Source organism: Arachis stenosperma, chromosome 3 (genome assembly GCF_014773155.1).
Source record: "Arachis stenosperma cultivar V10309 chromosome 3, arast.V10309.gnm1.PFL2, whole genome shotgun sequence".
Lineage (NCBI taxonomy): Eukaryota > Viridiplantae > Streptophyta > Magnoliopsida > Fabales > Fabaceae > Arachis > Arachis stenosperma.
Window position 1 is genome coordinate 163,306,507 of NC_080379.1, and position 144,179 is coordinate 163,450,685.

A 144,179-nucleotide genomic window follows, 5' to 3' on the forward strand; every position below is an offset into this window, starting at 1 on the left:
TCTTGAATAATCAACAAAAAAGTTCCTCATGAGTGCAAAATTCAAATCTAAAAACAAGCTCCAGAAAAGAACTACTTTCATATATATGACTATTTGGATGTGTATGATTGAAACATAGTCACAAGTTACATTAACTAACGAATTCCGCTAGAGAGTTAGTGAAGTATTTGTACAGTGGACTATTTATTTGAGTTAAAAAATAAACATTTATGATAAAATACTACTAATTTCTTAAATACAATACACTTATATTATTCAGAATAACCAGTACCAAAAATAATAAACATTTGATATTTTACTGAATCGAACCTTCCTAAACTTTCATTGTATACATTATACAAATATTTTATTGGCTCCATATACTTCCTCTTAATTAAAACATTGCAATACCCTAATAAAATGGTAGAAGAAATTAGAAAACACAATTAAATAGCATGGTTCAGGTACTTACAAACTTGCAGACCCAAGTGAGAGAATAAATAACCCGGTAGAGGTAGCTTGCCAAGTACACTCCACCAACGCAAAGAGACAATAACACAAAAAAAAAACCCAAGTGAGAAGAGTATAAAGTGGCCTCATGGGAACGAAAACAAGGCTAAGAAACAGCAAGAACCGCTCAATCAAGAAGAGGCTTCTCTCAATCCACAGCGGCGGATACGTCGTCGTGGAGTGTAGCCAGCGATACAAGTAGAATGCCGGTGTCATGGCAAAGGCCGTTGTCAGAGAAATCTGCCAGAGGCTGGGGAAGGAAGAAGCATTGCAGGTGGCCGGAATAACGATGAGGGCAAAAAGCAGCGCTATGCGATCCAACAAGAAAGCTCTGAAGCCATTAACAACCTTTCTTCTTTTGTTGCCATTAATTATTGCCACTTAAATTCTTTCACAAAATTATTTGAATGAGGAGAAACTACTGTTAGGGTCTATTTATTCATTATCTGATCTGAACAAGATAGGATAACTAGGGCTTCGGATTTCTTCTATATCCTCGGCAATTCAGGATATAGACTGCATGCGCGCGTTTAAGTTAGATTTTTTAGGTAAATTTAAAGAAGGAGGAGGGGAAAAAAAGGGGTTATAATTCATGTTATATGACTTTATCTCTGTTTAGTTTGTATTTTTATTTTTATTTTTATAAATTTGTAAAAAAAAAAGTAAAAAATTATTATTTTTACTATTTTTATTTTTTAAAATAGTTGTTTGTTGAATATATTTTAGGCTTAATTTAGTAAAATTAAAAAAAAGTACTTATATTTTTGAAAAGTATAAATTGTCTATTTTATATTTGTAAATAAAATATGTGCTTACAATTTTTAAAAAATAAAAAAAATTTTAAAAATTAGTTTGTATTTGTGGAAAGTAAAAAATATAATATATTTTCATATATTAATTAATTTATAAAAATTTTAAACAATAAAAATTTTATCAAGTTAGTGCTGTGTATGACTTCAGACTTAGGAAAATGAAAATATCATAGCGCAGGGATAAAAATTTGGTCAAGTAAAAAATCATCTGGTCCAATTTTACCTGTGTGACTGTGGTGGTATTATAAATAGGGTCCATAAAACACGTTTAAAATGTTTTTTTAAATATTTTTTATAATTAAAATTTAATATATATAATTAATTAAATTGTATTATTTTTGTTAAAATTAAACCAAATAAATTAATTTAATCAAAAAATAGTGAATCGAATTTTAAAATAGTCTAAATTAATATTTTTTTATAAAAAATAATTACAATATTCCTATTATAGAAAATAATTAAAATATTTTTATTATATATATTAATTTTAAAAATCTTAAATTTTAGTTTTTTGCTTTTCTGTCATAGTAAAATTAGGATTTAGAATTTTTAAAATTAATATATATATATATATATATATATATATATAATAGAAATATTTTAGTTATTTTTTATAATAGAAATATTATAATAATTTTTTATAAAAAAATATTAATTTATATCAGTTTAAAATTAAATTTATTAATTTTTTTATTAAATTAATTTGTCCGATCTAATTTTAATAAAAATAATACTTTATTTAATTAATTATATGTGTTAAATTTTAATTTTTAAAAAATAACTAAAAAAAGACGTTTTTATATCTTTATCTAAAACCTTTTGACTTTTGAGATGTTTGTTAGCAAGTTTCGTCACTTCTAAAATATATTTAACGAATATGATTAGAATTTAGTTCCACTAGATATATGATTCGTCTCTATATACAATCCCATATGAATAGTATCATTTTAAAAAGATTCGGTGCGTTCAACTAAATTCAGTTAAGAAACACCTCAATACAAATATTTGATGGGAATTGTAAAACACAAACATTCTACAGGAAATAACAAATATTTCTAAAAAGATTCTCATATTCAATTTTCGAAACCACCGTAGGCTAAAAAAAAGGATGCAAATTAGAACACAACAAATACCATATTGAAGGGAAAAAAAAACTTATAGTGATGCATAAATTCACAAAATAACAACGACAACTTAAAATTAATAAATAAATAAAAACTACTTTATTCGTTTGAATAACTTGAGCTAATTAAGTGGTTTTCCATAAATCAGCCATACCATCATGCAATAGGTTTCGATAGAGTTCAGCCGTTGCTATTGCTGCCGAGAGTTTTCCAACAAGTTGAGCCTTTTCTTCCTCCCACTTTTTTCGCTCTTCTTCTTGCTTTTTCTTTGTTTCAATCATCGTATCTACCATCATATCTCTCCACCATTTATCATTCATCACCATTCTTGCCTCATATTCACAACACTTGATACATTCTTCTTTCTTCATCATGTTGACCTCGTCCTCGTCTTTGTTAGTACCCATTTTTCTGTTGTCGCTCTTGTTATTCTCTTCTCCTTCTTCTTCTTCTTCTTCTTCTCCTCCTCCTCCTCCTCCTCCTCCTCCTCCTCCTCCTTCTTCTTCTTCTTCTTCTTCTTCTTCATGGCCTGTTCTTATGCTGAGAGAGCAAAAGAAGAATTGCCACAAATTCTTCCTAATAACTTCTCCTTCGCTATTATTATATTCTACTGTAAGAATTTTGCGAATTTCACGAATACAGTTTTCAGCGGTTCTTGATGCTATTTTCCCGATATTTTTGCCAAGACCTTTGCAAATTTCAAGAAATTTGATTTCATTGTAATCCTACCAAAAATATAGATAGTCATTTTAATTCAATTGATACATGGAACAAATCGTATTGAGTTTAAATCCTGGAAAGTTAAAACAAAACAAATCATGAAATTAAACAAATAAAATCATATATGATACTTACAAACATACTGATAATCCAAGTGAGATGAGAAAGTTGGTCGAGGTAGAAGACGAGGTAGGCCCCAGCAACGCAGAGAGAAAACAGAGACAAGATGAAACTGTAAAGAAAAAAGGGAGATCCCCTGGGAGCCGAAGCAAGGCTGAATAAGACCAAGAGGCGCTCCAGCAAGAACAAGATTCTCTCGCTCCAGGGCGAGACAATAATCCTGTAGGGGAAGGGTAACAAGCAGAAAGCCGGCGTGGCAGCTAAGGCGGTGATGAGAGAAAGGTACCAGTAGTCGGGGGATGTACATGTGGTGAGATCATGGCAAGTGGCCCTGCCAACCAGTATGGTGAGAAGCAGCGATATGCGATCAATGATGAAAACTTCGAACACAGCTTCTAACTTTTCTGCATCTGTCCAGTATTTGCCTCTTGCTGCCTTTGACATTTTTGCTTTGCTTAGCGTAGGATCAACTTTGCTTTTCTTCACCGATTAATGTGCAATATATATATCTACCTACTAGCTAGGGCTTCGCTTTCCTTTTGGTTTCTGTTTCTTACTTCGTTAAAACTTAAAACTAAAATTAAATATTTTACTAATTTAGATTCATTTTAGAACATAATTAATTATAAAAATTAAAATAAGATTTTGCTAATAATAATTTTTCAGTTATATAAGTATTTGCTTAATGATATGTTAAAATTAATTCAACTATTACTATTCAATTCTTCTTTCTAATATTTACTTGATGAAATCAATTAATAACATGAATATTTCTCTTTTAATAGTTTGGTCTTATTATAAGCCGAAAATATATATAAAAATAAAAGAAAATGTATTAAAATAATAATGAAGAGTTAAATAAGGTATTTGAGAAAATTAAACTTTTTAGAATAAATAATGAAGAGTTAAATAGATAAATCAGAAATAATACAGTAATTCCACGTATTTTTTATTTTAATAAATTAAATAAACATTTTATTTATTAAAATAAATAATTTTAAAATTTATTATGAAAATATGTTATTTATACTTATCTCGTTTACAAGATAAATGAGATAATTTTTAATGTATTTCGTTTACACGATAAACAAAATATATGTATTTTTTAATTTTCATATATCTCGTTTACACTGTAAATATAAAAATACATTTTTTTAAATAATAAAAAATATTAATAATTTAAATTGGACTAAACTCTTAAAAATAAAATATTTACGATTTTATATAATAGAGAAGATGGACAATTTTAAAAATTGAAGATTATTAACATTTAACACGGTTAATACAGTTATCTTTTTCCTTTTTTCTAGTTTCCACGATATCCCTCAACCCCACAATTATTTAAGCAGACAGATTAGTTAGTTAACCACTATTTTTCTAACCATATTAGTGAGCGTTTGGATTACCGTTTGCAAATGAAAGTTTATATAAAATTGATTTTGTAAAATTGATTTTGATCAAAATGAGTTGATATTAACGTGGTTTATGTTTGGTAATTTTTATTCAAAATGAATTATAGCAAATTAAATATTGTTTGGATTATATTATTCAAAATCACTTTTAGATAAAAAAATTTACAAAAAGAATATGAATTTAAATAATTATTTTATGTTATCTTATAATTTTATTTTAAATATTTAAATAAATTTTAATATTTTTTTAGTATTCTCAATATTCTTTAGCACTCTAATAGGATTAATAAAATCATAATACAAAGTAAAAAAAAATATTTCATATAAAAAAGAAATAACAATAACAGTAAAAAACTCATATAAAAAAACTAGAAGTTTTATAAAAAATAATAATATACATAAGAGAGTATCAGAAAAAAATATTATTAAAAAATAAATATATGAATAATTAAGAATATAATTGGTACATAAAACATAAAGTTTAATCCAACGTAAAAAGATCAACGAAAAAATTAGAATTTTTAACTTTTTTTGGTAAACCGTAAGTTGAAGATAGAAATCAACGCAAATCTAAACACACCCTTAGTAGTCAACAATTTAAGCTGCTACTTATGCGCTCTCACTCATTTCAACGGTTGAGAACAATAAACGCATTAATAGTGTTTCATTTTTAAAATTGTCCATCTTATTTATTATATAAAATCGTCTATCTTCTATGTATTTAAAATATTCTATTTTTAATAGTTCGATCAAATTTAATAAAATATATTTTATATTTATAAATCTATATATCTTGTTTATACCGTATATGAGATATATAAAAATAAAAAAATACTGTAAACAAAATACATTAAAAATTATTTCATTTTAAACGAGATAAAGATAAATAACGTATTTTCATAATAAATTTAAAAATTATTTATTTCAGCAAATACAATATTTGTTTGATTTATTAAAATAAAAAATTCGTAATTCAACTCAAATTTAAAAAATTCGAAAAGAGAAAGAAAGAAAAAAAAGCAATAGATTCTCACTTTCCACTTTTATTTGAAGCAGAAAAAGTCTCTGAGAGGAGAACGGCGTCGTATCCAGAAAGTTCTAAAAGGGTGGTGGCAGTAGCACCAAGAGCCGCCGCAATCAGCTTTGTGGAGTACAGCAGAGTCAGAGTGTGACAAGAGAACAAGAAGAATGCCGACGGAGCTGGAAGAACTCGTCTCCTTCCTATCTTCTCCATCGCCGCAAGTAAAATCCCTAGCTTCATTCTTTCCTAAGTCGTTTATGCTCATTTTTATGTCGTATAATCGAATAATCCTCCGTCGTCGTTTCGCTGCGCTTCTTAGTTAACAAAGGCCGCCGTCGACATAGTTCGGGGACTAACCGGTTCTGATGAAGGGATGCACTCACTCGCAAGATACGCAAACACCGTCTTGCCTTCCCTGTCACGACTCCTAAACGCTCCCAAGGTCACTGATACAAGCATGTCGTTTTTGCTTTTTTTTTTTTTTTGTGCAAACGGCAATAGTTGCATTCACTCGAGTTGAGGTTTTGATGCGGTTACCCGGTGTTTGTGTGTGTCGTTTTCAGGAGGTTTCGGAACCCGCGGCTGAAGCTCTGGTGAATCTATCGCAAGATTCGAATCTTGCGGCGGACATGGTGCGGAGTGGAATGGTCAAAACTGCTATGGAGGTTTTGTACAAGCCAGAATCGAGTATCACTCGTTTGCTTGTGATGCTTTTGGTGAATCTTACTCAACTTGATGCTGGTTCTGCTTCCTTGCTTCAGGTATTGTTATTTTTTTAGAGAAAGAATTTGATTGCAAAATTTTATTGAATGCAGGATAAGTTAATCTAAAACGAGCATATCTGTCATTGCGTCTGCACCAAGCATATGTTCCGATCATTCTCATTTGTAACTTCTAAGGGTGACTTGAATCCGGTTAACTTAGAAAAATACTGGTTAATTGAAATTTGAGAGGAGCAAAATTGAGGATAGTGTTATATTACATGTAAGTATGTATTGAGAAATTGAGTATTATATGATTGCAAAAGCAGAGGTGTTCTAGTTTGAGGACATTAACAAATTTACAGAGTGTAGATGTGATGTTATTTGTTATATATGTTGGGGAAAGAGAAACTGCAATTTCTTTTCCTCTTGCTTGTTTTGTGGACTCGTGAATTGATTATTCTCCCCGGGTTTGTCAGATTGAAGATGACAGGGTACATGGCTTGTATGTTATGAAGCTAGTGAGATCATTTTGTAGATCGACACATGAAAATCATGGTGCGTCCTTCTGGTTATTGCATGTGCTACCCATAAAACTTTTGAGGCAATATTAATTAATGCAATGACTTGATTAGGCAATTGTTCTAGAAGTATTTCTTTGTGGATTTTCTTTTGATATAAATAAATAATAATGAATCAATAGAAACATATAATTGGCTGTTCAACAGTTTGACAGTACTAGAAAACTTGGCCTTTTTATTTTCGGAGATTTTTATGCCTTTCATATGATCCTTTTGAACATTCACCAAGTATCATATTCATTGAGTGAAAGTTTCCCTCAACATTTGCCAGACGATCCTTTTGAACATGTTGCTTCAATACTTGTCAACATCTCAAAGCAGCAGGCAGGAAGGCAGCTTCTCCTTGACCCAAAACGGGGACTCTTGAAGCAGATAATCAGACAATTTGATTCAAACAGCTCATTGAGAAAGAAAGGGGTATGGATAATAATGGCACCATGAATGTTTTCTGTTTCCTTGCCTTAGGCGATGTTAGCATTGTGTCTTTTTAATTCTATTGTGGGTAATGACATGTTATATGATATGCAAAAAATTTCAATATAAGTTTTGAACTTGGACCTGCCATAATTAACAACGTTTTGTGTCCTTAAGACAGTATTCTTTAGTCTGAGTATATTATGTGTAAAGGATCCTTGTTTTGTTTGTGTTGAATTTGCTTATTGGACTTGTGAGTTAAGGTTTCCAGGTAAAGAAGCATCTTTTTGGCCTTTACTTTTAAATTTATATTAAAAAAAATATAGAAGCCAAGATGAGCAGCACTTTTCTAGTCAAGTTTAGAGCTGTAGCTTTGCTCAGTCAGTAACACATTTGGTACAACGTTTGATTTCTTGTAGGTCTCTGGAACAATACGCAATTGTTGCTTTGAAGCTGAGAATCAACTACAAAATTTGCTTCTGGTATCGGAGTTTCTTTGGCCAGCATTACTTCTTCCAGTAGCTGGCAACAAGGTTACATGCTTTCTACCTTTTATGTTGTCAAAGTATTATTCCTCTGCTTATTTAGGAGTAGCACCCCTTCCACCTTCTCCAAAATTGTTTTAACTGCAAAATGCTATGAACTAAGCTATTTCCTTTCTCGATATGGCAGTAATTTGAATTCTCATGTATATCTGTAGTTCACTGTACAGCATGAGTAGCAAGTCTGTTGTCTGACCTCGTTGTGATTTGTGAATGGCATACGTGTGCTGAATGTTAAAATGAATTGTTAATATTTTTTATCTTGGGACTTATAGCAATCAGATTATGCACCATCATTTATTAGAACCCATTTTTTTCATGACTCTTGCATTGATAAAGTAATTTTTATGTAGATCTACAACGAGGAAGATCGATCAAAAATGCCACTTGAACTTGGGACTGCTCTCTCGATTGAACGTGAGCCAGTTACTGATCCGGAAATTCGTACTCAAGCTTTGGAAGCTATATACTTGATCTCATTGCAGGTATCTATATATATATATGGAAAATTTTCTTCCATTTTTTCTCCATATGTTCTATGTTTGTTTCCATTTTCCAAGTCTATCCAAGAAAATTATTGTCATCCAAACAGTGAAACTGTGTCTGTGGGGAAGTTGGCAGAAAAGAGTACCTTCATCATTGTTTGCTAATTATCAAGCAGCAATGTGGAAAATAAACAATTTTTTTAATTATATATATATATATAACTACTTTTAGTTACTATAAGAACTTATCATGGGTTGGGATGGGATGGGTGTTTTAGATGTTACCTATTCTTAGAGAAATGAGTACTATTGTTTGGCTTGAGTATTACCTAACACCTATTTTCTGTAATGATTTAGTTACACATTGAGTGTTAGTTCCCAAACACGGTTGTTAGAATAGTATGATTCGCCATTCTAGATATATTGCTTTCCTAGACATGTCGGAATTATGTTGTCATTGTTTTGCAGGATGCAGGCCGAAGAGCCTTTTGGTCTGTTAATGGACCTAGAATAGTACAAGTAGGTTATGAAGACGAGGAAGATCCGAAAGTGATGGAAGCATATGAGCAACTGGGTTCCTTGGTAAAACACCATATTCATCCTTATTGTCTTCTTGAACCTCCACTCGATCTTCTACTATAATTTTTTAACTTCAATTTCAATTGTCAGAATATCTTAATGTTTGTTTCTGTTTAATTGTTCAGTTGATTCACAGCAGTGGAGAAGAAACATCTGGTGAGGCCACAAAGTAGTTACTCCACATACAATTATTCATTCAGTTAACACCAGAACTTCTCCGTGAGAAACATGCACTAGTTATCAAGGTCATGCCAAGTCAGAATTTATCATTTCATTGTTACAATTAACTCTCCCAAAAATGTAAAATCATCTGATTTATATTTACTGATTGAAATAAAAAAAAAATAGAGAAACCCCCGCCAGGGGGAGAGAAAAGGGAGGGGGTTATATTTATTTGTTTGTGCTTCAAAGATGAGAATTTTTTTGGTAGTTCAGAATTTTAGTCTAGTCACTCTAGACTTCATGTTACTATATATTTATACTAGGTGAGTTCGACGGTTCTTTATAAACTTGATTTATAGATTAAGTTGACTTATTTCCAAGAGATAAAAGTTCATTTTAGAAAAGGGGTTTATTTTGATATAAAAATTTATACTATCATCTAGTCATATAAGTATTTTTTTTTTCTCCCTTGTGTGACCTAGTTAAATTTTGTTTGCACTGATAAATTTATTAAAGTTGAATCTTTGAGATAATAATAATAAGCTTGATCGTGAATGAAATTTACATTCATATTGTCTAAGTTAATATAAATATAAATATGACGAGGAATATAAAATGTTTTATAATGGACAATCAATTTAACCCAACTTTTCTATTAACATTTTACAGCATATAATAATATTATGGTGATTGATATAATAGTTTTCTAAAGGAACATTACAATCCAGAACTGCATCAACATAATTGTTTAAGACTATTAGGAACGAGTAGAATGTATCAGGTTGTAGATTTAAATTTCATCATCTTATGTCAAAATATAAAAAACAAAAATAATAAAAATGTTAAAAGGACAGATAATTATCATTTTTTATTTAAATTAATTAAATATTTTATTTACGGGAATATACAGTATTCATTGTTATGTATAACGTATTATATCTCGGATACTGAATTTTTGTGCTAATTAAAGCCAGATATCGAATGGTATATCACAGATAAATAATGTGCATTTTTTTGGAGGAAAATATTTTTTTTAATTACAATTAAAACGTAACACGTAATATATTTTAGTTGTCCAATTATAATATATAATTATGCCACCCATCTAAATCAATAATCCAAAACCCTCCATTAATAGCAAGTATACCCTATGGCAAGTATATGTGGTTAGAATTTTAAACAGGGGAAAAAGGTCCCATTCATCTTCTAATAAGTAATAACAATGGAACAAATATACCTTGATTATTATTTTCTTGGCCCATACTAAAATAAAGATATTATGAATACACAGTATAATATTAATATACGACCCCGCACATTTAATTTCTTGCCGGTATTTCCAAGTTCTTAATAGTTCAGAGGCCAATGTAGCACCACGAAAGGCTTCCAGAGCCAAATCATCAGAGAGAGCTTAAATAATTATTGCCATAATGTCCTTCGGTCAAATATTCAATAATAATACACAAAACATTATACTAATTTTAACACCATCAACAAATCATAGCCTCCCAATGTGTACTCCAATTCTGGTACATATCAAGTCTATTATTGACTATGGCGCAATAAATATTTAATTTTCATTGGCTAAAATGGACCACCTTATGTTAAATAGGTGGTGCAGATAGAATTGAATGTGGAAGGCTTAATTCCTTGGTGCTCATGTTAGGTGTCACTATTGCTAGTTGAATGTCGCTGTAAGACATTCCATTTATTCTATCCCCCTTTGAGCCTTTGAGGCCTCCCAACCTAAGCTAAGGTTCTCTCATGGACAGTTGTCTCATCAACCACCTTATCACTAATAATATATACTCTTCCTATTATCTATCATTGGTACAATGTTAAAAATGTCACGTGTAACGCTTAATATGTGACTTGATGATCTTATCAGAGTTTAAACTTATCTAGGTTGAGATCCGTGCGTTCTGCAGATTAATAAAAGTGATTAATAAATTTTATAAAAATAATTTTAAATATATAAATATGAATATATACCAGTAATAAATTATTTTTGAAAAGTATATTTTTTGAAATTGTAAAAGTTTAATTACATGAAATATAGTCATAAACGAACATTTTAAGATTTTATACAAGGTAGTTATTTGTATAATATTTAAAGTTATTTTTATTAATTTATGTTTCAAAAATTAAAATTTTATATATCCATATTATCAACTATTTTGATAAATATAAATAAAATGCATTGTTTTCATTAGATAGGATTACAATATAAATATTAAAATAAAATAAAATAAAATAAAATAAAATAACATTGAAGAATTATCTTAACTTAAATCAATTTAAAAATAAATGTTGTAATTTTATCTAACATTATTATAGTTATTTGTGTGTTTTATACCATTATTAAAGTGAATGCAAAAAAATATTGAATTATTAGACATAAAATTGATTATTGTGATAGCCTAAAATTAGAAATTAACAATAGTATTTCTTTCCTGTCAAATAAACTATATAATAGTAGCTTGACGTCTTTCAACCATAGTATAAACCACTAATTGGTTTTTATTTTTTGAAACAATCTAGCATACTCATCTCCTATCTATAAATTATTTTAAAAAAATACCATTGTAAAAACAAATGAATAACCAAATTATTTCATTGTATCTCTAAAAAAGATTGAATATGCTTTAGTTTACAATTTTGGATCCAACATGTATGATACTTTAATTTATATAAGAGAACTAACTTTGTTAATTATTGTGAGAACCGTTATAAAAATATGAATCAAATAATGAAGAAGACATTTAATATTTTTAAAAGAAAATTTTAATTACAAGGGTTAATTTATTAATTATTATGAAAATCAGTATAAGAATTAATACTAAAGTTGAAAAAAATATATATAATAGAATTAGATTTATACTAATATATGTTGGCGACGTGACAAAATTTTAAAGAATATATATGTCATTAATTAAATATAAAATAATTTTAGTATTAATTTTTATATAAATAAAATAGATAGATTGTAATTATAGACTTATATATAGTTCAAAATAGAGGTCAGAAATGTTAATAAATATTTAATTGTACGAATACTTGTGGAAATAGCAGGTAAAAATGTATTGCTAAACACAAAATTTACATCCATTTCATTGAGACAAAAGTTTGCTCTCATGGTAAAAGTCAAGTAGAGCATTATATATCCATCTTGTAGGAATAATGGAACTGAAGATTAGTTAACAATTTTATATGATTATATTTTAACATGGCGTTTACTTTATTTCTAATAAATAAAATAAAAAAATTACTAAAAATATATTAAATAACCAAATTCAATTATAAATGTGAATATAATAATTTATAAATTTTGATTAATTATAAAAGTGAATTATTGTCATTTCGTATTTTATGATATATTTCTCTCTACGAGTGATGTGGCTAATGTTTTGTGCCTATCATGCATAATCATAACTTAATTGCAGGATAATGTAATTGCTGACCCCAACTTAAAACCAACAACTGTATATCGTGATGATTGATGGTTTGCATGCATGGTTGCATCCATTGCATAAGAGAAAAAGAAGGGTTGTTGTTCCATGTAAGTAATTGTATTTGAAGGATGCTCCACCTTATTATTATTCACTTTTGTCCTCTAAGTTGGTTGGATATGCAATATGTAATCATAAATTTGGAAGGTTCATTTTTTAACATTCTGGTGGTCCTCAAAAGAAACTACATTAAACATGAAAACGAGATCCAACAAAAAAATTCCCAAAATGCCTAACAACAAACTTTGGTTGTACATATGTTATTGGAGCTATTACAATTTTATTTTTTAAGTTTGCAATCAGTATTTATTATTAAAAAATAATACGTTTTTTCTTCTTCTTAAAACTCGAATTATAATTATAATTATAATTATTCAACCCACTTGATTTTGTAAAAGGATCATTAGCAGGGCACTTTATTTCCATGCCAACTTTCTTCATATCACATTTTTGTTTTGGATGAGACAAAATGCATAACTAAAAAGCATCCATTATTTCCATCAACTTTTAATCAGAAACTGCAAATACTCTTACAGATAATAACAATAACAAGAAGAACACATAGGACTAAATAATATTTATATATTGCAGGAAGAAATAGACAAGACTGAGGATGAATTTCAAAGTGGAGTGTAAGAAGAAAAAGAAGATCTATTTGTATAGTAATTGTGAGGGTGGAGTTGCAGCATATGCATGCCTTGCAACCTTTGATGACTCTTTTTGAAACCTTGCAAGCTGAGAGTGAGAGGAGCTATTACTGATTCTATGGTGCCGACTTTGTGGACTATTAACATTAGAATTTGGCTTCTCATATGTTATGAAAGCATCACCGGCAACTCTAACTGCTTTATGGCTCTTGCAGCCACCCAAAAGCATGCCGTGGCTGCGCCGCCTCTGTGTCTCCCTTCTTGAAGATGATGCTGCCACCGGCACTCTTATTGGACTCCTTACAGTTACCTCAGACATCTGCTCGTCGCAATCTGACATCACGGCGGCGCTTGCAGTGACCACACTCCATTCTATGCTTGCTTCACTTGGTGCATAGCCTGTGGGGCTTCCACACCCTGATGTTGCTTGTCTTGCAAGAAATGAATTATTGCCTTTGATGCTTTCAATCTCGAACAGATCTGAGCTTGCATCGCTTGCAGCATCATTGAAGTTTGAACCTGAATTAGCACCCAAATGATTATGCTTGTGATGATCAATAATATCTTCCATTCTTTTTGGGATTCTTAGTTTTTTGTCAAAGCTTGAGGACTTGCTCTTGTGACTCAGAATTGGAGAACCAAACACTGCAAGTGATTTTCTTGGCTCCTCTTCTTTTTCTTCTTCTTCTCCTTCTTCTTGTGCTTGTGATGATTGGATTTGCATTTTCACAAAATGATTTCCCAAACCAGAAGAAGAACTCACTGGTGAAAATGGGAAATCTTTGTTCAATCCAACACCAATGAACTTCTCAACTGGCTTTGAGATTTTAGGTGAATGAGTATCAGAATCTGCACCAGAATTTAAGATCTTTCTTGGTACTGTTTTTCCAAGATAAACATCATAGATAGCGGTTTTGCTGAAGCTGATTTCGCCTGCATGATCATTGATCTCAACAGAATTCTTGTCGGAACAAGAACATTTGATGCCAATACCAGCAAGAAAACTCTTTGCCAGTGCCTTGTTGTTGTTGTTCATGTTCTTGTTCTTGTTGTTCCTTTGAGAGTTCCTCATCATCATAGCACTGTGTAAGAGTGCACTTTGGCTGTTACATGTTGATTCAGAGCGAATACTCGGAGTTCCATAAGATTCTTGAGCTATTTGATGGTGATCTTTGTGTTGGTGCAAGTACTTTGAAGTAGCTATGCTTGAAGAAGCTACTGATGAGGAATCAACCTCACCATCGTTGAAGTATTTTTCTGCACCGAATACTCCGATTTCGCCGTCTTCCTCCTTCTTCTTTTCACCATGGTGGTGCTGAAACGAATCCCTTCTGATAAAGGGACTAAGTTTTTGGCTTGTTCCTTGGTTCTTGTTTAAGTATGGAGAGAAAATTGCATCATCAGAGTTGAAGTTTTGCAACTTAGTATTATAGAGGTTGGTCTTAGAAGTGGATGATATGGTACTAACCATTGTTATAGAATTATTTGAAGGAAATCAAATCAAAGTTGTTAAGTGACAAAAAGAGAAAAATGATGAAGAACAAAGAATTAGAGGGGAAAGTAAATAAAAATGATGAAGACAAAGACCCTGCAATACTGGGGAAAAGTAGAAGAGCTGATTTTGTGAGTGGTGTGGGAAAAAGAAAGAAAAATTAACAAAAAAAGGGTGCAAAGGAAGATAGTGGAGAAGAAAATGGTTGCACTAGGGAACTTAAAAAGGAAGGGTTCAATCTTCAATGGCTCCATGGGTGTTTAGAGTAGCTCTATATGTAGGCTTTAGCAGATTTTGCAAAATCTAAAGTAGGTAGGGACATTGTGCTTGTAGCTTAATTGACACTTACCGGTAGCTTTTCATCACAAAACTTTCTTGAATTTAGATAAGTAACGTTTCTTTTTTTATGGTGTGAACCACATGTATATTTTACAAGAGGTAATATTATGTTTGATTTAAGAACATTCACTGCAAGTATAAGTAGACTCTGCTACTTTATTTCAAACTAAGTCATTAAAAGTAGTTTAATAAGGACCGGTAGAAACTCACGTGCAGTATCTTCATGCGAAATTAATAGTTAAAAACTACTAAATAATAATTTAATCAAATATATCAAATAATTTAACAGTTCTCAACTATTAACTTCACATGAAAACAACTGTATGTGAATTTTCACCTAAAGAATTTGAATTGCATATGTTAAGATCAGGAGTTCATCAAATGCTGTTGAAAAGTTAAATATGATAAAAACTTGAGCTGCCAAAGTTAGGAGCTCTAAATTTGTTATAGGTGAAGCTCTGCATGATTGGTCCCTTTTCAGGAGAAAGGATGATAGATACTAGAGAGGAATGTGTTCCATATCCACTTTGCATTGAGATGATTTGTGAGTAGTCCCATCGCTATCACTTTAAAACATGGCTCTCTACCCTTTTTTCTTGGTTGGTTGGATTATAATTAACCAAATGAATGCTCCATTCTAGTTTACCACATCTTAAAAAATTGTATATATATATATATATATCCACCTTAAAGTAGACCAAATTAATCAAAGAATGGTAGTTAGATAACTGTGCTGTACAGTGAAGGGAAGGGACACAATGGAACCAGTTGGTATTACTAGAATGAAGCTAATGCAATTGTAATGTTGTGTTATGAGGATGCTGGTTTAACTTTAGAATATGGACAAAGTTTGAGGATGCAAGACCTTACACATTTATTATTTATTATTTTGTTATTTGTAGTGGCAAGACCACAAGATCTCAATCCGTGACATGAATGTCCTACCTCGTTTATTTCATTCAGTGATATGATGTCCACCCAAAATTGACACTTGAGACAGTAAAAACAAAAGCAGGCACCTTCAATGCCGCTGATGCCTTGCCACCAATTGACATTTCAACTAAACCAAACCATACATTATTGAGAAAATTTTAAACCGCCGCTGACAATTACTTTAAAAGAGAATGAGGTTCTTAGTAAAAAAAAGATTTTTTTTCATCTTTGATATTTATTTTGTGAGACTAGTTAGCCTGTTTGTTAATGTTTTTTTTTATATTAACGAAATTAATCTACATGATATATTAATTGTTGATTTATCCATTAAGAACTAATTATAAATTGACAAATTTTTTTTGTTAGAGAATCTCGTTGTCTTTTAGGAGTAATTATCAGGTCGTTTAGTTATTTCTTTTATGTTTTTGTTACTTTTTTTTAAATATATTGGTTAAATTTATTTTGTAAACTTAAAATATATTAATAATTTTTAAATTATTTTTATTTATAAAAATTAAATAAAAAATATATTAATAAATAACATGTCATAAAAGTATATTCTGAGCCTCCCAAAATTAAATATCAAGAGTCAAAATAAGTATTATTTTTATTAAATAGCTCGTAGTTCTTCAAAAAGATTTATGAGAAGTCGGGATGGTATTCACTCTGCATTATTAGAAAAAGGCGATGCTTGCGGATACTAAATGAATTCAATTAACACATCCGATATCTAAACAAATTAGGTCTCCGTAATGGACATGTCATAGTTGCAATTCTAACGAGTTAGATGTAATAATGTACATTTATTTGTTAGTTAACATCATTTTCAATCATAACTAAGATATCCATATGTATTTTAATACATGGATCAACATAAAATATAATTTTCACATGAACCATATTAGTTAGACATGTAAAAGAGACAACCAGATTGTTTGGAATAATGTCATATGAACTGTATCTAAAATATCTAGATATTTTTAATGAAAATTAACAAACAAGAAAGAAAGCAAATCGCGTTGCACGCCGTATAACCACTGAATCTGGACTAGACATTTAAGATTTAAGCAAAGATTAGATTTCAGTGGTCAATTCAATGAATTCATACCTCTGAATATAACATAAAAACAAAATCATAATTCGACTTGAGAGTATTATTATATTATTTTACTGTAAGTTTTGTAACCTTGCACCAATACCAACTTAATGAAGAAAATTTATCACTAATAGTCTAATACACTGCATCAAACTAAAGTTCCAAAACAAATGTAACCTTTTTTTTCCCAAACATATAATAACGACAAAACTATTAAATTAAAAGAAGACAGCATCTTTGTTTTTTTAATGTAACATTGTACAAGATAAGCAACTTCTACCAAAAAATTTCCGAGATTCCAGGGAGCATAAACATTGAACTTCAGCTTCCTTGATAAATTCACTGCATTTAGCTAAGTGACAATTGTGCATGTAACTCTTCTAATAGTCCCTTTTAGCTTCATAACAAAGCCACTGTCAAAGGCTTCAGTTCAAACAGAAAGGTGCTGGAAGCCTAAGGGCACGCTTGTAATTTAACTTGGTCTTCAGTGATTATTGTGTAGAAGTGGAATTTCCATCAACAACCCAATACTGCTTTACAGCAATTAGTATCTTCTCAGGAACAAGAGGACCATCTTCATGGTCAACCATTTTGGTATCCCATCTCATTCCTGCAACTATTTTCTTTACCTTTATTAAGGTATCAACTTCATCGCGGAATATGACGGCGCCTTCCGGCCGCAAGATCCGGTCCATCTCCAGAAGAATGTCTTCTGCATTACATCTGCATTTCATCAAACACATATGCTTGAGGCTTACGAATGGACGCAAAAAGAGGAAAATTCAGAACCAAGTAATTGATCAAAACATTCAGAAAACTCTGTTTTTTGAACCTTATGATCAAGAGTCGTCTTTGAAGGTCATATAAGGAAAACTATAATTGCATAAGAAGATGCAGGAGAGGATTTAGAATTGAATTAGACAATTAGTTGAATAGTGGTTTGACCAAACAAACACTTACTTATCCTTGTACAGACTAAAGAGGCCATTGGCATGAATGAGATCATATGTCCTTGGATATGTTGAAAAGGCTTCACACCTGAATTTGAAAAATACAAACATAAATAAGGAATCCAACTAATAGTATAAGATTCGTACAGCTACATCATATATTTCAACATTAAACGAAAAGATGCCATAAATATAACCCGAGAAAGAAGCTAGAAAGCAATACCAATCATGATAAATGCCAATCAAGCCGCGCTCATATATGACCCCCAGGGTACTTTTCTCAGCTATGGTAGGCACAACGTTCATGACCCATAACTTGGGAGATTGAATAGCTGCAGCAAAACTACCCAACCCAGCATTCATATCCATAATGTTTCGATATCTTCCGGTATCCAACAGTCTATTAATTTTCTTGTAGGCATTTACATGTTTTTTCCAGTTTTGGTTATCATCTTGGTATGTCTCGGAAGAAACTCCAGGTACCAAGCCACTAGCAATTCTAGGGGGAATGGCATATAACCTGCTCGGAAATGGTTTAAGATCTCCAGCTGAAACTTTAGGACTTGGGGTAACGCAGGCCTCCATTTTCTTGTACCTAAAGCAACAAAATAAAGGCATTCCACGTTAGCAAACCAGTTATTCCTAAACAAAGTTAAGCAATGTATTTGTTAACAATATTCTGGATTTACTCCAGAAATATTTGATATATGAGGTAATCGCTAATGACAAATTTGAAAATTAACAAGGTCAGCAGTTCTCAGAATATTTTCAAGCATTTCCGTAGTTATACATGAAGAAGACATAATCAAGCTGAGATTTAATGGATAGTAGAAATACTACAAGAGATACTAATATTGCATTATTAAACTGCAAACTACAAATAAACAGAACATACCAGACATCATCAGTATCTGAAGATTCACAAAAATTTACACCGGCATCTTCTTGTTTGCGTCGACATGACTCAGAATCCATAGTCTTTTGCCAAACAGCAATCTCAGCCCTCTCAGACCTCTTCACCCAGCAAAGTTTCTTAGCAATCTCTTCAATCTTGTTTTGTTCATCCTCAAGGTCCTCCTTTGGTCTCTGCCAGGCTTTGTAATTAACCCTGTAATTGATTGGAGGGCCCGAAAGCACCCAGTAACCGCCAGGCCTTAGGACTCGATCAACTTCCATCATATATATTCCACCTGTAACATAATGCAACTTTAAACTGCTGCTGTCGCAAGTAATACAATATAAATTGTCAAATTAAAAAAAAAAAGCATGATCACAATAGTTTGGAAATTGTGTTTCAAATCTGTATGAACTAATTCATAGACAAGATGATAGTATTAATCGTGAAGTTCTCACCATTTGCTCCCCAAGGAATCAAACAGCGAGAACAGTGAGCCATGTCAAAGGCTCGAGATGGATAAGGCAACTTTATGGTTCCCAAAACACCAATTACAGCAGGTACACCCCTTTCAAGAGCAAATTGAACTTGTGCTTCATGAGAATCCCTTGGTGCAAATGACATGGCAATAACATTTCTGCTCCAAAGATACGCACCCCAACTTGCAACCTGAGCAAAGAAACCCAAAGTAAGAATTCAAAGTTAAAACAAAGATAAAAAATGTATCCAAATTGTGTGTGTAATAATGGTAAAGGAGGTGCCAATGATAAACATACCCCACAACCAGTATCTAGCGCAGTCCTCACTGTCCCATTAGCTATAGGTATCACAGATGCAAGTTGATCAATATATTTATCAGCGCCTTGAGGAAACTGGGTTCCACCACCAGGGAATCTGAACACATTTCCCTCATATTGGATCCAATTCTGAATAGCCTTCTCAACTGTAAGACTCTTGTACGGAGCATTTGCATATGGAACATAATCACGACTCTTTGGCCATGGAAACGGAGTAACATACCCCTTGGGCGCTGGAATCAAACAATGCAGCTTCTCTTCTTCACGTGGGCAATGTCTCTCTCGATAGATCATGTTCTCTCTAGGGAAGGTCATCGCTCGCCGTTGATCTTGGCAGGGGGTATAATCAGTATATTTTGCTTTGCATGGTTGAAACACCTTAGGTTTCGAATCAGCTTCATCAAGTTTGCTAAGTTCTCCACCATGGTGGGAGTCAAAACTTAAATTTGGTACTATCTCACATTCTGTATTACTCTTGGTAATCTGCAATGCTATGCTATCACCCTTTCCAAAACCGCTTCTCTGCCACGCTCCCAATATATAGAAGAAACAGCAGAGACCAACTACTATAAAGATCTGCACAGTGCTTCTAGTCCTGCCATCAGCTGAACTTGGTTTCGCCATGTAGAACCTGAAAATTATCACTTTCCAATTCAGAACTAAGAAATGTGATGTCGAATTCTCAAGACTATGTACCACTACATCTACTCAAGATGTAGAAAACCTGATAAGTCCAAATCCAGACACTTGCTCCAATGAACATAGCTAAAGAATAGCAAGTTCTAAAAATATCAATATTTTAATATCTATCCAACTCCTCATCAATGATCAACACCAATCACCTGCAATAATCTATAGCATACATCGAATATAATAAGATTTTCATAACTGACACAAATCATGACAATTTAGTCTCAACCACCGTCATAAGGAGCAATCATTAGTTAGTTTGCAACACATATTGTCAAAAATAGATAAGGTGAAGCTAGCTTCAGATCTACTCAACAGTGTAGAGCTTAAGTAAGTTCTATGTCAAGAAAAGTTAGAATACTTCTTCTATACCACCCAAAACAACACAATCTTTAATCTTCTTTAAGATTTAGAAAATGAAGTATGCAAAAAAAAAAAAAATACAAACTGAGATAGTAATTGAAGAGAACCAAACAAAACTTTGAACACCCACTTATGAAGAAAGCATGCAATATTGCAAAAAGAAGCCAAATTCAGAGCTGTAATGAATACCCACGAAAGCTAATTACACAAAAGCAACTCAAAGCACATAAAAAACTGAACTTTAGATACGAGGAGGGAAGCGGAAATTGAGGGAGAAACGGAAAACATAAGAAGAATAATAAGAAAGGAAGAGAATTTAATGATGGGAATGGAAAGTCGAGATCTCTTACGGATCATATAATAATGGGTTCAGCAATGGTGGAAGGATCTGCGATACCCCGAGAACAAGTGTTAGAAGAAATACTGAAAATTTGGGAACTTTATTATCTGATATTTATTTCTGAGCAACCCAGCAATGATTTCTGTGCGTGGCTGCACACCACACAGTGTAATGTGTTGTAGATCCGGTTGGAGAATGAGTGAGAGACTCTAGTCAATTGTAGGTATAAAAGCAAGTAGCTTTGGGACTTAATCACAATAAATAGGAAGGAGAGAAAGAAAAAGTGGGAAAATAACGGGAAACAGCTATGTTAATCTCTGTGTTCTGCCACTGAACCACACTGTTTACGCTTTTTCCAGATTTACAGTGATTGGTATGAGTATGACTATGATACGATATGATTAGTATATGAATGAATTACAATTACAATTAGAATTTTGAATAAACAGAAAAAGAAGCTGTGTGTACCGAATTCCCCCTCTATCCTCTATTTTCTGTTATTCTTGTTAAAATTGTTGTCTTCCAGTATATGCTAATTCAGGATTTATTACAATATTACTCCTATCTTTTCTTTTCTTTTCTTTTCTTTTCTTTTGTTATATATACTTAGGTCAAATTGTTCTCACAAAAACGTGTTTTTCCCCCAATAATTCAGGTTCTTGAAATTTTAGCACACCCCTCTCGTTATTATGTCAATAGCCTAATACTAATACCTTCATTAATAAATAAAAGAAAATTAGTTTTATTTTGCGTAAAAGTAGGAAAACCCTAATCCCTAGTGATTAACCTAACGTGGATCTAATAAGGATATTCAGTTTTGTAAAATGTTTAAAAGAGCGATAATTTTTCTTAGAAAATATCAAAGTCTCACATCAGGATGTATAATTAAGTATAGATGATGATTGTGAAATGGAGGTAGGGCTCATGTACTTCAAGACCCTTCAGTTTTCTTTATTATATTGGGCCAACATAGATTTTTCATGTATAAGATTAATTAAATGTGCACGCGTTTACTCCACCGCCTTGGAATTGTGTTTTCCAAACTCATCAAAGTCAATTTGTCTTAGTTGTCAAGTTTTTTAAAGTTATTAAACACTAATATTTTAATTACTTTTGGATTAAAATTTTTATAATAATAAAAAGTTTAGTGACTAACATTTTTATGTTTTCATTTTATTGATCTCTTTATTTAAATATTTTTATTAAATATATATGAGCTCAACTTGTGCATTTCTTTAAGTTTTGATTTTGGCTCAAGAGGTTCAAAGACTCTGTTTGTTTGAACATTTTTATTGATATTGGGGATGCCATTTATTAATTAACTGATTAATCCAATACACAACTAAAGATTATCCTTCTGTGTGTATGACATGAAGATGAACTAATAGACTGATAGACTTCCTATGATTGAGATAATCTAATTCTTTAAAGATATATATTTGACATTTTCAAAATTTTTGTAATTTAAAATATTTAAATATTATTCTTTTAAAATTAATTATTCAAATTATTGTTTATAATATTATAATCACTATAGAATGAGGGATAAAATAACAAATTAGTTACCGCCTTAACAAAAAAAATAGTATTTGGATAATTAATTTTCAAAAATGACATTTTGATAAAATAATTTTTGAAAAAGTTGATAGATTCATTTTTTTTTTTTATAAAAAACAAATTTTCATTGGCTTAGGATACCGACAGGGAGGACAGTAGGAACATCGTGCGGAGCGGAACTGCAGATAGAAGTGATAATATTTAGATGTGAAGACAAAACAACAATCACAAGTGTGTTGTTCTGTTATTTCTCCTATATAATTTTTGGTGAAGAATGAATGAAATCGGATTTGTTCCAAATCTTGGGCTAATTTTTGTTGGTTAAGTGCTCACAAAAAAATAATATTTTTTTATTGTATATATATTTTTTAATTATGGCGTATTTATTTGTGTAATCTAATAATATTAGAAGATATAGTGTTATCACGATTACGGGTTTTAATTTATTTTAATTTATTATATATTATTAAATTATATATTTTTAATTAATAATATAATTAATGTCGCATGCTCTTAAAAATATTTTTATTGTTTTATTTGACTCTTTTAAATGTATTAATTAATTAATTATTTATTTAATTTGATTAAAATAACTATTAAATTATTAATATTTTATTCAATTGAAATAACTAAATTAATTTTGTTTTAATTTATTTCATTTTGTTTAGCTTATATATTTTGATTAATAATTTTTAAGAATGTCATACTTAATTAGTTATTTGATTAAATTGAGATAAATATCAAATTATTTAATATTTTATTAGATCATATTAATTATAATTAATTAATTATTTGACTGGACTAAAATAAATGAATTGATTTTTTTTTAATTTGTGTTAATCTTTTCATCTTATATATTTTGATTAATAATTTTTTAAGTGTTATGATACTTACATGATAAATTTATAAGATATTTTTTATTTATTTAATCTTTTATTGAGCCAAATAATTATAGTTAATTTATTATATCAATCATTTAATTAATTCAATTATATGTTATTTGATTTAATTTATTATCACGTTAATATTTGAGTTATTGTTTATAATTTTTTTATTTTCTTCTTTGAACTTGAATATTTTAATTTTAAATTTTATATTTTTATTAATTATTTATATTTTTATTTTAATATCAAATATAATATCTCTATTAACAGTTTTTTGTAATTTATTGTCTAATAATTATATGCTCCTCATTAATTATATAATTGTGAATATTTTTTTAATTTATTAAAAAAATTATTTCTTCTTTTTTTGTTATATTTATTTTTATATCTCATAATTTATTTACAGTAAAAAATTATATAATGTTATAAGAGAATATCAGTGTTTACTAATTATTTTTTATTTATTAATACTTTTTTCTTCCTATAATGTATTATTTTAATCTTTAATTTTTTTATAAACTATAAAATATTATTATTCGTTATTGTAATATATCTATTTTATTTCTTTTATTTTGTTCCTCTTTATTTAAGTTTTTATAATTATATATTGTAAATTTTATCATTTTTATCTCATATAAGTTAATTTATTATAATTATTCATATGTTGAGTATTTTCAATATTTGAATTATACTCTTTAGTGTTTAATTTCATTTCTAATTTAAGAGATTAAATAATAAAATAACATCAATAATACTGTTGTGCATATTTTTCTGCTTTTTTTATTTATTTCTCTTTTTGAAGAGATCATGAGTAATTATGTACAATAATACTTATACATAAAGAATAAATATAAATTGAATTATATATTCTCTTAATAATCTTTTTTATCTATAGTAAAATAGGAAAAAACATTATAAATTACTTTAGACTAATAAATCTATCATTATTATGACAAAATATTATACATTCATCTTATATTTAGTAGTTTTAATATGTGTTTAAATTACCAAAAAAATATAAAATCATTTCTAAGTACAAATATAGTTATTTTTAACTCAATAATAAATAAAATATGTTGATAAATTTTAATATATTGATCATATTACTTTGATTCTAAGAATAAATATGATTGTAAAATATAAAACAATTTTAAATAAATTTTAACAAAAATAATTTTTTATAATATTTATTTCTTATTGTGATAATAAAAAAGATAGTTCAAAAACAAATTTTATCTCATATTAAATTGTACTTGTTCAAGTTGATTTTAACATAAAAATAAAAAATTTAAATTTTTTATTCATGAATCATAAAAAAAATCTACACATTTAACCATTAATATTATTTAAAAAAAATTAAAATATAAAATTTTAATATAAATATTTTAATTTAATCATAAATTATATATTATTAATAAATAATTATTATATTTTATAAACAAGTAATTACTATACGTATTTTTATTTAAAACATAAAAATGATTGATTCTATAATTTTTAAAAAATCAAAACATTAGGAACTATTTTATAAAAATAATTTAATTTTAATCGATTGACGATGTAAAATAATTTTATATATATTTAAAAATTTAATTTTAATATATTGATAGTGTAAAATATTTTACACAATTATATAATTATATTACTTTTTAAATAATTATTCATATAATTAATATAAAAAATAATTATCTTTATTAATATAAAATTACGCAATAAAATTATTTTATACAGATAATATATTAAAATTAAATTTATATATTTAATTAGTAAGAATAATTATCTCTTATATTATTTGTTAAAATAATCATGGGATTAGAAGATTGTGTAAGACGTTAAAATTAAACATATAAAAAAGTGAAACTTTTCAAGACAAAATGGTAGTGACTAGTGAAGTGTTTTGGTGTTGGAGTTGCGTTCCAGTTGATCCTCTTATCCGCACTCCGCAGAATGCTTTCGGTGGCAGTTTCTTCTTCTCTCTCTTCCTCCCTCTTCCATTCCCCTTCACTTCTCAGTCTCAACACTCATCGGCGCCCTTTCACTTTCACTTTTACTTCTCCACCTACTCCACGGGGTCTTCATTCTGTTTGCTTCTTCAACGCACCTAACAAACCCGATACCAATTGGCCTCTTCTCACCCGATGGGAGGTACCTTGGGAATGGCAAACCGTTACACTAACCTCTCTTGCTTGTGGATTAGGGTGTGTTTTCAAAACCTTATCGTGGAACTAACCACATCCTAATAATAGGATTTTAATTTTAATCCACTAATTTATTCCCAGGCAGTTTTGTTTTGACAGGTTTGGTTGAGGCCACAGCTCTTCCATATCTGGGAATTCGACCTGAGGTGCTTAGCATGGATGAGAAAGCAGAGTTACTCTTTTTAGATCAGGGGTATGCTAATACCAAATACCTACCTTTCACTTATTGCTTTTATAACTTTGCTTCTGACTTCATTATTTTGGCAGCATCACAACTGCTGTTGTACTCGGAATTATATATGCCATTGCCAGCAATTTCCAGCCACTCCCTCAAGACTTCTTCAAATATGGTATGATCAGTTAACAACCCTTCAATTATATCAAGGTTTCTAAGGTTAACATTTGTCACTTCAATTAAGTTCATACTTCATAGTCACTTGTTTCCACTTCTAAATGTTGTTCTAGAATCCACCTTTTTGTTCTAAAGCTTGTCTTACTGAGGTGTTTAGTTAGCAGTTTGCTTACCTTGAAAAGTTATAATGTTATACACCTATGCTTATTTCCCATTCCATGATAAAAATAAAAACTTGTTTCAGATTTGAGGGACCCTTTCAGTCTTCAAAAGGGTTGGCTTTTGTGGGCGGGAATCGGACTTGTAGGTGCCATAGCTTCCATTGCATTGACAGGAGTAGCTGTCTCATTCTTTAATGGAGAACCCCCACAAAGAGAGGTTAATAATTTTCTTTTAGGAATTTCACAGGCAGATGCTGTTGTATGTTAGTTTCTATCTGTTGCACTCTGAGGAGGCTAGTTAGGGCTTCCACTCAAATAGCATAAATAATCAATCCACTGAATTTAGGGTTAATTTCATAGCCAAAGGATTCAACCATCGTAATGTACCATATTAGAACTACAACAATGGCAGCTAAGTCTTGTCCAATTAAGTGAAGTTAATTACATGGATCAAGCTACACTGTATTGTCTTATCATCACTTATGTTTACAATCTACATTCAAATCAATAAAATCTTAGTCTATTTTAATAGTTTCACCTAATTTTCTTTTTAGCTTTCCTTCTATATTCAGCCATTGGATTCCTCTCCATCTGATCGATCTTCTTTCTTTATCAGAGTTTCTATGCACTTCTTTCTACAATGTCATATCACATAGACAAGATTCTACCTCCTTTTCCATATAGGCACGACTTTCTCCCAAATGAACTAAATACTAATCTTATGTTGTCAAATGTTTCCACTCACCCAATGTAACAGATTCATCTTTGCAACATTAAGTACATTTTCTTGTTAGTTTATTGCCCAAATTCCTATAAACCTTAAACCAATACAACCTTTTGGGTCTTATAGTTGTGGGGTAAAATTTTTCCTTAAGCTTGATTCGTATGTTTTAGTCAAATAATGCTTGAAATGATACAATTCTCTTTCATCCACATTGCTTCAAATATATGGCATCCTCCTCTGTTTCCAATCATTTTAATCATGGGTCCAAGATGCTTCTAATATGTGATTTGTGGTATTGTACCTATTTTCACCTTGAATGTAGAATTTGTGCTTGCTTGTTAAACTTATATTTCATATATTCCTCCTTATTTATATTATATACAAATTTGTGCCTTTGTAGAACTAGTACTTCTGTTCTGTTAATGACTCATTTAAAGTATTGGTGTTAACTTTTATGTTCTTTGATCTCTTGGAGATATCTTATTAGCTTCTATAAATTTCCTTTCAGACTGATGCTCTTGTAAAATTACTCCCGTTAATTGGATCTTCAAATGTCAGGTACTTATGAGATATTCAAACTCAAAGTTTCCTTATATCAACCCTTGGAAAAAAGAACATCCAAGCTTGTATATTGGTTCTGCATCCATGAGTCTCAAGTTACAATTACATTAACCTTTTCTGTAGCACTGCATGCTTGGTGGGCATCACTGGTGTTCTTGCACCTGTTCTTGAGGAGACACTATTTCGAGGCTTTTTAATGGCCTCCATGACTAAGTGGTACTATTTTCTTTAATTCCTTCTTGTTCACATATATAACATGGACTAAAATGAAATATTGATTAAAGAAACTGCAGCTTGACTTTCAAGCAAGACACTTCCTTTGCATTAGACACTAACTGCATAGATAATTGAATAGAGGAGCCTGATGTATGTGCAGCTTTTGTGATGCTGTAGTTGGCTTATCTTTTCCTAAAGGAGAAATTGATTCAGGTTGCGTGGTGAAGTTTCCATTATGAATTTCTGCTTCCTGATATGTTTCTAACGATCAATGTATTTGGACTTGAAATATCAATAGTGGTTCTACTCAATTTCAACTAGCTCTATTTGACTTGATAGTGGCATACCTGGGAGACTTTTACCTTGTGAAGATTAAAGAATGCTCTACTTGATAAAAGGCATACAACTGAGTTTGAATTCATAGTGAAATATATAGTTAGTTGATCTATCTACAGAGACAAAATTAAAGAGGGTAACCTCAGTCCTGTTGTTTGGCTAGGCTGTTGACTATTGAGCATTAATGGGAAAATTTCCCTCATGTACGTATGATTTCAATGCAGGGTTCCTACACCGGTTGCCATCATCATTAGTGCTGCTGTCTTTGCCCTTGCCCATCTCACTCCTGGGGAATTTCCGCAGTTGTTTGTTCTAGGTATTCTGCACATACAAGGAAACATGGACTTCAGAAATGCCAACAAGATTCTTCATAATTTTTGTGTAGAAAAATGAATACACAGAATGTTTACCTAACTAGGAAGAAAAATTTTAACCCGTAAAAGAAACCTTATATTTTCTCTTAAAAGCTACAATAGTTCTTTCATGTACACTGATGAAGATAACTTATATTTGTGACATATGCAGGGGCTGCTTTGGGGATTTCATATGCTCAAACTCGCAACCTTCTCACTCCCATCACCATCCATGCTTTCTGGAACTCAGGAGTTATATTACTTCTTACTTTTCTGCTGGTATATATTTTTCTCACTCTTATGGATAAGTTTCTTTAGTGTGTGTTGATTACAATGTATATGCCTTTATGCAAATCCTATGAGTCTCTGGAAGACTGCAATCTTCTTTTTTTCTGAGTGCTAAGAATGCGTCTTCTAATGTTTGTGTATGTAGCTTCAAGGTTATGATATCAAAGAATTGTTGCAGACAAGTTGACAGGAACAGTTTCTCTCCTTTTCATAGATGTGGAGCATGTTCAGTACACAGAATAATATATATCCATTTCTTTGTAAAACTATGCTGTGGAATACAAGTAAAACTTTCTTGGTTCTAGCATTGAAGAAGTAGAAAAAATCTGTACTTTTGTACAAGTTTTTGATTAAGAAGGGTTCGTGTTATCTTGGAGATCTCAAGCTCGAAACATTTGAATTGAAATGTGCATGATAAATTCCCAACTGTTTTAATCCTAATGAACGCAAGAGGTGCTAGTGGATAAGTACATTTCTCAGCTATATATGTATATATTTCCTCAAACTCGAAAAATTCTTGCTATACACAATACACTCACTTTTGCATACACCTACTAAGTATATTTTGCATAAAAATATTAATTAATTAATTAATTAATATGCATTATAAAGAGAAATAAATGCATTCTTAAAGTTATACAATTATATACTAGTTTGTCTAATACAAGTATTACACTAGTTTGTTTGATCCTTAATTCCTTATGGATTATTGATAAGAGGAGTGCTACACATGCAAGTAATTTGGTTTACAAGTCATTCAAGTTGGGAGAAATTTAACAAAAAAATACGTTGACCTATATACGATTTCCATGGCGTGCTTCTCCTTCTCCTCTTCCTTCTTCTCGTCTTCCTTCTTCTTCTCCTACTCTTCTTCTTCTTCCTACATGAAAATGAATTTCTTGCCAAATTTGATCTCCTTCGTGCGTTCTTTCTTTATCTTTTCATTCGTTGTTTTATCTGCATTTATCATTGGTATTCTTGCTTTGTTTTTTTTCGATTTTCATGGTTTCTGACATCAAAATTTGAAATCCTTTTGAAGATAATAGAACTTCATAAATACACCCAAATAATTACAGAAATATACCCAAAGGATTACAGAAATATACCCAAACGATTACAAGAATTCACCAAAACGATTATAGAAATACACCAAAGGATTACAGAAATACACTCAAAGGATTACGAAAATACACCCAAAGAATAATTTAAGAAATACACCCAAAATTCGTTGAAGTACACTTTATGCATAATTCAGAACTCTTTCTCTTTTTCCTCCTACTGCTTCTTCTTCTTCAAAAACGATTTCAGAGCTTGATGTCAAAAAACAATAGAAATCGAGAATAAGGAAGAAAGAAAACAAAGAGAAAAGCACGTAAATGAAGAAGGAGAAAGAGAAGGTAAGAAACGAAAGAAAAGAAGAAGAAGAAGAGGAAGAGGAAGAAGAACGTGCAAGAAGAAGGTGCAGAAGATGAAAAACGTGCAGCCAAGAAGAACGAGGAGAAATACGACGATGAAGATGAAACACTTCAAAAACGAAGAAGATGAAAAAGAAGAAGAGGCACGAAAAAAGAAGAAGGAGAAGAAAAAGAGGAGACATAGAGAAAGAAAAAGAAGAAGAAATAAATGACTTGTATGTGAAAAATTTCTCTATTAATAAACATAACAAAATTTTCTTCAACTCCCAATTTTCTTCCCCAACTTTTTTTCTGTTATCTGATTTGGAAAATCAATTGAATTTGTCATATAATGTGTGCATTTCTGTTAGGGGAGATCCACCATCTAGAGCAAAAACGGAAGCTCTTGAGAAACAATGTGGTGGCCTTCCTTTGAAGAGTGGCTTAGCCGCGGAGGAACGGGTCAGCTTCTTTTCCTTTGACAAGGTGGAACTTCCTCTCTACCCTGGAGCTACAAGAGAATCACCCTTTTTTGTTGGTAGCTATTTATTAAAGTTTATAATATGTATGATGCATCCATTGGTGGACTAATATAGTAAATATATAAGTTATGTTTATTAGAGTGATTGTGCTTTGGCCTTATTTTTTTGTATAAGATGTTTGAACTTTGAATAGTTTTAGATCCTTGTTAAATAATAAAATGTTTAATTATTCTGTTAGTCTCTATAATTTTACCAAATTTTTAATTAGATCTCTATACTTTTTTTCTTTTAATTGAGTCTCTACATTGTTTATAATTTTGTAATTACGTCATTTTCATGTTAAAAATGTTAAAATTAACATAATATTTTTACCAAAATATATGCAATTAAAGATTTAATCAAATTTTTAATTATAAATATCTTTAATTTGCGAAAAAATATTCAGTTAAGTCTAATATTTTTTACACTATGAAAAACTTAATTACAAAATTAAAACAATATAGGGACCCAGTTGAAAGAAAAAAAAATATAGAGACCTAATTAAAAACCATAATAAAAATATTGCAAAATATGGATTATTTTTTAATCGAAATATTAATGTATTCTGAAAAAAGAAAGTAAAAAAAAAAAACAAATAGTCCAATGCTCTTTAAACAATAATCGTTTAAATTATACTTGAATCAAATAAATAATTTTTTTAAAAATATTATGTACACACAAAAATTTAATTATTAAATAAGTCATTTCATAATATTCACGTATGTCTTAAAACCTTATGTTCTGTTTTAAGAAATCTCATTTGTTAAAATTTATTAACAAAATTTTACAAAATAAATAATTTTATCGAGTGCTTTAATTTTTTTATAATTATTTTCGTTTTTTAAATATATTTCGAACTTTTATCACTTATACCATTCTTTTTGATAATATGATAAAAAATTATTATGTATGCGCTTAAAATTATAAGATGGAATTTGACTTCCATTTAGAATATTTCAAACGCTAAAGATTAAATGACTAATAATATATTCGAATATAACATTTACTTTTAAGAAAATGATAATGCTACTTTTTTTTTCTGGTATCATTTTACATATAATTTTAAAAATGATATATTTATATAAATTTAGTGGGATAAATTTGCATTGTTGACTATATTTGTATAAATTTTATAAAAAAATTAAATAACATTATAAAAATAGGAGTGAGAATACTCGTTCTCGTATTTAGAGGGTTGATATGTATCACGCAAAAAGAGGCATAAATGGTTGTGTTTGGAGGGTTTGACTCGGTTTTAAACTTTGGTTACACGCTTGGGATGCAAACCCTAGGTCAAGGAACAGACAAAAGGTAGTTCCAACCGAGGGTTAGATTTTTGGGACCTTCACTGAATTTGGAGTCCCAAGTTTGCCACTTGACTCGGTGAACCTTTCCCATTAATTAGTCGTATGGCACTTGCCATCCAACCACTAGACATATTTGGCAAACTTTGGTGTAAAATATGTTACAAAATGTGTCAAAATCTATGATGTTATTAGTACTATTAAAGTTAGTGGGAGGCCATGAATGAAATTGAGAAATTGAGAAATCCCATAATTATTTTGTATTCCCAAAGCCTAGAGGAAATTGCCTTTCACGTGTGCTATTACCACAACGCCCCTGTCAAATAACAAGTTCCTAAAGACATTTTTTAAAGTTCGTCATGTCAAATAACTTGAGGCTCTTTTGTAATCTATGATTTTCCTTATTTGTTGAAATCTAAGTTGCGTTTGTTTTTTAGAATCGAATAAAATAAAATATTAAAAAAAGACATAAAATAGAGACATAAAATTTAATATTTTTATATTTTGTTTAATAATAAAATAGAATAAATTATAAAAATTTAATTTATTTTATTTTATTTATTCAAAAAATTTATAAAAAATTATAATTATAAAAATTAATAAAAATAATAAAAAAATAAAAAATAAATTGTGTTATTTATTAGTATCTTTATATTTTTTCTATTATGATTAATACAAATATACTAATTCAATATATTTAAATATAATATTTTTATTTATGTTTAATTTGTTAGAATAATTTTATATTTCAGATCTCTATCTCAATATCCTATTTTTATAAACAACCTTACCCTAAAGATTTTTTTGGGTCAAAGTTCATCTTTCTAGTATGTTGCTTAAAACCTGATGATCTTATCCATATACAAATTATACATACACCTTGGAATGGACCCGTGATAATCCTATTGGATCATGTCTCAACTATTTCTAACTGCTACATATTAGTCTGGTTCAAAGCCTATGATTTATGAAAAGTGAAAACACAAGTTAAAATTCAAACAAGAGTACCTAAACCATAACTGCTATGTAGAAAGTCACTAGCATTATTAAAAATAAAAGATTACACGAACAAGTGCATCACCTAAACGGCGAAACCCTAAACTAGTGTTCGAATTTTGATGATAAAGACAAGAAAAAAATGGTGGAGAATTTTCCTTTGGCCATAGAAGAATGACAAAATGATTATAAAGTGTTTAAAAATTTATGACTAGAAGAAGCTAAGTTATAAGTCTGAGTATGAAAGCGAGGAACTGAAAAACAAAGTTGGTTAATTTAATTAAGTTGCCTTGTGGCCATTGAAAAGATAGATTGAGTGAAAATTAAGAAGGTCAAATAATAAGCCCGAAGTCAGAAGCATCATATATTGCAGTAGTCATAAATTTTGGCTAACTCTGAAATTGATAGATACATTGGTGGCAATAAACAAATGTTGATTTAGATGAATATAAAAATGAAAATGTTGCTAATATATATATAGTAAAAGCGGTCCCCTACTCAACCACATTAGATTTTGATCACACGTCCGATTCTATCTCTTGTTGTTATCTAAAATTTGACATTAAACAAAAACATGTAATGCTTATTATTAAACTGTTTCGACCTGACAAACCCAGTGGAATAGAAGCTCTGGGGAATGGAATAGAAACGGGATTTTCGGATTCTGAGAAGCCTTAAAACCAATAATATAATCCAAACTTAGTCTAACTGGAATTCGATGTTGAATTATATATTGGAGCTCTGTTTTGGAATCAGGTTCAGCTCCACGTTTCCAAATGATATTTCAAAGTTTCAGACCCTCATACATAATTTTATTATTTTTCCTTGGAACTTTGCTTTGTCTTGGCCTCTAGCGGATAGGCTCAAAACTTTCATGTCATTACTAATATATTACTTACCAAAAATGCATATTAATCTTAAATTAGTATCCACTATACGCTTTTTCTAATCCTAAAGCAGGGAAAAAAAACTTAATCTATACCTATATACAATGAAACTTGTCAAATTTAAATATTTAATAATAATAAATAATCAACTACACTAAATATAAACAATAAAATTTATCTGTGTCTAATATATAATAATTAATTTTTTTTTATGTATATATAGCATTTTTTATAAACAATAAAGTTTTTGTGTGTCTAAATAAACACCAATGTTTTTAGTGTAAAACCAAGATTGTTAAATTAATTAAGTACGGTAAGATCGCAATCCCCAGATGCTGCTAGTTTGGTGGTGTATGGAGATTCCAGCTTTTGGGTGATAGACAAATAACACACAGCTCTTTAATTAAGTTGAAGTGGTACTTAATGATGAAAATAATGTGAATTAATTGGGTTTGATTTCTAATTAAGTTGGTAGTTGTTCTCTTTTTAAGAGCTTCATAGCAACGCGATCCTCGCAAAACACACGCTCCTTTAAGAGTCACCACAAAAGACGGCTGAACCTTCGGGTGCAAGATCCCTTCTCAGGAAGCATATAATCACTTCTTCACTACTTCAACTGTGTTCTCTCTCTATCTATCTTTCTCTTCATTATTAGGGTTTTCATCTCTATATATCCACCTCTTTCAACTCTCTACTCTTTCTTGAGGAGATGGAAGGTGAGAAGCTTGACGAGATCATGTTACCAGGTTTCAGGTTCCACCCAACTGATGAGGAGCTTGTCGGTTTCTACCTTAAGAGAAAGATTCAGCAAATGCCTCTGTCCATTGAGCTCATCAAGCAACTTGATATCTATAAATACGATCCTTGGGATCTTCCAAGTAAGTATATAATGGTTATGATCTGAATCAACTTAATGATAATAAGGCAATTAATTAAAAAAGCACTGTATGTGTAGAAGTGGCAGGTACAGGAGAGAAAGAGTGGTATTTCTACTGTCCAAGAGACAGAAAATACAGGAACAGTGCAAGGCCAAATAGGGTAACTGGAGCTGGGTTCTGGAAAGCCACAGGGACTGACAGGCCTATATACTCCTCAGAGGGTTCAAAGTGCATTGGACTCAAGAAATCTTTGGTCTTCTACAAAGGCAGAGCTGCAAAAGGTGTTAAAACTGATTGGATGATGCATGAGTTTAGACTTCCTTCTCTTGTTGACTCTTCTTCATCCGACAAGACCACTATTCCTGCTAATGTCGGTATTTATCACTCTCTCAAACCTTTCTTAACAGGATCCATCTCACACTTTCTAGCTAACTTCAATTTCAACATGCAGGACTCTTGGGCAATCTGCAGAATATTCAAGAAAACAAATGCTACAGCTCAAAGAGCACTCTCTCACTCTTGGGTTTCTACCTTACCTGAAACAACACCAACCACCACTACCAATGATACAGATCACATATTCCAGTTTTGTTCATCCAACATGCCAGCAATGATGGCAAAGAAAACTAGCTTCATGTCCCAGTTTTGCACTAACTACACTAGTGACACACAAATCCAAGATGTTGCATCATCTTATAAACCACCCTTTATTAATATTAATCCATTGCTTTACAAACACTTTGATCATCATCATCATCAGTTACCACCCATTATTTCAAATGGAGATCTTATAAGCAACGACTGTTTAATACCCTCTTCTACTACTCCACTTGAAACATCCTCTAATAGTGCAAAACCTACTATGGATTTTTCTTCATTGTTGCTGAACATGTCATCTTCTGTTCTTGGAGATTTTGCTGGAAAGACATCATCGTCGTCCTCATCCCAAGAGGGTACAGCAGCAGCAGCAACAGCAGCAACAGCAACAACAATCACAAGTAGCTTCGGTGGTGGAATGCAGGAGCACTACCCAACAATACCATTACTGCGTCAGATGCATCAAGGGAACAACAACAACATTGGCATCAACAACAACAACAACGTGTCTGCTGGCGGTGAAGAACAAGAGTTGGAGAAAGTTGGATCCATTGTTGGGTTCCCATTCATGAACATTGGGGATGCATGGAAGTCAAATATGCTTTGGGATACTTCATGTCCCTTGTGATATGTGCCTGCTTTACTTACTTAATTAATTAGCATTATTATTCCACAACCAAAGTATTATATTTATACTTAATCCAGTTTAATTAGTCAAAATTAGAAGCCATTGTTTTTATAGCTTCTAATAATTAGGTAGGACTAGCTTAGAGACTCTACTAGTTATCTCTGACTTTTTTTTAAACTTATATTTATGTTCATTTTATCTTAGCATGTAGAATCTTTTGTTAGGAGTTTACAGTTCCTTTTTTGCCGTAGTAGTAGAGTTTAGGGTTTTGTATTCTAAATAGGGATAAAATGTCAACTTGAATGTTTGTGGAATATAATTTTAAAAAACAAATTGAAATTAACACGCACGAGCTAAGGCAAAATACTTGGAGAGAACCATATATATTATATAGAGACTTATTTTGAGTAAATTTAGTTTGGTTTAGACCCTTGGAAATCACTTAGGAGCAAAAGCGCAAGGCAACATATCAACCAAAAACACCAAGATATGGAAATGAAAAGAAGAAAAAGAAAGAATCAAGAACTAATAATTATAATGTGACTCAACTTATCATTTTAGAAACAAAAGAATTAATTTTTAAATTTAAGAATTAAAATGGTTCACCATTTAAATTAAATAAAAATTAAACAAAACAAAACACAAGATTTCAGATTTTTTTTATTTAAATTAAATAAATATAATATTTACGAAAATAAATAAACACATAAATAATTATAAAAATACATTCTCAATCACATTTCAAATGCATGTATTCCATTTTATAATAAGATGTCTGCGTGTCCTATCTCGGATGCAACCGTGATATGTACATACATTGATATTGGATACTGAGTATCCGAGATATGCGCGTTTTGTGATTGAAGTCGGTGTATTTGAGATAAACGCAATTATCTAGGATAAGTGCTCGGCATTCGAGATACACTTGATAGCGTATATAAGGTCAGCATCCGGAAAGAACGTGGATTGGAACCATTTTTTTCAATTTTGTGAGATTTTGTACGTGTGAAATCGAGTTTTTTCACAAAATATAGCCTCCGACAATATGTCTGCAAAGAAGACATCAACAGACTGAACGCTACTTGGCATGTAGCTAGAGCGTTAGACTTTGAGGTTAGTAGCTAGTTTAACCTTTTTAACTGTTAGTTAATAGTTTTAGTTTTTTAGATTTTTAGATTTTTTTAATAGGTTTAGATTTTGTCTTTAGTGACTTAGTTAATGGAGTAGGGTATAGTGAGTTAGGAAAGTTAGAAGTGTTACATTGGTTTGTTTGGTATATCTGGGATCGTTGCATGTTTTGGACAATTAAAAATAATTAATTAAGTTAAATAAATAAAATACGGTACCTAATTGTGGATTATAAGTTTTAGTAATATTTAGCAACAATTACTATTTTAGATGTAATTAATATGCGCTAGTTATCTGTTTTGGGAATTGCAGAGACCGTGGTTACTTTTGTCACGCCATGTGACCCTGGATCTCCCGCTGCTGGCCATCTTGTTGCCCTATATAAAGTAGGCAGGATTTAGACATGCAGTAGAGTTGAGAAATTTTTCGACAATTTCTTGATATCTGCATTGGTCGAGCGGTGGAGGCCAAAGACCCATATGTTCTACCTTCCATGGGGTGAAACCAGCATTATGCTTCAGGATGTTGCCTAATGGCTACCACATTGGATTGTGGACTACTGGAGAGCCCGTTGAGGGTTGTACTAGAGACTTTCAGCAGTGGCACAGACACCTGACATGAGAGTAGGTAGAGAATTTATCAGGTGTCAGACCGCCACCACAGTTAGAGGGAGAAAAGCAGGTTTTTGGAGTCAGGATGACATGGCTCAGGGACCTAGTGGAGCCAGTTATCATGGAGGTTTGCACTCCTCTTCATACCTATCATTCACTGTGCACCGCGGCATCGCGTGATGTGACGGACATAACAGGGTGTATGCCGCTTATTGTATCGTGGTTCTACTAAAGGTTCCCGTCTTTTAGTCCGGCGGGTTACGACGTGGTCAGGTTTTAACTTGCTTCCAAGTATGTGCATATTGTAATTAATTTTTAACTTACCATGTAGTTGACATGTAATAGATTATAGAATATAATTAATGAAGTTCTGTTAAACTATCTTTGATGTGCGTAGGTTGGCAGGATTAAGACAGTAGAGTAGAGATCGTCATGATGACAGGATTCAGAGTTTGCATCGTCGTATTGATGCACTGACATTTGAGCAGGTACAATAGAGCCTGCTTTATGTATTTTTTTTCATGCATCAGATTATCATTTAATTAATTAAGGTCCTTTAACGTCCGTGTTGTAATCCTTCCCGTGTAGTGTTTAAAAGATCATCTAACTGCATTGCATCTAAGTTCAATATCTGATAATAGTTAGGAACATCCAACAGTCGAAGAATAACCAAAGGGGGAAGCAGCAGAAACCTACACCGCCGTTAGGAGTCTCCGGTATATACTCATCTTTAGATACTGCATCACTTAATGACCTGGACCCGGCAACATAAGTTGAATCGTCCTCGTCAGCATTATCATGAGGCTGGACATAGTGGATTGGTGTCGCCTCGAGCGGCACAACTTCAGGACTCGAAGGAGACGGACCACCACCAACAATTACGTCACAGACCGCAGCATACAACTCCATCACATGTTGGTGCATTAGCCATACATGTACGTCGAACATCACCTTCACATGCTGATCCCCATCAATCCAAAATAACCGGTTGGAAAATTCACCGATCAGAAGCGCGTTCAGAAACCTATCTACAACTCGCCCAACCTCCTTTGTTCGTGCTCCTCCCGTATTGCTCCGAATGACCGTCTTTAACGCATCCAAGTTATCAACCCGGTAAGTGCGCAACATGACAGTCTTGTCAGACTCGAAAATTACTTCTTCATTACCGTGTCTGACTATCCCATTGGGATAAACCACCACAAAGAAGAATTGATTATTCTCCTTCACAACAAAACTGAAAGACGAGAAAGAGAAAAATGGTTTGTGAATTGTGTGAGTGGGGGTATTGGAATGGTCTCTATAAATAAATTTATTCTACAACATATCTTGGGTGTAAAGATATCTATATCATAATACATATATCTTGGGTGTTGAGATCCTAATTATATACTTGACTATATCTCGGATGCTGGGGGGGACATTACGAAACTGCGTTTATCTCAAGTGCATTGACCCCAATCACAAAACGTGCGTATCTCGGATGCTCAGCATCCGATATCAACGCATATGCATATCACAGTTGCATCTAAGATATGACATGCAGACACCTATCACAGAATGAAGTCTGTGCATTTGAGATGTGTTCATTTTTAAAGAACATCCTCAATATTTAAAATATGATTGAAGATATATTTTTTTAATTACTTCTACATTTATTTATTTTCACAAATATTATATTTATTTAATTTAAATAAAAAATCTTAAAATTTCCAAAAGGATTAAAATACTAAAATAAAATTACAACATATATCTTTCTTTTTTATTAATTTGGTCGAGATGAGTTCTTGCATCTAGAATTGAAAAGAAGCTGATAATTTAGAAAGTGAATCTTTTTTAGTGGAGAAAAAATTAAATGATGTCAATTATTTAATCTCATCTTTTATTACTCTTTTTCTCATATTTATTTTTTGTCTCACTTATAAAATTAATGGTGCGAGATCACACTTTATTCCTTCAAGTGTTAAAAAAATTGAGAAGATCAATTTTCGACAATTTAGGGCAGCTTAATCCCTATGGGCTGTTCGGGAGCAACTCCTGATTCAATCAGGCACAATGCTGGCCCATTGTTAATTAAGCCCCATTTTTTTTGGGAGAGGTAGGCATGTTGCTATAAGGCCCTTTTGCTAGACCATTTTTTTTATAATGTAAGAGATATTAAATGACAAAGGTGACAGTTAAATCTTTTCTTTTTCTGTCCAGACAAAAACTATTCTGTGCACTACTCGACTAAGGACATATAGTTGACTATGTCATGCTTTCCATTTTCATATAGTTTGTGTGAGTAGTTTATAATGACCAAAAGGCTCATCTTTAAACGCTCTTTGCTAAGTATGGAGTGCTGCACACATTGTAAGTTCATTAAATCTGAACTCTTTATTTATTATATTTTATTTGAATGGTCTAAATTTAAAAAGGCAACCTGTTAATCAAGTTAATCATTTTTTTACAAGTTTTAGATTTTTTTTTATAAATCTCAGATATTGGGCTGAAGTTCAAAATAAAAAAATAGTACATAAATATTAAAAACAACATGTCTGTACAAAAAAAAAGTTATTGGACTTTAGAATTAAAATAAATAATACATAAAAAATAAGTTAAAAATTCATGTACTAAATCCAGAAAAAAAAGATATATTAGAATCTTAAAAAAATATTAAATATATATTATGTATATAATATTAAAATTTAAATAAATTTTATTTTGTGTGAAATAAAACTATAATATTAAATATAAACACAATGATAAAAATTTTTGTGTTATATATATATAATATTAAAATTTAAATAAATTTTATTTTATGTGAAATAAAATTATAATATTAAATATAAAGACAATGATAAAAGATTTTGTGTTATATATATATATATATATATATATATATATATATATATATATATATAATTTTATTTTGTGTGAAACAAAATTAAAACATTAAATATAAATAAAAAGATAAAAAATTTTGTATTATATAAATTTAATTAAAAAGAACATATATACAACATAAAAAGCAAACAAACATATAATAATTTTATTTTGTGCGAAACAAAAATTTATATAAAAAATATTTATATAATTTTTTATTAACAATTTTTTTATTGAAATATGTTATTTTATTATATTTATAATATATTATTTTAGTTAATATATATTATTTAAAAAATATTTAAAATTTATTATTTTATATTAAGAATATTATTAAAATATATTATTAGTTTTTCTTAAAATAATATTTTTTTTTATTTGGTTCAAACACTATGACAATAAAAATTTTTTACGTAACTGCGTCTATTCAATAATATTATATTCATTTATTTCTATATTGCATGTAAAATAAATAATTAATGTTTAAAAAAAGTTAATAAAAGAAAGAAGTATTTTTTTTTTTACCAACTCTTAGATGAAAATTATGTCATTTGAACTATAACTCGTTGATAAAGAAAGAAATATTCTTAATTATATATTAAATAGAATAATTATTTATTAGGCTCATTCTTATACAAATAAAATTTGTAATATTTTATATCAATTAACTTTAAAATTTAATTATTTTTTGAATAAATTAATAAAAAATAATACAAATAATTGTTTAAATATAATTATATTTTAATTTTTTTTATTATATACAATTTGAGGATAATTTGAAATAAAAGATAATGAACATGTGGTAACTGCCATCTATTTTGTGCTTTGACTATGTCGTCATCTGATGGCGCTTTCATGGAGACCGTGATTCTTCTACAGAATCGATTTTGCGTTTGGAGTTAACCAACTAGCAGCAGCAGACATGCGTCTTTTTTCGGACTATGGAAGCAATTTTTCGGACTTTGAAGGTCATTTATGGTAGAGGTGGAATGTGGTAGATTCAAGAGCGTTAAAATCTGTGACTAGTCAGAACGATAATGGAAGCACCTGCCAACAAATAAAACAGTGAAAATGTTTGAAGACATCACATCGACAATAACAGAGTAACGGAGGAATTCAATCAAATTTTTCTGAGTATTTTTGTGGTGCAAAGGTCGTCCGTGTGTTAAATGAGGGAATTAGTATTTTTGTTAGTGTCGGTTTGTTTGTTCAGCCCCATGACAAAAAAATAATAACAATAATAAATAAATTAAATTTACCTGATAACTTTTGATAGTAGGTTAACTTTTAAAAAATGTTGTACTCTCTACTTTGCCTGGAGTGCACTAACTTTCGCCTGACCAAAAAGAGAAAAGTTACCAACCTGTCCACACATAGTGCGAAACAAAGAAGAAAGGGAGAGGGACGGATTTTTAGCTTAAGTGCGAGAAAGAGGACTGAGAGTCTGAAAGAGTGAGAGGAGAGAGGGCTAATTTATGATGACAACTATTTAAATAAAAATGATAAAAATATTTTTTTATAAAGATATTTTATTTAAAAATATGATTTATTTATTTAGTTATATTTTAAATAAAGATAATATTTTTATAATATATTAAAATTTAATTATATAATTTTTCATCCAATATTCAAAAAATATTTTTATATAAAAATAATTATGAAATTTTTATTGTAATATCCACTTTTTATCATTAAGAAAAAAAAAGTTAAAAAGTGACGGCTAAGAATTTATCAATTAGTAATGATATTTTTAATATGAGAATGGAATATTATTTTGTTAATCCAAATATTTTTTGATACGATAGGAATTTAATTTAAAAAGTTAAAATGATTTAGGAACTTAATTGAGAGAAAGAAAAAAAATATAAAAATTTAATTATAAATTTAATAAAAGATTTAATTATTTTATTAATTTTTATAGTTTTATTAAATTTTTAATTAAGTTTTTTTTATTTTTTTATTAGATTCTTACATTATTTTTAATTTTGTAATGAGATCTTTTTTTAGTATAAAAAATATTAGAATTAACTAAATATTTTTTTTATAAATTAAAAATATCTATAATTAAGAATTTAATTAAATGTTTGATCAAAGATTTTTTGGGAAAAATTTTCTATTAATTTAATATTTTTAACATGAAAATGACTTAATTACAAAATTAAAAGTAGGATAAGAATCCAATTGAAAAAAAAAAGTATAAGAATCTATTATAAATTTAGTGAAACTATAAGAAACAACAGAAGTAATTAAACCTTATTAAAATTATAGAGACTAATATATTTTAGGGTAAAGTACTAAATTGATCCCCTATGTTTGGGCGTAATCCTATTTTGATCCTTAAGGTTTAAAGTGTCTTATTTGAATCCAAAAAAGTTTTATTTAACTTCAATATAGTCCCACCATAAGGTTAAAGTTAAATAATTAACGAAATTTCTTACATGACAGCAGTACAAGAACAAAGTCGATAATCTGGAGAATAAGTACAAACTCCAAAGGCACAAAATCAATCGTGGATGTATCAATACATTTATTTTTTATTTTTCTTACAATTTAAATGAAATATTTTTTATAGAACTAAGGAGAATGATAAATAAATATATTGATGCATCCACTGTTGATTTTGTACCTCTGGAGCTTATACTTGTTCCTCAGATTATCGACCTTATTTTTGTACTGCTGTCATGTAGGACATTCTGTTTATTATTTAACTTTGATCCCACGGTGGAATTACATTGAAGTTAAATGAAACTTTTTTTAATTTAAATAGGACATTTTAAACCTTAATTACTAAAATAAAATTATACCCAAATATAAAGGACCAATTTAATATTTTATCCTATATTTTAATATGATCCAAAATTGGTGTTTTCCACTAAAAAAGCTAGTTAGGTGAAATAATACGGGTGTGTTTGGATTTGCGTTGGAGAAGAGAGAAACGCGTTTGAATTCGTTGAACGATTCATCTTCATGTTTGATAACGTTTTTATCTTCTAAACGCAGAAGTGGTTTCTATCTTCAACTCACGTTTAACAAAAGCTACAAATTGTAACTTTTCTATTCACCTATTCACATTGGGTTTTTCTTTTGGTGACTAAATAGAAAAGAAAGAAAAAAAAGAGACAAAACCAAATTAATTGGCTAGAGTCATATCTAAATCTATTAAATGTTGAAACTCACTCCATGGTTGGCTCCGATTCGAGTGAATGTCCGCGACAGAAGCAGCTGCTTTAGCCATACAATCTGCAATACTATTTGCAGTCCTCTGAATTAAAAGAATAGAGACTCTCCAATTCCAATTCATAACCTCTTGAATATGCTTTGCCAAATCCCATTCCGGAATATCCTTACTAAGCATTCTTTGGTTTACCAAGAAAAGAGCTTCTAAACAGCCTGTTTCACAAATAACCTCACGAAATTCACTCTCCCAAGCAAGAAGTAAACCTCTCCAAATTGCATACAATTCAGCAAAAAAAACACTGCACACTTCGACTTTTCCAGTGCAACCTTTCAACCAACATCCATCAGGATTGCGAATAATACAACCAAAACCAGCATAGCCAGAAGGAGCAAACCAACTAGCATCACAATTCAATTTAACAGAATGAACTGGAGGTGGAACCCAATGCAAACAAAGTGAAGGAGAAGACAGAGATTGATGCATAGCAAAAATAGTGTGAAACTCCCTTACTGAACTACGAATCAAACTCACCACTTTACTAGCACTCCATGAATCATCTATATTAAATAAGTCATTATTCCTGCTTCTCCAAATCCACCAGATGGTCGAAAAGAAAAGAAAAACATCTCCACTCCTTGCACCTCTGTAGAGCCAATCATGTAAATTCGAGTTATCTGAATACAGGCCTAAAAGGGTCCAGACCTCCTTGGCACTAGGGCACTCCCGAAGACAATGAAGAATGGATTCAGAACTATTTTGACACCGATGACAGGTGCTAGATAAAGCTAAACCACGACCCAAACGAAACTCTGCCGTAGGAATAGCATTATGAAGACTGAGCCAAATCAAGAACTTATACTTCTCAGGAATATGCAGACGCCATACCCACAACCAATTATCATGCTCATTCCAGTCAAACTTTCTTTTGGCTAGCCAACTGTACCCACTCCTAGCTGAGTAGAGTCTAGAAGATGCCACATCCCACGACCAACCCGAACTCTCTCCAGCATTCAAATCCGGATTATAAGCATTCAAACGCTGTTTGACATCTTCTGGAATGATAGAGAAAATATCACGGAGATTCCATTGACCATCTTTCCAAACGTTTCTAATAGTTAAATCAGAGTCAGATATATGTACAAAAGGGACATCTTGAGCAATTGGGCTCTCAATACTCCAATTATCAAACCAAAAAGATTGATCAAGTGACCCAACGCACCAAGAGAAGGCATCCTTAAGAGCACCAAAAGCCTTTGAGATACTCTTCCAAACATGAGAAGCATTGCAAGGGACAGGGCCATCTAAAACTCCCTCATTCCTCAGATACTTCGCCCTCAATAGAGCAACCCAAGGCTTGTCCTGACAATGAAAAAGTTGTCACACCAATTTACCAAGTAAAGATATATTAACACACGCAGGGTCTCTAACACCCAGGCCACCAAATTTTTTTGGAGTGATCACGGTCCTCCAATTAACAAGAGAAAGACCTCTACCATCAACTTGACCCTTCCAAAGGAACTGTCTCATCATAGAAGATAATTTATCGCAAACCCAATTTGGAAAAAAAGATATCTGCATATGATAGACAGGAATAGATGCTGCAACAGAATTGATCAGGCAAAGTCTCCCTGCTTTATTTAGAAGCCTTCCTTTCCAATTAGCTAATCTTCCCCTCACCTTTTCAATCACCGAATGAAAAGAAGCCCTACTGGTACGGGAATGATTAAGGTTAACTCCAAGATATCTTCCTAAGTCCAAAGCAAAACGTATTGAAAAAACACTAGTAAAAATATCTCTTCTACGAGCAGTCACATTTTTAGAATAAAAAGCTTTAGACTTTTCAAGATTCACTTTCATGCCAGATGCCTTGCAAAAAATGTTAAGAGAATGCATGACCATTTGGATCTGACTTTTTGTAGCCTGGCAGAAGAGTAAGAGATCATCTGCAAACATCAAATGAGAAAATTTTGGGCCACCCCTAGTGACAGAAATTGGTTTCCACACACCCTCGACCACCTTATGAGATATATAGCAGGCAAGTCTTTCCATACAAAGTACAAATAAGTAAGGAGACATTGGATCGCCCTGTCTAAACCCCCTTCTAGGAGCAAAACTATCCAATCTATTCCCATTCCACATAATAGAAAGAGATGATGCACGGACACAAGTCATAATCAAATTAACAGTGATGATAGGAAAACCAAAAGCAATGAGAGTACTCTCCAAAAACCTCCAATCCACCCTATCATAAGCTTTTTCAAGATCAATTTTAAAAGCAAGAGTACCTTTCTTGGATTTTGTGTGCTTCATGAAATTCAAAATTTCTTGGGCCACAATAATATTATCAGGAGCACCACGACCCGGAATAAAACCTCCTTGTAAAGGACTAACAATATCTGGAAGAAAAGGCCGAAGTCGGTTAGTCAATACTTTGGTGATAATTTTATAAACAACATTACACAAGCTAATAGGCCCGAAATCCTTCATAAAGGTAGGATTATCAATTTTAGGAATAAGCACAATCAGAGTTTCCATGATGCTAGGATTTAAGAACTCTCCCAAAAAAGCGCTCCGGACAATATTCCAAATCTCAGTGCCTACTATCTCCCAATATTCTTTAAAAAAAATAAGCTTGAAAGCCATCTGGACCAGGAGCCTTAAAAGGGCTCATACTGAATACTGCTGACTTGACTTCCGCAAAAGAGACAGGGTCAATTAACCTAGCACAAGCCTCAGTGCTTAGAGTGGGCATCGGAACATCCCCTAAACAATCAACCTCAACCTCTTCCGTTGTACCAAAGAGATTCTTGTAAAAAGAGAGGGCTTCTTCCTGGAGAATATCTGGATCAGTAGACCAAGACCCATCTCTAACATATAATCCATGTATTCACATTGGGTTGAAATCTATGTTCTATATACCAATTATATTCTTCATTTTTTTTCTTATAATATTTTTTTAATACTCTCTTATGCATATTATTAACTTTTATAAAAAGTTTCTGTTTTTTTATTTATATGACTTTTTTATTGTTATTGTTATTTCTTTTTTGTATGGAATATTTTTTTATTTTGTATTATGATTCTATTAATCCTATTAAAGTACTAAAAAATACTGAGAGAACTAAAAAAAAGAATATTAAAATTTATTTAAATATTTAAAATAAAATTATAAGATAACATAAAATAATGATTTAAATTTATGTCTTTTTCAGTAATTTTTTATCTAAAACTGATTTTGAATAATGTAATCCAAACAATATTTAGTTTACTATAATCTATTTTGAATAAAAATTACTAAACATAAATCACGTTAATACTAACTTACTTTTAATACACTATCTTGTTCTATTTTCATTGATAAGGTGATTTGTAGTATCTAATCTATATGTTGAAGGTGCGGAAGGATAGTGTGAGAATAGAGCAAAAGTAGAAAATGAGAGTACTTGTTCTCTCAGCGTACTCAATGATGAACCACACTTTACACACACATATATATATATATTGGTCTTCTAACCAACTGAGTTAAAATAATTAGGGGCTAACTAAAATTTCTGTTATAAGCTACTTGTCTAGCTAATTTATTGTTACAACTAGTAAATCAATTAACTACTAATTGCTAAGCTAGTATATCAAGTAACACCCTCCCTCAAGTTAGGAGTGTGTAAGTTGACCAGTTCTAACTTGCCAAAGAGTGTGGAGAACATGGACGGAGGTAGCGGTTTGGTCAAGATGTCCGCAACCTGTTCAGTGGTGGAGATGGGAAGAAGGTAAATGAGACCTTCTTGGAACTTGTCGCGTACAATGTGGCAATCAGCCTCTATGTGCTTCGTGCGCTTGTGGAACACCGGGTTAGAGGCGATGTGAATTACAGATTGGCTGTCGTAGTAGGTGCTGATGGGCTTGGTGAGAGGCATTCCCAAGTCCTTCAAAATGAAACTGAGCCAAATAGCCTCCTTAGTAGCAGCGGCGAGTGCCTGATATTCAGCTTCGGCTGAACTGCAAGCAACTGTCACTTGCTTTTTGCTCTTCCATGAAACTAGGGCAGTGCCGATGTAGAAGCAGTAGGCTGTCACATATCTTCTTGAATCAGGACATGCCGCCCAATCGGAATCAGCAAATCCAGTGACACAGAGATCAGAGGTGGCCGAGAACACTATGCCACTGGCAGGGGAAGCTTTGATGTATCTGAGAATTCGATGGACAGCACTGAGGTGGGAAGTAGTGGGGTGGTCAAGGTATTGACTCAACTTTCCAATGACAAAGCTAATGTCAGGTCGGGTGTTGGTCAAATAGAGCAATTTGCCAACTAACTTTCGATATTCGGTAGAATCTGAGAGGGGAACGCCTTCAGTTTTGCTGAGTTTGGTAATGTAGTCCATAGGGGTAGAAGCAGGCTTGCAGTTCTCAAAGCCAGCATCCTTCAAGATGTCCATAGCATACTTTTTTTTATTAAGAAGAATCCCCTCTTTCGATCGCGCAACCTCCATCCCAATAAAGAATTTCAAATCACCAATGTCTTTGATTTTGAACCTATCATCCAAGACTGTTTTGACAGCATTAATTTCTCCCAAATCATTTCCAGCCAATATCAAATCGTCAATGTAAACCAACAATGCGGTGAATCCAAATTTAGTTTGCTTAGTAAACAAACTATAATCAGCCTTTGACTGAACAAAACCCAACTAAACCAGAACAGATTTCAGCTTTGTATTCCACTGTCGACTCGCTTGTTTTAGACCATAAAGCGACTTTTCAAGCTTGCACACTTGGCCAGCTTTGACATCCAACCCTTAAGGTGGTTTCATGTACACCTCTTCATCCAAATCACCGTGCAAGAATGCGGTATTAACATTAATTTGCTTGAGAAACCACCCCTTTGCTACAGCCACAGCCAAGACAACTCTCAAGCTGCCCAACTTCATCACAGGGCTAAATGTGTCCCGATAATCAATCCCAGGGACTTGGGTGAATCCCTTCGCAACTAATCGTGCCTTGTAGCGTTCAATGCTGCCATCAAGGTTGTATTTCACTTTGAAAACCCACTTGTTGCCAATTGCCTTCTTGCCGGGTGGAAGTGAAGTGAGCTTCCAAGTTTGACTTTGCTCAAGAGATTGGAGTTCATTCTTAATAGCATCAACCCAACAAGATTGAGTATTTGCTTCACTGTAGTGCTTGGGTTCAATGTTAGAAGATATGGCTAGAGAATATGCAGTATGTGATGCAGAAAATTTTTCATATGACAAATAATTCGATAAAGGGTACCTTTCAGATTTTTGGAGTGGAAGTCGAGAAGTGGTAGCATTTAGACAATGATAGTCTTGCAAATGTGATGGTGCTCTGCAAATTCTTGTTGATTTTCTTAACAGCGGCAATGGTGATGTATGTTGAGGTGCAAGTGTGTGATTTTGTGGCATATTTGTTTGATTAGGTGATGAAGATTGAATTGGTGGTGTATGTGCTGAATTAAAATTTTGTGGGGCATTATTATTATTATTGAGAGTCTCAGTGTGTGAGTTGGATGTATGTGATGCTTGATGATTAGTGTATGTTGTGTGAGGTTGAAGAATGATGTCATATGCAAAGGGGTCAGTTTTGAACTGAATAGAAGATGCAGTATATGTGCTTTGGTCAGGGTGTGTGCTTAAGTATGGAAAATGATCTTCATAGAAGGACACATCTCTTGAAGTAAAGATCTCTCTAGTCTTTAGATCAATTAAGAGATATCCTTTGGTACCCTCCTTAAAACCCAAAAAGGCACACCTTCTGGATCTTGGATCCAGTTTCTTTCGATTTTCTTGGAGTGTACTGGCATATGCCAGACACCCAAAAACCCATAAATGAGATATGTCAGGTAAAGAATTATGCAAAGCTTGATAAGGTGATAAATTTTTAAGAAAATTTGATGGTAGTCTATTCATGATGTAAACTGAATATGAAACTGCATATTGTCAAAAACACTTAGGTACATTTGAGTGGAAGAAAATCGCTTTAGTTATTTCAAGAATGTGTTGATGTTTCTGTTCAACAATACCATTTTGTTGAGGAGTTTCAACACATGATCTTTGGTGTAATATGCCAGTTTCATTGAAGAAAGAGTGCATCAAAAATTCAGTTCCATTATCGGACCTTATACATCTAATTTTGCTATCGTACTGTGTTTTAACAAAATTTACAAAGAATTTAATGAGATTAGCAACTTCAGTTTTGTTTTTCATGAAAAATACCCAAGTGAACCTTGTTTTATCATCCACTATGGTTAAGAAATATCTATGTCCTCCCGTAGAGGGAATGGCCAGCGAGCCCCAAACATCCACATGAATTAAATCAAAGAAAGTTAATGAAATTGTGCTGCTATTATTGAATGATAATCTCTTTTGCCTTGCTAGGTGACATGAGTCACAAGGCTGTACATCAATGTCACAATGAATGAATTTGAAATTTTTCTTCATTTCTTTCATTCTATGGAATGGTGCATGGCCTAACCTAAAATGCCATAGCTTTGTGTTTGAAATATTCAGTATTGGCATGTCTACATGAGTTTTATTTGATACCTGTGCAATTTCTGATCGCGCAGCATCACAGTTTAAGGTATAAAGGCCACCACACACTCTAGCTGCTCCAATCGTCTTCTTCGAGAGTAAATCCTGTATCTCACAATCGTCATCAGTAAAACTCATTTTACAATGCAAATATTTTGTGGCTTTTGATACTGATATCAATTTGAAATTGAAAGATGGGACGTATAATGCATTTGTGAGGTACAGTTTATTTGAAAATTTGATAGTTCCAGCTATATTGCTAATGGTTTGTGCACCATTAGGCAACCGAATGATTATAGGAGCTATCTTGAAATGGGTTTGAAAATCTTCTAGGCAATGGGATACATGAACAATAGCTCCTGTATCTATTATCCAAGAACCATGTTTTGATGCAGAAATGTTTAAAGCCAACACGCTTGACTTAAAATGCATGATATGCACCAAGTTACCTTGATGAGGTACTTGTTCCAGGGTTGTGATTTGGTTAGCACTGTGGATCTGCTTTGCCTCTCCCCTGTTGAGTAAAGCTAGTAGGGCTGATTTCTGCTCTGGAGTAAAGTCAACATTGGAAGTTCCATTTTCTTCCACACAGCCAGAATCATCAATGCCATCGCCATTTATTTCAGCACTAAAATTCACTGCCCCCAAACCTCCGTTTGAGTTTAGATTTCTCTGTCTAAGATGGGGGAAAACCATGTTTCTTGTAACATATATCTACTGTGTGGCCTCATTTACCACAGTATGAACACTGCACCCTACCTCTTCCAGTTTGTCCTCTCCCAGAGCCTTGGAATCTACCTCCTCTACCTTTTCCTCTCCCTCTGCCTTGTGAGGTCTCAGCAGTGTTGAAGGAATTGGTAGAGTGTAATAAGATCTTGGGGTCTATGGTATCATTCATGGTCTGGTTTTGCCTTTCTTGTCTAGTCATCATGAAAAACACAGCCTTTAAATCTGGCAGTGGCTCCATCAGCATGACTTGAGCTCTAACATTCGCAAACTGTTCATTAAGTCCTCTTAGAAATCTAGTTACATGATCTTCCATTCTGTATTTTTGCATTTCTCCTAATCCACAAGTACACATAGATTCACAAGTCATCAAATTGTGTCACGCTCATTTTTCCTTGTCTTGTTCCGTATAGCTCCTCCTGCAGTTCTGCAATTCTAAATCTATCACCCTCATGGTACCTATGTTTCAGGTCCCCCCATAGCTCATATGCAACCTTGTTCACATCACGCTTCGGGTGATTTCAGGGTTTAGCAAGATTTTAATCCAGGCTAAGACATATGTATTACATCTATCCCACAGTTCAAACAATGGATCATTCTTATAAGATTTCTTTAAACTTCCATCAACAAATTTCAGCTTGTTTTTCTATTTTAGGGCTAACAACATCGCATTGCTCCAACTACTGTAATTTTTGCCATCGAGAATGGTAGGGATGAGGGGAATACCAGTATTTTCAGAAGGATGAAGGTAGAAGTGGATCGATGAATCTTGGCTAGGGTTGCTGCCATTCCTGTTGAGGTGAGCCTGAATCGATGAGATTTGATTCAAGAACGATGCGATACCTTGAGGATCAAGGCCTTGGAAGGAATTGCCTTGGTTCATTCGGAATTGCTCTGAATTTTGATTTGGATCCATCACTAGGTTTCAGATCGTGCACTTGATGTGTGCTTTGATTTGAATTCTGAGTTTCTCTTTCTTCGATCGCTGTTCCTTCTATTTTCACCCCTTTGGGTTCCACGCTCACCGCACCATGTTAAAGGTGCGGAAGGGGAGTGTGAGAATAGAGCAAAAGTAGAAACAGAGAGAAGAAAATGAGAGTACTTGTTCTCTCAGTGTACTCAATGATGAACCACACTTTACACTGTTACAATAGTCAGATATATATATTGGTCTTCTAACCAACTGAATTAGAATAATTAGGGGCTAACTAAAATTTCTGTTATAAGCTACTTGTCTAACTAATTTGTTGTTACAACTAGTAAATCAATTAACTACTAATTGCTAAGCTAGTATATCAAATAACACTATATGAAATTTGGAACTTGTAACGCTATACGCTAGACAATTATTTGACCTCAAAGAGAAATTTTCTTTTTCTCGAACATAAATGGATCAAGCATTGTTTTGTTTTAACTTTATGCAATTTATGCATCTTTGCTGATGTTTTATTTTTACTTACTTCCTTCGTTACAGAGTTCATAGGATCAAGGAGACACGGTTGATTTTTCAGGACCTTTAATATCTCAAATTCACACCGTCCATGAGATCTTAGAAAGACATGAGTGACACATACGGCGTACTGTCTGGCGATTATGGTTTCAAAAAGGTATAACATCATTTTCAAGCTGATAGTTACAATACAAAATTGCAGTATGTTTTGTGTAATTGTGCCTAGACTTGTTGAAATCATTATTAAATGAAGATAATAAAATGGTTGAGTGTGTTTTTATGGCATTTCTTTTAAACTTGTTGTTGCAGGTAAGAAGAATGGGAAGTAAAGAAACTGCATTGATAGTCATACATGAAGAATATAAAATCCTCAAGTGCTACAAAAATGATAGAAGTTCTTTCAAGAGGGCCATCGTCTTTCTCTAAAACACAATGCTGTGAGCTACAAGATTCAGCATCATGAGTTTTTTTGCTTATAAACTGCGAAACTCAACAATATTATGTTTGGATTATTGATATTTATTTTTTAATTTCTTTATTTTCTACACAAAAAATGAAGATAGAATAAGTTAATAACTTTTAATAAGTTTTATATGTATTGATATTTTTTATCCCAGTGTATTTTATAACTACTTTGGTTATAAGAGATTGATATAGCTAATTTGGTTTGAATTTTATTAATGTAATACTAACTTTTATTAATTAATTTTTTTAAATGATATTCGCAGATTTTTGTCAATATTTTTTTATTGTTTTTGGAGTGCATTAGAGTACTCTAAAAGTACGTGCCAGAATTTTTTTTAATTTAATAGGGATATAGCCACGCTTTAAAAGCATGGCAATAGGTTTATGTTTCTTTTACTATTGACACGCTTCAAAAGTGCACCATATCTTTCACTGTTGGCACGTTTCAAAAGCATAGCCATATTTTTCATTTTTTGGTACGCTTTTAAAACGTGCCGATAGGTTAATACATATCGCCACGCTTTTAAGCGTGGCAAAAAAGAAAGCGTGCCGATAGATCCACAAAAGCGTAACAATAGAACAATTGACACGTTCGAAGATGTGACCCTTTTATAAGCGTGGCTAAAAGCTTATTTTCTTGTAGTAGAAAATCAATTTTATACAAATTTCCATTTACAAAACTCAGTCCAAACGCACGGTACATAGACTTGGCTTTGCGGAAAAAAAAAAATGCATGCTGACATCTACGGATGCAAACACAATTCGCAGGTCGTTGTAACTGTTGGTCTACAAAATTTTTCACAAGCTGAAAAAAAAGGGACTCATTTCAGTAGTTGCAAAAAGTTTCTTATTGGTGTTCTATATTTTTTGTAAGTTGTAAAAGCTACCGTCATAGACACTTAAATAATTTTACCAATGACCAATATTAATGTATTAGTATTACACTAATTTTGTTTTCATATAAAAATTAATTTATAAATAATACTATACATCTAAATTTTTTTATTAAATTAATCTAGTTAAATTATTCTTACATAACAAAAATTAGATATGAATAATATTATTTTAAATCTTATTGTTTAATTTAGTTAAACGTAATTCATAAAAAAATTTAAATATATAGTACTACTCATAGTTTATGATCAACCACACCCGCATAATTAAAAGATGACATAAAAGAAATATTTATTAACTGTTATATATTAACTTGGCTCAATATAAACTTTTATGTGACATACAATAGCAATAAATAAGTACAGTTGAGAAACATGTATACACCAAATAAAAGTAAGAATATATTTAAGGTGAAGAAAGCAAGCATGCATATTAGTATTATATTAAGCCATTCAAGAATGGAACACCCGTTTGAGGCAACCAGCTATCCCCCTGCAAGAAATTAGACACAGTGAAATTAGCCGCATCCATTGCCCCAATAACATGATAACCAGGCCACGAAACTCGACTTGCAGTGCTTGAACCACTTCCCGCATTCTTATGCTCCGCGTAATACAAAGTATTCAGCGCAAAACTTCCACTCCAATCATGCCACCCAGCAGGATCAACAAAACCATCCATAAAAGATTCCATGAAAACCGTCCTCGAGTATTGCTTCCACGGCCTACCGAGGTACGTTTTCACAACACCAACGCGAGGGGCCAAATCGTCAGCGGCTCGAATCGTTGCGTTGTGTATGGAGATTCCGGTATTTTGGTTGGGATCAGTTCTGCCTTGTGCGGTAATTGAGTTGAACTGGCCGATCATAGGGAGGCGGGGGAAGATGTTACAATTTTGGAAGACTACGGCGGCGTTACCAAAAATAAAATCAACGGTGCCATAAATGTGACAGTCGCTGTAGAATTGACGCATAGAATGGGCGTAGAGTGTGTCTTGATAGCCCTCAAAGCTGCACATGTAGAAGGCTGATAAGTCGGCTCCGCTTCTAAGAGCAACTGCTTGGTGCTTGCTTGGTCCTGCTGTATTTCGAAATGTTATGTTCACTGCTACAAAACCTTGTCCCACCACAGCTACAAAATTATACACCACTACTCTTTAAAGTTACTCCATATAATAATAGATAATAAACTCAGTTGAAATTACTTAATCACTTTAATATACATCGATTAGAATAAAAATTAAGATTTTTATTAAATTATTTATCACAAAAATTTTATGCAAGCTAAGACTTTCTTCTAAATATTTATATTTTTTTAAATAAAATTATTTATAATTAATTTTATATAAAATTAATAATTAAAAATAATTACATATTAAATTATTTAATAATTTTAATAATATATATATATATATATATATATATATATATATATATATATATATTCATTCTCTTTCATCTAATCATATTATAGGTGTGAACTAAATATGCGTATGATGCAAATAAAGGTATCGTCAGTGTATGCATTGCATGGCTTGGTACATATGCATAGATCTATAATTATTTCTGAATTCCAATAATAGTGGATTGCTGTTCAAGTTCAGAATATATAAATTGTTTGGCTAATTCTATGATGTTTATGAATTAGTGTCTAAATTTTGCCTAATTTATCTTTTATAGTAAATTTTAATTTTTTAAAAATTATTTACTGTTATATCTTTTAAATTAAATATTATTTTTTAACCTTTTTTAGTAAATAGGCAACATCTTTTAGGCACCATAGCATTTATCAAATTGTTTTTGCTTACCAAAAGTTGCTGAGTTGAACGTTGTAGAGCCATCGACAACATTGCGCTCGCCGGTGATAATTGTCTGGTTGATTCCGTCTCCAACTAGCATCAAGTGTTTCTTGTTCTTCGCAATGGACACATACTCTTCATACACACCTTTCTTAATGAAAACAAGGAAGTAGCCATCACTGGAAGCCGTGTTATTTGGCGCCGCAGCTATGGCTGCGTTGATGGTGGTGAAATTTCCGCTTCCGTCCTTGCTAACAACCACCATGTCCCTTACATTTACGCTTTCCTATCATGCACAAATACAATTGTTGGATATTGAATATAAGGGTATAATGGTAATATGACACTACAAGTCAAAATAGATATAGGAGAAAACTCATATATAATCGGTTTTACCTGAAATTGATAACTAAGAGTTGTTAGATGAAAATTTAATCAAATTATTTAAATTAATTCTCAACTATCAATTTCACGTAAAATTGACTGCAACTAATTTTCACCGTACATATATGTTATGGTGCAATTTCCATATTGCAAAATGACCATCACAGTCAAAACATGTCACGTATCATAGTTTGGGCATCTTATATATATGGTAAGTAAAAATAAGGAAGTATTGAGCATGATAAAGACCGCTACTACATACTCACCGTCTGAAGCAGTTTCCTCAGGTGGTGGTGGCGGCCGTGGTTTCCATGGCGGCCTCTACCCGAATCATACATGTCACGTACTCGTTTCGGCATCTTATACGGTAAACGACCATTTTGTTTCCATGAATGTTTGATTTTCTTCTCAGGAGCCCAACCCCTCCTGAACAAACACAAGGACATGCTATGGAGCTTGGTATCATTAGAGAGCATTGAAGAAAGAGAACTCTTCACTCTTTCATCGGAAGCTGTCGTTTGAAGACCATCCAAACATGTTTGTTGGTTCGTCAAAGTAGCACTGAGCTGTGTCACAATGTCTTCAGCATGTGAAGATTGAAGAACATTGCTGGATTTATTAACCGTCTCTTGTGTGTTGTACAAGAAATCCAAGTTTAGTTCAGCGAGGAATCTACAATCTTGGAGGGCTCGAATCGTGTTTTGATCGTAAGATGATCCATCCTGGAGATATGAGTCCATTAAATTCAAGAAGCTGTGTGATTGTGACACTGATTTTTGGACGCAAATTCGACCGTAGTCATAACCGTTGCCGTATTGGTTTGCAAGCAGGGTTTTGCAATAAGCAGGGTCTTCTGTGGTGTCACAAAATGTTGCTGGTGGAACAGTATTGTTGTAATAATAATGTTTGGCCATGGATAAAGAGGGAAAGAAAGAAAGCATTACAACAAAGAGGGTAAGAAAAGAGGAATGCATCTTCTTCAAAGCCATTGTTGGATATAGCATGGGATATAAAGTTTTGGACCTCTTTATATAATGAGTGAATATAATGGGGGACATTAATTAGTTATAGGAAGTCAACTACATGGAATAAATTTAATTTGGTTACTTAAGGTTGATATGTGTGGCTACCGCGAAGTTAGTCAATATTATTCCAATGAATCAACGAGAAAATATTTAGTTAATGCTCTTGGAATATATTCATATGAACAGTCATTAATTTGATATATAATTGTGCATGTATTGAAATATTCCCTTGGAACGGATTACATTATTTTATTTATAAGTTTTGAAATATTCACTTGTTCAAATTCCTTCCGGGACTATTGCTTGGTGCATTACATAGTTGATTTATTTCTACACCATGTGTATTAAACATATATATACACGTATCTTGTTATTAAAGGTAGTGTGGGATCAATGATTTCATTTTGGCCGCCACTTACTTAAACGAAGTTTTTGGCTGAAGTGTTTCACGTGGTATGTTTTCCATTGTAGCAAATGTTAATCGGATTTGTTTCTTAATTTAGTTTAATTTTATTTTAATTATATTTCATGTATTGAATCGGACTATAAGTTTTAAGGTTGTATGGTCTAAATAATTTTTTTAAAAAAATTGGATTTAAAAATATAAAATAAAATTTATTCTTTTATTATTTTTTTTTACCAAATCTAAGGTCTGGATTTCATTGATGAGAATTTTAAACTTGTGAGTACCAGATTTTGATTTGCTAACTATATTGTGTCTATTAATAACATTGAAAGGCTGATAAAAATTTTAATTAGTATTAAGGAGTTAAATTTTAATTGCTGATATACGAATCTGATTTGTTAATGTGGTGAAAAGATGATTAGTTGAGAGAGTTGTATACTTGTATTGATCTATAATGTATCTATTGTGAACGGTTACATTGTTTTTTGTTATACACCCTGAATCAATAAAAATTTTTAATTTTAACCTTAAAGCAAGAAAAATTCAGCCACTACTCTTTTATTATAGGAGGAGGAATAATATTGAGGACAGAATGGGAAGAAGTGACAATGAAAATAATTTCGTAACTAACTACCTGCATGTTACAGAGGGTGAGGGTCATGCGCAAGAGGCAGGGGTGATCTCACATGATTTGGAAAGAAAGTAGGAATGGAATATAAGGAATAGTAGAGTAGAGGGAAGGATAGGAAAATAGAGAGAGTTGAAAATAGGCTTAGGGAGAGACTGACTCACTATTTCAGCCATTGTATTTCTTTTCATCACTTGCTATTTCTGTCAATCATATAGTACTGAGAGAAGATCATTATAATCTACTCTACTTTTCATGTATATTTTATTTTTTTGAATTGTCATTGCAGATACCGGTTGTTACAACTGGTATCAGAGTAACGATTTGTGAGTATGTTGTGTATGGTCTCCACGCGCGCTGCAATGATGGAATCGAGAATGGATCGGTTAGAATTTCTAATCATGCCATTTGGACTTACTAACACTCTTTGATGATATTTTTGTGTACAGTCCAGATTGGACTAAACATTGTGTGCACTTGTCTATTGTATTTGAGTTATTGTGGGAGCATAAGTTGCATTTGAACAGAAAAAAATGCCACTTTGCTAAAGAGAAAGTGGAGTATTTGGGTCACATTATTTCAGCCAAGGAAGTGGAGGCAGACCCCTGAAGGTGAGAGACATGATAGATTGGCCCCTGCCTAAGGACCTTTAAGAGTTTGAGAGGTTTCTTGGCTTAACTGGTTATTACAGAGGGTTTCTTGGCTTAACGATTTGCGAGTTTGTTGTATATGGTCTCTACGCGCGCTACCATGATGGAATCAAGAATGGATCGGTTAGAATATCGTATGGATGCGGTATAGGAGGAACAGACCAGAAATACAGAATTAATTTTAAAGATATTGGAAGATCCGGCACGCCAAATAAGGAAGAAGGGAGAGGCGAACGCCGGAGGGGAGCAACCATACGATAATATGAATGGAGGAGACCAGGAGGAAGCCTCGGCGGAGAGGAGAGACGAGAATCTGCTACCTCCACGAGTGGAGGTGTACTGCAAGCTAGAACTCCCAAGCTTTGAAAGTGAAGATGTGTGTGGTTAGTTGGTAAAGATGAAAAGGTATTTTCGGATGGCTTAAATTGTGCTAGGAGAAAAGCTTGATTATGTGATGCTTGCGTTTAGTGGTGAGGCTCTCACATGGCATTGAGTGGTGGGACCCTTCCTGAGATGGTTGCGGTTGAAGCAGGATCTTCTGAAGAGATTTCAACCAGAGATAGTAGCGAACCCCATGGCACCCGTGCTGGAAGTGAAGCAGACGACGACAGTGAGCCAGTACTGGCACGACTTTGAATTGGCAGCTCAAACTTAGAGGAATCTAGGTCACGATACTCTGATGTGCATCTTTATGAATGGGTTGAAAAAGGAGATAAGGGTGGATTTAGTGATTTCAGAATTTGAGAGTCTCCAAGAACTCATGGACCGAGCAGCGGCCATTTAAAAGCGTAATAAAACTTAGCATGACACAAGGACGTTCGTAGGAGGGAGAAGGATGGGGAGATTACCTGCGTGAGTAGCCCGGACATGGAGCAGAGCTTCAACTGGGAAGTGAAACCCGAACCGAAGGTGAAATCAGTTTGCAAGGAGCCAAATCTGGAATTGGGCCACACTCTAATTCAGCCCAAAACAAAACTCGAGCCAACAGCAGTGTGGGATCAATTGGGTCAAAGAGTAATAGGCCTAGAAGGTTATCCCAATAGGAATAGACTGAGAGACAAAGAAAGGGGCTTTGCTTTAAGTGTGGAGAGAAGTGGAGGCAAGATGATATCTGCCAAATGAAGCAGTTTCACATCATGTTGGTTGAGAAAGAAGAGGGAGTTATAGCTGAAGAAGAGAAAATGGGCCTGGCACTAAAAGAAGAGGAGGCCAAAATCCTTGAATTATAGCTTTCATCTTATAGCTTTTGGGCTCTGACTACTCATAGGACTTTTAAAGTGAAAGGGGAGATATTAGGCCAATAAGTGGTGGTTTTAGTTAGGGGTGGCAATGGGTAGGGTAGGGTAGGGTTTGGACCCAACCCTAACCCTACCTGCGGGTTGAGTTTTTAACTAACACTCAACCCTACCCTACCCGCGGGTTGAGAAATACCCAACCCTAACCCTATCCGCGCTCAACCCGCGGGTATCCGACCCTACCCGCGGGTTGACAAAAAAAATATTATAATGACACAAATATCTCAAATATAACACAAGTATCCTTGGTTCAGTGGCTAGGAACCTTTTGCACATGCTTAAGGTCCTTGGTTCAACTCCCATATGTAACATTTTTAAACATATATAACACATATTATGGGGGGTGCGGGTAGGGCGGGTAGGGTTTAGGCTCAACCCGCACCCTACCCGCTCCGCAGGCCAACCCGCTCCGTGCCCAACCCTACCCGCAGCGGATCGGGTTGGCAACCCTACCCGACCGGGTTGGATCGGGTTGGGTACCCGCGGATAGGGTCCATGCTGCCAGGCCTAGTTTTAGTGGTCCCAAGGGCATCAACAAACTTCATTGCAACTCAAGTTGTGGAAAGATTGGGGTTGCCAGTAAAAAAACTTCGCCAATTCAGATTAGAATTGGGGAATGGAACCTTCGAGCATGGTAAAGGAGGTGTTCAGCGTTCCACTGTACATCCAAGGTGCCACTATTAACGAAGCTTATTTCGTTATGGAATTAGGGAGTTCAGAGGTAGTTTTGGGGTTGGGGTGGCTGGCCAGCTTAGGGAAATTCTGGGGTGACTACAATGAGATGGTGCTATATTATATGGAAGGAGAGAAGAAGCTACAGATACAGGGTGACCCAACGCTGTCACGACAGCGAGCATCGTGGAAAGCTACTCTACGGTCGCTCAAAGGAGAGAGAGCAAAGGTATTTGGTGACACCGTTGTTTGTTGCAAGCTGCGAAGTTGGTGACACGGAGGAGCCCGAGCCAGTTCAGAACCTACTGTTGCAATTCGATGATTTATTTCAGAGCTCGGAAGGCCTGCCTCCAAAATGCGAGAGAGACCATGCAATTGTACTCAGGGAAGGGACTGCAATTCCCTACATCAGATCATATCGATACCCACAATCAAGAAGTTCATTGCGGAGATGCTACATGCCGGTGTCATTAGACCCAGCACCAGCCCATTCTCGAGCCCATTTATTCTAGTCAAGAAAAAAGATGGGGGTGGCGATTTTGCATTGATTACAGGCACTGAACAAATTAAAAGCACTGTGGCTGATAAGTTTTCAATCCCAATAATTAATGAACTACTAGATGAGTTAGGTGATGCGAAGGTGTTCACTAAGCTGGACTTAAAGTCAGGCTACCATTAGATAAGGATGAAGGAGGAAGACATACACAAGACAACATTTCAAACACCCGAGGTCATTACGAATTTCTAATCATGCCATTTGGACTCACTAATGCTCTTTTGACCTTCAAGGCCTTGATGAATCAAGTACTTAGGCCCTTTTTAAGGAAGTGTGTTGAGTTAAAAAATCAACTAAATTAATTAATGATGAAAAATATTATTTTATTGGACAAAGTAAATAATTAGTATTGATTGTTTATGATTATATGTTGTTGATTATTTATTAAATGTTGCAGCCCAAAAGTAATTATTGCAGTAGCCCAAGTAGATACAAAATAAGAAAAAAATTTGGTGTGCTACAAATCATTAAACAAGCCTAAAAAGATTCAAACAATTGAAACCAGCTGTGACAAAGAAATCAAACGGGTTGCCAAATGAATTGATCCAATCCAAACCCGTTAGCAAAGCAAATCCCTCCCATGTGCTTTCACCATAGCAACGTTCACTTTTTTCTGTCTTGGTCAGAAATCACAGAAGTAAGAGAGAGTGCTTAGTTCCTAAGCTATTCAAAGAATAAGAAAGAAAGAGAAGGCTAGGAGAGAAAGACTGAGGTCAAATTAGTAAAATCTAACCAAATCAAGCTAAGGCAAAGGTTAAACGTAACACATTTCCTATTGCATGCATATTGCTTTCTTCTCCTCTTCCCAACTCTCTGCCAAGTCCGAAATGGGATACATGGAAAAGATGATTTCTGTTTCTCACTGTTGTGCATCTACGGTCACAAGTGTGTCCTGGAGACCAAGTAGTTTCTCAATGGCCAAGAGTTGGGTTTACCATTGAAGATATCTATTTCTGCTTTGTTATGGATTTCAGTCAACAAGAGAATGTCAGAACCAAAGTTGCTAAATTGGGGATTAATAGAAGAAAGTGAACGGCTGGGTTAGTGGAGCACAAAGCTCGAGAGTTGACCTTGAAAAGAGTGACTCAGCAACATGCAAGGAGATACAAAAGAAGATTTTTGTTCATTCAGAAAAAATAAGGAAAGATAACCAGCGTTCTTGAGGTGTATGTTCTGAGAAGAAGCTCTTTGAAGAAGTTCTTCTAACTGGACAGTTGTTACGGCCTGGCCCAAGAAAGAACTTGGGCCTACCCGACCCAATCACCACCCGACCTAAACGGACAGGTGACCCGAACCTGTCCGACCCGCGCATCCGTTTGGGACAGCTGTGCAAGGAAGCTTCGAAGAAGGTGGGCTCTGCCCTCTTGGGGCCCACACCTGACATAGTATATAAGGGAAGGGTCATACCCTCCCCCGAGGTACGTCATACTTTCCACCTAACCTATTCCCCACCTGCACACTAGCTGACTAGAGCGTCGGAGTGTCTTTTGCAGGTGGCACCCCCTCTTTCTCCTCAACAAGAGCTCGGCAACCCGGTAGATCCAAACCTAGCACGACCACGACAGAAACACATCGAAACATGAACAAGGACGCGAGAGACGCGACCTTTCGGAGGAACTGGCGATGACAGCACCCGAATAATGCAGGAGCTACGCCACAGAGTCGAGAATCTGAAACGACAACTAGCTGATCAGGAGCACGATCGGCGGACCACCGATCCTACTTACTCCCCGTCCCCAGAGAGCCGGGAGAGGGATTCCTACCGAAGTCACCCCCGGCACGCCTCCGCTTCCAGAACGGAAGCGGAAAGCACCCGAGAAGACTCTCCCATCCCGAGAAGACGAAACAACACAATCATCTACTCCCGAGGTAAGGAAACGTTCCGCACGGGACGAGATCGCGAAGGTAGGGAAGGAAGGCCTGTGAGGACGCGGCAACCCGTGATAATGGGCGCCACCCCATTTTATCGGTCCATCCTTGAGGTCCGGTTGCCGAAGCACTTCGACAAACCAACGGACATGAGGTACGATGGAACTCAAGACCCACTGGAACACCTCACGGCTTTCAAGGCTAGAATGAATTTGGAGGGAGTAGGTGACGAGGTGAGGTGCCGGGCCTTCCCGGTCACCTTAGCCGGACCCGCGATCCGATGGTTTAACGGCCTCCCGCAGGGATCCATCTACGGATTTTCGGACATCAGCCGTGCCTTCTTGGCTCAGTTTACAACGCGGATAGCAAAGGCAAAACACCCTATCAACCTGCTCGGGATAACGCAGAGACCCGGAGAGCCGACCAGAAAGTACCTGGATCGCTTTAATGATGAATGCTTGGAAATCGATGGCCTAACCGACTCGGTGGCCAGCCTTTGCCTGACGAACGGCCTCCTGAACGAGGACTTTCGAAAACACCTTACCACGAAACCAGTCTGGATGATGCACGAGATCCAAACAGTGGCTAAGGAATACATAAATAACGAAGAAGTCAGCCAGGTCGTGGCCGCCAATAAACGTCACTCCGGCTACAACCAACCTAGGCAACAGGGTAACGGGGAGAGACACAAAGACCAAGCCAAGGAGGGAGCACCGACCAAGGCACACAGATCGTTTTCCCGGATTGGGAAGTTCACCAACTACACTCCACTCACTCTTCACATTGTGGAAGTTTACCAACAAATAGCCGAGAGAGGGATCTTGTCGAAGCCCCGGCCACTCAAGGACCGAACGGGGGGAAACAAGAGCCTCTACTGTGACTACCACAAGGGCTATGGACATCAAACACAAGACTGCTTTGACCTGAGGGATGCATTAGAGCAAGCAATAAGAGATGGCAAACTCGCTGAGTTCTCCCACCTCATATGGGAGCCGAAGAGGCGGCAACGCTACCAAGACAGCGAAGAGGCCAAGACCCGAGCAGCAAAGCGGCGACAAGAGCCAGAAGATAAAGACCACGGTCTCACGGTGATAAACGTAGTAACCGCCAAAAACTCCGCGCCGAGATCTAGGTCAGCTCACAAGAAAGACGCCAAAATCCTAACAGTCTCCTCCGCCCCAATGCGAAGTTCTAAGAGGCCACCATGCGTCTCCTTTGGCCCCGAAGATCAATGGTTCGACGAGGCACCCGAGAACCCACCTATGGTCATCACGGCCAGGGTGGGAACCAGCCTCGTCAAATGGATCCTCGTCGACACGGGGGCAGACTCGAACATCATGTTTCGCAATGTGTTTGACGCTCTAGGATTAAGGGACGCCGACCTATCATCACACCAACACAGGGTCATCGGATTAGGCGACCACTTCATCAAGCCAGACGGAGTAATATCCCTGCCGATCTCTGTGGGACAGGCACAGGGCCGGAGATCGGCAATGGCCGAGTTCGTAGTTCTCCGAGATTCCACAGCCTACAACATCATCTTAGGAAGAAAGACGATCAATGATTTTGAAGCGATAATCAACACGAAGCTTCTAGTTATGAAGTTTGTTACCGACGAGAGGTCCGTAGCGTCCATAATGTGGAAACGGCGGTCGCTTGCGACAATGCCAGCCTGTCCTTAAGGAAGAAATCCAAGGAAGCGTCGGGGGTGTTCCTAGCAGACCTAGACGCCAGGGTAGACGACAAGCCCAGGCCGGAACCAGAAGGGGACCTGGAAAGGTTCAGGGTCGGAGACACGGAGGAAAAGTTCACGTTCGTCAACAGGAACCCCCCACATGAATTGAAGGAGCCCCTGGTAGAGATGATCAGGGCCAATGGGGATCTATTTGCCTGGACACCGGCCGACATGCCGGGCATAAACCCTGAAATTATGTCACATCACCTAGCCGTGAAGTCGGATGCGCGCCCGGTAGCCCAGCGTAGACGAAAGATGTCACGGGAGAGGGCATAGGAGGTGGCCAGGTAGACGGCCAGCCTCCTAGAAGCAGGTTTCATACGAGAACTAGACTACTCGACGTGGCCCTCGAATGTAGTTCTAGTAAAGAAGCACAGCGACAAATGGAGAATGTGCGTAGACTACTCCGACCTCAACAAGGCATGCCCAAAAGATTGTTTTCCCCTCCCCAACATAGATGCACTCGTCGACGCTGCGGCAGGATACCGCTATTTGAGCTTCATGGACGCCTACTCCGGCTACAATCAGATACCGATGCACCGTCCCGACGAGGACAAGACGACGTTCATAACGCCGGAAGGAACTTCTGTTATAAGGTGATGTCGTTTGGGCTGAAAAACGCAGGAGCAACGTACCAGAGGCTGATGAACAAGATATTCCACGACCTCATTGGCAAGACTGTAGAGGTTTATGTGGACGACATCCTCGCAAAGACAACGCGATCTGATGACCTTCTGAATGACCTGGCAAATGTATTCGCCTCTCTCCGACAACATGGCATGAGACTCAATCCCCTCAAGTGTGCCTTCGCTATGGAAGCTAAAAAGTTTCTAGGATTCATGATAACCCAAAGAGGGGTAGAAGCTAACCCGGAGAAATGCCAAGCGATCCTCCAGATGAAGAGCCCGGGTTGTATCAAGGACGTCCAGAGATTGGCGGGACGACTGACCTCGCTATCCCGGTTTCTCGGAGCATCGGCAGCGAAGGCCCTACCTTTCTTTAACTTCATGAAGAAAGGGATAGCGTTTGAATGGACGCCTGTGTGCGAGGAATCTTTTAGGCATTTCAAGGAAATCCTGGCGGCGCCCCCTGTTCTCGGGAAACCAAGGGTCAGGGAGCCGCTGTACCTTTACCTCGCCGTAACAGGAGAAGCTATGGCCGGGGTTCTGGTAAGAGAAGAAGGGAGGGCTCAACAACCGGTCTATTTCATGAGCAGAGCCTTACAAGGGGCAGAATTAAGGTACAACAAACTGGAAAAACTAGCTCTAACACTCTTGACCTCTTCACGGAGGTTAAAACAATACTTCCAAAGTCACCGGATAGTCGTAAGAACAGACCAAGGGATCCGACAAGTGCTCCAAAAACTCGACCTGGCGGGAAGGATGATGACTTGTTCCATCGAACTTTCCCAATATGACATACGGTACGAGCCCCGGCAAGCAATCAAGGCGCAAGCAATGGCAGATTTTTTAGTGAAAATAACGGGAGATCCAACCGAAGAAGCGAGCACACGGTGGAAGCTCCACGTAGACGGAGCCTCCCACCAGACCTCGGGGGGCGCCGGAATCATCCTGGAAAGCCCAGTTGGAGTCGTATACGAGCATTCGATCAGGTTCGAATTCCCCGATTCGAACAACCAAGCAGAATACGAAGCCCTCATAGGGGGCTTAACCCTAGCAGCGGAAGTCGGAGCAACGAGGTTGGAAATATGCAGCGATTCATAAGTCGTCACCTCCCAGGTAAACGGGAGCTATCAAGCCAGAGACGCATTATTGCAAAAATACTTGGAAAAGGTCAAGGATTTGAGCCAAAAGTTCGAAGAAATCACTATCCATCACGTGCCCAGAGAAAGAAATACATGGGCAGATCTCCTATCAAAACTGGCCAGCACCAAGCCGGGAGAGGGTAACCGGTCTCTTATCCAAGGCATGACGAGGGAGCCAGCGATCACTCTACACCTATCAAGGCTAGGCCCCTCATGGATAGACCCCATCACCAACTTCTTAGAAAACGACAAACTCCCCGATGACGAAAAGGATGCCGCGAAACTAAGAAGGGAAGCGGCCAAGTACGCGATCATCCAGGGACAGCTATTCAAGAAAGGACTCAACCAGCCCCTACTGAAATGCCTACACCCCGACCAGACGAGCTACGTCCTCAAGGAAGTCCACGAAGGTTGCTGCGGACATCACATTGGGGGCAAAGCCTTAGCAAGAAAGTTGATCCGAGCTGGATACTATTGGCCGTTGATGATGGCAGACTCTAAAGAATTCGTCAGAAAATGCGCCAAGTGTCAAGAGAACGCCAATTTCCACAGGGCACCGGCCTCCGAGTTGAGCCTGCTAACGTCCTTCCGACCATTCTCGCAATGGGGAGTCGATCTCTTGGGGCCCTTCCCAGTTGGTCCTGGGCAAGTCAAGTACCTCATAGTCGCCATTGATTACTATACCAAATGGATAGAGGCCGAGCCGCTGGCCAGCATATCCTCATCTAATTGCAGGAAATTCATGTGGAGGCAGGTGATAACGCGATTCGGGATTCCAAAAGTCGTTATCTCGGACAATGGCACACAGATTACCGACAAGAAGTTCACGGAGTTCCTCACCGGCCTAGGTATAAGACAGAAATTCTCCTCGGTAGAGCACCCCCAAACAAACGAACAGGTGGAGTCCGCGAACAAGATTATCCTGTTAGGGCTCAAGAAGCGGTTGGATAATAAAAAAGGTGCTTGGGCCGACGAGCTAGCCTCGGTCCTCTGGTCTTACCGAACAACCGAGCAATCCTCCACTAAGGAGACCCCTTTCCGGCTGACATACGAGTTAGATGCGGTAATACCCGTGAAAATCGGAGAACTGAGCCCGCGACTACTTTTGAAAGGAGTGGAGGAAGCCGTGGAAAAGGACCTAATAGATGAAGCCAGAGAAATGGCCCATTTGGCGGAAACAGCGCTGAAGCAAAGAATGGCCCTGCGCTATAACACCAAAGTGCTCAAAAGGGAGTTTGAACCAAACGATCTCGTCCTAAGGCGTAACGACATCGGCTTACCGACCCTTGGAGTAGGCAAGCTGGCGGCAAACTGGGAAGGCCCCTATAGAATAAAAAAAGTGATGGGTAAAGGCGCTTTCAAGTTAGAAAGGCTCGATGGTAAAGAAGTCCCAAGAACGTGGAACGCAAACAACCTGAGAAGATTCTACTCCTAGCGCATGAGGCGACGTGCCGACCAATCAAGCTAAGTATTTCACTCACGTAATTGCACTTTTCATCACCGAATTGTACTTTTACGCAATTACCGAATAAGATATACTTGTGCAAATTTTGTTTCTTGTGCAAATTTTGTTCTTTTGTCTCGTTCACTTTTTCTGGACAACCCACTACGCAAGCAAATTCCTCACAAATCAGCAACAATTCGCGGCCCCGGGACTGATCACCCCGGTAGCCCATAAATCGCCACGATAGCAAACGGCTACACTACAAAGCCACGACTTGGCCTCACAAACGGCAACTACAAACCAATAACGGTGAACATAAACGACAACGTTACCAGACGAATTAAAGTATAAATTGACAAAGCGGGCAAAAAACCCAATAAAACAAACTGTTCACAAAAGCCAAAACAAACGGCCGACCAAAGGCTTCATACAAAACAAGAGGAATCACTTTTTGGGAACGTCAACAATCTTCCCGTCCTTGATCACCTTGAAGACACCAATTGCCGACGTGTCGAAATCAGGAGCAACAATTTTGACCTGAGCTTTAAGGGCCTCCTCGGTGGCCAGGATCGCACCCTTCCCCTGCTTGACGACGTCTTTGTACTTTGTTTTTAACACTGCCAGCTCAGCCTCCACAGCTTGCTCCTCCTTCTCCATCTCGGCCACCCATTTTTGTGCCGCGCCGACCTGACTCTCTAAAGTCATTTCGCGCTCGACAAGACGTGAAATCGTGGCGTCCGACTCTTCCAACTTTTTCTCAGCGGTAGTGACTTTCTTCTCGACAGCAGCAGCTTTCTTCTCGGCGGCGTCAAGCTTCTCATTAGATTGGGTCAGCTGCTCCCGGAGAGTCTCAACTTCGCGTTTAAGCTCATTATTAGCCTTTCCAGCATATTCCAACCTCCTGCGAAGAGATTCCATCCCGGACAGCCCGAACTCGGCTTTCCGAGCCATCACTGCGCCGCGCAAGAGGGTACGATACATCCACCTCGCTTGCCCGGCAAGGGATGATTCATGAAAATGCTCTTCAGTACCAGGAATCAACTGAGAATCTATAAAGTTCCCGGCGTCGAAGTTTTTCTCCATGACAGTAAGAACCCCCTCAGGACTGCTGGACATTTTCCTCTTCCTTTTGAGGCTAGGAACCTCCTCCACCTCGTCATCGGCATCAGGGTTGGACGTCGAACCCCCAGTACCGACCACCTCGTGGAAGGGGGAAACGTGAACCACCTTATCAACCTGAACCGAGGCACCCTGAGCCGGGGTGCCAGTCTCGTCGACCGCAGCCCCTTGCTCGGAGGCGGCCTTGTCCTCCGGGGCAGCAGCAGATTTCTCATTACCCCCCTCGTCGTCACTCGCGCATAGGAAGGTTTGGAACAAGTTGGGGAGACCCGTTATCTCGGCAGACATTTCCACTGTGAAAAGAAAAAGAAGTCAGTTAGTCGCAATAAGTTATTAGGAAAAGCAAGATGTTAAGAGACAAAGCAAGCAAAGATTCCTCACAAATATAGTTTCAACCGGCCTCCCGATCACCCATGAGTAAGTGAGGATTCACATGATTCCTCCCAAAGATTGCGAACAACACGTCGGCAATCCTCCTGTCCACCGCAGCCATGCCCTTATAGGACACTTTAACAAAGGCGTTGGACCCCTCCCCGAAGCTCCAATAGGTCGGGATGAGGCGCGCCCCCTCCAACGACAACCAAAAGGGATGATGACCTTTGACTGGACGGACCTTGAAATATTTATCCTTAAATCCATGGTAGGAGTCCTCAAACAGACCAAAAATCCTCCGACCTTGGGCAGACCGGAAAGACATGAACCCCTTCTTATGTTTCCCTTCCTTCGAAGGGTTTGTAAGATTGAAAAAGAAAAGAAAAACATCTACAGACACCGGTAGCTCGAGATACTCACAAACCATCTCGAAACAGCGGATTGAAGCCCAGCTGTTCGGATGCAATTGCGACGGCGCCACGGAAATCCGATCTAGAAGCGCCATCTGGAAGGCGGAAAACGGAATACGGACTCCCACTTGAGTAAACATGGATTTGTAGAACCAAATCCAGTCGGCAACTCGGGGGGCGTGGAAATTAAGCTCGTACAAGCGCTCATGGGGAGCCGGGACGAAGACGTCATAATTGGCCTCCTCGTCTGTCCCTCCGCACAAGTACTCATTCTGACGGAACTCGGTGAGCTCCTCCTTGCCCATTTGGTTGGGAGAGTCTTTTACATCAGAAACAACCCAGGCGTAGGGGTCGTACACCGCGGGAGAAGGGGAAGCCCGGGAGGAGGTGCGAGCCATACCTACATGGGGGGACCATCCAGTCAGTCTAAGAGGTCGGGTGCCCGGAACGAATACAGAAGCTACCCCCACATTACTCCCCAACTAAGGCTAAACATGATTAAAAGTTAAAGGTCCAAACAAAGTCACACTAAGAATGGCAACCCCCCCTAGGACCTAAGATCAACCACCATGCAAGATAAACATACATGCACGAAAAGAAGTAATGGCAGAAGCAAAAAATGACAAAAGATAAAGGAAATTACCTGTGTTGATGACAAAAATCTGGAAAGAAAGCAGCAACAAACGCCCTGGGATCAATAAGGAAGAACGAGATGGAGGACGACAGAACTAGAATCAGGGGATATGATCGCCAAATAAACCCCAAAAGGTGCTACTAAACAGTTTTAAAACCACCATCAAAGGGAGCGCGAAAGTCGAAGGGCATATCAGTCTTTGCATAAAGGGTTTCAAACCCATTATGAACATTTAATGCTCGACGCGAAAAACGAGGCAGTAACCAATCGCCCCAGCAACAAACAAGCACGCGTGGAAAAGGGTACGTCCTCCCCACGGACGTCCGAATTAGCGACAACACAAGAGGCCAGGAGCGTCGCGTCACCAACAGCCCACGCGGCTGTTGCTCACGTGTCGGGGGCACTGTTACGGCCTGGCCCAAGAAAGAACTTAGGCCTACCCGACCCAATCACCACCCGAACTCAACGGACAGGTGACCCGAACCTGTCCGACCCGCGCATCCGTTTGGGACAGCTGGCCGCCACAGCTGTGCAAGGAAGCTTCGAAGAAGGTTGGCTCTGCCCTCTTGGGGCCCACACCTGACATAGTATATAAGGGAAGGGTCCTACCCTCCCCCGAGGTACGTCACACTTTCCACCTAACCTATTCCCCACCTGCACACTAGCTGACTAGAGCGTCGGAGTGTCTTTTGCAGGTGGCACCCCCTCTTTCTCCTCAACAAGAGCTCGGCAACCCGGTAGATCCAAACCTAGCACGACCATGACAGAAACGTTTTTGCCCCCTCAAGCATTCACCCGAGTTGTCCGGTAACCGCCCCACTGAACAACAGTATTTCCTAGTCAAAGGAGCATTCCGCCAGAATGAAGAACTGAATCAGAGACTAGCAAATCTGGTTTATCACATAGCAAAGAAGCTGTTGAAACATTAATCTCCTTCATGTTTTACAGATTGTATTTTCTTTTTAATGTTTATCTTTCTGTGAGTGAAAAGGCATAATGAGAGAGCTCAAGTAAAAGCCAATGAGTGGAAAGAGGCTGAGTGATACACTTGAGAAAAAAGCCTAGAGTTATTTCAGATTTCTTTAGGTAAGTATGTGTCTTGTATCTTGTACCTGTTAGGTATCCCTTTCTTAGTTGGATTAGCACTAAGAGTGAAGAGTTGGGTATTTGCATAGCCAAAGTCAAGTTAGGTTAGAACTTGAGTGTGAAAGGATTGTGTCAATCCTGTGGAATTGGTGTATGTAATACTTTAACTATAGTGAAAATTCTACCACTGTTGTGGTGGAGACTGGACGTAGGTTACATAGCACAAGGCAATCGAATCAGGATACATGATGGTGTTAGCTTTTCTCTTCTCTGCTCTATCCTGTTTTCTGATATTCATGAGACAAAATGAAATTGTCTCATAAATTTTTCGCTGCTAAGTTCAAACAGACTCAAACTGCAAGTTTGTTTTAAAAGGGTCTGTTCAGTAATCAAAAGAAGATCATAGATTCAACCACCCCTTCTCTAAGCCTTCTACAACCTTCAAAGTGTATATTGATATTCTTTGATCATATTCTCGTGTATAGTCCGGATTGAAATGAACATTGTGTGCACTTGTCTATTGTATTTGAGTTACTGAGGGGGCATAAGCTGTATTTAAACAGAAAGAAATGCCACTTTGCTAAGGAGAAAGTGGAATATCTAGGTTAAATTATTTCGGCTAAGAGAGTGGAGGTAGACCCATGAAGGTGAGAGACATGATAGATTGGCCCCTGCCTAAGGACCTTAAGAGTTTGAGAGGGTTTCTTGGCTTAATTGGTTATTACAGAAGGTTTATTAAGAATTATGGTAGAATTGCATGGCCACTCACACAACTATCGAAGAAGGACAACTTTAAATGGGGTGAGGAAGCTCGGCGAGCTTTCCAGAAACTGTAGCGAGCCATGACAACTGTACCTGTCTTGGCTATACCTTCATTCTCAAAGCCATTTGCCTTAGAAACTAATGTTTCGGGGAGAGGCTTAAGGGTTGTACTGCTGCAGAAAGGGAGATCATTTGCCTATACGAGCTTGGAATTATCGAAAAGATCTCAAGGGAAATTAGTTTATGAATTAGAACTGATGGCAATTGTGTTGGCAATCCAGCAATGGAGGTATTATTTGTTGGGGCAGCATTTTATAGTTTATACAGATAAAAAAAAGCCTCAAGTTCTTACTAAATCAGAGGATTGGAGGTGAGGAACACCAAAAGTGGATGGCTAAGTTCTTAGGATATGATTTTGAGATACGATATAAGGAGGGAAGTGAGAATAAAGTGGCTGATGCCCTTTGTTGCAAATTCCAGCTCTCTTCTCTATCAATGGTGACAGTGGAGAAGTGGAAAAAATTAGAGGAGGAAGTGCGTAAGGATGAGAAGCTCTGATCCATTATTCAAAGGCTGTTACAAGAGGAGGAAATCCCTGCTAGTTGCGAATTAAAAAAAAGGGAGGCTGCTAAATATGGGGAGGTTAGTAATTCCAAGGAATTCTAAATGGATTCCAAGGATCTTGAAGGAGTTTCATGATTCCAAAACATAGGACATTCAGGTTATTTTTGCACACTTAAAAAGATTGCTGGAGTTGTCTTTTGGGAGAGTATGAAGCGTACAATCATAGATTATGTCAAGCAGTGCTACACATGCCAAAGAAATAAATATTTAACATTGTCCCCTGCGGGACTGCTTCAGCCATTTCCTATACCAGAGAATGTTTGGTTCGATGTGACCATGGATTTCATTAGAGGTCTGCCAAAGGCTGGAGGGAATGATACTATAATGGTGGTGGTGGATAGGATGACAAAGTATAGTCACTTCTTTGCCCTTTCTCACCCTTTTTTAGCCAAGGAGGTGGCTAAGATTTTTATTAATGAGGTTGTCACTCTCCATAGTTTTCTAACATCCATTGTTTCAGATAGGGACCATCTCTTCATGAGTGCCTTCTGGTCTGAAGTGTTCAAGGCAGCGGGCACATCTCTCAAGATGAGCTTGGCGTATCACTCGGAAATGGATGGGTAAAGTGAGGTGGTCGATAAATGTGTAGAAACCTATTTCAGGTGTTTTGCAAGGACGAAACCGCAACAGTAGCACAAATGGCCTGATTGGGATGAGTATTGGTACAATACCAATTATCATGGGTCAATAAAAATGACTCAACTCAAGGCACTTTATGGGAGATAAGCCCCAGTTTTGTTGTGGGGAGGAGGGAAAGCTATAGTGGAAGTGGTAAAGGTGTTGACGGTGGAGAGAAATCAAATATTGGATGAACTAAAGTATCAATTAGATCGAGCTCAAGGACGCATGAAACAGTATGCGGACAAAAAGAGGAAGGAGGTCAAATTCATAGTGGGTGATAAGATTTTCTTGAAAATTCAGTCGTATAGGTTAAAGTCTTTGGTCAAGAAAAACAATCAGAAGTTTAGTGCTAGATATTTCAGTCCATTTGTGATTTTGGAGAGGATTGGGAAAGTAGTCTATAAACTACAGCTACCGAAAAGTTCACGGGAACATCTTGTTTTCCATGTCTCATTATTGATAAAGAGCCTAAAATCAACCATGGCAGCCCAGCCATTGCGAGCAGCTTTGAGTTATGGGTAAAAAATGCAGGTGGAGCCAGAGAGCATTAAGGTTGTGCGGGTGAATGATGTTAGACATCTTGAAATTTTAGTACAGTAGAAAGATCTGCCTGATTTTGAGGCCTCATGGGAGCTGACAAAGGAAATTCAGGAAGTATTCCCATCCTTCCACCTTGAGGACAAGTTGAATCTTTAAGGAGAAGAAATTGTTACACACCCTGAATCAATAGAAGCTTCTAATTCTAACCCTAAAACAGGAAAAATTTAGCCACTAACTTTTAGGAGGAGGAATAGAATTGAGGGCAAAATGGAAAGAAGTGACAATGAAAATAATTTCGTAACTAACTACCTGCATGTCATAGAGGGTGAGGGTCGTGCGAAAGAAGCAGGAGTGATCTCACATGATTTGGAGAGAGAGTAGAAAGGGAATATAAGAAACAGTACAGTAGGAGGAAGGATAAGAAAATAGTAACAATTGAGAATAGACTTTTGAGTGAGACTGACTCTCTATTTCAATCTTTTCATTACTTGCTATTTCTGTCAATCTTACAAGGCTAAAAAAAGATCATTTTAATATATTTCTCTTTTCATCTATACTCTGTTTTTCTAAATTATCATTACGGATATCGGTTGTTACATTATTTATACGAGAGGTCTATTTATACCAGAAAATAATTTGTAAATGGATTAGAAAATGGTGAATTGGTAAAAAATAGATGTATAGTGTGTTATGCATGAATGTGGAGCTGGCATTTGTCAGAGAGCACAAAACGCAAGTAACATTTTGGCAGGGACAAAAAACAAGAAAGAAAAGCACGCTGCAAAATGCAGCCTACATTTGACAGGCCCAGGCAATCAAAGAACAAAACGTGGCTCTGTGTCCCCTGCATGAAAACAGCTTCACTTTTGACCAGTTTTGGAGAAGGCAAAATGCAGGTTGCATTTGTCAGCCTACCAAAGCAAATCGGAAGTTACGTTTGGCAGCCACCTTAGCTGCATGTGTGACACGCGTCATAGAGGATGGTAAATTTGTTTATAAAAACAAAAACCAAACGCAGATAGGGGTAACGCGAGTGAAACGAGAGTAAAAGGAAAAAGTTGAAGAAGTGAAAGTGAAGAAGTGTGGGAGAAATGGGGGAGAAGAAGAAGTTTACTGTAAAGGATTAAATAATGGTTCGTAATTTTACCAGATGGAGGAACACATTATTGAATATCTTGATCATCCTCAATGGGTAAATATTTTTTTATTTTGATAGTGTTATTGTTAATTTTAATATTATTATTATTGTTATTATTATTATTGTGATTACTGTAACTGTTGTTGCTATTATTATTAATGTTATTATTGTTATTGTTATTATTATTATTATTATTAATATAATTATTTTTTAGTAATAAAAAATACTGTGTAATAAATTTTTTATTATCTTTAATAAATTTGTTATTATTTTTTAATTATTTATTTATATTTTTTATAACTCCGCCTATGTTACACTTGTGGTACATAGCCGGTCCCAAGCCCGGATAAAGGAGGAGGGTTGTGTTAGGTCTTCGACAACCAACGTAAAAATATAGCCGAACCCCCATGACATGAATCAAAGACATTATTGCGCTAAAGCTAGGTCGTTGCCCGGAAGCAACGCGCCGTATGGCTCGAGTACGGTGTCAAAGCAAGAGCCGCTGCATCGGTGCCCGGATGTAGTGTTAAATGAGCAAGGGTTCCCGCGTTTCCGTGAACAGACGAGGGTAAATAAGCTAGTTCACAAAGTAAAAGGTAAAGGTCGAAGCGACAGAAGGTTGAGATTTGGGACATGGAACATAGGCACTCTAACAGAAAAGTCCATGGAGGTGGTGGACACCATGACAAGGAGAAAGATTAACATTATGTGCCTACAAGAAACGAAATGGGTTGGTGCAAAGGCTAGGGAGTTGGATACTTCTGGTTTCAAACTTTGGTATACAGGAAAGGTGAAGAATAGGAATGGGGTTGGAATAATTGTGGATAAGCAGTGGAAGAAGGACGTAGTGGATGTCAAGAGGATGGGAGATCGGATCATCTCTATCAAACTTGTGGTGGAGGAAAGTGCTTTCCATGTGATTAGTGCCTATGCACCGCAAGTGGGTTCGGACGAACAACACAAGATAAGGTTTTGGGAGGATCTAGAGAGTTTGGTTCAAGGCATACCTTTGGGAGATAAGATCTTCTTAGGAGGAGATTTAAATGGCCATGTTGGGAGAGAAGTGACTGGATATGGGAGTACTCACGGAGGCCATGGTTTCGGGGTGATCAATGCCGAGGGTCAAACTATTTTGAACTTTTCCTCAACCTTTGATCTTCTCATCGCAAATACATATTTTAAAAAGAGAGACGAACATCTTATAACCTATAAGAGTGGCATGACAAGCTCTCAAATCGACTTCTTCTTGCTGAGGAGAGTCGACCGAAAATTTTGCATTAACTGTAAAATTATCTCGTCATGGATTTTCGCGTTGAGCAAAAGTTGAGGAAATGACATCATACGAAGAACCCAAGGACGAGGTGGTAGCGAATGAAAGGTGAGGAACAAAGAAACTTCCTAAGACGGGTAGGAGAAGAGGCAAAGTGGGATGGGAATAGAAGCGCGGAAGAGATGTGGAGGGAGATAGCAGAAGTTATTAGAAGAACAGCAAAAGAAAGTTTTGGTGAATCTAAAGGAATAGGACCAAGAGACAAGGAGTCCTGGTGGTGGAATGCGAGTATACAAGAAAAGATAAAGATAAAAAGGGAATGCTTTAAAGAGTGGTCTTTATGCCGCAATGCAGATAACTGGGAAAAATATAAGGCGGCTAAGAAAGAGACAAAAGTGGCTGTAAGTGAAGCAAAAACAAGAGCATATGAGGGTCTCTACCAATCTTTGGGCACGAAAGAAGGAGAAAAAGGTATATATAGAATCGCAAAGAGCCGGAAAAGAAGAACGAGAGATTTGGATCAGGTTAAGTGCATAAAGGATAAGGATGGAGAGGTGTTGGCTCAAGAGGAGAAGATTAATGAAAGGTGGAAGAGCTACTTCTACGAGTTATTTAATGAGGGACAGAAGACTCTTCCGAGCCTTGGTCGATTATGTACAAGGAAAGAAGATCAAAACTTTGACTACTATCGAAGGATTCGAGACTTTGAGGTAAAAGAGGCTCTAAAGCAGATGAAAAATGGCAGGGCAGTAGGACCTGATAATATCCCGATTGAGGTTTGGAAGGGTCTTGGAGAAAAAGGCATCAACTGGTTAACCAAGCTTTTTAATGAGATTTTAAAGTCAAAGAAGATGCCTGATGAGTGGAGAAAGAGTATCTTGGTACCTATCTACAAGAATAAGGGGGATATACAAAGTTGCAGAAATTATAGAGGGATTAAGCTTATGAGTCATACTATGAAGTTATGGGAAAGGGTGATAGAATGGAGGTTGAGAAAAGAGACACAAGTAACAGAGAACCAATTTGGATTTATGCCAGGAAGATCTACCACTGAAGCGATATACCTATTAAGAAGGATGATGGAGAGGTATCGTAGTAATAAAAGGGATCTACATATGGTGTTTATTGATTTGGAAAAAGCGTATGATAGGGTACCAAGAGAGGTCTTATGGAAGGTTTTAGAAAAGAGGAGAGTAAGGATCGCATACATTCGGGCAATTAAAGACATGTATGATGGGGCCACAACTAGTGTGAAGACTCAAGGTGGTGTGACGGAGGAATTCCCTATTGGTATAGGATTACACCAGGGATCATCCTTAAGCCCATACCTGTTCACATTAGTCTTGGAAGTACTCACAGAGCACATCCAAGAGCCTGTGCCATGGTGCATGCTGTTTGCCGATGATATCGTCCTTATGGGAGAGTCAAGGGAAGACCTAAATAAGAAGTTGGAGTTATGGAGAGAAGCTTTAGAAGTGTATGGTCTGCGCATAAGCCGTAGCAAGACGGAATATATGGAATGTAAGTTCAGTCTGAGAAGGGAAAACCCCAATATAGAGGTGAAGATTGGAGGAAACATCCTAAGAAAAGTTAAAAGTTTTAAATATCTTGGGTGTATCATACAGGATAATGGAGAGATTGAACAAGATGTAAATCATAGGATTCAAGCAGGTTGGTCAAAATGGCGGAGTGCATCTGGTTTTATATGCGACAAAAAAGTGCCTTTAAAACTTAAAGGCAAATTCTATCGCACCGCCATAAGACCGGCTATGCTGTACGGTACGGAGTGTTGGGCGGCTAAAGGGGAGCACGAACATAAGTTGAGTGTGGCAGAGATGAAGATGTTGAGATGGATGAGTGGTCATACGCGATTGGATAAAATAAGGAATGAAGATATAAGGGAGAGAGTTGGAGTAGCACCCATTGTGGAAAAGATGGTTGAATCGCGTCTCAGGTGGTTTGGACATGTGAGAAGAAGACCGATAAAACATTCAGTCAGGAGGGTGGATGAGATGGAAGATGGACAAAGGGCGAAAGGCAGAGGAAGACCTAAGAAGACCATCCATGAGGTGGTCAAACGAGATCTACATGTAAACGGGCTCTCTGTAGACATGATACATGACAGAGCACAATGGCATTGTTTGATTCATGTAGCCGACCCCACCTAGTGGGACAAGGCTTTGTTGTTGTTGTTGTTGTTGTATTTATATTTTTTATCATACAACTAGTCGTACTATCTAATAAATTAAAAAAATAAATTAAAAGTTTGTTATTATTTTTAAATAATTTATTATTAATTATTATGATACGGTTGTGTAAATATATTATTAATATTTTCTAATAATAAATAAATAATACTGTGTAATAATAGTAATAAATTGTAATTGTTTTTTAATGGAAAGTAAATAATGTTTAATTTAATGTTATTATTATTATTATTATTATTATTATTATTATTATTATATGAATAGTAGTTGTGTTTTATCACACCCATATTATTATTATTATTATCATGTCTATAATATGAATAATAATTGTGTTTTGATGTACCGGTAGTAACAAAATAGTTATTATTATTATTATTATTATTATTATTATTATTATTATTATTATTTCTTAAGATAATAATAATAGTAACAATACTGTTTAGTTACCGTATTATTATTATTATTATTATTATTATTATTATTATTATTATTATTATTATTATTATTATTGAATACTAACTAACAGTTATCATTATTTTCTAGTAATAAATAATAAATAAATACTTATGATTTTTTAATAATTTATTATTGCTAATTTTTTGAATAAATTATTAACTGATATTATGTAGAATTTAATAATTATCATTTTTTTATTTGCATGCTATCAGAAATTTGTTGCCAAGAAAACTGGATCTGCCAGATACCTTTAACGAGGTAACTGCAGCGACATTTCAACACGTTTCGCGAGTAGGCGAAATGAGAGGTCATTCTGCACTACTGAGTACTTTGGTGGAATGTTGGAGGCTGGAGACTCACACATTTCATCTTCCAGTCGGTGAAGTGACGGTGACGCTGGAAGATGTCAGCTATATTCTTGGTCTCCCGATTAATGGAAAGCTCGTTACGGGTAGAATAGACAGCAGTCACCAGTTCTTGGTGGAGAACTGCATTGCGTGTTTTGGTCGAAAGCCCGGTCCGCAAGATCACGTGTTGGGGAAGGTCAATATTACTTGGGCCCGGCAGTGTAGAGACACTGAGCCGTGTGATACTCAGGAGTCTCTTAAACGGTACGTCCGGGCGCACATTTTCTGCGTGCTCGGAACAGTTGTGTTTCCGGATAAATCGACGGCTTCATTGAACTCGAAGTTTCTACCGCTACTTCGTGATTTCCACCGGATTTCAGCATACAGTTGGGGGTAGCCAGTCTGGCACACCTATACAGATCGTTGTGTCGTGCATCACGATACAACTACAAGTAGATGGATGACCCACTGATACTATTTTTTATTTGGGCCGCTCTTGGCACGTATACCCCGCGATCAGCTCGACGATGATGGTATTCCACTTGCGCCACGGTATTGGCTTTTATCGTTATCGTTATTGTCATTATTATTATTATTAATTTGTTACTCCTACTAATATTGTTATTCTATTTTTTGTTAGGTGGAGTCATTGGCGCCGACATACTAGATATACACGGCAGCCTACTACGCATTTCAGGCGAGGACTGGACGACATGGGAGTTGACGGTGTAAGTTGTAACCATTAATGTTCAATATTTTTATTCAAAAGGATAGTTTTTCTAATCGGCCTCTTGGTAACTAATGTGCAGTTTATATGGCGGCCATATATGGGAGTTGGGGTTCCGGATTTTCTCGCTGCCCAGATGGTTATGTGCTCCACCCAGTCGCCGTTAGTGTCATTCGAGTGCATAGAATGGCACCCGACAGACCGAGTTAGATGACAGTTCGGGATGCAACAGCTTCCACCAGGCCCGTCGTTCGACCTTGGTCATGATCACTGCAAACGCTTGACAGGGGCACAGAGCCATGATTGGGGAGAGATTTACAGTCAATGTGTTAACAGATGGAGATTTGACCGCTATAACACATTGCAGTTAGGCGAGGAGATTATTGACTTTCATCCTCTCCCAGTGTACTACGAGTGGTACACACAACAATATGGGATTCACCTGCGTCTATCGGATAGAGTTGCAGGTGAAGAGGTCGGCACTGATGAACCACAACAGCAACAGGAAGAACCAGCTGTCCCTCAACAGCAAGTCCTGCCTCATGAGCAGCAGGCACATGTATTATTATTAATTACTAGTATTATGATTATTATTATCAACGTTTAGGGTTATAAATTGTTATCAGTAATTACTATTAATTGTATTTAATTAATAATTAGGTGCCAGCATATCAGATCGGCACGTACAGCTCTATCATCGGCACGTGAGATCGGGTTTGTTGATAAATATACAACATCTATTGCATACTGGCATCGTCAGTGATGGGCATTATTTGAAACTGTATTAACCCACTAAATACTTGCACATGACTTCTGTATAAAAGATTGCTCGCCCTTTTCAAAATGTGGCTTTGAATGTTATTACAAAGACCATTTTGCAACTCGACAAAATCCATGGTACATGGAATGGCAAATGACAACGGACATTCACAAACAAAAGTCACTCCTTCAAGGGAAATGGATCCTCTCCATTTTTTTGAACACTTGAGAGAATAAAGTGTGATCTCTCACTTTTAATTCTATAAATGGGACCAAAATTAAATAGGAGAGAGAGAACAATGAATGATGAGATTGAACACTGGACACCATCCAGTTTTTTTTCCACTGGAGAGGATCCACTCCCCTCCTTCATGTATGTTTGTTATAACCTCACCGTTATAATATACTCGCAAGTTGGCAACACCTTCCATAACTTCAGCCTTAACTAACTCTATTTTTTTGACACAGTTATCTGCTAAAAAAATATCCCACTAAGGACTTTATGCAAAAAAGAACAAGAGAATAAGTGAAGATGAAGATGAACATCACCGGACTTCATATTTATAGGCAAACTTGTGGATTTAAATATTATTTTGTGTACAAAACACAACCTGCGTTTTGGCGCTTCCAAGAAAAAATTTCTAACACTAACAAAACGCAACCTGCGTTTTGTGGACTTCAAAATTTTTTTTTTCTAACTTAGTAAAACGTAACTTACATTTAGTATTAAACCGAAAAAAAAAACGTAAGCTACATTTGGTATATTTTAAAATTTAAAAAGAAAAAACAAATACAAAACGTAAGTTACATTTTGTCTTTGACCCATAACAGTGCAATATTTTACTATGTCTCCATTTCAAGGTGTTACACCATGAGCTTCTCCATTTCTTAAAAAATGAGCCTATTTATACACACTTATAATGCTAGCGAGGGTCCTTCTTTCTAATATTATCTACAAAAATAAGAACAAATATAATGTCAAAAAATTGGTCTAACATTCCAATTAGTAGTCAAAATTAATGTATGAACAAGAAGCCTATACTCTGCATATATACAATAGGAAATATATTAAGTACACGAGTCCACTTTCTACACAAATAGTAGATCTCTAGATACATGTGAGTAGAAAAAGAAATTGGCCCAATCAGCATGGAAAAAGCAGAAAATAAGGCTCCACTTGAATCTTTGTACCAACAAATTTGATCCTATTTAGTTTTTCACTACACCATTCTAACTGATCTTTTCTCAATCTTTTCATGTTCACCACCCTAGAAATCAATCTCAACCCCATTTGAGCAAGAAACTGCTCATGATCCACTTGAATTTGATCCTCATTTTTGTGCTTCTGGAACTTCCTCACTATGCAACTCCCACTTCTCACTATGTCCTTGAGCTTCTTCTCCTTCTGCAACAACAATAATATAGTTTCTCATGTGATATTCTCTGGGCTTAATTTAAATATGGAGCAATGTTAAATAGTTAGAAAAATATTGTTAGGGTATAAGGAAAAGAAACCTTTTGCAATTGAGCTCTAATGTCCACAAGAAGATCTGAAATTTCTGGATCACTAACATCATTTCCAATTCTTTTCTTGGAAACTTTAGGTATCACATTCTCGTAATCTTTGTCTGCTCGAACAAACTCCCAGAAAACCTGCATGGATTCCTTGATGATCTCCAGTAACTTTCCACTTGCAATTGCATCCTCTTCTTCACCCCACTTGGTTATTTTCTTGTCCTTCCTATTATCATCTGCGCAGGAATCAGAATTATTAGAATTAAGACTATGGCTAATAAGAATCACAAGGCAGAAAATATAGACATTGTGACAATAACTATACAGAACACGACATGAAAGTTTGTTTTTTAATTCCTATTTTCAGATTTTGGGTGGACGGTAAAATAGACAAATTTTATTCCATGAAAGTGGTACATTTTGTCTATTTCTGTCACGAGACAATTAACAAATAGAGTTTATACTTATTTTAGTTTTCTATGATCTTGACAGGTTAAAGCTTAATCCTTTGCAAATCGGAGCTCCATTTAAGATTTGTCGCTGGCCAGTAGATTGCTTGCTATATGTATAAGACAAGATTCAAACCCCCAACACTTGTTTAAGCATACTAATAAATTAACTACTAGACCAACTCAAATTGGTTAAACAGAGTTTATACTAGTTAGTGTGTTTTGTTCACCTTTAATGGCTGGAACATGGAGAAGGCTGCGAACGACGCATCGGTTCTTGACGTAGTTCTGGATCCTAGGGCCTTGAAATGGTTCATTCTCTAGGAACCTTTGCACGAGGACTTGAAAGAGCTGAAACTCACCAGCAACTAGATTATACCTGTGAGACCATGGTGAATCATGCTGTTGAAGCTCTTTAGCTTTGTTGTGCTGCCAACAAAGGATTTCCCAAGTGAGACAAACTTGACCAACATACACCAATTCCAAGTCTCTATGAAGTTCTTGAACAAACTTCAACATGGGGTCTGATGTTTGCTTTTCTGCTTTGCGTGGCCACAAATTCTGAGATACAAGAGCCTTGCCACCTTTGACAGTAGATTTTGCCATTATAAATAGCTTTGGAGGGTCTTTTAGCTGAAGAAGACCTATAATTAACGGCAAAGTATGTAATTTTGTTAATAATGACAAAGATAAAACAAGATTATTGTTTATGGAATTAGTTTTTTTCTTTGTAGACTTAGACTATGTCAAAAGCTGAAAAGTAATATGTGAAAGGTAGGACTTAGGACATTTCTTAATTATTGAATGTATCACGTTAACAATATAGAATCTGCAATGGTATTTTAACGTAGCAAATGTTCAAAGTAGGCCTATGAAAAGAACGGTAATGAGAGAATGGCGTTGAAAACTTATGACGTAGACTTGTCACTTTCTGTGACTTTGATAGATTAAATTAAACAACATACAAGAAGCAAAAATACTATGGCCTAATAATCTGAAAAGAACACATAATTAAAGATTATATGTGACAAACAAACAGAGATTCAGAAATTAAATGAAGATTAATTTAAAGCTATAATCTCACCTATTGCATGCATGGTTTGGTCATTCAAGACATCGAGTTTGCGCATCTTCTCTGCATAGCTCTTGTAGACCTTCTGAATTTGAAGAATGTGATCCTTGTATTCCACCTTCTTGTCTTCTATCTTCAATGGTTTTAGATCTTCAATAGCTTTTGATGGAGATTCAGTTTTTTCTTGTTTTTCATCTTCCTCTTCCTCTTCCTCTTCTAAAATAGTGGCAAGTCCTCCTTGTTTTGCAATCCGCATTTCCATTTTCAGTTGTTGCAACAACTCATCGTCCTCGTCATCATCGTCGTCCTCGTCTTCATCATCATCTTCTTCCCAGTCCAAGTCATCATCTTCTTCGTCGTAGTCTTCTTCTAAATCTGGTTCATCCAAATCATCTTCTACCAAGGTTTCTTCTGTACCTTGAAGAGAATCATCAAGGAGTGAATCGGAAGTGGAAGAAGTTATCTGTTCTTGAAAATATTCTTCTTGTTCTTGTTCTTGTTCTTGAGCAAATGCATCAACAGAAGAAAGAGCGGAAGCAGTTGGATCGCCATAAAACTCGCGGAAACTAAAGGTCAAGACGGTTGGTTCTTGTACAAAAACACTGATATCTCTTCTTGCCATGAATTCATACTTGCTTGTGGTTGTACTTGTAACAGAGTCACCATATTCATGAACCTTGGAAACAGAGTACTCTGTTTCACTCTCACTTATTTTCTTAACATCTCCATCAACATAAGAAACAGCTTCAGCTTCAGCTTCCGCAGAATCAGATCCTTCTTTTTCTCCTTCACTTTCCTCACAAACTCCACCGGTTTCAGGATCTTTCTCCTTCAAGCCAGAGCACTGTTCATCTGTTTCTGCGCTTTTTTTGTCGCTATGAACATCAGACACAAAAGTAGTAGCTTCCACGGAAACAGAGCACTCTGTTTCATCTTCTCTTTCTTCGCCACTCGGAAACATCAAATTAACAAGCTTTTCTGCAAACTCATCAATCTCATAATCTTCAGATTCATTCTTCCTAGTTGCACCAGCATGCTCTATTTTCCTTTCTTCAATCTCAAACCTGAGAGAAAATAAAAAAATCCTCTTTCTTATTTATTTTAAAATAAAAAAGGAGCTAAGCTAGATACCAAGAACGCTGATAAGAAAATTGATGAAACCTGAATAAGTATCTGAGCATGAAGACCAAGGAGGAAAGCAAATGGTTGCAGAAAAAAGCCCAGAGAGAAGCCAAAGCCCAAAGCATATTTCCATGCACAATTGAGGTTGAATCAATGCATTTTTTGAGCATAGCAAAGTTCTTGGCACCCATCAACCACTCTTTTCATAAACTTGAAACCAAGTTAACGAGACAGCAGTATTTTGAAAAAGATTGAAGTAGTAGAAAAGATTCATGATGAGGTAGCAAGTGAACTCTCCCTCCACCAGTTTAGAACAAAATCAATCAAATGGCAGAATAATATCTAAGAGGGTGAGTTGTGCAGTGCCGTATAGTTTGTTTTAAGGAAAGAAAGCAACGTATGATGAAGTTAATTTAATTTGATTTGGTCAATTCGGTTTCTCGGTACGAACGGTTGATAGTTTGTATAAGAGTGTTAATTAATGATGGTACTTTGGTATTCTATGTTGTTGACACGTGTCATGGCCATGGGGTATGTTAAGTACGGTTTTTGCCGGATTTTTGTGCCTTGGTAATATCTTCTTTTTATTTTATGTTTTCTTCGTTTGGACTTAGTCGGTGCCCTTTGGATTCCTTGGGTCAACTCAATGTTTTCCTTCTTTCTTTGGTTGAAAATTGAAATGGTCAGGTCAGGTGTTAGTTCTAGAATCAAATTCCCAAACTTTCCCCCACTCAAATTATTTAGATAGGAATTTGATTTTATTTTTGGCTGTGTGCATCAAAATAAAATGATAAACACATCAAATCTGAAATCTCTCCACCTGCAACAAGAAATCATTGCATGATGAATTAAAGTAGATAACAAAAAAAATAATGTTATTCAATGGCATATGCTCACACAGTTTTGTCTGGTTTAATTTCATTAAAAGGAAAATAGTCCTGAAATATTTGTTGACGTTGTTACCAAACACTTTAGACTTTATAGACCAAATGCAATGCAAAAAGTAGGAACTATTTTATCACAATTTTCTCTCAGTGATCCAATCAACTAGCTAGAATTGAATGAATTTCTTCTATTTGCCTCCACCTAAGAACTTTAATTTGTTACTCTCACATATATCACATGTTAATGCAAAAGATATATCCTAAAAGTTTTGCTTAATTCTTGGCACCAATTTATAGGAGAAATGAAAGCATATATTAGAAGGTTAATTTAATGACTTACTTGACATGAGTGCAAAGCTTACAAGAAGGACCATAGGCTCTCAGTAGGCATCTTTTGCCATTATTGTTAGCCAAGAGAAGAGCAGCAAAATTAAATGTCTATGGAGCCTTGATGTTTCAAAGCTAGGCACGCAACGCAACATAACACAAATTAATTTAGGCACCTTATTGTGTGCATGGAGCAGACCAATATAGTACAAGACTTGGCCCTATTCATGTCATAGAAGACAATAATTTCATTAACAATGAATCTTGGAATCTAGCAGCGTCTCTGTATAGATGCAAAAAGTTAGCTGAAAAATTTATTAACAATGACAAGTATGTTGTCTACTTTTCTATTGTAAACCAGGACCTAATAGTGCAGTATAGGACGTGTTTAGGTATTTTTTTTTTCTTTAGTATACCTTAAAAATATACTTTTTTATTGGTTTTTTTAACAACTCGTGCATTTATAGAGTTTGTAAAAAATGAGTTAAATATGTTTTATTTTTATGTGAAGGATTAATTTATCATTTTTTAAATATCAATAACATTTTTTCTACTAAAGATAGATGATATTACAGTTTTAATATCATTGGAAATTCACAATTTCAACATCTTATTTTTTTTTATAAATAACTTTTACTTTTATCTTCCTAACAACTACTCTTGAAATGATTTTAGAGTTTAGGAATTTTAGATATTTGTTAACAAAGATATTTTACATTTTTTGACTAATGATCGCATTATTATTGCAACTTACTTTACTTATACACGAAAGGAAAAATCAGTTTATCAACGTTAATAATATGGGCAATTATCATATTCAATTTGTTCACAATCAATGGCAACCGTGGGGCTATTACGCAGAAGATGTAACATTATTACACTTGTTAAAAGGAAACAGCTCTTTGTGGCGTGACAACATCACCAAAAGAAATTAAATTAAATAAGAAAAAACTTAATGACAAAGTTCGTTCCACGTGTATATATAAACCCGAGACTAAAATCAGTTACTAATATATTTATATATAAATATATATGATTTAATTTATTTTTAATATGTATTTATATTCTAATATATATTTTATATTAATAATTCATAATTGACTTTAGTGAGTAATTTTAGTGTACATATAATATAATTAATATAATCATATACAACCTACAGTTCACCTACATTATTATTATTATTAGGATTCCTATTTATTTTGCTCGATTTTGTTGATGTCAAATAAGGCCTCCGAGCAAGAATTTTGATGTAAAAATGATTAATAGTTTTAACAGATTATATTCTTGTGAAAAAAAATCAATATTAAATAAACGAAAGTTTATGTTTCTTTTTTTTTTTAAATATTGACCATATTTTCTTTATTTCTGTTATGAGGGACATACATTAAAATAAACTTAAGAAAATATACGAGTGGTAAGCACATTATTTTTTCCGTATAATTAAAAAATGGAAGGAAAAATCCAACTTTAGATATATACTACAATTTTTTCCTTTGCATATGTGTCGCCCGCGCATCGCGCGGGTATCTTGCTAGTTCATAGAATACAGCACTAGTGCTTTCTCTTTTTCATCTTATTAGAACTCAAAGTCAATATCTCTAACTAAAAACCAGAAGCACCTACTACCTCCATATTGCCATGGAGTATTGGAGTATTGGAGTAAATGGGGCGATACCGAACGAGTTTGGAGCTGTTTTATTAGGCTTCATTGACAACACATGCCATGATTTAAATAAATTTGATTTAACTATGATATGCCAGCGGATGCCGTCTTTAATTAATTTATTTATTTATTTCGTCATTTATCTAAAGTTTGGACGGTTTTCTGGCAGGTGGTAGTGCATGTCATTGTCGTACCATAACCATATCATACATATATGTCTAAGGCTTTAATAGTAATTTTGACAACAACCATACGTAGTATATATTAAAATTAATCATATTAAAAATAATAACTAAAATTAATTATTAATATAAAATATCTTTTTATATATAAATATATAATAATTAATTTTAATGATTAATTTTAATATATAAATAATATTTTTATTTTAAAAATATAAAAAAACTAATATTTTTAATAAAAAAATAAGAGTTAATTAATATTAGTTCAAATATAAAATAAATGTAAGAAAAAAATAGTAACTACCTAATACTTTTTAAATAAAAATTTATATACAATTATTTTTATGTAAAATTGATAATTAAAAATTATTAAATAATAATTTAATAACATTTATTAAATTATCAAATAAATTTTAACTACTAATTTTACATAAAAATAACGTGAATATTTAATATTTTATATCAAATTATTAAAAGCATACACTTTTTAGTTTACCAAAAAGAAAGCACACACTATTATTCTTAATTAAAAAAATGTATACGGTCGAGTTAAGAATGTTGTATATTAATATATTATTCTAGCTCTTGAGTGTATATTTAGTTTTATCATATCATATTCAGTACTGTTAGGTTTGTGCACTTTCATACGATAAAACTAACACACCATATTAGCCATATATAATTAGCAAGTCATTAAAAGAATTTAACTATTAGATGTATATTAAAATCAATAATTAAAATTAATTATTAATATAAACTATATATTAAAAATATATTAAATTTTATATATATATTTATATAAATACATAGTGATTAATTTTAATAACTAATTTTAGTATATAAATAAATATTTGAATAGAATTACTTAATTACTATATTATACTTAAGTCATAGATGATAAAATGTTATTTGACGTCCAAATCCAATTTACAATGTCTTTCTTTGATTTAGCCACATAGCCAAATTATTGACGTCATTGCACTAGATGGTATAGGAATGAGAACCACATTTCGAATGCCTATATTCTTCATTCACACAATATTTTTAAACTTGTATAATATATATACTAACGGAAGAGTTTTAAGTATATCTAAAATACCGATGTTTCAGTTGTTTTAATTATTGATCTTAATTATAAAAAATATATATAATATATATTAATTAAAATCAATAATTAAAAGTACTAGAACTAAGAATAACAATTAAAACAACTAAAACACTAGTATTTTAGATATATTTAAAATTTTTCATATAATATATAGTGCAGCATAGGTGAGTCTCAAAGGGTGTCAGATCCATACCCTACATTACATATTAAACCCCGCCCCAAGACGAGAGGGCTAATATGATCTAAACCCTTCACGTATTAAAGGGACAGTTAACTCACAAAATCAATTGGGAGTTTTGGGACGAACACGTTTAGTGACGCTTACGCCTCCGTATAGCAAAGGGGTAAAAAAACATTAGAATCAGATTTTTTTTTTTTCCATGTATCTTCTAGAATCTAGAGGGAGCTTCATATGCATATTGGAAAGGCCAATTCTATGAAATTTTTTGTTTGTTGTCTCATTTTTGTTTAAATTATTTTTTATAATATTTTTAAAATATTTAATTTTTTAAATTTTTTTTATATTTTTAAATTTAAAATTAATTATTTAATCTATTTTAATAATTATACAATATTTTTTAAGGAAGCCATTCAGATAAAAACATCTAAAACGTCTTTTTTTAAAGATATTTTTTAATAATTAAAATTTAACATATATAATCGATTAAATCATATTATTTTTGTCAAAATTAGGCTGGTGAATCAAATCTTGAACTGGTTTAAATTAATATTATTTTTTTATAAAAAATGACTGGGATAAGTACGATTTTGGTCCCTAACATAGAGGCCGAAAATTTATTTCGTCTCCGGCCTTTTTTTCGCTACAAAATGGTTCCCAATGTTTTAGTTTATTTTAAAATCGTCTTTCGGACAAAAATACCCTTCCCCTTTCACCCCCAAAATCAACCAACCTCAGTAGAAGCATAACAAAAGCCTAAGCACCACCACCACCACCACCACCATTATCATCATGGTCATCATCAGAACCATCAACAAAATTAAAAATCAGAAGAACCATCAACCAAAAACATAACATCAAGCAGAAGCGGAAGAACAGCAGAAGCAATTTTCAGCAATTCAATAATAGAAGCTCAACAAAAACAACAATTCAGTAGCAATTTTCAGCAATTCAATACCCTAAAATCAACTAACAGAAAATTAAAATCCAGCTAAACTAATCCAGAATCAAATCAAGCATCTAACACTCACCAAAAACAGAAATTGAAAGCAAAATGATAACTGGATTATGAAAATAGAAAACAGAAAAGAGGAGACAGGAAACGCAGTAGTGGAGCGCCGGTGGTCTGGGCATGACAGGAAGGGGCTGGAGGGAGGGTAACAGGTGGCGGTGAGCTCTGATTCCTTTTGTGACAGGGTTTGAGGGAGGGGAAGCAGGGAGGCTCGCTGGCGGTGGTGAAGCAAGGGAGGCTCCATATTGCTGCGCGATGGTGAATCAGGGGAGGCTCGCCGACAATAAACTCTGGTTCGAGGAGTCTGAGCCAGAGAAGGAGAAAAGGAAGGGAGAGGGTCGCAGTTGCTATGCGGAGAAGAAGAAGAAGAAGAAGAAGAAGAAGAAGAGGCGGCGACGGGTGGTGGTGCGGCGGTATAGCGGAAGAAGAAGAAGAAGAGGCGGCGGCGGCGGACGGGCAGTGGCGGTGCGGCGGTATGGCGTCCTCCTTCTCTCCCCCTCCTCCCCCCCTTCTCGCGCCCCACCCCCCTTTCTTTCTCTCTCTACCCCCGCTTCTCTGTACCCTTTTATTCTTTTTTTTTTATTTTATATTTATTTTATATATTTTTTTAATGAGAGGTAATTTTGTAATTAAAAAAAATTGGTAAAAATGACGATTTTAAAATAAACTGAAACCTTGGGGATCATTTTGTAGCGAAAAAAAGGTCGGGGACAAAATAAATTTTCGGCCTCTATGTTAGGGACCAAAATCATACTTATTACAATATCTTTATTATAGAAAATGATTAAAATACTCTTATTATATATACTAATTTTAAAAATTCTAAAACCTAACCCTACGATAGAAAAATAAAAGACTAAAATTTAGGATTCGTAAAATTAATATATATAATAGAAGTATTTTAGTCATTTTTTATAATAAGGTATTGTAGTTATTTTCTATAAAAAATAATATTAATTTAGACCATTTCAAGATTTAATTCATTATTTTTTGGTCAAATTAATTTATCTAGCCTAATTTTAACAAAAAAAACACAATTTAATTGATTATATATGTTAAATTTAATTATTAAAAAATATTTTTAACCAAAAGACATTTTTAACGTTTTTATTTAAATAACTCCCATTTTTCAAACATGATAGCAAACACTTATTAAAAATTGAAAAGATAATGTTACATATTTTTTATCAAACTAAGGAATTGCAGTTTTTCAATCAAGCCTTACGCGTGATTAAGAAAACTAAGACCTATTATAAGAAAGTAGCAATGAAGACCAAATGATGTTTTCGGTGAAAAGCTTCATTCATGTGATGTGGTTTAAAATCAGAATAAATCTTCACAACTCAAAATTGAAGATATACTGGATCATAATTGATATGTACGTCATATTTCGGCCACGAAATACTATATATTTGGACACGTAAATCACAAACTAAGTAACAAATAATATAACGGTAAAATTACAAAATCAACACGACAACAAAAGCGGAAATATTAACTGGATACGAGTTTAGCAAAACGACTTTTCACTCTTTAAAAGGAGGGAGAGTAGCGTAAAAAAAAATATCAGGATACTACATATTTATATAATTATGTAATTAAATTGGTCTAATATAAAAAAAAATTTAATATTATTAAATAAAATGTGAAATATATGCGCCCAATACACATGAAATTGCTCTTACCTAACGTTTCTCCACGCTTCTTCTTCTCCCACGTTTCTTCTTCTTCTTCTTTTTTCACGCTCGTTTACGCACGGAGCGTCTTCTTCTTCTTCGCCTTCTTCTTCACGTTCCTTCTTCTCCTCATTTTTCACGTTCCTTCTTCTTCACGTGTTTTCTCCTTATTGTCATTCTTTTGTTGTTGTTGCTGCTGTATTTTTTTGTCCTTTTCTCCTTCTCTTTCTGGTGAAGAAGGTGAAGAAGCAGTAGAAGGTGAGGAAGAAGAGTTTTGAATAGTGCAGAATGAACCGAACACAGTACTCATGGTGAACCGAATATAGTACTTATGGTGAACTGAACACAATACAATTGTATAGTACTGAGTGAACGAAACATAATCCATTATATAAAATCAAATTTAAACAACTTTCTGCAGAATGAACCGAATACCGTACTCATGGTGAAACAATTGTATAACACTAAGTGAACGAAACATAATCCATTATATAAAATCAATTTCAAATAACTCTGCCTACAATTTACATATTATCAATTCAATTCAATTCAATTCAGTACACCTCCGTCCATTTAATTCAATTCAAATTAGCAATTGCATTCCATTCAATTCGATTCAAAATTGAATAATCCAAACTTTGTCATTTTGATTTGTTTAAGAAGAGTATTCCAAATCGCTCTACTGTTTACCAAAAAATTATGAACCCCTAAACACTGAACCCTAAACCGTAAACATTAAAACCAGAACCCTGAACACTGAATCGTGAACCCATAAACCCTAAATCCCTAAAACCCTAAAACCTAAACCCTAAACCCTACACCCTAAAACCTAAACACTAAACCCTAAACCCTGAACTCGAACCCTGAACTCTGAACTCTAAACCCTGAACGCTAAACCTTAAATCCTACACCCTAAACCCTGAACCCGAACCCTGAACACTGAACTCTGAACCCTGAATGCTAAACCATAAACTCTAAACCCTGAATCATACCATAAACCCTAAACTCGTAAAATCCTAAACCCTGAACCCTAAATCCTAGACCCATAAACCCTAAACCTTAACCATGAACACGGTGAACCAAAATTAATACAACGGGCGAACCAAAAGTTTGAAACACATTGAACTCTTGTACACTGAACCCTTAACCTGTAAACTCTAAACCCTAAAACCCTAAACCCTGAAATCCTATCGTCATTCTTTTGTTGTTGTTGCTGCTGTATTTTTTTGTCTTTTCCTCCTTCTCTCTCTGGTGAAGAAGCAGTAGAAGGTGAGGAAGAAGAGTTTTGAATAGTGCAGAATGAACCGAACACATTACTCACGATGAACCGAATGCAGTACTCATGGTGAACCGAACACAGTACTCATGGTGAACCAAACATAATAAAATTGTATAGTACTGAGTGAACGAAACATAATCCATTATATAAAATCAAATTCAAACAGCTATCTGCAGAATGAACTGAACACAATACTCATGGTAAATCGAACACAGTACTCTTGGTGAACCGAACACAGTACTCATGGTGAAACAATTGTATAGTACTGAGTGAACGAAACATAATCCATTATATAAAATCAAATTCAAATAACTTTGCCTACAGTTTACATATTATTAATTCAATTCAATTCAATTCAGTACACCTTCGTCCATTTAATTCAATTCAAATTAGCAATTGCATTCCATTCAATTCGATTCAAAATTGAATAATCCAAACTTTGTCAGTTTGATTCTTTTCAGAAGAGTAATCCAAATCACTCTCCTGATTTGAAGTTGCGTCATTTATTGTTTCGATTCAGAAGTGCATATCGAAGAAGAAAACGAAGAAGAATAGGATGAAGATAAATGCAACCAGATCGAAATAAGAAAACAAGAAGATGAATGTGACCAGAGGAGAATGACGAAGGCAATGCAGATTAATAAGGAAGAACGCAAGCAGAAAAGAAGAGGAGGAGGAGGAGGAAGAGGAGGAGGAGGAGGAGGTTTATGTTGCAACAGAAAATTTACATTGAGCAAAACTTTAGGTTGCAGCACATTATATGTAGCGCGTGTATGACAAACGAGTGATGGGTGGGGGACGCGCGTGTGGAGGAAATTACTTGATTAGCAACCATGTAAAAAATACATGGATGCAGAGCTTTTTCTAAAAAATATATATTCACACCTTCTGATTCATTTGTTTACTTTTTTTTCCCTCATCATTAAGAAGGAATAACTCATCCTGTAACGAAAGACATGGCAACAACAGCTATCATTTTTACACAATTTGATACCTACTCACAAAGTCCAAATCTTGACGATTCAGAGATAATATCCGTTCTAATTAGTGACTTGTTGGTAAGAAAAGTCTTATTAGATCCAGGTAGTACTATCGATATCTTATTTTATTCAACCTTTCAGAAAATAAAATTGTGTGATAAGGCTAACAATCCTCCTCTAGAGAACTGGTTAAATTTTCCGGAAAAAGAATTCCGGTACTCGAGAATATCTGGCTAAAGACTACAATGGGGGAAGCCCCCAATAAAAAACTGTCAATATTCAGTACTTAATAGTGGATTGCCTTAGTTCATATAACATCATTCTCGAAAGACCAACTTTAAATTCTTTTGGAGTAATAGTATCCACTTTACATTTGTGTGTTAAATTTCATGTGCAAGAACCAAGGAGAACCTTTTTTCCAAAAACTCGTTCAAATAAAATGGGAATTCATCCAAAACACTTCTAATTTTCACAATATTACTTTAAAGTCTTTAAACAATGATTTATACAACACAACTATTGATCTGCCAGGGTGACTATTCAAGTTCGCTCACAAGTCTCTCCTAACCCCTTTTGCTTGAAATAGTATGAAAAAAAATCTCAGAGATAGAGGTTGCTCTAATAACTCTATCAAAATCTCGAAAGCCCTAACAAAGTCCCAAGAATTCGGATGTAACTGTGTTGGAGCACAGTTCAACCAAAACAACACACCATATTGGAAGTCAGAAAATGAAAACTTTACACCTAGTTCCGTAAGCAAATAACTATACAAATAAAAATAAGGCGAGTTACTCAATTTCTCACACACAAAAAATTACTCTCCCCACACAGCAACATTTCTATTTTAATTTCACTCCACATCCCTGAACCACATCCCTGAACCAAGCACATTCACCTACTTAACATCGTTAAAACGAAAAATCTGATTCTTCACATTTTCGTCCACCCAATAGCAAAGATCACCCTCATCCACCTTAACTTTTGTCTTTTTCATTGACCAAATACCAAGTCACATACACAAGACCAAATAAGACAAACAAAGAAAACATAAACTAACATTTTTTATTCATTTTTGCAGAAAAAATGGGGTTAAACTCTTTTCCTTCAAAACTTCCACAAAAATTCACTTAGAAAAAACAACAATTTTTAAGACGTAAAATAGATTAATAAATGGTTGCATACCCCATACGTTTTTCATCAAAATCGTCCGTCCAATATTTTTACAAGAATTATTTGATCTAACGTACAAGGATTCATCGAAACTCGCGCCAAATGTCACGTCCATTAAGTCATAACGGGGGCATGAAATTATGTCTCATTTTTATACATTAAAATTAAATGAGCAAAATACTTTTTCGTATTCACTATCGGAATCAGTTCGGGCTTGGGGGTTGGAGAACTCCAAAATATGGACGAGGTATACAAATAACAAAAAAGTTCAACCTGTTTTCTTCTTTTTAGTAGCAGGTCAACCCTTGAAAGCTATGATATGTATGCATATCTCGGCCACGAAGTGTTATAAGTTCGGACACGTAAGCCACAAATCAAGTAACAAACAATATAACAGTGAAATCTCAAAACCAACATGGCAACAAAGGCGAAACCTATCGAGAATATCGACTGGATATGAGTCCAGCATACTGGCCTCTCACTCTTTAAAAGGAGGAAAACAGCGTAAAAAAAATGTACATTCATATCCTCTAACTCACTTGTTTATTTTTTTCCCTCATTATTAAGATTTGGTTCTGATTTGAGTATCAGAATATCTTTTACAGGTCTCTTCACCCACGATGTTCAACCCAGACCGACGTATAATTCTTCCAACGAAAACAATTCACTGTTCTAAGGAGTCACTTTAACTCGGTAAGACGTTCATGAACGGAACAATAATCATATCATATTAAGTGTAAATTCTTACGATTTAATAGTAGTAATTAATGAGATACTGAGATAAATTTTATACTCTCTTATTTATTATTTAATTGTCAATTTATTATGAATTTCATTTAAGTTAGAATCTAATGTCTAATTTTTATCTTTCTATTTTTAGTTGACAAATATTTATTAGTCATTAATCTATATATATAATAAATATAATTTTAATATTTATTTTCAACTATTTATACTTAAGAAAAGATGTCAAATTTTTGAAAGAGACTATTTTCAGTATTTTATATTTTTAAAGTTTTATTTAAAAAACAATGTTTAATTTTTCTTATAAAAATCTAAAGACAAAAAATGGAAATGATAATAAAAACTAGTTTTTACCAATCTAATAAGCCAATTTTGAACTCAAATAAATTTTTTAAAAAGAATGAATCATCTAAAAAGTAAGCTCGCTTGTTTTTAATCAGACATTGGGCTCTGAGCCCCTTTTGTATTGGACGTAAAATAAGTCCAGAAGTTCGAATATGTCTTATTGGGCCTCCATCAGTTGCATGTTTAAGTTTTACGTCTTCTTGTATGAACTCTTTTGATTTGCGGGTTGATGCCACTCATTTGGAACTGGTGTCTTCAATGATGATTGGGCTTATCAAGTTATCCATGACTCTCGGATGCAGCATGAAGAAGGTCCTAACACTATCAAGAATCAATCTTCGCTTCTATTTTGTATCTCTACGCCTCTTTTGTTGCATTGCATCAATCTTTAGTTATTTATTTTAATTTCTGCACATGCAATTTTGAGTATTACAATTTCATAAAATCATTTAGTCACAAATTTAAAAGTTTAAGGTAACTGTACTTGTGCACCATAGGTGTTTGGCTATTTGCCAACTTAATGGCTCGTGATTTTTCATATATGTTCACAAAGTTACAAACACTGCAGGATCTTTTCCTGTGTGGTCTAATCCTGAATGTGCTAATCAATTTCTATATATAAGGTCAAGAACTCAAGATGGAACATGATTTCCAACATGTGGTTTATTTCATTGTGTATTGGTCTTGAAAGGCTCTAGGATAAATGCTTTTTGTTAATTTCTGGTGAAGTTCAGTGAAACTTGATATTAAATTAGCTAAAAATGTAATCACGCTAGCATCTTGTGTTTGATTAGTCACAACTCAATTCGGCATTCATTAATCTTAAAGTTGATTTTTAATTATTGCTATCTTAACAATAGGACCAAAGGATTGGCCTTATGATGCTATACGCTTAGTGTTTAGGATAGTTTATAGGCCTAATTCTAGTGAAGAAGATTCGGATAAAGACAAAATGGAACAACATGAAAATGGATTAGACACTTGAGGACTTCTCCAACACCTTCAACCGGACATGAGCAGTTCCTGTGGATCGGACTTGGATGTTTATTCTCACTTTTTATCAAATGCGAGTATATTTGTCATTGTCAACTCGTGTCTACCTACCATCTAATGTGAAGTGTTTTGAATTGTTTGTCCTTGTTTGCTAACTACATTGTGAATAATTCATTCTAAAATCAATTCTTATTCAATGATATTTTGTATATCAGGTGCCTTGGACTATGTTGCTCGTGCTGATTATGCATGTTGAAGACTTGCTTGGTTAGAGGAACAGATCGATGAATGCTTGCAGTTGAAACCAGATAAAATTTCTTGCAAGTTCTGCACTGATGTACTTGGGCTGTCAGGTTTGGATATTTGAGAATTAATTCTTCATTGTTGTAGTTTAAAATCAATGCTTCGTACACATTTTAATGGTTTCAACTTTCAACATAACAGAGTAAGACGGAAGTTTATTATGAATATCAAGGATCAATGTACATAAATTATGTACAATGCAGAGGTATTAAGTTAGGATGTTAGATCAAAAGTTGTCTATAGTTTTTCAAATTAAAGTGAGATTAGTTCATTAATAATGCAGTTTTTTGTGTTGTGCTGGCCAAATCAGTACACTGCAACTTAGATTGTGTTTGTTCATGTCAAAAAACAATGAAGACTCAAATACAAATATATACATAATATAATTTATTTAGTTGTTAAAACACTAATAAAAAGATATAAACTCTTTTATAATTTAGAACCAACTTGATCCCTAATAAGGAGGAAGTTGCTGGCAGTGAAAGTGATAAGAGTAAATAATGGAGTTTTTAAAAGGACAAAATTATAATAAAATCAGTGTTTTATGTCTAGAGTAGAGGACAGAGGTGTTTATTCCCTTTTCTACATCTACCACTCTTACCTAATCTAAGCTTTGACCAAACTACTAGGTCTACACCACCAAAATGTTGTTTTACTACTCTCAATAATTATAGTACGGCATTAACTTATTGTTTTCCTTCCCTTTTCATTTCTAAGTACCACCTAATTTTATATTATTAATCAGATAAAAACATTTCATTTTGTTTGTTAAAATATTTAACAACCAAGTCGTAATTTATACTTTTTGTTGCACGTGAGCTTTGATTAGTTAGTATTTAACTTCCCATTAACATCAAAATGGCCACATTGTTACTTAGTTTGCCTTTACGTTACCTTTCATATAATATTACAATTATAATATTAAAGAAAAAAAAATCACAACTTATTTTATTTAATATTTATTAATTTTTATTAATGAATATTAAATAAGATAAATTCTTGATTATTTTTATCTAATTCTTTTTTGTTACTAAATATTTCTATTGTAATATTATTTTTTATAATTTGTGTTGAATTTTATAACTGATAAACAAAAAGTAAAATCAAGGATGACACCTAAAAATATCTCATCACCCATTTCGTTTTCCAATGTGAATCCACTTTAGAGAGCCATTGTTCTTTGGGCTGAAGCTTATGTTTTTATGACATTGAAATGGGCTAAATTCATATATACAAAACAGAACAAAATCAAAGATCTGGTCCCCATTTAATTTTTTTTAAAAAAAAAAAAAACAAAGAATAAGAATAACAGAGAAGGAAATTCAAAAGAAAAGTAAAAGATAACTAGGTCCACTAACAGAGACAAAGCTACGAAAAATAGCATTAATTCTTCAGTGGTCCATTCTCTGGAAAACTGTTATCTTATACCAACCTTAAAAGTAAAATTAATTGAGTGACGCAACATTAAAAAATATATATTAATATAATATAATATAATAAAACTACACAAAAATTTAAGAGAGGATACCCCGTGGCAGTTTTACTGGCATAATCACAATTTTTTAACCATATCAAACTTACAACTGAATTCATCAATTATTAATTAAGGACTAATATAAGTAGCTTTATCGATTATCTTGTAGGGGATATCATTATTGCTGATTAAAAAGCAATGAGTTGGCACCTAATCATTTTTCCGAACTCATGATAAACGTAATAATTTCTGTTTGAATAAAAAGGATTTCTGAGTTTTTTTTCTCTTGAAGATTCTATTAATTTAATTAATTAACACTTCAAAGTTGCAACGCAATTTGCTTAATTAGGTTATGTAGAATTCAATGACAGATATTAATAAATTATCTGATCTTTGCCTTTAAAATATGACATAATCTTTATCTAATTCTAACAATCTAATTAAATTTTAAAAACAAAAGGAAACAAACAAATCTTGCCGCATCATTGAACCAACCCGATATGGAAAGGTGGCAGATTTAGTTTTCAGCACTTCGTCCGTTACTTTCCAATTTCCATTAATTAATTAATTAGTCGAAGCATGCTGCTTGCCTTCTAAGCATAGACAGAAAAAAAAAATAAAATAAAATCATCAATAATAATTGATCCATAAGGATGAACAGTAATATTTAAAAAATAATAAAAAACCAACTCAAATATTATAAAATTATTTTATTTAATATTTATTAATTCCTTTAATATCATTTTCGGCAATGTCGTCGTTATTTTATTTTTGGAAAATAGCATAATGGTTGTTCCTTTCGTATACAAACAAAATGGCACTAAAGCTTTCAAGAATAAAACTAAGATAAGAAGAGACGACCAAATTAAATGACATGGGGTTAATGTCATTTTCCATATGATTAATGGATGTAAACAAAAAGGATTTTGGTTTGGTTGAGTCGGAGAGAAAGAGTAACGCGCATGGTAACAACAAAATTAAGAGTTATTAATAATAATGAAGAGGTTATGCAGCAAACGCGTGAGGAAGAAAGTGAAGAAGGCAGAAGCATTATCTGTTAGCAAAAGTAGCAGATCCCCATAAATGAATAAAGACAAAAATTGGGCACCTCTAAAATTGATAAAGCCTTTGTGTTGGACAAAGCGGTATGGGCATTTTGGGAGGTGCATGCTTCAAGCAAATGAGTACTACCTTCCTAGTAGTAGATGAAATTCATTATTACACTACTGTACTAATGTTTCTAAATTACCCTATCTACCATCACTATGCAGCACAAGAAATTCATCTACTATGAACAGCAAAATAAACATTATGACATAATCATAATAGTAATAATAATTAAGTGGATTATATTCTCCTATAGACTTAGCCACATTAAGAAGAGAAAAGAGAAAGAAAGAGGGGAAGGAGTAGTACTAGTAGTAAACAAAAATGATAATAAATGCTAATTAAGTTTTTCTCGGCAGAGATAAGAAGATTAAGATGACAAGGCATTGATAGGAACATGAGAAACAACATTATTGATATCTCCATTCTTATTATTATTATTACTACCATCAGCAGCAGCAGTAGCATTGATTTTCTGATCATGATCATTGATGTGGTTGTTTCCAGCAGCAGGAGGAGGAAGAGGAGGTTCGGAAGAAGAGGATCTCTTCTTGTTGAAAGTGTTCTTGTTATTGTGCATCCAAACCTTGAAGACACCTCTAGGGACACCAATGTCATTACAAAACTCCTGAACAAGAGAATCATCACCTTTGTTGTTCATTCTCCAACCCAATTTCTCAGAGAATCTGTACATCTTCTCCTTCTGTTCTTGGCTGAACTTGGTTCTGTACCTCTTGTTCTTACTGCTATTACTATTACTGCCGCCACTGTTGGCGTTCAGAACCACAGGGGAGAAGTTGTTGCTGTTGTTGAAGGAGTTTCGGTGAAGCTGTTGGTGCTCGTGATCTGAAGGAACTGCAGAATACGCGGTGCCTAAGGCTAAGAGCATGTGCGGTGCGGAGGAGTGGTAAGAACCTGGTGCTGATGGTGGTGGTGGTGGTGGCACGTGAGACAGTGGTGGCGGTGAAGACGGGCTTGACATCGGGCTAGGGCTCTGGCTTGGGCTTGAGCTTTGGCTTGGGCTTGTACTTTGGCTCATGCCGCGATGAGGGAGAGGTTGCGGCGGCGGCGGTGGTGGTGCAGTGGTGGTGCCGGTGGACGGGGAGTAGAAGCAGTTTAAAAAGGTGGGGGTGGTGGTGCTGGAAGGCTCTGGAGGGTCACGGCGGTGGAAGTTGCGATGGCAGCCGCAGGCGGCGCACTTGAGGGAGCGAGGGTCGGTGGGGTTGGTGGAGGAGGAAGGCATGAACTCGCCGCAACCGTCAAGTGCATGGCCACCTATGCTGGCGGCGTGGTTCTTGAGACATTCTTTGTAGGAAATAACCGCCATGGACGGCGGAGGAAGCCTGGTGGTGGACTGGTGGCGGTGGTGGTTGTTGTTGTGTGTGCCGTTGGTTAAAGATAGTGACTTTAGGGTGTTGGTGTTGGTGGGTTGGGTTGGTGGTGGGGTTTTAGTATCTGAATCTAAGGTGTGGGTATTGTTTGAGGTCAAGTCCATGTCTGAAAAGCTATGAATATATATATAGAGAGAGAGAGAGAGAGAAACAGAAAGATAAAAAAGAGAAAAAAAATGTGTTTTTGAAGAGACACGGAGAGACAGAAAATTAGATTTTTTTTCTTTTTACAGGTTTAAACTTTTAACCAATCTATTTTATGAAGGATGAATATATTGCAGGGTTGAAACTTGAAAGGGGAGAAGAAAGAGGACTAAAATTAAACAAAAAAACAAAGCAAGAAAAAAGGGCTAAAGGGGGGGTTAAGGGTTTTTTCTTTCGGGAAAATGATGATTATGGAAGGGGGGAAAGGAGAAGGAGGGTGGTGGTGATGATGGTTATTATAGTGAAGTGATGACAAAATCTGAGGTTTTATGAAGGAATAGAGGGATACAGCCATGTATTGTTAAAAGAGAAGGGGGGTCCCAAAATCTCAACCACTAATGATTTGAGAAGAGAACACAAAACAAAAGAGAACAATTAAACATGATGCTTTTGGGGTGCAAAGTAGAGAAAATCTAAATGAGGTTTTGGAAACATCTTTATGAGTGGTATGTAAGTATATGGTTAGTGGAGATAATATAGGAGATTTGTGTAACTATTGTTGCCAATTGCCATATCAAGTCATTCATGGATACTAAAATTGAATCTTGATTATCCATCATCACCTTATTAATAATGACACTGTATGTGTAACTTATTTTTTGGGTTTGGTTTCCGTTTCTCTCTGCTGCTCCTGCTGCTCCTCTTACAATCACATGTGTTAGTTGAGTGCAATAAATTTGTCTGAAAATATTAGGCAAGAATATATTCGATGAGGTCACTGATTCACACAAGAGGCAGTGTCTCTCCTGCAGATGAGTCTTAAAGCCTGTATCTATGTGCTCATTGTCCACGTGGTGCTATTTTACTGGATGCAAATTCATCTATTATTCATTTTTCCTCATAATAATTTAAAGTGTGTTCAAAATAATTTATTTTAAAAAGGGTATTATGAAATTTTGAACCATAATGATATTATCATGCTAATGTTTTACTCATTGATAACTAAATCATAATTTATTATATGGATATATAGTTAAATCAAGAATAAGTTAGTAGAAATTTTAAGAAGTCACATAAAAAATGTGTGTACCTTAGGACTATGATCATCATAATTGATAACAAGTCTTGTTACAGCATAGTACCAAAAGACCATTTGAGCCCAGCTGGCTCTGCTGGAATTTGGTTTCTTTCTCTGCTAACATACCCCTTTGCTGCTCCTTCCCAACAAAACCTTACCTCAATATATTCATTTCTTCACTCACCTTATCAATTCTTTTCATGGAGATTCCAGACATTATACTTTAGTTTTGAACATAGTCTTTCATATATTTAAGTTTTAAATTTTATCAAGCATGGGATGAATCAGACGTGTACAATGTAGTGTGCTGGCCATTTTTAATAACATGGAATGAAATTATCCCAAGTAGCATGATCCTATTTTTTTGGCACAGGAATATTATAAGGTAGGGTAATCTAACTTCATTCAATTTAGTATATACTAGTATTTTTACCCGTAATACTATTACGGAAATATAAATCTTTAAAAATTACGTCAATCTTGGTATTATAGATTATGATACAAAAAATTTATAGCATTAAACTACTTTTATAAAATGGTCGTAAGAGACAAAAGTCCCTGTCGACTAAGAAGACCAGAGTTTTAAACAAAATTAAATAATAAGTTTTGTAGTTATTATTTTCAAATGAAAGAAATTAATTTTTTTACTTAATTTTAACATTGGTTATCTAAAATTTGAAAGAATTTAACGTGTATATTTTTATATTTGATTAGGTATTAAGTTTGTTGTACAAATAAAAATAATTAATTTTTATACTTACTATTTAAAAATAATATTTTTTTATATATATAAAAATATAATTAGATAGTAACATAAAAAAATTTATATTGATAATTATAAAATTAACTCATTTTTTTAAAAACAATTGAATCTTGATTCTAACTTTTAATCACAACATTAGTATTTTTTTAAATTATATGTAATAAATATTTAAAAAAAAAGTGAAAATATATATTAAAAGATAAGCAGTAAAAATTTTTAATTAAATAAAAAATATATATATAATAATATTTTTTATTTAAATTATATTATGTTGTTAATTTTTTTTGTAGAACATAAAGGTAGAGAAAAATAGAAAATGAAAAAAAAAAGAGAAAAAAAGACATGTTTTAAATTATAAAAGAGAAAAGTTTCTACTTTCTACATTGTTTTACCAAAACTTCATCAGAAAAAAAAAAAGATGACAAATAATATCATCTAATGTTATGAAAATAATAAGTAATGAATTTATGCTCTTTATAAGCAACATTACAACTTGAATTTCAAATATATATTTTCTAAATTTATAATATGAATATAAAAAATGGTTAAATAATGCTGATAATTTAATTAAGATGTTTGGAACATAAATTGAAATTATTGGTATATACATAGCTTTACCCATAAAGGAAAAGACAACAATCCTGAGAGAAGAAAGTAATAAACATGTACACAAATTGGCTGGAAAAGGAAATAAACAGAAAATAAGCATGGAAACGCACGCAAAAAAAGTTAGTATAAAGTAGTTGTTCTTGCACTATTATGTCATTAATTTGATCCATCACTTGTTATTAACCGATATGGAAATTGATGGAGCAGTCTCTATAGTGATCTGAGTAATTAGCAATTAGGACCTGGCTTAGCTTCTTGATCATCATCATCATCTAGATCTGTATTAAGTAGTGTTAGGCATTTCCCTCAGTTTGTTGTTGCGGCCGACAATATGCGTGGACATGAAAGGGACTTGTATTCGGAAATGTACCAAAAACCTTATTACTATCTTGCTTTGTAATATTAATGCTTACTTGCTCAGCTTTTGTCCTACCCCTCTCTAAGAATTCTATTGTTAAAAGGGTCATTTGTTGGTTCAATTTTTTGAAGGTGAAAACTTATGTGAAGTCGAATGCACGTGAAGTCGATTGTATCTAAGTTTTCAACTTTTTTGAATCATCTAGCTCATGTCCGAATCAATAATAATTTCATAATAAAATTCACTATAACCCTAGTCGCTAATTAAGATTACTGTTCATGGTGAGAGCATCAGGTAGTTCTTAAACCAAATTAAAGCTGCTTCCTTAATCAACAATATTTTGTGCTAGCTTATTTTATTTCCTCATACAGGGAAAGGAGGTAATGACAATGCCCTCTCAAACTTCAATTTCTTTTTAAATTTAGTTTTAATTTTTTAAATTTATTTTAATATTTTTTATTGCGAAATTTAATATTTAGTCTCTCCTTAAAATAGTTTCGTCCGTGTTTTATTTGGAGTCTATGTTCGAGAGCGCAGGCTTGCTAATAGCGAAGTTTCTAGAAGGCCACCACTTTAATGATTCACCCATTTTAATATTTTATAAACTATTTATTTTTTATTTTTGCTAATGTGAAACTAATTTTTGTTTATATTTTTTACACTTGTTATTTAACATTGTAAATAACTAATAAAATTTTAAAATTTTGATACTACGAAAGCACTACTTATCACAAATGTTTAAGTAATTAAATATAGAAAAAATATGAATTATTATTATATATGTACCAACCCTATCATCAAATGACGCATTTAATTTTGAACCCTAATCTTGCCTTTTATTATTGGTAATGTGGACGTTAATTCACATACTAATATGACAAATAATGTCAGGTCAGTAGCTGCAAATTCGTTACTCTATTCATAGATCGAATTAATGTGACAAATAATGAACAACAACCTATAACAAGTAAAAATCCGATCTATCAATTATTATTCGAAGAATATGCTTACATGTTTATCATGTGAACACAATTGAATTAAGTGTATATATGGCATTTCATGATTTTGCTGTGAAACTAATCTTATGGTGAAGATAATTTTTAATTAATTATCCTTGTGTGCATACCGTCCTCAATTTAATTCGGCTACCATTAAAATGTTTCAGATTTGTGTCGGTGATTTCACCAACCTTCCAATAATAATCAAACTCCTTAGAATCTTCATACTAGACCTACCATTTCTCAGTCAAGATTGGATGGGGGTGTATGAAAAGATATTCAAGCTAAGGTTGGAACTTAGGATCCCGTATAATAAGATTAAAAATAATTGATGAATACATAGTTAGCCTTATCCAGAAATGAAATGATATCAAACCCAAAGCTAAGGCAAACATGCCCAAAATCATACAATTAAATTTGACAATGTTCAAAAAATGAAAATGAATTGAGTTGATAGGTGAGTGCAGTGTGCAATATTTGTGACAGGTATGTTTTTCACTATTTTGTCATGATTATAGGAACATATATTATATATATATAACAAAGTTGGGTTGATTGTTTAGTGATTAGTTTATTAGTCTTTTTAAGTAAATATTGAAATTTAAATTTTATTTTGTGTATATAATAATTTATTATTGACTACAAACAAACTCTTAAATAAAATTCAAATTTACATTGAATTAATTTTTGACCTATTGAATTGGAGATACCGTGAGCAGAGTCATATATATGCATCAAGAGGCAGCCTCAGTTTACTTTTGATCCATGTAGCCGTAACTGCTCCTTTTCAGGGGAGGCATAAGTCAGAACAACAACTATATATATTATCAATTATCAATACTTTCTTCCCTTTTTTCCGATAATGGTTACCGTAAAGTCTTAAATTAATCTTCAATTGAAAAACCAAATTCATAGCTAGTGACAAATGGTTTAATAATCCTAACCCTAACAACAAAACTAAACTTATATGCACACATAAGTGATGTAGTGATGAACAATATTTTTCACATTAATTTATTTTAAATCCTAAAGCCTATTACTTTATAATTAATTTGTGAAATTGAGAAAGTAATTGTGAATGGTGGTTATGTCCAGTGGTAGCACGGATGATTCAGTGTCCGACACAGTGGAGAAGCAGAGGCAAATGTACGTGCTATATATGCTGCAACCAGGAGCCCTTTTTACATCATTAATGCCAAGAAAATATTACTGTCACCACTATTTAAAAGGAGAAACTTTCAACTTTCAATATAATCCTTACTACCCAGTAGGAAACTATTTTATAATGATTTTCGGGAATGTATATTATTGTGGGGGAAAACTAGCACTTTTTTTCTTACATATTGGTATAATTTTGGTGTAATACTTAATTATTGGATTTTATGGTGTTTTTTGAAATTGTGGGAACAGTACAATACGCCCCAAATTTTGAAATATACAATACAAGGGGGACGTATTGTATTGTTCCCACAATTTTAAAAAACACCATAAAATCCAATGATTAAGTATTACACCCAAATTTTTTCAATATATAAAAAAATTAACCGAAAACTAGCAGCATAATAAATAATATATATGTATGTTACATAAAAACTATACGGATAATATTGTATTGATCTATGATCTAACTATAATAATAATTAAAATAAAAATATTATTTTTGTATACTAAAATTAATTATTAATATTTTTATTATTAATATTTTTATGTATAAATATATGTATTATTTAATTTATTTTTAATATATATTTATATTTTAATATATATTTCATATTAATAATTATTTTTTGTGGCTGATTTTATATAGATATGGTATAATTGTAATTAGAATACACGTAAATATAGTCAGAATTATTTGACAATAATCAAGCTAATAAGGCAAATGTCTGAATAAAGAACTAGCACGCTATTTTGGCGGCAAGAAAATGTGGAGATATTTCTAATAACAAAATTAAAGTAATAAATCTTTAATTTACAGGTATCTTATATATGAATCATTGTCGAGTTAGATTTTATGATATTAAAAAAATAAAAGACAAAGTGGAAAATTTGTTCAAGCGAGCAAATATTTTTTATTTTTCATTTTTTTGGTTCATTAAAAAATATCATGCATTATTATAATTAACTAAATCGAAGAGATTCTTGGTCATTATGTATTTTTGTCAAACTTAATTATTATTACCATTAACTTTAGCATCAAAGAGAAGCAAAACGTTGATGTGATGGGAAAGGTAACAGTTGACGTCTACCCTTTTTTTTTTTCGGGTTTGCGCATGCATAATAGTTTGACAAATAATAAGAAGCTGCTGCTTATATGAAACTTAAGTTCACTCATAATTATTAACTAAACTACAAAATCTTCATTAGCAACCAGGGCCACCCTCTCTGCTAAAGAACCAATTTTCATGTTCCACCACGTGTTCTCTAAAACAATTGCCATCTAATGAGGCCATATATACTCCCTCTCTATGCATAAATAATTGTTTTGAATTTGGTTTTTTCGCGAGTAAATTTTTCGACATTAAAAAATTTCATGGGTAAAAATGATAATTAATTCCATAATTGACGCAAGCCATCTGAAAGACAAATATTACACTAATCATCAAATTCTAACTGACAATTACCAAATGCCAAGTCTTAGTTTCTTTTGAGCAAAAACAATATCCGACGTTTCAATTTCTTCAATAACCAAGCAAGTATATGAACAATATTAATGTGTGTTCGGTGTGTCCCTATTATTCATGGGATTCATATAGATATAATTATATATATGGACTTTTAGATAGATTATTAATTCTTAAAAAAATATTAATAAGATTTTTAAAAATAATAAACGTTGATAAATTGAATTAGTTTAAATTAAGATTTGCTTTCTAATTATAGAGACTAATTTAAAAATAATGTATCTATATCTATTATGATAAAAAATTTTAGAGTGGATATTCCACTCGACTCCTGATAATTATTTCGAAAGGACAATGATATTTTAAAAAAAAATTTAATTCGATCCCTGATTTTTTTTGGGACTGATTAGCTTTTATACAAAAAAAATAACATTGACTTTTTTTTAGTAAATGGACTAATCAATCCCATAAAAGTAAAACTCAGGTATCAGATTAAGTTTTTTTTTTGTCAAGGATCTCGTTGTCTTTTGAGATAATTATTAGGGGCTGTTTTTAAGTTTTTTTCTCAAAATTTTATTAATATTTTTAAAAAAATTTATAATCCATTCAAAATATAAAATTTTAAAGATTTATCACTTTAATCTTATAATATATATACCTACTATCAACAACATTCCAATACCCCATTAGGTATGCTGCAAATAATTTGATTTGATCATAGTGATGATAGTCCAATTAATCTTTTCTATCACACTCAAACTTAGCTGCTCCTATATGACTATATGTATAATGCATGCTACACAAGACTCCAAAACACAAAGATAATGCATTTGTGAATTATGATTTGGTGAACGGTAACATAAATATTGTGACTATATTAATTGATAAGACATTTTAAAATTAAGCTGTATTGTTAATTTTGATTGAATAATGAACTACAAAAAGAAAGAAAAGAAAAGAAAAAGATGGGTAATAGTAATTACCTACCTAATTGGAAGTCTAATCACACACCTAAGAAGATCAAAGAGAAGTGTTTTCTTTTTTTATATGGTGTGAGGTTGAGAGTAGGGGTGAGCACAAGTAGCGAGTACTCAATTATATGTTTGAATTCGAATCGAATCAATTAAATTAGTTTTGGAATCAACAAGTAATTGGATTCAACTCGAATTAAACCAATAATTTTTGTTAGTGATTGGTTTGGATATCGATTATAGGGATGTGAAATTTGAACCAACCCGTAAATTTGATCATATATTAATTAAATAAAAAAATAAAAATATATATAACTTTTAATGATTTTTAGTGAAATTATTCACTATTAATATGTTTGAATTTTAATGAGTTTAGTTTTTAATATATTCGGTGTTTAACATGTTTAAACTATTTATATTAATGTTACATATTTATTATACTTATTGAATTTTTAAAATAAAAATTTAGTTTTTTTATGAATTTTAAAATTATCGGATACTCAATTATTCGAATCAAATCAATTCATTTTTAATCGATTTGGTTTGATTCGAATACAATACATACACAAAAAAATATAAATCCAAAACAAAATTGAACCAATTATATTTTGATCGATTCAATTTTAATTTTATCTTAAACTCGAATCAAACCAACTCATTCCCACGCCGAGCTGAGCGCTCTCCAAGCTATGCATAAAATTCGATTTTATTCTCTGTATTAAGGTCAAAACATTTTCTCAATGAATTGAAGGAATACTCTGACAATTTTATTTTATTTTATTTTATTTTTTGTCATGATTCAAAGAAGCATGCGCAGATGGATGAAGTGAGTGACACAAAGTACTAGGACACGGACATTACAATGAGTGAGTTTCTCTCAAAATAGAGCTTAACTTGTGCAAGTTATGTTACCCTCTCCTCCTTTCTAATCTTCAGGTTTCAGAAGCCCCATTAATAATTGAATTGATAAGGACTGAAATGTTAGTTACTTGTGCAAAAAGAGCAAGTTTCTCTCTTAGATGCATAAGCAAAACCAATAGAAAAAAAGACAATGTGTGTTTAGCTATATTTGCTTACCAATAATTTAAATTAGTTAGTCACTGACATATTCTTTTTTTATTTGAAATCATTATTTATCTGTTCTAAATAATACATTGAAAAAGACTTAAGTAATTTTTTATTCTCATAAAACACCTGTCTTTGGTTTTGTTATAGTAAAATTGAAAAAATATATATTTTAATTGTTGTCATTATTTTTTTCATAATTACTGATGCTATGATAGGTTAAATGTTAATATAACACGTTTTGCTATATCAGTATTTCAGTTTGCTAATCAGTATTTTAACATATCATATATACACTTACATAAATCTAAAACTTATTTAATTATGTTGAAAAATTAACATATTTAAATATAAACTATGTTTAAATGCATTAATATTTTCTTTATCACTTTTATATAAATGGATTGTTATTAAAAGACAGAGAAAGGTGTGTTGAAGTTGGATTTGATTTCTCTAAAGAGAATGAATTAATAAATTGAACGAATAGGTAAAGAATTAACTATTTTTTAGATAATTTAATATATGCATAGAAGTTTAGTTCAAAGTGACTTAACCATTTAGTTCCATTTTATTATCAAATTGTGCACTTTAGAGAAATTAATTCCGTGAAAGTTATATGGCAAGGGTTAAATATTATATAAAGAAGAAGAATAAGAAAAAGAAAGATATGGCTACAACTACAAGTGTTTAGGTATATTTGCAAGGGAAAATTGGGTACAGGAGACAAGCAACATGGAATGAGTGTGATGTAGTTGAAGTTATATGGTTTAGGGTTATAACATTAAAGGGGGAAAATGATAAATAAAATGGTAAAGGAGACAAGCAACATGGGGTTTGTGCAATAATTGAATGTTATATTAAGTGAAGCATAACCTTACCATGTATTTTGCTAAGTCTACACATCAAGGACTCACTGACACACCCAAAATGCAATTTATATTTTGCAGCTTGCTTTGATAGAGAGAGAGACCACACTTTTCAATTACTCCAAACAGAACCAGATTCCTTAGGTCAAATGCATACAATTTAAGGGGCGTGGACCCAAAATTAACAGACCCATTTGCTTTGGTTCAAAAATAATTATTTTTTTTTTTAATAATGTGTGAAGAGATAATGTGTAGGCAAAGTTAAATTGGAAATGTGGGTGGATCAGCATCCACCTAAAGGCATTTATGAGCTTTGATACAAATATATAACGGATGCAGATAAGATCAAGCTAAGCTAGGGTGGGAAAAACAAAATATCTTCTGACAAAAGAGATTTTAACTTTCAAAAGGATAAGATTTATCAGGTTATTATGGTGTACAGAATATTGGCATAATCACATCATATTTTGTTTTGTGATACTCTTCATTTTGAATTTCAGGATCCATAATAATTTTTCTTCCAAATATATATATATTACAAAATAAATTGATGGATCCCCCCCCCCCTTCCTTTAAATCAATTTCAGATATATATGAAGATTAGTTCTTTTTTCTTTTAATTTTTCTCTAAATTATTGACATTCATTAATCTAATTTGAGTAGCAAAATAAAGTTGTAAGATATTATTTACCAAAAATAAAATTGTAAGATATTGAATTTTCTTTTTTCAGTATTACTACTAAAGTATAATTTTCTCCCAAGTATAAAATTACTGAGGTGAACTAAGTATTTATAAATTCTTTTTTTTTCCTAAGGAAATTGTATTAAATACCTTAGTCATTCACCCATACAGCTGCACACAACCACCATAGTCTATTAATTAATTGAAGTTTCTATTGTTTTTTTTTTTTTTTTGGGAATCAGCGTAGTTTAGTATATGGGGCTTCTTTTCTGAAAAAAAAAATACGAAGCCCAAAATAAGCAACAGAACTCATCATTGAGGCAAACATTTGGACTGACCCAAATTCAGACAAAATCTTCATTTTTAAAACATTAAAATAAAAATTCAATTAATTAAAACACATGTGGTGGTCGTGCCGGAGTGGTTATCGGGCATGACTAGAAATCATGTGGGCTCTGCCCGCGCAGGTTCGAATCCTGCCGACCACGTTTATTTATTTTGACATTAAATGTTTGCAATCAACATTGCTAATGGGTGAGGAAGTAAAAAAAAGGAAATAAAAAAACTATATTATATTGGAAGAAAGAAAAACAAATAAGAAAATTTGAAGGAAGCGTGCATACATGATGTTGTATGGTGTGAATTGCTCTGTAAAATGGTTTCTCTCTCTAGTAGCTCACTATACATTTCTCTCTATGACAAAATTCTCCAACTGAAATCGAAAAAGAAGTTTTAAAAAAAAAAACAACCTATTCAGAGCATTTTGATATCTATTTTCTCACTACCTCGTATGCTAGCTTGGTGATGCTGCTTTAAGCGTTAGGCCCTGTTGTGTATAGGATCCGATCCTTTTCGCACTCTTCTTTTGCTCCATTGATTCGGATCAAAACCATTGGAATTTGCTGAATTCATCTTCCCCTTCGCCTTCGCCTTGAGTGTAGTATGTTGATCCTCATGCAGAAACCTGTGATCTTCTTTGCCGTGTCTGCGTGTAAGTTCTAAACTTCTCAAACCAAACACTTTCTCTGTTTGAACTGATAGCAACATAATGCAGATAACAAGAACAAGAAGGATATGTATTCTAGAAGAAGGACTAAACGTCATTTTCTATTTTCTCTGCTATGGAGAGAAACTTCTTTCTGCTTATGAGTTATGTCTCAGTTCGAAACTTAAGGCAACTTGGAGGGACCCTATTGGAATTTTTAGATTCAGTTCGAATCATTATCAAGCCTGATATATATATAACTAACTAACTAAACCAAACTATAATTTTAAGGCTGTTATTGAAAGATCTGACAAGATTGCATAAAGGGTTTGTTAGAAATACCCTTGAGAAGGCAGGTATCTTTGTTCAAATGTATTTGCCTAACTCACTATCATATACTGCTTTTGTCTACTAAAAGATGCGAAACCCAATTACTTGGATTCTTGCCACATCACACTATTTATATGCTTGCATCTATCCATGTTAAAGTACTAAATAATCATAAACTATTGAGGAATGTTATCTATTGTTTGATAGAATAATGCATAATCCATTTGGGAAAAATGTAACCCACAACAATTTTATTAAATTCTGGACAATATGTAATCAGTAAAAAAAATGAGTAATTTTATATCATTAGATAAAATTTCATACCATTAAAAATATTATTGACAGCTACTTGATGACTACAAATTACAAAAATTGCTGGCCTCCTAGTACTCCTCATCTATTTATACTCATTCGTATATAAAAGGTTATTTGCCAATTAGCTATAACTCAAATAGCATAATCTCTCTGTATTCACTTAAAAGTTGCGAGTTCGAGTCTCCCTATATTTGATAAAAAATATATATAAGAGGTTATTTAATAAATGATCCTTTTTTATAAAGAACCATTTATATATCTTTAATTAGTTGATTCTTAAACATTTTTTATTAAATAATAAATGCTATATTCTTTATTAATTAAGCAAATTTTAATTTTTTTATTTGTTATATTTTAAATTAATAATTCAAATTTAAAATTTAATATTTAAGATTTAAAATTTAAAATTTATAGTTTAGAATTTAATGTTTAAATTTTAAAATTTTTAAAAAAAATATTATACTCCTTATATTTTTTAGAACGTATTAACATTTGCCTCTCCTCAATACAAATATGGCTTATATATCTTTTTTAGCCAATACCTAGTTAAACAAGGAAACAATGTATATATTTTTCATGACAAAAGACACAGTTCTTCTTTGCATATGAAAACTGGTTATGTGTGAGGTTATCATGGTAAACTACCATTCCTTTGTTATTAAGGAAAGTTATGATTAGTTGCTTTTAATTAGAATAATGACCAAGGAGACAAGAACTATGGGGGCCCCACCCTGAACCAGAAGATTGCTACAGTAGCAAGCAAGTCATATAAAGAATAGAATTTGGAGGAACAGAAGCAGCCCCCAAAAGGAACAAACTACTGCTTTATGCTATTTCTAATATCTCCTTCTCTTCACTTTAGAATTCCAAGCTATCTACCAGGCAAACAAAAATTGACCACTACCCCTTTTCTTGCCCTCAATCTTTATCTTTATGCTTTGTTAGTACTGTTATTAATTTAATCTTTATATTACAATTAATTTGCCAAGGGCTTTCTAATAATAAGTTTATTCTTTGGTATAATTTTAACTTCCAATATCACATGCTATTAGAAACTGCTTAAAAGAATATAAATTCTTCACTTTATTACAACTGTGGTGATGATTGGCCTCGTTCCTAGTGAAATAAATAGCTATTGCTATTGCTTGAGATAGTTTATTCTTCTTGATTTTTTTTTTCCTGTAAAAGAACTTGCAAATACCAATTAAAGTGTAAGAGCTAAATGACTAGTTGCTTTCCAGTTTCCATTATTCATATTTTTTCCTTGATAAGGTTTGAAGCTGCCTTTTGATGTGTTTTTTTCTTTCATGTCTTGTAGTAATTAGCCTCATGCCGTAAAAGAATATGCTTTGATTCTTCTCTTGAATAGTCTTAGTGACTTGCACTGATAAATTTGTCTAAAATCTCTATACCCCAAAAAAAAAAATGTCTAAAATCTAATGCTTAATATTTTGCAATACTTTTGCTGATCCCTAGATGTTATCAAATGCTATGCACATACTTCAATTGCAAATAGAATAAAATATACAGTGGGGTCATAAAAATTGGATCATGTGGTACCATTACGTACCATACTAAGGTTAATATACTTATTGAATACCCTCCATTTATTAACTTTCTTCTTATGCAAATAGAATATTTTCACAAATATTAATGTTACAATAGAAGGTCACTTAGTTTATGAACGTTGTATAAGATATGTTTTCCAATTTATATAAATATAAACATATTGGCTTTGTTAGATTCTCAGATCTCAAGAATGGTCTTAAAGCAGTGTGCTTTTGTAAATTTTGTTTTGAACCAAAGTGAGCTCCATAAGGCTCAGCGTGTCTTAAAATAATAGAGATACAACAGTACCACATAAAAGAGAAAAAGAGCAATATAGCAAAGTTAAAGCAAAATTGAGTTGTAATTTGTACAGATCATATCCCCCTCATCTTTAAACTATTTTGGTGCTTATTAGTTATTTGCTTTTATCCATGGAAAAGTTTAGCAATCTTGGATGTGCAACGAAAACATCCATATCATACCTAATTTTTCATGGTTTATGAGATTCAAATATCTTGTTGCATGAACTATCAAGTATGGTATAGATCCTGCCAGATTGAACAATGCTTTGCTTCTTGATCACATTTTAGGGAGAAAAGGGTTAAAATTGATAGAACTCCCATTATTTATATCTTAATTCTTATACTCCCTTTAGTTCATAATATTCGTCCCTCAAAAAACTTGACGTATTGGACAGTACTATAGTGAAGAAAACCAATAATTTCTATACATGATGAAGTAGTGTGGCTAAGCATAAGAGTAACAATCGTCCCTTTGTACCTTTCGGAGCATTCAAATATGTAAAGTTTAAGTTTTTAATGCATTTGTAATTATTAAAATAAAAATAAGTTAAAGATTAATACGTTGTGAATTTGAGTTTTATTTAAAAGTATGTTGTTAGCTTGTTGCATACACAAAGCATGATTGGAACTTTCCACACTTGGTTAAGCAACAATCCAAGTTGGTTATTTGCAAACATGTTTGGGTGAAGGTATTTCTTGGTTTGGGCCCAAATTTGTGGAGGAGTTAAGAATATTAGCCCAGTTCATGATCAAATAAATATTATTAGCCCAATAAGTTCAATAAAAAAGAATATTAATCCAGCTTGAAGCGTGGAGTTTATTTTGTTGTGTCTAATTGGCGAGATCAAGTTTGTTGATAATCCGATGGCTCGTATAAATTGTCAGAATATTTGAAAGAAGGGTCCAATTGTAAAGATGCATTTCTGTACAGATTTATAGATTTTTGTTTAAAAGCGTATTACTAAAAGTGTTGCTTAACGAGAAAGTGTTATCCTTAATCGTTAACTTAGCTCTGATACCAATTTTTTATTGTCGACTTTTCTTTTAATTTCTTTTTCAAAATTTCTATTATATTTTACTTTGAATAAGTTTATAATTTGTATGGATTTGTTTGGAAGTGCTTTATTCATAATCAAAAATATTGATTATTTCTACTATTACTAGTATTTATAATTCTGATTTCATTTTTATAGTTTTTCAATCTTGTTTTAGCTTATAATATTCTTTTTTGCATGGATTGTTGTATATAAAATCTTTTATCTGTTTGTCTTTTTCTTTAATATAATTTTTCAAATCCTCAAAAACTTCTTTTATTTCTACATTTTCTGTTGTTTCTAAATATCTTTTTAATTTTTCAACTTCATTCTCCATTTTTTCTTTCAACAGTTTTAATTCTTTTAAGTCATAATATGGTTTTTCAGGCATTTATAAATTTTTTAAGTTTAGCTCCAACTTGTTTATATTTATTCTTATTTCTATCCTTTTCATTATAAGGTCATCAATTTCAATCTGAAGATTATTTAATTCCCTTTTATACTCTTTTATTTTACTTTTTAATTTTTTCGCCCTTTTTCTTTTTATTTTATTTTCTGGTTTTTCAATCTTTGTATGCTTCATTATTTTAGAATTTCTGCAAATTCTATCATCGATTCATCACTATTTTCTAGAGATTCTATCGTTCTTTCTAACTCTTCAACTTCTCTTTTCAACTTGTCATAGATTATTTTTAGAGTTTCAAATGCTCTTTGATTTATTTCAGAAAACTGTAAATAATTCAACCGATTTTCTCTTTCAAAGAGCTCTTGTTTCTTGTCTTGATAAGTTACATATATTTTTCTTTATTTATTGTCATAATTTAGTGTTTAGGGTTTCATTTAATTTTTCGACCTTTTTTGTTAATTCTTTTATTTCAGAATTTTCTTCTTTAATCTTTAACTTAGATAAACTTAAAGGGCTATTAATTTTAGATTCTCTTATTTGAAAATTCGATGAAACTAATTTTCCTGATGGTTCTTTTAATAATAGAACTGGGTTTTCAATAGCTTTATATTTTGGTATTTCTGTTTTTACAATTTTTTGAAATAATTCATCAACATAAATTCTTTCTCTGTTTTTAAATATTCTACTATGATGGCTATTTGTTAAAGCATAATTTATTGCATATGTAATTGAAAATGGTTCATCGTCTTGTTCCATTAGATTTTTTCTGTGAAATTTATAAGCCAAACTTATAGATCTTCCAAGATTTTCAGTTGATAAAGGTATAGCATATCCAAGATGGGCATTGAATTTAACATTTACGTTTGCCAAGTTTCCATGAACAATTCCAATTATTTGATCTATTAGGTCATCAGTAATTCTTTTGTCACAGATTGCTAAGCTTATTGGTGAATTAATTCCTTTCATATATGTAGATTTGATTAAGACTTGTATAGTACTAATATGAATCCATCCAATTTTAGATCTTTTTTGTTGATCCTTAATTTTCTCAATCTGTTTACTCAATTCTTCATCATTTATCAAAGCTATTTCAAGTTCCCCATTGACGGATTTTATCTTTATAGGGGCTTCAAGTTGAATTTTTCCATAGTATATTATATTTTTTCTATTAAAAACTTCTTTTAAAAGATTTTGTTTATTAAAATTTTCATTTGATTTTAGATTTAGTTCTGTTTTTAGAACGACCTATTTTTCATTATCTAATAAGGCAGATAATCTATAATAATCAGATTCTTCCGTTAATTCTAAACTTTCTAAATAATTCATAACTAAGAGATTAGGATAAAGGCGTACCTTTCTGGAGAAAAACTTCCTTTATTTAGTATATTTTACATAAGATGTTTTTATCTCCAAAGGGGAGATTGTAGATACTAGCTCCAGAGGGGAGTTTAGAATTATTTTTCCCTAAGGAGATTCTTTTTCAGACTATAGAATCGCCTCGACAGCTTCCTCCTTGCTCTCCAAGCATATGAGTACTCTTAGCCTCCTGCTTTCCATTGTCTGATGCCTTCTACAATTACCTAAGCAATCTATTTATAATAGTTGGGTCTGATGGACAATTTCCATCCTTACCCTTCTTATGACGTCATTGCTTACGTCATTGTTTATTATCTTGCACCAGCTACATTGTTGGTGCTCTATGACCTAAGCGCTTACGTCATTATGCAATAATGTTGAGGGATGCTTCAGATGCGCTGTCCTCTTCTTTTATCATGTGGGTGGATGCGCTGTCTTCTTCTTTTATCATGTGGGTGGATCCCATTTCATTATTACTTTCTTCAGATATTTCTGAGACACACAACTGGCACTTGTGGTCTTCTCTGTCTTTTATCAAATAGCAGAGATTCTTTTTTATCCCTTCAGGGAGCTTTTCTAAGAGTCTAGATAGATTGTAGAATGCAGATTCAAACTCTACCAAGAGTCTCATCTCTCTTTCTTCAATTTCATTTCTTTTACTGGACACAAATAGAGTATTTCTGCTTTTATAATTGATTCTTGTGTGAGATTCCCTTGTTATCTTTTGAGTTCTTTCGAAGACCCTTGCTAGTGTGCTGGCTAGTCTACCTTCATGACTGTAGATTGTTAAATCTTGAATTTGATCAATTGGTTGAAAATTTTCTGGGAAGACGGACATGAATATTACTTGATGTGCTGGAACCAAGCATTCTTCTTCTTCATTAAAAATAGGTTGACTATTCGTAAATTTTAGGGATATATCCCTTGGATTTACATTGTCAATCATATTTTTAAATCTCTTTACTGCATCAACGAATCCTGCAGGAAACTCACTAATAATTTTTAGATCATTAAAAATTAAAATTGTATCAATTAATCCATATTGAAAAAACTGATAAGTGTAAGATGGGGAAGCCTCTAGAAAAATAACCAGCTTTGTTAGCTGTTCTTTGGCGATGGGATAGTATCCCAACTCGCCCTTTTTTCTTCAGTCCAATTCAAGACTATGTTAAGGGTTTCTTTGAGATTTGATCTGCAGACCCTTTTCTTTTCCTTGATTTCAGCTCTTGTAGGAATATTTCTCATTATTCCTGTTCTCTGGGCTTGAATTGGAGCTTTATCTGCTCTTTTTAGAGTTTGTTCTGGATGAAGAGCTTCATATTCCCTGAAGGATTCCTTTGCCTCTTCTAGTGTTGAAAATCCTCCTTTATGAACTATTTTTGATTGATGCGTGAATGGTGCTGCTTTTTCCCAAGCATCATATACTCCTTTCATGGGGCCATTATAAATCACATAATATTTTTTGTCTTGTGTAGATTTTTTAATAATTTCAGCAATTATTTTATTTTCTAAAATTTTTTCTTCACCTGGTTTGTCCACCATGCTTAGCTGGCTGAACTCTGATGGTTTTGCTTGTTGGGTTGATTTCAATGTTTCAATGGCCTTCTTGAGAGATTGTATATGTGTCCTTATTTGCTGACAATGTTTGCATTCTTCGAGTTCTTGCTGATATTTTTGAATATCTTGATTTAATGCGTTGTACACGAACTCCATTCTCTTGTCAATGTATCTGCAATAACATTTTTGTCACCCTTAATATATTTAATTTTTATTGGATATTGTAACAAAAATAATTGCCATCTTACCAATCGTCTATGATTATAATCAACTTTTAAATTATATCGTATGAAACCTGTTAGGTAACTTGAATCTGTCCTTAATGTAAATTCTCTGGGTAGTAAATCAATTTTCCATTTCTTAAGAGATTTAATTGCTGCTAGAGTTTTCTTTTCATGAGTGGTATATCTCTGTTCTGTTGGAGTAAAAGTCCCTGAAATATACCTGCAAAGTAATTTCTTTGGAGAATATTTAGAATCTAGTGATTTTTTTTCTTGTTCCAAACTTTTTATAGCTTTCTTAGCTTTTAGACAACCTGACCAGGTTATGTCTGAAGCATCTGTTTCTACTATTAAATAGTCATTTTCTTCTGTAATATAAAGTTCTGGAAGTTTTTCGCATAATTCTTTAATTTTTTGAATTTGCATACTATCTTTTTCATCCCATTTCCGTTCTTTTTTAGTACTTATTTTTGGAAATAAGCTTTTAGTGTATTCTGTTATATTCTTTAAAAATCCTTGATCAGAAATATAATTTATACATCCCAAAAATCTTTGTAATTGTTTTCTATCTTCTATTTTATTAGGAAATAAATTTACCTTTTCTAGAACATTTGGTTGAAGTTTTAGCTTTCCTTGGGTGGATAGAATTAATCCAAGAAACTCTATTTCTTGTTTTGCTATTCTTGCTTTCTTTTTGCTAAAAACTAATCCTTTTTCTTTACATCTTTCTAAAACTATTAATAATTTTTGAAGATGATCTTCTTTATCCTGTTTTGTAAAAACTAGTATATCATCAATGTACACTAAAACAAATTCATTTAACTCTTTTAGATTTTCTTCCATAAATCTTTGATAAATACCTGGGGCTTGTTTTAATCGGAATGGTAATACATTCCATTCATAGAGCAACACACTTGTTGATTCTTTTGTTGGGCAAGTAAAAGCAGTTAATTTCTTTGTTTCTTCGTCTAAACGAAGTTGCCAATATCCTGATTTTGCATCAAGAGATGAAAACCAAGTTGCTCCTTTGATTTTTTCTAAAATAGAATCTTTTCTTGGAAGTCTATGAGCATCACCAATAGTTGCTTCATTCATCTTCTTATAGTTAATAACTATTCTTCGTTTTTCCCTTTTAATTTCATTATTGTTTTCGACATAAAAGGCTGGAGCCGCATGAGGACTTTTACTTAATCTTATAATTCCTTTTTCCAAAAGATCTCTACATTCTAATGAGAACTCTTCTCTATCTCTTGCGGAATAAGGAATTCTATTTGGAACATTTATCTCTTTTGTATGGTCTTTTAATTTAATGCTTACTAATTCGTTATTTGTATTTTTAATATCTAAAGGATTTTCAGCACAAATTTCATCCAGAAGTTCTTCTATCTTTGTTTTAAGATTATTTTTTGGAATTTTTATCTGAAAGTATAAATTTAAATAACATGTCTCTAATATAGAAAATATTTTAAATTTTAGAATTTTGTCTATAGTAGTGGTTGGTATTTTTATACGTTTCGATTTTTGATTTATTGAAGAATCGTGTGGAGCTTTTAAAACTATATATGTTAATTCTTGAATGAATGGATGATATAACTTTAAAAAGTTATTTCCTATGATAAAATCCATTCTAGAATCTAACATATATATAGATGGAACAATGAACCTATAATTTTGAATAAAAATTTCAGCCATATCTGCTTTTTGGTCAATTTTATGTATTGATTTGTCAGCTATTCTAACTCTTAATGGTTTCTTTAATTTTTTCCAATCAAGTTTTATATTTGAACTAGTAAAGCATTGTGTTGCTCCAGAATCTATGAAAGCATTTATAAACTTTTCTGTTATTTTTATAGTAATAAATGTGGCATTATTACTCAATCTCTGAGTCTGTTTCTGAGACATATTCAAAAATATAGTCTAAGTTATCATCAGATTCCTCTAATGGTTCCATGAAACAAGACTTAGCAATTTCTATTTGTTTAGTAAGATCCTTTTTATCCTTCTTTTTTGGACATTCATTTGCATAATGTACTTCTTCTTGGCAATACCAACACTTACAATTTTCTTTTTTATTTGGGCAATAGTTATTTCTTTGTCTTTTGTTTTTATTGTTATTTTCTTTTCTAAAATACCTCTTTTTTCTCCAGTTTGGATAGTATTTTCTTTTTCTAAATTGATATTTTCTTTTTTTTTGAAGGTTTTTATTAAGACCATATTTTTGAGGTATCTCTTCATTATCCTGACAGCAAATTCTAATTATATTTGCAAATCTTTTTTGAGTCGCTTCTTGCATACAACGTTCTTTTATTTCCTCTCTTATTGCAGAGGTTGCTCCACTAAAATTATTTTCAATTGTCCCTCTATTTATTTCTCTTATAAATCTTCCCATTATAAATTCATTAGCAGGATATGGAAGTTTTGTTATATACATACTAAGATAATGATTTTTATCTTCTTCTTTTAATTTGTAATAACGTATTCTATATTTACATATATAAGACTCCACATTACATAAATCATATATCTAAATATTAGCTAAATGGTTTTTTGCTTCTTGATATTCTTTATTATAGACTTCTTGTCTATGATCTATAATATTTTTTCCAAAAAATTCTTTATATAGAATCATCATTATATATAATATCTTATCATAAGCTATTGTTTTTGTTGCTAATTCTTCTATTATTTGGTTTTCTATCGATGTCATATAATCTCTTATAGTTCCTTTAGTATGAAACCCTATGTAATTCCAAATGTCTCTTCCAGATAATTCACTAAGTTTTGGATTGGTAAAGGCTTCTAATAAGAAGGAATTTAACCAGTTTTCGAAAATTTCTTTTTCATTCTTTTTACAGTCTAAATTGAGCATTCTATCTCCTTCCATTTTCTAGATTTTAGGAACATATTTTGATGGTATTTTTGTATATTTTGAATCTTTATTTATAAACCCTTTTTTAAAAGCATAATTATCAAAACCTGTTTCCCATTTAAATTGAGATTGATTAACCTTAGATGTTCCAGCTTCATTTTTTACTTGTATTGGAATTACTGGTTCTTCGTCACTAGAATAATCTAGGATGTGTTCTTCATTTTCTATATTTTCAGAATTTACTAATTCTTCTTCTATTTGAAATCCTTGTTCCATAATATTATTTTCTTGAGCCATTTTTAATTGTTTAAAAAGCATTGTAACTTCTTCTAATTTTTCTTCAATATTCATAATTTTAGTGGTGGTTTTACTTTTAAATCTGTTATGTTGATTATATTTTGAAATTTTTCTTCTTTGGGATTCTCTTTTTCCTTATTTCTTTGAAATTTTATGGATACTAATATTTCTTCAAGCATGTCTACTATAGAATTTAATTGTGGGTTAAAGGTATGATAAAGATGTGGTGAATCATCTCCGTAGTAACATTTTTTAGAATTTCCATGTGAAAAATAAGTTTTTTCAGGTTTTTGAAGTCCTTCAATAAAACTTATAGTAAAATAAAGATTTTGAGAAAAATCATTTTGTATTGATTTTAAGAATTCAGTGTCATTACAGTTAACATTAGTTAAAATCATTAATTTTTGATATATTAATTTTGATAACTTAATTATTTCTTCTCTTAAATCTTCTAATTTACTTTTTTCCATTAGGTGACGCTTTTCTTTGTGAAAAGTTATAGTTTTAAGTAAAAAGTATAGTTTTAGAATGTATGATTTGAGTTTTGTCACGTAAGCACATCTTTAAAATTTGATCTGTACCCTATATTTCCCTTTGAAAGAAAAAGGCAAAAGTTGGGCCTACACACAGAATGTCACAGCTTCCTTAATATTATAATCTTCTTCTACTTCCGATTTTATTTAATCATTTTATAATGTTCACGACAATAAAGAAAAAAATTATAATGTTGGAGTAGGAAATAGGAATATTAAGAAAATGATTTCTGTACGGCACGATGCACGTAAATTATGGTAGGCTTCATGGCTGGGCTTCCTCATGAGGCTACAGACTTACAGTGTTGTCAAGTGTTAAGAATGGCCCTAAACGCATTACACATGGCTAATATATAAATAAAATTAGATATAGATATAATTAGAAATATTGTAAATAGAAGTATTATAAATTATAGAGTTATACTATAAGTATAAGCTTTATAAGTTGGCCAAATCTAACAAAAACTACATTCACTTACTAGAGTGTAATAACACACGCGTCAGTCAACCGTTTCCAAAGCGTGCTCGATCTCACTCACCATTATGAAAGATACTTCTTCTTCTTCACATTCCTCCTTCTCCTTCTCCTCTTCCTTCTTCTTCTTCTTCTCCTTTTTTGAGTTTTTCCTTCTTTTTTTAGCGTGTTTCATCTTCATCGTTGTTTTTTATTATTGTTGTTGTTGCTACATTTTTTTCCTCCTCTTCTTTTTATTGATTTTGTAACATTATGTATTTTTTTCTTCTTTGTTTGATTTTTTCTCCCAATAAGAATTATAAGAAAACGAAATAAGAAGATGAGGAAGAAGAAGCAGTAGAAGATGAAGAGAAGAAAGAGGAAGAGTTTGAATTATGCAAAACTTATCAAAATAAAAATACACCAAAAAATTCTTAAAATACACCCAGATATCTTTGTGTTACACCCAAATATCTTCGTGTTACACTCAAATTTGCTACAAATACAAAAAAATATTTTCTCTAATGCTGCGTTTTTTTCTTCTTTTTTTCTTATTTCTTTCTTTCTTTTAGTTAAATGAATGTAAGTTTATCCTCTTCCAAGTAATTCTGCAGCATTATGTATTTCTTCTTCTTTTTTGTTTGATTTTTTTATTTTTATTCTTATTAAGAGAGTAAAACAAGAAGAAACTTGAAAAGGTAAAATAAAAAGGAAAAGATGAATAAAAAAGAAGAAGAAGAAGAAGAAGATGGTGACGAGACGATGATAAAAAAAGAAACAATAGAAGATGAGAAGGAGGAAGAAGAAGAGTTTTGAATTATGCAGAACTTATCAGAATAAAAATACACCCAAATATCTTCGTGGTACATCCAAATATCTTCTTGCTACACCCAAATTTGCTGCAGAAAAATATTTTCTCTAATGCTATATTTTTTCTTCTAAATTGAACCACACCTTAGCCACTTGATTGGATTTAAAACAATAATCAATTTCGTTCTGGTTCAATTGACAATCTGAATGTGAATTATTTATTATCTTCAACAACGAGATAACTGATGATGAAGGATAAAGAGAAAAAGAAAAGAAGAGAAAAAATTTAAATTAAAAAAAAAGGAGGAAGAAAAGGAGGAGGAAGAGGTGGTGTTGATAACGATGATAAGAAGAACGAAAAATTACGAAGATAAAGAAGAAGAGGCACAGAAGAAGGCACGGAGAAAAATGTGAAAGCGCATGAATATAAATAAGAGCAATGTTAGGGAACCAAAAGGGTATTAGTCAAAAACTAGCCAAATACCTTTGGGTGAATTCAAAATCTGTACGAGTTAATATATATGGATGTTTCTTCTACTAAGTATTAGAATGTTTCTTTTTCATATTAAATGGATGTTCTTTTATATATTTTTCGAATTTTTTTGTATTACAAATATGAATGTCTCTATTTCTTTAAGAATTTCATATTTTTTTAATTTTATAGATATTTAATTATTTTTGCTAAAATATAATTGAATATTTTTTTTATTAAGTATTAAGATGTTTTTTTCCATATTAAACGAATGTTTTTTTATAATCCCTCTCATGGCTATCCTCCGTATGAGAAGCACGGAACTTGTAGCCATAGTCATCATATGCATAATCATCACGGTCTTGTCCTCCAAACCTGGCAGGTTTATCATATCCTCGATCACCATAGTTTTCAATGCTGCCATAACCATCTCGAAACTTATCATATTCTGGGAACGTGTCAATATCGGCTTCCCTGTAGGCATCAATCTGATTATACGGCTCATGATCAACAGAAGATCTTGAGACAATCTTGTTCCATATTATACCATAATGAAGCATTTCTATCTATAAAGTATAAAATAATATACATTACATATACAAATTTGTCCAAGGTTTTATATTACCGTAGTGATGATAAGCAACAAGCAGTTGCACTCACCGATAATTTGGCTCATGGACCGCACCATAACCCTCAAGAGCCTGTGAATTCAAGAGAATAAGATATGTCAGCAACAAATAATCAATCATGAGAGGAGTGTTAGGCAAATCCAGTCCTTATTCTCACTGCCCCAACAGCTAGATTTCTTTCATGGAGCTTTCAACTGCTTCGAACGTGTTCTTGTGAGTGACGCCGCGGTTGAGGGTGGATAGTGTTTGAAGGAGGTGGCTGAGGAGGAAAAAGGAGAAGGTTTTGTCGGTGACGAAGTCGAAAGTGGACTTCGTGTTGAAGCAGTTGTTGTCTTGGATGCACTTGTTGAGGACGTCCCGGAGAGCATGGAGGTCGCTGACGCTTTCAGCAGCATTGGTGAGAGAGAGAGGTCTGTGTGTGTGATTGTTGGAGGTGGGTAGATTAATGTGGGAGAGAAGATAAATGTTTTTATAGGTTTTAATTAGGTTTACTTAATTAATTTTAAATTTTTTAAATTTTGAATTCCATAAATTTAAAATTAATTATTAATATAAATTAATGTGATTTTGTTTAGTTTTTGGCTGATAATCTCTTGGTTCTATATACTTTTTCTATAAATAATTTGTATGACTTGTATAAAAAAATATTTGTACGTAGAGAATAACTCTAAATTATAAAAAAAATATTAATGAAGGTCTTTCTTTATCTCTTGGATTCTCTTAATTCTTGTCCCTGATCAATAATTCTTCTCCTTCCGTTACACACTTTAATAGAGTCACCATAATCTGATTCGCAATCACAGTTCTATTTATATCCCATCAAATCAAACCTATATTTACAATTACCTCAATAAAATCTCTAAATCCTAATGTCTATCCTTTCAATATCAATACTATTATAATATAAAATAGTTTTGAGATATAATAAAAAATGAGCTCAAAGTAGCTAAAATTTATTTTATTTTACATTTCTTAATTACTTTTAAAATAATTGAGTAATATTAGATCAATAAATATGTATATAGATATTACATACATAATTAAATTATAGATGTTAAATTAAATACTGTAACTTTGACCTAAAGTATGTCTATGGACCTCGCACATGTTAACATCTCATCTAGTTACTATTTTGTCAACAAAAAAATTCAATTCCAAATACTATTTCAACCTTAAAACCAAAAACGGAATAAGAAAAACAAAACTAAATTCTACTCTAGGCAAGGCTGACAAGCCCCATTACAGACAAGGAATGCAAAGGTGGATCTTTCGTTAGTTGGAATTGAGCCTACTTTGAGTTATGGGTAAATAAATCTGAATGTATTCCACGTCCAAAAAAAAAAAAAAAAAACTGAATGTATTGACTTGTTTTATTATACTATTATATTTCTAATAATTATTTGGCATAGATCATGTTTTTAAAACTTAGTATGTTTAAATAATTTGACACAAGCATACCCGAAAAAAGTAAATAATATATTAGTAGTTGTTTGGCACAATAATGTTTTAACAACTACTCAATGATTAATCAATAATTTGTTTGGAACTTTTAATAAAATAATCAATGCTTGATGTAAATAAATCAATTAGAAAAATAACGCAAATAAAATGATTAGGAATAATTTAGTTGGTATAATATAACCATTTAGCATGTGCCGTCGCCAGAGTTACTAAGTCAAATTTATTGTTATTACCAGTTTACCACCTCGAAGTGAAATGCTTAAATATAATTCTTTTCCAGTAGTCTTAAATATATCGGTAAAAAATATATTATACGGCCAAAGATATGTTTGAGCTTTAAATTCTCAAAACTTATTTTAAAATAAATTTACAATTTAGTTGCACAAGAACCACACCCAATAAAAACTGTTAATCTTTAAAGGGATGATTACCCAAGTTTCTTGTATCTATTTTGCAGAGGGCTAAAAATAGGCTGAGGTTAGATCAATAAATAAATCTGTTTCGAATTCAAAAAAAATTAACTACCATCTCAAAGTTGCAATTTGCAAAGTGAATGTATGCAGGTAGGTACATTAACATTAGGGCGGAGAAAAATCAAGAGTACTATATGTGGCATTTCAACAAAGCCATCTTTTTACATGGCACATCGCCATTTCGTACACATACACTGGCATACAAACAAACTACACTTGTTCCTGGTGTGTACTCACTGCAGGTCCTGGTGCAATGGCGAACTGCAGACCCCTACGCTGCCCGGATTGAAAAACGAACGCGACTTGAGTTGCCGCCAGTGCTGCAGCCTCCTGTTTCACCATAACACGCGAAATAACTATGAACAAAATTGAGCAAACTCGTATTAAGTCGATACTAAGTTAAAAGCAAGAACAACTAAGTCTTGTCTCATTTGCCATAGAGGGATACATCGATACCAAATTCATTATCAAAGCGAGATTTTTTGGAAAGCAAAACTGAAACTTACTTGTCTTTGTCGCCGACGTTGCAAAATACTGATTGCCCAAGCCATGATGTAGCAAGGCAAAAGAAATCCAGCAGCCCGAAGCAAGAAAAGCTGTGAGAAAAGGCAACTTAATTAGGTTTTTTTGGCGGTACATTTGAAGGCCCAAGCAATCGATACTATATGATCTACTTACAACTTAGCCAAAGGCCCAGAAGGAACTCAAGTCACTTACAGAGAAGAAAGTGGATGGATCATCATCGGCATCTTCATCTGTGACTGCAAGTGCATGCCTCAAGAGTAGAAGAGCCATCAACTGCAACAAATAGAATGAACTGGACTTAGGATCATGCTCAAGTAGTGCTAACAACACTAGCCTAAGCATATTAATGAAGTCAATATATGCTTAATGTAAATGGTGGACAAATGCATCGACATGCATGCACCAGCGTTTAAGCACCCTAAAAATCATAACACAAACAAATAACTTATAATTCCAAATTAATATGAAACATCAAATATCCTACAAACTTGATACTCCTTTAGCATGGCCTGAAGACTATATATGTTTCTGACCAAGTTCCACAAATAACTTTTTAAAAGTGTCTTCAAGGTTAGTGCCTTACAATAAGAGCAGCTGAACGGCAAAATGCAGCACCACTGGCATTAGAAGCAGCATATCCATCATACTCTGCTTCCAAGAATTGGCGTTCCGCCTCAGCAATTGCCAAGAGACGAGGATCCCGCAAGTCCAAAGGTGTGCCAGAAATTGTCCAACCTCCCCTGAAAAAAAATGGTCATGGGTCATTAATCAGTAGTTGGACAACAATTTCAAACAAATAGGGAATATCTATTTCGAGTTTGAAATAAAAGGCTTACACATATAAACTAACACAATCAAATGAAGACTATTCTAAACATACAAACTTTCAGCTTACCCTATATCAATGGTAGTTTCTTCAGGATGTGCACGTGGTGGTGGGGCAGTATAACCAGGTTCATAGGGCTGGGAATGACATACACAAAAGGAAAAAGAGCAAGTTTAGTTTTCAATTTGCTTTGATCCAATAAATCCTCACACCAATGATGAATATGATGAGCATGTTTAGTTAGCACACTGAAGATTTCCACCCTTTTCCCCCAAATCCCGGCAACACACAGCGGCAAAAGCCCCCTACCACAGCATGCGGATATCTTGCATTAACAACTAAGATGCATACCTTGTGACATATCTCACAAATAATGTCTCCTTTCTCATCGCACCAATGCTGGACGCACTTTCTGTGAGCATACTGAGAAAAAAAAAATCCAAGAAATTCATGAATTAGAAACACAGAAAGGATCTAAAAACCAATGACCCATGAACAACGATGTCCATCCATTATTATTCTTCAGCACACAGCATCAACATTTAATTGGCTAGATGGACAAATAGTGTTTCACAAAAACATCTACCCAAAATAATTATAAACATTTCACCAACTAATAGCTTGGTGAATATTCACATAGTATTGCACGTCCACATCTTTGGGGATAAACAGAAAAATTAGAAATGCAGCATTTTCCCCACCAAAAATTTAAAAAGGGAAAGAAAAAGCACATGCATTTTCCCAAACCCATAAATTTACGACAAAATTGATGCAGCAACAACACCATAGGCATTTATAATCAACAAAGAGCTGCTTGCAATTTTAGTGTTCACAAAAAATTGAGCTACCATAAGGCCAAATACATTATCAATTAAGAAAATTAGAACACAAACATTTTTAGGGGGGGAAAATGACCTCATTCTTTAATCATCCTAAACCTCAATTATTAAAATAAAATTGAGAGGAAAAAAGAAAAGAAGAATGTACCTTGAGACTACCGCTGCAAGCACATGGCGACTCGAGATTGTTGACGGTGTCTTCCTCCTGACAAATGCGGCACTCCGCCATCTGCAACAGCGGCGCCTCCTCCTCCTCCTCGTCGTCCTCGGCTCTCGGAGCAGAATCGGAGGGCCCCGCCGTGGCGGCCGGAGGTTCATCTAGCGGCGGTTCGGGTTCGGGAGATGGCTGAGCCGGGTGCTGAGCTAGCGGCTCGACTGGCACAACGGGACGCATCAGCCGGTCAACGTACAGCACCAGATGATCGCTCATTTCTCCCAAAAGACTGAATAACAAATAATAATAAACTAAAATTTGAGTTTTAAAAAATAAAAAATATAAAAAAAAAGTTTAAAAAAGAAGGGATAAGGAAGGAACTAAGAAGGGAAGGGGATCGGTTTGGTGAATCCTGAGAGATAACAAGGGAATCTGAGACTCAGCGGCGAAAAAGGAGCTGAGACAGACCTTCAATTAATGAAACGAGAGAAAGAAAGGGGATTTTGGCGTGTATATAGCGAGGAGGGCCAAATGCGCCTTCCAATAGGGGTATCCTCGTCATTTCGCTTCCACTGTGTTGCCGCGTGAAGGACCCGTTCCCCCTGCTTTCGGGTTTCGGGTGGGCCCCACGCCTTTGGATTCTACTTGACTACTTCTATTTCTTCTATTTTTCTTAGTCCACGACACCTGTCACCTCCAACTACTACCGATACAATCCCATTCCAGAAACTCTTACATAGTTACATATTTTCTAATATTTTCCTATGAAATATCCTTTTAATGCTTCTCTTTCTTTCTTCCAACCCACAAGTAATTGCATATTAAAAACTCAAGATTTGTTAGAGAAAAAAAATGTGCCAACACTAATTTTAATTGCAATTTATGAAGTCAATGTATAAACGTGCATTAATTTGGTGAATCATAAATATAGATTGACCTAGACATTTTATCATTTAAAAAAATAACTACAAACATAAATGAATTTAATACATTTTTTATTTTTATGATATCTTAATTTAATAAGTTAAGGATTAATTTATTAGTTAATAAATTATTATATATATAATATAAAATTTAATTATAAATATTTATTTAAATAAACGAACGAGTTGATGTTTAACTAAATCAAATTAATTTAGAAGAAACCAATATAGTAGACCAGCCACCCGGGTTTTAAAGACTTTGGTGGCTGGTGGGTCCTTATTGAACCCAACTAACTAATGGCATTTGATTTTCATTTTACAATCCAATTCCGATCAAGTCTCGGAGTCGAATAGAGAGGATGCAAGCTAAGTTTTTCGGTAACTTTTTTTTTAACTTTCAAAATTCAAATCCAATATTACTGGATTGTTTTCTGTAAACAACAGAATTAGGCATTTCAAAGCCCGTTTCAAAATCCACTATTATTCATGACCAAAAATATATACAATTTTTTTATTTCATTGGGGCCTAAGCCCAAAAAAACAAAAACAGGTTACATTTTTTAAACCCAATCTTACAATACTAGCTCTCTTACAGTCTTCTAATAACTATTTGAGATCAGGAGGAGGGTTATCTATAAAATGCACTCCAACTGTATATTTAACTCCATTCTTTGCCATCCAATCTGAACAGGTATTGGCTTCTCTATTTATATGGTAAAAAGTCAATTCTCAAGGCCTTTGCTTTAGATCAGCAATTTTATTCACTAGATATTAAAATTTCTACAACTTCAAAAGGTTTTACTAATACATTCATACATTTTTAAGAAGTCTATCTTTTTCATTATTCTACGCATATCCATTTTTCAGGCAATTTAAAGACCATGATAAATACCTAATAGCTCCGCTTAGGTTGCTTGGCAACTTCCAATTTTAGCAACGCATTCACCAATCCACTCACCATGACGAGTTCTTAGAAGTCCTCCACACCCCACAGCTTTTTCATTTTTTTGCACCGAGCTATCTGAATTGAGCTTTATCCATCCTTGAGGTGGAGGTTTTCAATTTGCATTGTTTTAATTTTTTACAGACTTGTGCTGAACTAGTCGTTATTTTATGAACGTTTCTCTATTGATTCGAACCAGATTAAGGATTGTTTTATCCGCCATAGGAGGTCTTGTAAAGAGTGAACTGTGAACTTACTTATTTCTCCATTGCCAATTCCACCAGCAAGTTTCCAAGAAAATATCGAGCCAAAAATATTGAGAAAATTTTTCAAGTTCATTTTCCAGGTTTAGATCAATCCATTGATTTAGCTGGAGGTTGAAAAATTTGGGGATATCACACGGGTTAAAGAGTTGGTTCCAAATACTTGCTGTCTTTGGACAATCTCTAAGCACGTGAATAATGGTCTCCTCTGAATTTGTACAGACGTGGCAATTTGGGTTAGTGCCCAAGACTTTAGCTTTTCTTTGTACTGTAAAAAGTCTTCCATACATTATCTTCCACATATGAATCTTTGTTCTCTCCAGCCCCTTCCATTTTTACAGTATCTTCCATTTGTTTTTCCAGCTTCATCTAATCTCACTCTAATTTTATAAGCTGATACAACAGAGAATTCTCCAGTAACAGTGTGTTTCTAAGCTATGTTGTCTTTGTCACTGTTCTCTTTTGGTGTGGACATTGATCAAATTTTTTCTATAGTGGTTATGGGTAGAAATTGTTGCAAAACCTGGATATTCCATTCACCTTTTTCACAGAGGCTTCAACTAGGTCTTTAGGTATGGAGTTGCTAGCCACATCAATGAGTCTTCCTTCACTCTGGACCAATTATCCAGCCAAAATTTGACATCTCTTCCTTATCCAATCATCCATTTAATTGTTCTCTCATTACAGTCCACAATTTGGATACCTCTTTCCAAAAGGGTGAACCGTTCCTTTTATTTATAAAAAACAATCTTCCATTGATTTTCTTTCCATATTTATTGAGAAAGACTTTCGACCATAAAGATTCAGGTTCGGTTAACAGCCTCCAATTTAATTTCAACAAGAACACATCATTCATCGAGCTTAAGCTTCTGAAACCTAAGCCTCCCTGATGTTTCGGCTTAACACAAAGTTTCCCAGTTCACATGGTGCATTTTTCTGTGGCTATCACTGCTTTTCCAAACGAATCTTCTTTGTGCTTTCTCAATTTCTTGGCATATATGTTTGTTGACTCTATCATGCTGCATTCAAAATATGCCAGAGGACTAAAGACAGATTTAGCAAGCATTATTCTTCCCGCTAAAGATAAACATTGCGCTTTCCATCTCTTGAGCTTTGACTAGGTCCTTTCTAGAATATTTTTGAATTTCTCCTTGCTCTTTCTGCTATTGTTAATGAGGGCTCCAATATATCTACCCAAACATTTGCTTTCTTGGTATTGGCATATACTCAAGACTTTCCTCCTCATCTCTTGTTTGACATTTTTAGAGAAAATCACTGCTGTCTTTGTTGCACTAATTTTCAGTCCTGAAGCTTAGCAGAACTCATTCATAATATTTTGAACCGTCTCTATCTATTGCACACTTGCTTTTGTATATACCAAGAGGGTCATCCGCAAAGAGCAAATAAGAAATGGCAGGTCCCTTATTGCTGACAGTGACAGGCTTCCAAACAGAGTTTTCCACCTGCTCCTCTATTAACTGAGATAACTTACCCATGGCAATTACAAAGAGATAGGGTGAGATAGGATCACCCTGTCTTAAGCCACACTGAGGAGAGTTCCAGTTAAGGCGATCATAAGCTTTCTCAAAATCGAATTTGATTGCCATTATTCCTTTTTTTCCTCTTTTCTTCTTCATCAAATGAGACACTTCTTTGGCTATTATGATATTATCTTGAATTCTCTGTCCTAGTACGAAGTTGGATTGGTGAGGAGCTATCCTGTCTTTAAGAGCTAGCTTTAATCTCTCCACAATAATCTTTGAGATGCATCTGTAGCTAACATTGCAAAGGGAGATCAAACAAAATTGAGACATAAATTTAGGAACTTTTACTTTTGGGATTAGAGCTATGAGGGTCTGGTTGTAGAATTGTACCATGTTAGGGTTCATCCAAACTTGTCTCACCATATGAGTCACTGTCCTGTTAATAATTTCCCAAAATTCCTTGTAAAAAATAGTTGGATACCCATCGGGGCCAGGAGATTTCAATGATCCGATGCTAAAAATAGCCTTTTTTATTTCTTCAATTGTGGGTAGGTTGTACATGTCCTTCCCTATGGTTTCATCTAGAGGTGGATAGGTTTTATCCATGCTAATAATTGTATCGATGATATTGTAATCTTCAAACAAATCCTTGAAGAATGTCACCGCATGGTTCATTAACTCTTCTGGTTCTTCTATCCATTCTCCATTACTGCCTCTTAATTTCATAATCTTGTTTCTCCTTCTTTTGATGATTGTTCTTGTGTGGTAGTACTTTGTATTTCGATCTCCATGAACAATCCATTGATCTCTCGACTTCTGCATCCATAACACTTTCTCCCTATCAAGAAGCCCTTCCAAATGCTTGTTTAATTCAATTTCCAACCTGTCCAATAACGGATTTCGACCATAACTATTAGCTTTCTGAATACCTCCAATGCGGTTCATTATTTTTCTCTTTTGTCTTCCAATGTGACCAAATACCTCCTTGTTCCAATCAACAACCTTTCCAGTGAATTCTTCAAGTGCCAGTTTTAAATCTAAAAAGCTCTTCCAATTTTGATTCACAAATTCGTCAAACTCTGGATAAAGATTCCAAATAGCTTTTGTAGCGGAAGGGTTTGTTTTTTGCCACATTGTGCCGGGTTCCATATTTATGAGCAAAGAGTGATGATCTGACTTGGTTCTAGTTAGTACATCAATCCTTGCTTCTGGGAATCTGGTTCTCCAATTAACATCCGAGAGCACACGGTCTAGTCTTTTGAAGATATGAACAAGCCCCTCCCATTTTTGGCTCCCTCCATGTAAATCTGGTGCCAATGTAACACAGATCTATTAAGGAGCAATTATCTATCCATTCACTAAATCTTCTACAGTTACCAGAATCAACTCTTCCTCCTCCCTTTTTCTCACCCGGACATGCTATTTCGTTTAAATCACCCGCTAGCAACCATTCACCTCTAATGTTATCCACAAGACTCCTCAAAGTACCCCATAAGTTATGCCTGGTATTCTCCTGAGGGCTGGCATATATAACCGTAAAGAACCACTACTGTCTCTGCTATTGTTTTATTTCCATATGGACAAATTGAGTTTGAGAGCTCACTCTATTTACATTCAGACCTGTGTCTTTCCAAAGGTTCCAAATTCCTCCACTAAAGCCTCTGGCTTCATCAATATGAAAATTACTAAACCCAAAACTCCTAATAACCCTTAGTACTTGATCCCCACTACACCTTGTTTTCAGAAGGAAAACCATATCTGGTTTGATTATTCTAATAATTTCTTTTAGGGTACGACCAAAAGAGGCACTGGTTGCCCCTCTATAGTTCCAAATTAATATAATCATCAAGAAGGAGAAGTGAAAAAGCAAAATCAATTCAATCGTACCTCCTCACCAAAAGAGGTGTTGACTTCTTCTCTGACAAGCTTCATGTCATTGTCTTGTTGTTGCATCATGATGCGTGAGCATCTTGTCTATCTTTTCCTAGTGAATTTGCATCTAATTTGTTGAGTTTAATTAAGAATTAATTATATTTTAGCCACTATGGATGCTATTTTGAGTTTTGTGCAATTTTATTCATTTTAGGTAGCATTCGGATGGATTTGAGGAAGTTTCTGCAGAGAAAAAAAGAAGAAACCAAAGAGATGATCAGCGAAGACCGACGCGGACGCATGGCTCACGCGACCGCGTGGAATGAAGAAATCACAATGACGCGATCGCGTGGACTGGAATCTGCACAAATGACGCGAGCGCGTGGACGACGCGGACGCGTCACATGCGCGATCTGCAATAATACAGAAAACGCTGGTTACGAATTCTGGGCTGTTTTTGACCCACTTTTCAGCCCATAAAACACAAATTAGAAGCTGCAGAATAGACAAAGCAAGTGGTCCCCACCTATCAACTGAAGATCTGTAAATTAATTCGAATTTAAATTCAAATCTTATCTTTTAGGAAAAGATATTTTTTTTAGATAATTAGATTTTAAATTAATTAGGATTAGTTATAAAAAGAGAAGACTTCTCTTCTATTAGGTACATCACATTACATTACATTACATAACATTAGGGGGATTCCATTAGGGAATTCTATACAAATTTACATTCTACATTCCATGAGCAACTAAACCTCCACTGTTAAGGTTAGGAGCTCTGTCTATTTGTATGGATTGATTTTATTACTTTTTCTATTTTAATTTATGTTTTGGATTTATATTTAAGAATTGTTTTCGTTCTTTATCTTATGAATTTGGGTGGAACGGAAGTATGACCATCTTTCTATTTGAGTTCTTGTATAACTTGGAAAAGCTCTATACTTGAACAACAGCTTGAAAACATATTCTCCTAAATTCTAATTATCTAGATTTAACGGGATACGTGACATATAATTCTTTTATTCTTTGGGTAATTAGAGTTTTTGTGGCATGCAAACTGGAATTTGATCATGTACCCTTTAATTGGAATTAATTGACCAAGGAATTGGCAGTTAATGAATTTTAGAGGAGACTAGAAATGTCTAAGGAATTAGGGTCTAGTCACATATAGTTTGCCATAAATTAAATTCTACATAATTAAAATAGTTAGTAAGAAAAGTTAATCCGAAAAAATAGATAACTCTAAAACCTTAACTGTTTATCCATAGTTTATTCCCAATTTATTTAATTGTCTATACTTTTGATATTTTGAATCCAAACTTAAACCTTTTAAACATCTCAAAACCAATTTCTTTTTGCCTAACTAAGCCAATCAATCAATCATTGTTGCTTGATCCATCAATCCTCGTGGGATCGATGATGATTTAGATTTTTGATGGTATAGAATTTCACAAATGAATTCTCGTTGCAAGTATAGTTTCTAAACCAATCAATAATTCTTTCATACAAAAATTTGTTTGTCACTAGTACAAACCCCTAAAATTTATAAACCGAAGTATTCAAACCTCGGGTCGTTCTCCCTAGGAATTACAATAAAGTGTCTTGTTATTGGTTGTGAGTTATTTTGGGGTTTTAATAAGAAGCATGAAAGATAAATGACAAGAAAGTAAACTAAGGCCTAAAAAGATCTTGGCAAGGGTTGGTGGTCAAGGATCTCTATCCTAATCACTAACCACAATATGAGAATTGGCAAGGATTAATCTCATTAAATCATCCTCTAACTTGTAGTAAAGGAAAGTCAAATGAGCTATATCAATCCTAGTCCATAAGTCCTAACTCTCCACTAATTCAATTAGTGAGAACTAGAGTCAATGGATCCCAATCATCAATTACTTGGACATTAGTAACTCAAGAGGTTCTAAGTTACCTTTCCAAGCCAAGAGTATAAAATTCTACTCTAAAATCCAACCAAGAATTTCATCAAACAATTGGAATGCATAAAAGGAAAGCATAGTAAAATTGCAAGAAAAGTAAATCTACACTACTCAATTGCAAGGAACTAAACAACAACAAATCAAATGAACACAATTATTATGAATTACCTCTAATTGAATTGAAAGAGAATAGGAGGAACAAAAGTAGATCTACAACAAAGTATAAGAACAACATAAAGGAAATTACAACAAAAGAATAGAGGAAGATGAATGTAACAACAAAGAATTGAAAGGTAGAAGTAGAAGAAAGCAAAGATTAAAACCTAGATATAAGAACTAATCCTAATCCTAATCCTAGAGAGAAGTGAGAGCTTCTCTCTCTAGAAACTAACTCTAACTACTAAACTATGCTAATGGTAACTAACTTGTGTTTCCCTCTTCACTCCTTGGGTTAAATAGCATCAGAAATGAGTTGGATTGGGCCCACAAGGCTTTAGAATTCGATGGCCACGTTTTGCTTTAAGTGAACCAGGTGGCAGCAACGGCGCGTGCGCGTACTATGCGCGTGCGCACCACCATACGTATAGCAACTATGGCAAATCTTATATCGTTTCGAAGCCCCGGATGTTAGCTTTCCAACCCAACTGGAACCGCATCATTTGGACCTCTGTAGCTCAAGTTATGGTCGTTTAAGTGCGAAGAGGTCGGCTTGACAGCTTTCCGGTTCTTTCATTTCTTTATGAGTTCTCCAACTTTTCATGCTTTCTTTCTTCATTCCCTTGATCCAATCTTTGCCTCCTAAACCTTCAATCACTTAACAAACATATTAAGACATCTAATGGAATCAAGGTGAATTAAATTTATTTATTTTAAGACCTAAAAAGCATGTTTTCACTCTTAAGCACAATTAAGGGAGAAGTTATAAAACCATGCTATATTATTGAATAAATGTGGGTAAAAGGTTATAAAATCCCCTAAAATCAATACAAGATAAACCCTACAAATGGGGTTTATCAATCGACCCTTACTCACGTAAGGTATTACTTAGTACGACCCGGTGCACTTGCCGGTTAGTAAGTGTGGGTTATAAATACCGCATCACATCACCATTTCTGGATTTTGGATCTCCATGCCATCCATTGTAGCTCCCTGTTCTTGGGCTCTTATTTCTTTATATTGAATTGCTACTTCTATCATGATCTCCATATATATAGAGTGTGAATCGGGAGGTTTTGGTTTAGCCTGACTTTCCATCTCTTCATCCATGGGAGCTGTCTCCGGGACGAACGTATCTTTCATGGCGGGATAAGGGAATGCTGCCAAGTTGGTGCACATGGATTCTTGATTTTGTTGTCTATGGTTGGTGGTCTGGTTAAGTGGGCTAGGTAGTTTTCTATAGTCTTGGTCTTAGGTAGAGGCATGTATTGTGTTTGTGTTTTGGTTTAAGGTCATTTTTTGCTCTATGTTAGATTGCTTTGGGTTGCTGTTGGTTTGAGTTAAAGGCTTATCATTGTTTTTCTGGTTATTGGGTTTTTGGTTTTGGCCTGCATGTTTTGGACTTGAATTAGAGGCCATCTTTGTGGGCTGGATCTGCACTACTTCCTTTCCTTTTACATTATTGCGCTGATCACTATGGTTCCCTTTCTATTTTGTCTTTTCTTGCATGCTGGTTAGAATCTTCATGAAAATTATCTCCCTCATTCATGAGTATATCGTACCTCGTACCTCTCAAGACAGGTTGCTTCTCTTTTCCACTATCTTCATTCGCTCTACTACCTGTACCTTTGTTCGTCCTTGCTATTCTTTTTTCTCGTATTGTTTTCGCAACCACCATCCAAGGGCCATATGCCTCCCCTTTTTCTCCAATTATTCCTTTGCCCTTGTCATTGGTGTTAATACCAAGATTGTCTTTACTTGCAGCCTCCCCTTCTTGTCTATTCGTCTTCTTTTCTGCTTTTTCTCTTTGGTTCTTTGAAGGTATTCCTGGGTTTGGATGTTGTAATCCATGGAGTTTAGATCAGTTTGAACAATCATGACCCACCAGTCCACAGTTGAAACATATGTTATGTATGTCCTCGTATTCTACAAAGTATCGATGGCCATTGATAGAATACTGTGAAACAAGAGGTTCGATGATGTTCAGCTCTATACATAGTCGGGCAAACTTCCCTCTGCACTTTTCTGCAGTATGTGTATCCATCCTTAGAGTTATCCCAATGACATTTTCAATTCTTTTCATCATGTTTTCTTCATAGTATTCGATCGCTAACCTTGGTAAGCGAACCCAAGTTGCAATTTTCTCTACTATGGCCTCATTAGGATTAAAGTCTGGCTTCCAAAAACGTAGAGTGAGGTAATGGTCCATAATCTTCCACGCCCCCCAGTGAGCGCAAAATTCAAATCTTCTTACGAGTAAAATCTCACAATAAAGAAGTCGTTACCAATGTCCACCACTTCAATGCTTCCCTATTTGCTCTACATTGCTTCTAGTCTTCTTGTGAGGGCTAGCAATGAGATTTTTCGGCCGAGCAACTTCACTATTAGTGCTTCCCACCATGGTTTTCGGAGGTGTTCCAATGCTACGTCATTGAGAACAAAGTTATGTATTTCCCCAAGCTTCTCTAGTCTTATCTCTGGTTTCTCAGTGCCCTTTTTTTTTTCTTATTTCCAACGTCTCCCTTATTTTGTTATAGATTACTTTTCTCTACTAGTGCTACGGGAGTTTTATCCCCTCTGGCTGTTGTGCTAAAAGACCTCTTCAGTTGCTCTCTCTCTCTTCGGGTTCTTCCTCTCGTCATACATCCATTTCTCGTCTCTTGGGACTAGAGAAGTGTCTCCTGAGAACTCGTCTTCTTTGTCTTTTCGCACCTTTTTTGTTTTTTTAGATAGTTGATCCTGCTTCTTCTGTATGGATGGTTGCCATAGTTTATGGGTACGTGAGTACCCTCCACGGACATAACCGCCTTGCATACGGCTGGCCTCAGCAAATAATCAAACTAGAGAAAATAGGAACGATTGGTGAAGGTTGGATAGAAATTTTTAAATACACTAATATTGTTTAAGGAATAAGCGTAGTTACCACTTGGACCAATTTTATATTGGACTTGGCTAAACTCTTTTATTTTTTATTTTTGACATAAAAAAATTCGTCCTATTACACTGACCCATATATATTATTTAGGCCTTATTACCTCTTTTGCCAAAAATGGGCTGATGGATCTGAAGCTAAATAGATCATAGTTGATGATGCCATAAAGGAAATTATTGCTATCGTCCAAAAAAAATGTTGCTTGAAACTTCGAAAGAAAGGAACATGACAAAAAAAAAAAAAAAAACACTAATGAAAATTTTAATATTTTGGCTTTTCAATAATTTATTTTTACATTAAGCATCATAACAAGTGCTAGCAAATCTCTTTCATATTTATTGGTGACTAGTTATTTTTCTCTAATAATATTATTCATTAGTGCTAGTTATTATTAGCTTGAATGTTTTACCGCCAGGAAAACATTACTTGTCTTTATATATATCTGCACCAAGACACCCAAAAAAAAAAGGAATAATATCTCTACACACCAACAATAAGCTGTAATATAATTAATCTCAACAACATCCAACTCATAAGAATGATTACTTGTTTGGAGCATGTTGAAGAAGGAAATCAAAAACAAAGTTTTCCATTTATTAATAATTATAGAATTAAAAATATTATTTGCACATTAAATTATCTACTAAAATTAATTACTGTATATTTATATATAAATATATGTAGTTTGACTTATTTTTAATATATATTTTAGTATATATTTTATCATAATAACTAATTTTAATAGTTAATTTTAGTGTATACTTAATAATTTAGAATGGTTGTTATAGAATATAGGGTATACATACTAATCAAACTTTAACAAATTAAAGTGTATCCAGTATCCATGTATAAGCAAATTATTAATATCGGGTGGAGATATAGTACATTCCTCCCTTGTGAGTTATTACCAAATATGTCCTTGATGACATCTGAGTGTGCATCCATATAATTTAATAAACAGAAATAGTCCAAGATTTCGACTTCTAAAGGGAAAGAAAAAAGAGACCCACTTTCCTTAGATTGATTAGCACAATATGTGGATATGCAAATACAAATTAAAAGTAGCTAGAGACAGTTCTCGATTTTGAGAGGGGAAAAAAAGATACATAATTAGTGAAGCGTTGATGATTTACTAAGAACCTTGCTTGTAACATTTGCTGATAAATTTCAAAATTCAAGGGGTTTGATTGATATTTTTTCCGTGAAGTATTCATTATTGTTTGTTTTTAGTGTAATTTTGTTCTGTTTTGTGTTTCCTTTCTAGTAAAATGAAGCACTCAAATTGCCGTGAACCAGAAGCATTTCTAATAAGTTACTCCTATATAATGCCAATGAACTAACGAATCCCACCATCAATAGTGGCTTATTCTTTGCCTTCATTAATAATAATGACAGTTTCTATGATCTGGGTTAAAGAAAATAATAGATAGGGTTCTTTTTTTAAAGAAAACATTTATCAGGTTCATTCCTTTTGATAGATCATAAATTTGCATGCATTGTTATACCTCACAAGTGGAAATATATGCCTGTCAAACATCAATGTTAAAAAGGATATTCAAATAATATAGAGCCGATCACTGAAATCTAATGAGAATGTAGGGCAATTTTCAAAAGGTGCGTGTGATGTTTTCAAAAGAGCCCACGAGTAAAAACAACACAAATAGTCACCAAGATAAAAAAAAATGACTCCACTATAATTAATTGTGAAGTACAAGAGAGTCTAAGATAAAACACAAATGATGCATATAACCAGCTAACACATTAAAGCACCAAAACTTATAAATGAATAATAAGAAGATGAAAAAATATCCAATAATAGAACTGCAATTTGAAATAGATTTCTCCCTCTTCAGACCTGCAATCAAAATCTCCATAGTTCAGAATGAAAAACAATATAAGGTAAAGTTGAAGTTCAAATTTCAAGCTGATCGAACGATGAACGAATAAGAAATTGCTGTTATTTGAAATCTATTGATCTATACAAAAATGAAAATTATGTTTTTTCTTCTTCTCTTTCACTTTGTGACCGTTCTCTTTCACTTTCAGTGATCTAAAAAAAATTTGATTAGAATAGTGACACAAGAGTGCAAGAAGATATCCAAAAAATTGGATTTAGACCTTAAAGAGAGAAAAAATTCAACACTATTAGTTTCAAAAGAATTAGATATAATATGATATTAATATTAGAGAAATGTTAGGAGTTATAATTTTTTTATTAATATTAGTCAATATTTTAAATTAATACTATATTTTTATATTATTATAATTTAGAATTTAACATTTAATTAAAATATAGAATTTAAAAATTATGATTTAAGATTTAATCAACGCTTATTTAATTACAATTGTATGTAAATGTATAATAAAAAGAACTTATTTATAAACAAAAAATACAATCTAATCATAATAAAAAAGTAATGTAATATCAAATTAAATAAATATAAAGTTAATATAAAATATATTTCGATATTATACTAATATCCTAAATATATTTTAAAACTATATACCGCGTATTTAACAAGATTGACTTCATTCATGCTTATTGTATTGTTTTGCATGCTTCTATAGGTGCTTGGCCTTTATTTTATGAGAAAGTATGAGAAGGCAATGAAATATTTGTATAATGTGTATAATAGAAATTTATAGAGTATTAAAAATATAACTATTAGTATTATCTTTTTTTATTAGCTGAAATTTTTAGAATGAGTGATATCATAACATAATATTAAAACACTAAATCCAAAAAATTAAGAATTTAATTCTTAATAAACCCTAAAATCCGTTTAAACTTTAAACTTTTGGAGAGATGTTTATTATCCGGTCTCCGTAGTGGATCCTTACTCTATATATGGACGTTACATACATAGGACCCAATATATACATACTTCAAAGTATGTCTATCATTCATGGGGTTTGATGAATCCCCATGCAAGAAATAAA

At 33.8% G+C, this 144,179-nt stretch overlaps 11 protein-coding genes and 1 non-coding gene across 14 annotated transcripts; 5 read left to right on the top strand and 7 right to left on the bottom strand.

Moving 5' to 3' along the window:
* The first annotated feature begins 5,699 nt into the window (after positions 1 to 5,699).
* Positions 5,700 to 9,376, top strand: LOC130967788 (uncharacterized). The gene is made up of 9 exons (XM_057892800.1): positions 5,700 to 5,919; positions 6,018 to 6,140; positions 6,262 to 6,459; positions 6,879 to 6,957; positions 7,252 to 7,397; positions 7,814 to 7,927; positions 8,290 to 8,421; positions 8,890 to 9,003; positions 9,126 to 9,376. Exons 1-9 carry the CDS (start codon positions 5,866 to 5,868, stop codon positions 9,171 to 9,173), a joined length of 1,008 nt encoding a protein of 335 aa, XP_057748783.1. The 5' UTR covers positions 5,700 to 5,865; the 3' UTR covers positions 9,174 to 9,376.
* Positions 9,377 to 13,162: 3,786 nt separating this feature from the next.
* On the bottom strand, positions 13,163 to 15,048 carry LOC130968133 (protein PHYTOCHROME KINASE SUBSTRATE 1). Its single transcript, XM_057893229.1, has one exon. The coding sequence runs from the start codon at positions 14,787 to 14,789 to the stop codon at positions 13,323 to 13,325; it is 1,467 nt and encodes a 488-aa protein (XP_057749212.1). The 5' UTR covers positions 14,790 to 15,048; the 3' UTR covers positions 13,163 to 13,322.
* Positions 15,049 to 17,218: 2,170 nt separating this feature from the next.
* On the bottom strand, positions 17,219 to 21,761 carry LOC130968227 (probable methyltransferase PMT2). The gene is made up of 7 exons (XM_057893393.1): positions 21,224 to 21,761; positions 19,800 to 20,451; positions 19,482 to 19,692; positions 19,024 to 19,318; positions 18,352 to 18,723; positions 18,139 to 18,216; positions 17,219 to 17,901 (listed from the first exon to the last, which is right to left on the bottom strand). The coding sequence occupies exons 2-7, from the start codon at positions 20,442 to 20,444 to the stop codon at positions 17,670 to 17,672; spliced, it is 1,833 nt and encodes a 610-aa protein (XP_057749376.1). The 5' UTR covers positions 20,445 to 20,451; positions 21,224 to 21,761; the 3' UTR covers positions 17,219 to 17,669.
* A 3,783-nt stretch (positions 21,762 to 25,544) lies between these two features.
* On the top strand, positions 25,545 to 29,212 carry LOC130967409 (uncharacterized). The gene is made up of 9 exons (XM_057892256.1): positions 25,545 to 25,852; positions 25,938 to 26,045; positions 26,120 to 26,202; positions 26,449 to 26,582; positions 27,598 to 27,647; positions 27,774 to 27,866; positions 28,427 to 28,518; positions 28,728 to 28,834; positions 28,989 to 29,212. Exons 1-9 carry the CDS (start codon positions 25,602 to 25,604, stop codon positions 29,028 to 29,030), a joined length of 960 nt encoding a protein of 319 aa, XP_057748239.1. The 5' UTR covers positions 25,545 to 25,601; the 3' UTR covers positions 29,031 to 29,212.
* Positions 29,213 to 34,371: 5,159 nt separating this feature from the next.
* On the top strand, positions 34,372 to 36,310 carry LOC130970033 (protein FEZ-like). The gene is made up of 3 exons (XM_057895983.1): positions 34,372 to 34,823; positions 34,901 to 35,193; positions 35,275 to 36,310. The coding sequence occupies exons 1-3, from the start codon at positions 34,655 to 34,657 to the stop codon at positions 36,046 to 36,048; spliced, it is 1,236 nt and encodes a 411-aa protein (XP_057751966.1). The 5' UTR covers positions 34,372 to 34,654; the 3' UTR covers positions 36,049 to 36,310.
* Positions 36,311 to 38,411: 2,101 nt separating this feature from the next.
* On the bottom strand, positions 38,412 to 46,362 carry LOC130967155 (uncharacterized). Its single transcript, XM_057891976.1, has 5 exons — positions 45,505 to 46,362; positions 45,289 to 45,399; positions 43,827 to 45,186; positions 43,088 to 43,118; positions 38,412 to 39,021 (listed from the first exon to the last, which is right to left on the bottom strand). Exons 1-5 carry the CDS (start codon positions 46,360 to 46,362, stop codon positions 38,412 to 38,414), a joined length of 2,970 nt encoding a protein of 989 aa, XP_057747959.1.
* Positions 46,363 to 54,339: 7,977 nt separating this feature from the next.
* LOC130967156 (pectinesterase-like) lies at positions 54,340 to 56,996 on the bottom strand. The gene is made up of 3 exons (XM_057891977.1): positions 56,349 to 56,996; positions 55,708 to 55,984; positions 54,340 to 55,031 (listed from the first exon to the last, which is right to left on the bottom strand). The coding sequence occupies exons 1-3, from the start codon at positions 56,994 to 56,996 to the stop codon at positions 54,340 to 54,342; spliced, it is 1,617 nt and encodes a 538-aa protein (XP_057747960.1).
* Positions 56,997 to 62,954: 5,958 nt separating this feature from the next.
* On the top strand, positions 62,955 to 64,865 carry LOC130967157 (uncharacterized). Its single transcript, XM_057891978.1, has one exon. It carries the CDS (start codon positions 62,955 to 62,957, stop codon positions 64,863 to 64,865), a length of 1,911 nt encoding a protein of 636 aa, XP_057747961.1.
* A 17,326-nt stretch (positions 64,866 to 82,191) lies between these two features.
* Positions 82,192 to 86,771, bottom strand: LOC130970671 (uncharacterized). The gene is made up of 6 exons (XM_057896828.1): positions 86,582 to 86,771; positions 85,397 to 86,177; positions 84,248 to 85,299; positions 83,394 to 83,807; positions 82,715 to 82,950; positions 82,192 to 82,604 (listed from the first exon to the last, which is right to left on the bottom strand). Exons 2-6 carry the CDS (start codon positions 85,546 to 85,548, stop codon positions 82,344 to 82,346), a joined length of 2,115 nt encoding a protein of 704 aa, XP_057752811.1. The 5' UTR covers positions 85,549 to 86,177; positions 86,582 to 86,771; the 3' UTR covers positions 82,192 to 82,343.
* A 14,061-nt stretch (positions 86,772 to 100,832) lies between these two features.
* On the bottom strand, positions 100,833 to 102,292 carry LOC130969805 (zinc-finger homeodomain protein 8-like). Its single transcript, XM_057895695.1, has one exon. It carries the CDS (start codon positions 102,278 to 102,280, stop codon positions 101,156 to 101,158), a length of 1,125 nt encoding a protein of 374 aa, XP_057751678.1. The 5' UTR covers positions 102,281 to 102,292; the 3' UTR covers positions 100,833 to 101,155.
* A 10,448-nt stretch (positions 102,293 to 112,740) lies between these two features.
* On the top strand, positions 112,741 to 112,822 carry TRNAS-AGA (transfer RNA serine (anticodon AGA)). The gene has a single exon. It is a non-coding gene; the product is annotated as a tRNA-Ser (tRNA).
* A 15,569-nt stretch (positions 112,823 to 128,391) lies between these two features.
* LOC130970092 (uncharacterized) lies at positions 128,392 to 131,222 on the bottom strand. 3 transcript variants are annotated; one of them, XM_057896069.1, is made up of 8 exons: positions 131,112 to 131,213; positions 130,725 to 131,019; positions 130,089 to 130,160; positions 129,807 to 129,874; positions 129,495 to 129,651; positions 129,104 to 129,184; positions 128,893 to 128,982; positions 128,392 to 128,716 (listed from the first exon to the last, which is right to left on the bottom strand). In XM_057896069.1, exons 2-8 carry the CDS (start codon positions 131,004 to 131,006, stop codon positions 128,597 to 128,599), a joined length of 870 nt encoding a protein of 289 aa, XP_057752052.1. In that variant the 5' UTR covers positions 131,007 to 131,019; positions 131,112 to 131,213; the 3' UTR covers positions 128,392 to 128,596. The 3 variants fall into 3 exon arrangements, with proteins under 3 accessions (XP_057752052.1, XP_057752051.1, XP_057752053.1); XM_057896068.1 differs by having other exon boundaries at positions 130,725 to 131,222; XM_057896070.1 differs by having other exon boundaries at positions 128,392 to 128,742; positions 130,725 to 131,213.
* Between the last annotated feature and the right edge of the window lie 12,957 nt (positions 131,223 to 144,179).

Bases quoted from the DNA above. Each gene is read 5' to 3' on its own strand.
- LOC130967788 (XM_057892800.1), top strand. From the start codon at position 5,866: ATGCCGACGGAGCTGGAAGAACTCGTCTCCTTCCTATCTTCTCCATCG. The intron at 6,141-6,261 runs GTCACTGATACA...TGTCGTTTTCAG, and splicing joins GACTCCTAAACGCTCCCAAG to GAGGTTTCGGAACCCGCGGC. The intron at 7,398-7,813 runs GTATGGATAATA...GATTTCTTGTAG, and splicing joins GCTCATTGAGAAAGAAAGGG to GTCTCTGGAACAATACGCAA.
- LOC130968133 (XM_057893229.1), bottom strand. From the start codon at position 14,789: ATGGTTAGTACCATATCATCCACTTCTAAGACCAACCTCTATAATACT.
- LOC130968227 (XM_057893393.1), bottom strand. From the start codon at position 20,444: ATGGCGAAACCAAGTTCAGCTGATGGCAGGACTAGAAGCACTGTGCAG. The intron at 18,217-18,351 runs GTATTGCTTTCT...TTTCAAATTCAG, and splicing joins ATTGGCATTTATCATGATTG to GTGTGAAGCCTTTTCAACAT. The intron at 17,902-18,138 runs GTAAGTGTTTGT...GATGAAATGCAG, and splicing joins TTTAGTCTGTACAAGGATAA to ATGTAATGCAGAAGACATTC.
- LOC130967409 (XM_057892256.1), top strand. From the start codon at position 25,602: ATGCTTTCGGTGGCAGTTTCTTCTTCTCTCTCTTCCTCCCTCTTCCAT. The intron at 27,648-27,773 runs GTACTTATGAGA...CCTTTTCTGTAG, and splicing joins ATTGGATCTTCAAATGTCAG to CACTGCATGCTTGGTGGGCA. The intron at 28,519-28,727 runs GTATTCTGCACA...TGACATATGCAG, and splicing joins TCCGCAGTTGTTTGTTCTAG to GGGCTGCTTTGGGGATTTCA.
- LOC130970033 (XM_057895983.1), top strand. From the start codon at position 34,655: ATGGAAGGTGAGAAGCTTGACGAGATCATGTTACCAGGTTTCAGGTTC. The intron at 34,824-34,900 runs GTAAGTATATAA...CTGTATGTGTAG, and splicing joins CGATCCTTGGGATCTTCCAA to AAGTGGCAGGTACAGGAGAG. The intron at 35,194-35,274 runs GTCGGTATTTAT...TTCAACATGCAG, and splicing joins AGACCACTATTCCTGCTAAT to GACTCTTGGGCAATCTGCAG.
- LOC130967155 (XM_057891976.1), bottom strand. From the start codon at position 46,362: ATGGAAACTCTGATTGTGCTTATTCCTAAAATTGATAATCCTACCTTT. The intron at 43,119-43,826 runs GTGAGTTTCAAC...CTTATTCTCCAG, and splicing joins GAATCGGAGCCAACCATGGA to ATTATCGACTTTGTTCTTGT. The intron at 39,022-43,087 runs GTAAGAAATTTC...CTCGTCTTTCAG, and splicing joins TGTTCTTGTACTGCTGTCAT to TTTTGTTGTGAAGGAGAATA.
- LOC130967156 (XM_057891977.1), bottom strand. From the start codon at position 56,996: ATGGCCAAACATTATTATTACAACAATACTGTTCCACCAGCAACATTT. The intron at 55,985-56,348 runs GTGAGTATGTAG...TGTGCATGATAG, and splicing joins TGAGGAAACTGCTTCAGACG to GAAAGCGTAAATGTAAGGGA. The intron at 55,032-55,707 runs GTAAGCAAAAAC...ATAATTTTGTAG, and splicing joins GTTCAACTCAGCAACTTTTG to CTGTGGTGGGACAAGGTTTT.
- LOC130967157 (XM_057891978.1), top strand. From the start codon at position 62,955: ATGCAGGAGCTACGCCACAGAGTCGAGAATCTGAAACGACAACTAGCT.
- LOC130970671 (XM_057896828.1), bottom strand. From the start codon at position 85,548: ATGGGTGCCAAGAACTTTGCTATGCTCAAAAAATGCATTGATTCAACC. The intron at 85,300-85,396 runs GTTTCATCAATT...ATTTTCTCTCAG, and splicing joins ATGCTCAGATACTTATTCAG to GTTTGAGATTGAAGAAAGGA. The intron at 83,808-84,247 runs GTGAGATTATAG...CGTTAATTATAG, and splicing joins CCAAACCATGCATGCAATAG to GTCTTCTTCAGCTAAAAGAC.
- LOC130969805 (XM_057895695.1), bottom strand. From the start codon at position 102,280: ATGGACTTGACCTCAAACAATACCCACACCTTAGATTCAGATACTAAA.
- LOC130970092 (XM_057896068.1), bottom strand. From the start codon at position 131,006: ATGAGCGATCATCTGGTGCTGTACGTTGACCGGCTGATGCGTCCCGTT. The intron at 129,875-130,088 runs GTATGCATCTTA...TGTCATTCCCAG, and splicing joins TTTGTGAGATATGTCACAAG to CCCTATGAACCTGGTTATAC. The intron at 128,717-128,892 runs GTAAGTTTCAGT...ATGGTGAAACAG, and splicing joins AACGTCGGCGACAAAGACAA to GAGGCTGCAGCACTGGCGGC.